Source organism: Macaca mulatta, chromosome 14 (assembly GCF_049350105.2).
Source record: "Macaca mulatta isolate MMU2019108-1 chromosome 14, T2T-MMU8v2.0, whole genome shotgun sequence".
In the NCBI taxonomy this organism is placed as follows: Eukaryota; Metazoa; Chordata; class Mammalia; order Primates; family Cercopithecidae; genus Macaca; species Macaca mulatta.
The window spans coordinates 94620903-94765081 of record NC_133419.1 but is presented as its reverse complement, the minus strand read 5'-3'; the positions used below and the strand labels follow the sequence as shown (position 1 = coordinate 94765081).

Below are 144179 nucleotides of genomic sequence, written 5' to 3'. Positions count from 1 at the left end.
ATAATTTTGTAGTTGTCCTCATATAGATCTTATTCATAATTTGTTAGATTTATGCCTAAGTATTTCATTTGTGTGTGTGCTAATTTAAAGGCATTGTGTTTTTAATTTCAAATTTTGCTTTTTCATTGCCAGTATATATGAAAGCAATTGACTTTGCATATTAATCATGTATCCTGCAGCCTTGCTATATGTAGGAAACCAATTGACTCTTATATGTTAACCTTGTATTCTGCAGCCATGCTATAATAATTTACTAGTTTCAGAAGTTGTTTTTTGTTTTTGGTTTTTTTGTCAGTTCTTTATGATTACTTACACAAAGGATTGTATCATTTGCACACAAAGTTAGTTTTATTTCTTCCATCTTAATCAGTGTAACTTTTATTTTCTTTTCTTGTCTTACTGCATTAGCTAGGACTTCCAGTATGATGTTGAAAAAGAGTAGTGAGCGGGGATATCCTTGCCTGCTCCTGAACTTAGTGGGAAAGTTTTTAGTAGGTTGTTACCATTAAGGATGATATTAGCTGTAGGGTTTTTCTTAGATATTATTTATCAAGTTGTGTAAGTTCGCCTCAATTGCTAGTTTACTGAGAATTCTTATTATAAATGAATGTTGGATTTTGTCCAGTACTTCTTCTGCATCTATTGATATGATCATGCAATTCTTCTTCTTTAGCCTGTTGATATGATAAATTATATCAATCAATTTTTATATTTTGAACCAGCCTTGCATAACTAGGATAAATCCCATTTGGTGGTGGTATATAATTATTTTTATATATTGATGAATTTGATTTGCTAATATTTTATTGAGGATTTTTGCATCCAGACTTATGAGAGATATTGGTCTGTAGTTTTCTTTTCTTGTAATGTCCTTGACTGTTTTCATATTATAGAAATGCTAGCCTCATAGAATGAGTGAGGAAGTATTTTCTCTTTTTCTATCTTCTGAAAGAGGTGAAAGACAATTGGCATAATTTCTTCCTTACATTTTTGGTAGAATTCACCAGTGAACCCACCTGGGCCTGCTGCTTTCTGTTTGAGAAGGTTATTAATTATGGATTCAATTTTTTAATAGATACAGACCAATTTGAATTGTTTGTTTCTTCTTTTATGAGTTTTGGCAGATTGTGTCTTTCAAGGAATTGGTCCATTTCATCTAGGTTATCAAATTTGTGGCCATAGAGCTGTTGATAGGATTCACTGATTATTCTTTTTTTATATTTTTGAGACAGAGTCTCCCTCTATCACTCAGGGTGGAGTGCAATGGTGCAATATCGGCTCACTGCAACCTCCATCTCCTGAGTGCAAGTGATTCTCGTGCCTCAGCCTCCCAAGTAGCTGGGATTACAGGTGTGTGCCACCATGCCCAGCTAATTTTGGTATTTTTGGCAGAGATGGAGTTTCACCATGTCAGCCAGGCTGGTTTCAAACTCCTGGCTTCAAGTGATCTGCCTGTCTCAGCCTCCCAAAGTGCTAGGATTACAGGTGTGAGCCACAGTGCCCAGCCTGATTATTCTTTTAACTATCATGGGATCTGTATTAATTTTCTCTCTTTCTTTTCTGTTGTTAGTAATTAGTGTCTCTCTCGCTCTCTCACTCACCTCTCTCTTATTCATTCTAGCTAGAGGCTTATCAATTTTATTGATGTTTTCAAAGAACCAGCTTTTGGTTTCATTGATTTTGTTTATTGCTTTTCTGTTTTTAATTTTTGGATTTAATTTGCTCTTGTTTTTCTCTTTTCCTATGGTGGAAGCTTAAATGATTGATTTTAGATCTTTCTTATTTTCTAATATATATATTCAATGCTATAAATTTTCCTCTAAGAACTGCTTTCACTGCTTCTTACAAATTTTGATAAGTTGAATTTTCATTTTCATTTAGTTCAAAATGTTTTTAAATTTGTCTTGAGATTTTTTTCCTCTGGCCCATATGCTATTTTAAAAGTGTGTTGTTTAATCTCCAAGTATTTTGAGATTTTTCCAGCTATCTTTCTTTTATTGATTCCTGGTTTAATTCCATTGTGTTCTGAGACCAAAATTGTACAACTGCTATACTTTTACATTTGTTAAGGTGTGTTTTATGGCCCAGAAGGTGGTCTATCTTGGTGAATATTACACGTGAACTTGAAAAGAATGTGTATTCTGCTGTTGTTGGATGAAGTACTCTGAAGATTTTATTTATATCCAGTTGCTTGATCATGTCGTTGAGGTCAGCTATGTATTTACTGATTTTCTGCCCACTGAATCTGTTCATTTCTAATAGAGGAATGTCAAAGTCTTCAATTATAATAGTGGAATTATGTTTCTCCTTGCAAGTCTTTCAGTTTTGTTTCATGTATGTTGACATTCTGTTGTTAGGTGCATACATTTTAAAGACTGTTAAATTGTCTTGGAGAATTGATTCCTTTATCATTATGCAGTGCCCCTCTTTTATTTTAATAACTTTCCTGCTCTGAAGTCTGCTCTGTCTGAAATTAACATATTTACTCCTACTTACTTTTGATTAGTGTTAGCATGATTTTTTTTTTAAATTTATTTATTATTATTATACTTTAAGTTGTAGGGTACATGTGCATAACGTGCAGGTTTGTTACATATGTATACTTGTGCCATGTTGCTGTGCTGCACCCATCAACTCGTCATTTACATCAGGTATAACTCCCAATGCAATCCCTCCTCCCTCCCCCCTCCCCATGATAGGCCCCGGTGTGTGATGTTCCCCTTCCTGAGTCCGAGTGATCTCATTGTTCAGTTCCCACCTATGAGTGAGAACATGCGGTGTTTGGTTTTCTGTTCTTGTGATAGTTTGCTAAGAATGATGGATTCCAGCTGCATCCAAGTCCCTACAAAGGACTCAAACTCATCCTTTTTGATGGCTGCATAGTATTCCATGGTGTATATGTACCACATTTTCTTAATCCAATCTGTCACTGATGGACATTTGGGTTGATTCCAAGTCTTTGCTATTGTGAATAGTGCTGCAATAAACATACATGTGCATGTGTCTTTACAGCAGCATAATTTATAATCCTTTGGGTATATACCCAGTAATGGGATGGCTGGGTCATATGGTCCATCTAGTTCTAGATCCTTGAGGAATCGCCATACTGTTTTCCATAATGGTTGAACTAGTTTACAATCCCACCAACAGTGTAAAAGTGTTCCTATTTCTCCACATCCTCTCCAGCACCTGTTGTTTCCTGACTTTTTAATGATTGCCATTCTAACTGGTGTGAGATGGTATCTCATTGTGGTTTTGATTTGCATTTCTCTGATGGCCAGTGATGATGAGCATTTTTTCATGTGTCTGTTGGCTGTATGAATGTCTTCTTTTGAGGAATGTCTGTTCATATCCTTTGCCCACTTTTTGATGGGGTTGTTTGTTTTTTTCTTGTAAATTTGTTTGAGTTCTTTGTAGGTTCTGGATATTAGCCCTTTGTCAGATGAGTAGATTGCAAAAATTTTCTCCCATTCTGTAGGTTGCCTGTTCACTCTGATGGTAGTTTCTTTTGCTGTGCAGAAGCTCTTTAGTTTAATGAGATCCCATTTGTCAATTTTGGCTTTTGCTGCCATTGCTTTTGGTGTTTTAGACATGAAGTCTTTGCCCATGCCTATGTCCTGAATGGTACTACCTAGGTTTTCCTCTAGGATTTTTATGGTATTAGGTCTAACATTTAAGTCTCTAATCCATCTTGAATTAATTTTCGTATAAGGAGTAAGGAAAGGATCCAGTTTCAGCTTTCTACTTATGGCTAGCCAATTTTCCCAGCACCATTTATTAAATAGGGAATCCTTTCCCCATTTCTTGTTTTTGTCAGGTTTGTCAAAGATCAGATGGCTATAGATGTGTGGTATTATTTCTGAGGACTCTGTTCTGTTCCATTGGTCTATATCTCTGTTTTGGTACCAGTACCATGCTGTTTTGGTTACTGTAGCCTTGTAGTATAGTTTGAAGTCAGGTAGCGTGATGCCTCCAGCTTTGTTCTTTTGACTTAGGATTGTCTTGGAGATGCGGGCTCTTTTTTGGTTCCATATGAACTTTAAAGCAGTTTTTTCCAATTCTGTGAAGAAACTCATTGGTAGCTTGATGGGGATGGCATTGAATCTATAAATTACCTTGGGCAGTATGGCCATTTTCACGATATTGATTCTTCCTATCCATGAGCATGGTATGTTCTTCCATTTGTTTATGTCCTCTTTTATTTCACTGAGCAGTGGTTTGTAGTTCTCCTTGAAGAGGTCCTTTACATCCCTTGTAAGTTGGATTCCTAGGTATTTGATTCTCTTTGAAGCAATTGTGAATGGAAGTTCATTCCTGATTTGGCTCTCTGTTTGTCTGTTACTGGTGTATAAGAATGCTTGTGATTTTTGCACATTAATTTTGTATCCTGAGACTTTGCTGAAGTTGCTTATCAGCTTAAGGAGATTTGGGGCTGAGACAATGGGGTTTTCTAAATATACAATCATGTCATCTGCAAACAGGGACAATTTGACTTCTTCTTTTCCTAACTGAATACCCTTGATTTCTTTCTCTTGCCTGATTGCCCTACCAGAACTTCCAACACTATGTTGAATAGGAGTGGTGAGAGAGGGCATCCCTGTCTTGTGCCAGTTTTCAAAGGGAATGTTTCCAGTTTTTGCCCATTCAGTATGATATTGGCTGTGGGTTTGTCATAAATAGCTCTTATTATTTTGAGGTACGTTCCGTCAATACCGAATTTATTGAGCGTTTTTAGCATGAAGGGCTGTTGAATTTTGTCAAAAGCCTTTTCTGCATCAATTGAGATAATCATGTGGTTCTTGTCTTTGGTTCTGTTTATATGCTGGATTATGTTTATTGATTTGCGAATGTTGAACCAGCCTTGCATCCCAGGGATGAAGCCCACTTGATCATGGTGGATAAGCTTTTTGATGTGTTGCTGAATCCGGTTTGCCAGTATTTTATTGAGGATTTTTGCATCGATGTTCATCAGGGATATTGGTCTAAAATTCTCTTTTTTTGTTGTGTCTCTGCCAGGCTTTGGTATCAGGATGATGTTGGCCTCATAAAATGAGTTAGGGAGGATTCCCTCTTTTTCTATTGATTGGAATAGTTTCAGAAGGAATGGTACCAACTCCTCCTTGTACCTCTGGTAGAATTCAGCTGTGAATCCATCTAGTCCTGGACTTTTTTTGGTTGGTAGGCTATTAATTGTTGCCTCAATTTCAGAGCCTGCTATTGGTCTATTCAGGGATTCAACTTCTTCCTGGTTTAGTCTTGGAAGAGTGTAAGTGTCCAGGAAATTATCCATTTCTTCTAGATTTTCCAGTTTATTTGCGTAGAGGTGTTTATAGTATTCTCTGATGGTAGTTTGTATTTCTGTGGGGTCGGTGGTGATATCCCCTTTATCATTTTTTATTGCGTCGATTTGATTCTTCTCTCTTTTCTTCTTTATTAGTCTTGCTAGTGGTCTGTCAATTTTGTTGATCTTTTCAAAAAACCAACTCCTGGATTCATTGATTTTTTGGAGGGATTTTTGTGTCTCTATCTCCTTCAGTTCTGCTCTGATCTTAGTTATTTCTTGCCTTCTGCTAGCTTTCGAATGTGTTTGCTCTTGCTTCTCTAGTTCTTTTAATTGCGATGTTAGAGTGTCAATTTTAGATCTTTCCTGCTTTCTCTTGTGGGCATTTAGTGCTATAAATTTCCCTCTACACACTGCTTTAAATGTGTCCCAGAGATTCTGGTATGTTGTATCTTTGTTCTCATTGGTTTCAAAGAACATCTTTATTTCTGCCTTCATTTCATTATGTACCCAGTAGTCATTCAGGAGCAGGTTGTTCAGTTTCCATGTAGTTGAGCGGTTTTGATTGAGTTTCTTAGTCCTGAGTTCTAGTTTGATTGCACTGTGGTCTGAGAGACAGTTTGTTATAATTTCTGTTCTTGTACATTTGCTGAGGAGTGCTTTACTTCCAATTACGTGGTCGATTTTGGAGTAAGTACGATGTGGTGCTGAGAAGAATGTATATTCTGTTGATTTGGGGTGGAGAGTTCTATAGATGTCTATTAGGTCTGCTTGCTGCAGAGATGAGTTCAATTCCTGGATATCCTTGTTAACTTTCTGTCTCGTTGATCTGTCTAATGTTGACAGTGGAGTGTTGAAGTCTCCCATTATTATTGTATGGGAGTCTAAGTCTCTTTGTAAGTCTCTAAGGACTTGCTTTATGAATCTGGGTGCTCCTGTATTGGGTGCATATATATTTAGGATAGTTAGCTCTTCCTGTTGAATTGATCCCTTTACCATTATGTAATGGCCTTGTCTCTTTTGATCTTTGATGGTTTAAAGTCTGTTTTATCAGAGACTAGTATTGCAACCCCTGCTTTTTTTTTGTTCTCCATTTGCTTGGTAAATCTTCCTCCATCCCTTTATTTTGAGCCTATGTATGTCTCTGCGTGTGAGATGGGTCTCCTGAATACAGCAGACTGATGGGTCTTGACTCTTTATCCAGTTTGCCAGTCTGTGTCTTTTAATTGGAGCATTTAGTCCATTTACATTTAAGGTTAATATTGTTATGTGTGAACTTGATCCTGCCATTATGATATTAACTGGTTATTTTGCTCGTTAGTTGATGCAGTTTCTTCCTAGCCTCGATGGTCTTTACATTTTGGCATGTTTTTTACAATGGCTGGTACCGGTTGTTCCTTTCCATGTTGAGTGCTTCCTTCAGGGTCTCTTGTAAGGCAGGCCTAGTGGTGACAAAATCTCTAAGCATTTGCTTATCTGTAAAGGATTTTATTTCTCCTTCACTTATGAAACTTAGTTTGGCTGGATATGAAATTCTGGGTTTAAAATTCTTTTCTTTAAGAATGTTGAATATTGGCCCCCACTCTCTTCTGGCTTGGAGAGTTTCTGCTGAGAGATCTGCTGTTAGTCTGATGGGCTTCCCTTTGTGTGTAACCCGACCTTTCTCTCTGGCTGCCCTTAAGATTTTTTCCTTCATTTCAACTTTGGTGAATCTGGCAATTATGTGTCTTGGAGTTGCTCTTCTCGAGGAGTATCTTTGTGGCATTCTCTGTATTTCCTGGATTTGAATGTTGGCCTGGCCTACTAGGTTGGGGAAGTTCTCCTGGATGATATCCTGAAGAGTGTTTTCCAACTTGGTTCCATTTTCCCCCTCACTTTCAGGCACCCCAATCAGACGTAGATTTGGTCTTTTTACATAATCCCATACTTCTTGCAGGCTTTGTTCATTTCTTTTTCTTCTTTTTTCTTTTGGTTTCTCTTCTTGCTTCATTTCATTCATTTGATCCTCAATCGCTGATACTCTTTCTTCCAGTTGATCGAGTCGGTTACTGAAGCTTGTGCATTTGTCATGTATTTCTCGTGTCATGGTTTTCATCTCTTTCATTTCGTTTAGGACCTTCTCTGCATTAATTACTCTAGCCATCAATTCTTCCACTTTTTTTTCAAGATTTTTAGTTTCTTTGCGCTGGGTACGTAATTCCTCCTTTAGCTCTGAGAAATTTGATGGACTGAAGCCTTCTTCTCTCATCTCGTCAAAGTCATTCTCCGTCCAGCTTTGATCCGTTGCTGGCGATGAGCTGTGCTCCTTTGCCGGGGGAGATGCACTCTTATTTTTTGAATTTCTAGCTTTTCTGCCCTGCTTTTTCCCCATCTTTGTGGTTTTATCTGCCTCTGGTCTTTGATGATGATGGTGACGTACTGATGGGGTTTTGGTGTAAGTGTCCTTCCTGTGTGATAGTTTTCCTTCTAACAGTCAGGACCCTCAGCTGCAGGTCTGTTGGAGATTGCTTGAGGTCCACTCCAGACCCTGTTTGCCTGGGTGTCAGCAGCAGATGCTGCAGAAGATAGAATATTGCTGAACAGCGACTGTACCTGTCTGATTCTTGCTTTGGAGGCTTCCTCTCAGGGGTGTACTCCACCCTGTGAGGTGTGGGGTGTCAGACTGCCCCTAGTGGGGGATGTCTCCCAGTTAGGCTACTCAGGGGTCAGGGACCCACTTGAGCAGGCAGTCTGTCCCTTCAGATCCACTGCTCTCTTCAAAGCTGTCAGACAGAGTCGTTTGCATCTGCAGAGGTTTCTGCTGCTTTTGTGGTTGTTTACTGTGCCCTGTCCCCAGAGGTGGAGTCTACAGAGACAGGCAGGTTTCCTTGAGCTGCTGTGAGCTCCACCCAGTTCGAGCTTCCCAGCAGCTTTGTTTACCTACTTAAGCCTCAGCAATGGCGGGTGCCCCTCCCCCAGCCTCGCTGCTGCCTTGCCGGTAGATCACAGACTGCTGTGCTAGCAATGAGGGAGGCTCCTTGGGTGTGGGACCCTCCCGGCCAGGTGTGGGATATGATCTCCTGGTGTGCCTGTTTGCTTAAAGCGCAGTATTGGGGTGGGAGTTACCTGATTTTCCAGGTGTTGTGTGTCTCAGTTCCCCTGGCTAGGAAAAGGGACTCCCTTCCCCCTTGCGCTTCCCAGGTGAGGCAATGCCTCGCCCTGCTTCAGCTCTCGCTGGTCGGGCTGCAGCAGCTGACCAGCACCGATCGTCCGGCACTCCCCAGTGAGATGAACCCAGTACCTCAGTTGAAAATGCAGAAATCACCGGTCTTCCGTGTCGCTCGCGCTGGGAGTTGGAGACTGGAGCTGCTCCTATTCGGCCATCTTCAAAAGGAAGATCAGCATGATCTTTTATGCTATATTTCTTTCATGCCATTTACTTTTAATCTATATGTTTCTTTTTATTTAAAGTGGGTTTGGGGTTTTTGGTATACAACACTACAGTCGAGTCTTGCTTTTTGATTCACTCTGAAAACCTCTGTCTTTAATTGGTGCATTTGGACCATTAACGTTCAAAGTGATTATTGATACCATTGAATTAATATCTATCATATTTATACTATTTTCCATGTTGTTGCCCTTGTTTCTTATTCTTATTTTTTCCTTTCATGCTTTTTCTGCCTTCAGTGGTTTTTTTGTTTTTTTTTAACCACAACTTTTTGTCCAAACCTTCAGTAGTTTTAGTTGGGTATTTTATTATTCCATTTTATGTCTTTTCGTAGTATATCAGTTATACTTTTTTTTTAGTGGTGGCCCTAGAGTTTACAATATACATTTTCAACTAATACAAGTCCCACTTTCAAATAACACAATACTATTTCATGGGTAATGTGAATATCTTATAATAACAAAGTAATCCTAATTCCTTCCTCCCGTTCTTAGTATTATTGCTGTCATTCATTTCATTTATACATAAGCCTTCATAAGAATCTACTTTCTCCATAGATGAGAGATAGGGGCCGCACACAGTGGCTCACTCCTGTAATCCCAGCACTTTGGGAGACCAAGGCAGGTAGATCACTTGAGGCCAGGAGTTCAAGACCAGCCTCGCCAATATGGTGAAATGTCATCTTTACCAAAAAATACAAAAATTAGATGGGTGTGGTGGTGCCTGCCTATAATCTCAGCTACTCAGGAGGCTGAGGCACGAGAATCACTTGAGCCTGGAAGGCACAGGTTGCAGCAAGCCGAGATTGCACCACTGCACTCCAGCCTGGGAGACAGAGGGAGACTCTGTCTCAAAAAGAGAAAGATAAGTAGGTATTTATAATTGAATATACTGTTGCTATTATTATTTTGAATGAACTATTATCTGTTAGAACCACTAAGAATAAGAAAAATAAAAGCTTTTACTTTAAATAGTTTTTTCTCTGATGTGACTCCTTTCTTTACATATATCTGAGTTTTTGACCCATATCGTTTTCCTTCCCTCTAATGAACTTCTTTAACATTTCTTATAAGACAAGTCTACTAGAAACAAGTACCCTCAATTTTTTTTGTCTGAAAAATTGTTTATTTCTTCTTCACCTTTGAAGTATAATTTTACAGAGTACAGAATTCTAGGTTGGCGGGGAGTTCTCTCTCAAAACTTTAAATATTTCACTTTACTCTCTTCTTGCTTGCATGGTTTCTGAGGGGAAGTTGTATGTAATTCTTATCTTTGTTCCTTTATAGGTCAGTTTTTTGTTTTGTTTTGGTTTGGTTTGGTTTGGTTTTATTTGCCTCTGGCTTCTTTCAGGGTTCTTTCTTTATCTTTGATTTTTTGTAGTTTGAATATGATATGCCTCGGCATCGATATGCAACAACATCGTTGTTGTTGTTGTTTAATTGTTTGAGGATTTTGTTTTCATTTTGTTTTGCACTTATTCTGCTCTGTGTTCGCTAAGCTTCCTAGATCTGTAGTTTGATGTCTGGCATTAATTTTGGAAAAATTCTCAATCATCATCGTTCCAAATATTTCTTTCTATTCCTTTCTCTATTTTCCTTCTGGTATTTTCATTACGTGTATGTCACACCTTTTGTAATTTTCCCACAGTTATTGGACATACTGGGACTTTCCTTTGTCTTCTTTCTCTTTGATTTTTAGTTTTAGTTTGATTTTAGTTTTAGATCTCTTTGATCTTAAAGTTCAGAGATTCTTTCCTTAGTTGTGTACAGCATACTAATAAGCCTATCAAAAACATTCTTCATTTCTGCTACAATGTTTTTCATCTCTAGCATTTCTCTTTAGTTCTGCCTTGAAATTTCCATCTCCCTGCTTACATTGCCCATCTGTTCTTGCATGGTGTTTACTTTATCCATTAGAACTTTTAGCAGATTAATCGTAGTTTTTAAATTCTGGTCTGATAATTCCAACATTTCTGCCATATCTGAGTCTGGTTTTGATGCTTGCTCTGTCTCTTCAAACTGTGTTATTTGCCTTGTAATTTATTCTTGGTAGGCAGACATGATGTTCCGAGTAAAAGGAACTGCTATAAATAGGCCTTTAGCAATGTGGTAGTAATGTATGGGGGAAAGCGAACCATGCTATAGTCCTGTGACTAGGTTCAGTCATTTAGTGAGCCTGTGCCTCTGGACTATGAACTTCACACATGCTTCTGAGTTCCTCTCTCCCCTTTATGTGGAACAGGATGGCTAGAGTGAACTGGAGTTGGATATTTCCCTTCTCCCATGTGAAAGGCCAGAAGCAGGTAGAGTTGGATGTTTCCCTTCCCCAAGGTCAGTAAGGCTCAGGAGGGAAAAAAAAAAAAAAAAAAAAACAGCAGGTAAATACTTTACCTGATTAAAAAGTTTCTCCTGAAGGCAGACCTTGTTAAGAAGAACAGAAGACTCTGGTATATTTCAAATGCTTCTTTTTTCCTGTCCCTGCTGGAAGCCAAAGGGGATTTTTCTCTCATATTCACTGAGAGAACCTGGTAGAGCTCCAAGAAGCAAAACTCAAAAAAGCATGGGGGACCCTGCTAACTTGGTCCCTGGAGCTTTTATCTATCAGGTTTGTCCGCACTAAGCCTCCAGCAATTGGTCAATTATTATTCAAGTTTTCCTACATTGGCAGTGGTTCCACAGAGGTTTCTGCTAGTGGGTTTCTGCTCCTATAAGATGTGATTGTGTGTATTTGTCTGTCTGTCTCTCCAGTTTGGAAAGCACAATTTTCCCAGTGAGCTCACTTCTCTTGTGGATCTAAGAAGAGTTAATTTTTTTTAGTTTGCTCAGCTATTTACTTGTTAGGATGGAGTGTGACTTCTAGGATTCTAACATGCCAAACCAGAAATCGTAAGTCTCCATGCCAGCTATTTTAACAGAGAGAATTTCACATAAAGAATGGTTAGTACATTCGGAGGAACTGAAACAGCAAAAAGAGAACACTGAGGTTTATCACAAAGGTAACAAGTGCTGGATGTGGTTCCCACCCCTAGGACTGGGGAAACAAAGAGGCTGCAATTATTGAGACCTAGAAGCTTAGAGGAGGGGTTTTGTGGGGCCTAGAACCCTTCTGAGGAAGAGGCACTGGCCACTGGAGCTGGTGGCCCAGGTTAGGCAGAGAACCACCTTGCTGTGAGGCTGATTCTGCAGTTGTTGGGGAAACCACTAATTGGATTCAGCTGACGCCACTGAAACACACTGGCCCTACCAAGGTGAAGAAGCATTGCTGGGGTATCTGAGAGGCACAAGAAGCCAATGAGAAGAGCCGTGTATCTTTCTCTTCCTCCAGCCTTCCTCTAGCACCCTCTACTGGCAGAGTCAAAGAGTGAGCAGTTGTTAAAGGAGAAGGGTGATTTGCAGCGTCCCAGCCCCAAAGCCCATGTATAGGAAGCTGAGAACCCAGCGCTTTGGGAGGCCAAGGCGGGCAGATCACGAGGTCAGGAGATCCAGACCATCCTGGCTAACACGGCGAAACCCCGTCTCTACTAAAAATACAAAAAAATTAGCCGGGCGTGGTGGCGGGCGTCTGTAGTCCAGTCCTTGGCAGGCTGAGGCAGGAGAATCGCTTGAACCCGGGAAGCGGAGGCAGTGAGCTGAGATTGCGCCACTGCACTCCAGCCTGGGCTGACAGAGCGAGACTCTGTCTCAAAAAAGAAAAAAGAAAGGAAAGCAAGAAAGCAAGCTGGGAACCAAGAATTTAATCATTGAAGCTGGGAACCAAGAGTTTAATAATTGACACACTCAATTATTTTGAAATTACTAGAGACAATACTGAGTTTATAATCTGTAATATAAAATGCAGCATTTTAAAAACTTCTCTATTGAGCAACCTAGAGCTTCCTTTGTTTACTCTTTATGGCATCCAAATTCTGTATCTATAGGTATCCTTTTTATGCCCAGTAAATAAATCCTCCCCACAATACCCAGTAGGTATATACTTAGCACATTCCATTACACACCCAATCATTCTGTCATTCAGTCAACCAATGTTCGAGTGCTTATTCTATGCCACGTGCTATTTTAGGCCCTGAATTCTTAGCTATGTTATTTGAGAGTGACCTGAAATGGAGTTTCATCTGAGCATGACAATAAAGGAAAGAGTATGGTCTTCAGAAATCTTAATTAAAATGCAGACATTACCTGGCATGTTGGTTAGCCCTCTAACTATCTCCCAGCACTTTTTATAAATCCCTTCCTCCATGTGGCCCCCTACCATTCACATTCATTATCCAACTGATCCCCAGAACAACTCATGTAGGAATAGTGAGATATCAATGTACTCATGTCACTAAGCAAAAAAGGCAAGACTCAGAGAGGTTGTCAGTCGATGCACAGTTTTGTGTGTAATTACACACAAGCAAGCACTCAAACCCGAATCTTCGGATTCAAAATCCAAGGCTCTACCCATCACACTGGGCTGACCTTTGTAAGAATTAGCTTATCAGAATGGCTAGTGCTATAGACCTTCTGGGAAAAATTCAGAAACTATTTCATACTCTCCCCACGGAGGCAGACAGATCACCTGTAGCTCCACATCATTACATCAAACCATCTTAGCCACCTCGCCTGAGGGAACACAGATAGCCCCTTTTCTGAAATGCTCCAAGGAGGAAATGCTGGAGCAGTCTGGCAGCTCAGTGGGCAAACTAAGGACAATGGAGAGATTCAGCACGTTCATGACTTTTTCACCAAGAAAACCGAGAACTGCCAGAAATGATGGCCTGGAACACATAGGGGTTTTTCTATCAACAGTGACATTTCTCGGCCAGTGGAAACAGAAAAACAAAAATTTTAATTGGTCTAACCTGAGGCAAATCTTGGGTGAGCAAGCACCATGACTTCTGAGAGATGCATACAAGCCTCTCGGCATTACCTCAGAGGTGCAGTAACCATTGCAGGACCTGGTTTCTTGAGAATAAAACTCTGGCCCAAATGCCTAGCTAAAATTCACTGGCCCTCCCACTATAGCAATCAATTCTGATTTTCTTAGAGTTGGACATTTTGTTGTTGCTCTACATTTGGTATTCATTACACTTTCACCAACACATACACTCATATCCTTAAGGCTAGGAGCTCCTATGCATTGACCCTTATACACTGTGACTGACATGCAAAAGAAGTAAAAGAAGAGTGCTTCATTCCTCTCCATTTCACCACCTCCATCCCCCACCACTCCCCATGTAAACATGCACGGCACCTCATAATTACATATCCAGTAGTTACAAGAAGGGATTGTCTGAATGAAGAACATCGGAGCCAATAAGGAAAACCAGATCAGAGCCCTCCTCACATTCATTAATGAAAACAGACATTTATAGAGCTCCATTATACAGAAGGTACACTGAATCAGGCAGTGAGGATACAAAGAGGTGTATTGCATGTCTGATGTGCACAAATTATTTAATTCCCCTCCGTCTCCAATAGGAGACAAACATATCAATGAGAACTAGTAAAACTCCTTAAGAAATAGAGCATAGCCTTTTATCTCAGGAATTTCAAAGAACCTTTGCAAACACTCATTAGGCCCAACCCATTCCATAGTCAGTGGGTAGAAAATCCAACATTGGCCATAAACTGGTCTCTGCCTCTATCTCTTCCAGTTCATTCTCACACAATTACCTCTCTTGAATACAGCCCAATTAACTGACCATTTTGCTTTACTCATTTGCTTCTTTTATTCAGCCCTCAGGGAGCTAGCCACGTATGTTCCTTAAGAAAAAGCAGCTATATGGCTGCAGGGTGGCCTTCTGCTTAGTAACTATCCGAGGAGTGTAGGATGATCACTAGGAGAGCATATTCAGCAAGACAGAGTGGGAGAGACTGAGGTAGTCTCTGGCTTCCATCCTCAGGGCATTTGGTTATCCCCCAAAGCTGAAGAAGTATCAATCCTACCACACTCCATGTGTTATATTTATCATAGGTAATAGCTTATCTTGACTGTTTACTTTGTTCTTAGTGCTTGCACATGTCTTCTCATTACAGGGCTGAGAGGCTACCCCTGGAGTCAGAAAGATGTAGGTGTCATATAATAACTATGTGACCTGGGAGCATCAGTTTCCTCATCTGTATAATGAAAATCATAATATTAGTATCAATCTGATAGAGTTGGTGTGAGAATCCAATGAATCCTGTAAAGCACATAACATAATGCCAAGCACAGATTAAATGCTCAATAAATATTTTCCAATATTAAAGCTCACCACAAGCCCATGAAGCAAGTATTAGATATTATTATTCCCTTTTTATAGATGAGAAAATGAGGATTCAGAGATAATATCATTTACCAAGGTCACCAGCTGTAAATGATAGCCTAGACTTCATGGAGGTGTGACTGACCCAGATCCCATGCTGACAACCACCACAGAACGTACAGAATGGGTAACTGTGCCACAGCAAAGGGAGCTCGTGGTCACCATCTCAACCTGGCCACAGTCCAGTCATCCCAGGAGAGGAGGGCAAAGAGCACTCCAGGCAACACAGAGATGGGGAAGGCAAAAGATTGGAAGGCTCAGTTATCATGGGCAGGAAGCTGGAACCTTCATATGTAAGTACCAGAGAAACAGCAAGCAAATACACACCTGACTCTGAAATACTATTGTCATTCCTTTCATTAAAATAAGAAAATTGAGGCTCAGAGAGGTAAGCTGACCTTCACTAAGCCACATAGCTAGTAAGTAGTAGAGCCAGGATTAAAACTCAGGCTTTCTGGTGCCAGAATCCACGCTCTGAACCTCTTCACATGGCCCTAATTTGTTTCATGGCTACAACCCCACAGCCACCACTCACTCTTGAGTCTTTTCTGGATCAGTGGCTGCAGAGTGTGTTTTTGACTCAACTGAAAGAAAAAAGGAATAAAATCAGCATGTATTGAACACCTCCTGTATGCTCACATGCTTGATAAATGCCTCACAGACATTAACTTAATCATGACAACAACCCAGGAGTTAAATTCAATTTAGAGAGAAGGGAACAGAGGTCCAGTCTCCAATTAAAGTAAATCTCCCCAGGTGACCACCTCCTAAGAGACTGGGAACTTGAAACTCCACCTTTGCCTACCCTCCCTCCCACATTGCACTGCCTCTGGGGAAGCCTTGGGGAGAGCACCTTTTATTCCTGAGCATAACAGGTTCTGGACATCCTTAGCCATTTGGAGGTTTTCCTCTAGAACTGGTGCAGGAGCATCTCACACTGTTGGGAAAAGTAGACTCAAACCACCATTTTGTGAAGCTGTCATCAAACTCATCAGAAAGACAGATAAAACCTGCCACGTAACACCAGCCTCTTGGATACCCGAAGAGGAGAGATAAGATGTCAGGACTGATAAGATAGCCCACAAACCTGTAAATTTTTACAGAGAACTCAGGATTTTTATCCTCCTTCCTTTATCTAGCAAATAAGACTAATACATAATAATGGTGTTTACTGCGCAAAGCCATAAACTCAGAGAAGTCGACTGACTTAATTCCAAACTTAAGACCACATTTCAGCTGTGATTTTATCTATTATTTTGCTCCAAGATGATTTCCTGACTTTTTCCCCTTTACTGCAGATGTATTTTTGGCTGTGTGCTATAATTGGAGTCATTAATATGCCAGCAGAAATTGGCTATAATAAATTTTTATCCCTTGGGTTTCTGAGTCTTTTCTTTTGAATTATTTGTATTGTTTAAAAAGCAAACAAAACAAATAAGCAGAACCAGGTAGAAAAATTAAGAGTCTGAAGTGGGGGAATCTGCTTTAAGCTAGACCCTTCCCCAAGTCATAGCATGGATAGTGATCCACATTATAGAATGTTGCTGTGATTTGAGCTGGAGATCTAGATGGCCTGGCTATAATGACAAACAGGCTGAAAATCGGGGCATGTAATCTGATGTCAGACTTCAGAAATTTGAAAGTAGGATTGATGTTGGAGATTTGGAACACCAGCTCACTAAACTCAAATGCAATGCATGAACATGGCTCACTTACACACTGGAAGAGAAATAGCAGCAGCATCTCAGTGCTTCCCCTGAACCACCTTTGTGGCTGGTCTCATCAAGTTTCTGAGGGCCTCCTGAGTAATCCAGCTGAATAGTGTTCAGCTTTTTGGTTATTATTTGCCACTTAGCAGTTTTTAAGATCAGAGATATGATCTAGTACCATGACAGGAGGTTTGCTTTGGGAAAGAGTCTATGAGATGTAGCTGTGGCTGGTGAAAAAACACTGGTCAAGTGTAGAACTATATAAAAAGGATTATATACCATAACCAAATGGAACTTATCCAGGAACGCAGGGTTGGTTTAACATACAAAAATCAATCACTGTAGTGTACCATATTAATGGAATAAAAGAAGAAACACATGATCCTCTCAATGGTTAGAGAAAAGGCATCTGACAAAATCCAATATCCTTCTATTGTAAAAAAAAATTCAACAAACTAGAAATAAAAGGGAACTTCCTCAACTTGATAAAGGGCATCTACAAAAAAACCCATGGTTAACAACTTGCTGAATGCTATCCCCCTAAGGTCAGGAAGAGGACCAGGATAGCCACTTTCACCACCTCTATTCAACATTGTACAAGTGGTTCTAACCAAGGCAATTAAGTAAGCAAAAGAAATAAAGTCATCCAGATTAGAAAGGAAGAAGTAAAATTATCTTTATTTGTAGTTGACATTATCTTATTGATAGAAAATTCCAAGTAATCCCTTAATAAACTGTTAGAAATATTAAGTGAATTGGCCAGGCGTGGTGGCTCATGCCTGTAATCCCAGCAGTGCTGAGGCGGGCAGATCACGAGGTCAGGAGATGAAGAAATATTAAGTGAATTCAGCAAGATTGTAGGATACAAGATAATACATTTTAAAATTGTATTTCTATACTCCAGCAATGGGCAATCAAAAATAAAATTAAGAAAGCAATTTCATTTATAATAGTATTCAAAAGGATGAAACACTTAGGGATAAATTTAACAAAACAAGTACAAGAATCATATACTGAAAACTACAAAATATTGTTTAAAAAATTATAGGCCCACAGAAGAAAGAGAAGACCACAAAACAACCAGAAAACAAAAAACAAAATGGCAGGAGTAGTCTTTATTTATCAATAATAATACTGAATGCAAATAGACAAAACTTTTCAATCAAAAGACAGAGAGATTAAACAGATTAAAAAAAAAAAAAAAAAGACCTAATGATATGTTGCCTAAGAAATACACTTCACCTATAAAGAAGCACATAAGCTGAAAATAAAGGGATAGAAAAAAGATTTTCCAGGCAAATGAAAACCAAAATATAGCAGGAGTAGCTATACTTATATCAGAAAAATTAGACTTCAAGACAAAAACTAAAAAACGTTGATTATTATATAATGACAAAGTGGTCAATTCATCAAGAGGATATAACAATTATAAATATATATGCACACAGCACTGGAGCAGCCAGATCTATAAAACAAATATTATTACAGCTAAAGAGAGAGATAGACCCCAATACATAATACCTGGAGACCCCAATACCCCACTTTCAGCATTGTACAGATCTTCCAGACAGAAAATCAACAAAGACACATTGGGCTTAATCTGCACTATAAACCAAACGGACCTAATAGATATTTACAGAACATTTCATCCAACAGCTACAGAATACACATTCTTCTCTTCAGCATATGGATCATTCTCAAGGATAGACCAGATGTTAGGTCACAAAACAAGTCTTAAGAAATTTTTTAAAAATTGAAATCATATCATGTATCTTCTCTGACCACAGTGGAATAATACTAGAAATCAATAACAAGAGGAACGTTGGAAACTATACAAATACATAGTAATTAAACAATATGCTTCTGAATGACCAGTGGGTCAATGAAGAAATTAAGAAGAAAATCAAAAAATTTCTTGAAACAAATGAAAATGGAAACACAACATACCAAAACCTATGGGTTACTACGAAAGTAGTCCTAAGACGAAAGTTTATAGCAATAAGCATCTACTTTAAAAAATAAAAATAAAAAAACCTCAAAAAAAAAAAAAAACCTAATGATGCATCTTAAAGAACTAGAAAAGCAAGAACAAACTAAACCCAAAATTAGTAGAAGAAAAGAGATAATAAAAATCAGAGCTGAAATAAATAAAAGTGAAATAAAAAAAAACACACAAAGGGTCAACAGAACAAGAAGTTATTTTTTTGAAAAGATAAATAAAATCAACAAATTTTAGCCAGACCAAGAAAAAAGAGAGAAGTCCCAAGTAAATAAAAGTAAAGATGAAAAAGAAGACATTACAACAAATACTGCAAAATTTAAAGAATCATTAAAGACATAATCAGAAAAAATGTGAGCAACTATGTGCCAATAAATTGGAAAATGTAGAATAAATAAATTTCTAAATGAACATATCCTACAAAGATTGAACCATGAAGAAATCTAAAACCTGAATAGACTTATAACAAGTAATGAAATCAAAGCCATAATAAAAAGTCTCCCAACAAAGAAAAGCCCAGGACCTAATCACTTCAATGCTGAATTTTACCAAACATTTAAAGAAGAACTAATAGGAATTCTACTCAAATTGTCCTGAAAAATAGAAAACATGTCCAAGCTCATTCTACGAGGCCAATATTACCCTGATACCAAAACCAGACAAAGACACATAAAAAAAAAAAAAAAAAAAAAAAAAAAAAAAAAAACCTATGGGCCAATATTCCTGATGAATACTGATGCAAAAATTCTCAACACAATACTAGCAAACCAAATTCAGCAACACATTAAAAAGATCATTCATCATGACCAAGTGGGATTTATTCCAGGAATGCAAGAGTGGTTCAACACAGGTAAATCAATTAATTTGGTACATTGTATCAACAGAATGAAGGACAAAAAAACATGTGATCACTTCAATTGATGCTGGAAAAGCATTTGGTAAAATTCAACATTGTTTCATGATAAAAACCCTAAAAACAAACCATATATAGAAGAAACATACTTCAACATAATAAAAGCCAATACACAACAGACCCACAACTAGTATACTAAATGGGGAAAAACTGAAAGCTTTTCCTCTAAGATATGACACAAGACAAGGATGTCCACTTTCAACACAGTTATTCAACATACTACTGGAAGTCCTAGCTAGAGCAATCAGGCAAGAGAAAGAAATAAAGAGCACCCAAATCGGATAGGAAGAAGTAAATTATCCTTGTTTGCAGACAATATTATCTTATATCTGGAAAAACCTAAAGATTCCACCAAAAAAACATTAGAACTGATAAACAAATTCAGTAAATTTGCAGGATACAAAATCAACATACAAAAACCGGTAGAATTCCTATATGCCACTAGCAAACAATCTGAAAAAGAAAATAATCCCATTTGCAATAGCAACAAATGAGATCAAAAAGTGAAAGATTTCCACAAAGAAAACTAGAAAGCATTGATGCAACAAATTGAAGAAGATACAAACAAATAGATATTCTGTGTTCAGGGATTTGAAAAATCAATATTGTTAAAATGTTCACACTACCCAAAGCAATCAATAGATTCAATACAATGCCTATAAAAATACTAATGACATACTTCAAAGAAATAGAAAAAATAATCCTAAAATGTATATGAACCACAAAAGACCCAGAGTAGCCAAACCATCCTGAGCAAAAAATAATAATTAAAGCCCTAAATAAATGGAAAGACATCCCATGCTCATGGATTGGAAGACTTAATAATGTTAAAATGATAATGCTACCCAAATCAATTAACAGATCCCACACAATCCCTATCAAAATCTCAGCTGTCTTTTTTGCAGAAATTAGCAGGCTGGTCCTAAAATTAACATGAAAATACAAGGAACCCAGAATACCTCAAACAATCTTGAAAAAGAAAAATAATCTTGGATGACTCACACTTTCTAATTTCAAAACTTACTACAAAATTATAATAATTTGGCGTAAGGATACACACACAGATTAATGGAATAGAATTGACAATTCGGAAATAAACTCATATTTACTGTATAGTCAATTAATTTTGACAAGGGAGCCAAGACAATTCAATGAGAAAAAAAATACATTTTTCAGTGAAAGGTGCTGGAACAACTAGATGACTCCAAGAGAAAAAATGAAGCTGGAACCCTATCTCACACAATATACCAAAATTAATTCAAAAGGAATTATAGACCTAAATGTAAGAGCTAAAACTAGGAAGTTTTAGACAAAAGTATAGAAGCAAATATTTGTAACCTTGGATTAGCCAATGGTCTCCTACATAAGGAACCAAAAGCACAAGTAACAAAGAAAAAGTAAATAAATTATACTTCATCAAAATTAAACACTTTTGTGCTTCCAAGGACACTGTCAAGAAAGTGAAAGGACAACCCACAGAATGGGAGAAAATATTTGCAAATCATATATCTGATAAAGAATTTGTAACCAGAAACCAAATACAGTTCTTCAACTCTTATAACAGTAAAAAGACAAATAATCCCATTTTTAAATGTGCAAAGGATTTGAATAGACATTTCTCTAAAAAAAAAAAAAAAAAAAAAAAAAATAAAGATATACAGGTGGTCAATTAGCATATTAAAAGATGCTCAATATCATCAACCATTAGGGAAATGCAAATCACAACTGCAATGAAATAACACTTCATATCCTCCAGGATGGCTAAAATCAAAATGACAGACAATGACAAATGTTAGCAAGAATTCAGAGAAATTGGGACTCTCACATACTGCTGGTGGAAAACTCTGAAAAACAGTTTGGAAGTTTCTCAAAATAAAAGAGGCAATTCCACTCCTAGGTATATATGCAAGATAAATAAAAACATATGTTTACACAGGAACTTGTACACAAATATTCATAGAAGCATTATTCTTAATAGCCAAAAAGCAGAAACTCAAATGTTCATCAATTGATGAATACATTTTTAAAATGTGATATATTCATACAATAAAATATTACTCAGCAATAAAAGGGAGTAAAGCACTCCAAAAAAGGAAGGAAGGAAGGAAGGAAGGAAGGAAGGAAGGAAGGAAGGAAGGAAGGAAGGAAGGAGGGAAGGAAGGAGGGAAGGAAGGAGGGAAGGAAGGAGGGAAGGTTGCCAGATGCTCAGGGGATGGAGATTGATTGCTAACAAGTATGGGTTTTTTTTTTTCAGGGTGATGAAAATATTCTAAAATTAGTGGTAATAGTTGCATAACATTATTAATATACTAAAAAGTACTGAATTGTATCCTTTTTTATTTTCACTTTTTTTAGAGACAGGGTCTTGCTCTGTTGTTGGAGTGCAGTAGCTCAATCATAGCTCACTGTAGCCTTGAATTCTAAGGCTCAAGTGATCCTCCTGCCTCAGCCTCCTGAATAGCTGGGATCACAGGCATGAACCACAAAGCTCAGCTCTGCACTGTATATTTTAAAGAATACATTTTCTGCTATGCAATAAAACTGTTATTGTGGGGGGTGGGTGGAGGAAAGGAAAAGTATTGACTGGGAGTCCGACCCAAGTTCAAATCCCAGCTCTGTACTTTCAACCTTGGGCAAGTCACATCGCCATTCTAAGTTCCTCCTCAGCCCCTTATATATGACACTAGTTCCTTTGTAGGAGAGCATGTACCCAGGCCTAACTCAGAGAGCTTGCTCAGTGCATCTTATTTTCTCTCTTCCATCTTCTGTCCTCCCAACCCAGTCTTCCCTCCTGGATAATAGAAAAAGGCGTCCCATCTCCCCAGAGCATGGATGATCTTCATAACCATTCACCCAGGCTTGGCACTTACTGGTAGCCATTCAAAACTAAAAGATAAGAGAGAGAAAAAATTAACTAAAAGACAAATTCATAGAGACATAAAGTAGAATAGTGACTACCAAGGCCTGGGGAAGGAAGGCAATGGGGAGTTACTGTTTAATGGGTACAGAGTTTCAGTTTGGGATGATGAAAAGTTTTGGGAGATAGATGGTGGTAATGTTTGCACAACAATGTGAATGTAATTAATGTTACTGAATTGTATACTTAAAATAGTTAAAATGGTAAATTTTATGTATATTTTACCACAATAAATATTCATTAATTTACAATGTGTCTTTAGGCCAGGCACGGTGACTCACGCCTGTAATCCCAGCATTTTGGGAGGCCGAGGCAGGAGGATCACTTGAGGTCAGAGGTTGCAGACCAGCCTGGCCAACATAGTGAAACCCCGTTCCTACTAAAAATTCAAAAATTAGCCAGGCGTTGTGGCACGCGCCTGTAATCCCAGCTACACGGGAGGCTGAGGCAGGAGAATTGCTTGAACCCAGTAGGCGGAGGTTGCAGTGAGCCAAGATCATGCCACTGCACTCCGTCTCAAAAACTTTAAAAAATTTAAAAGTTAAAACGAAATTAAAATTAAAGTAAAATGTATCTTTAATTAAAATACATTATTAATCAAAAATAATTTTATTCAATCAGCCCCACCTACTGAGAGAATGTAGCTGAATGAGTAACAGGTAGGCTACCTGGCTCTTAGGAAGGAATAAGGCAAGGAGAGAGAAGCCTCTGGATTCGAAGGTTACAAGCTGGGGAAGTGGGTGAGGGCAGAGGTGATTCTGCTTTGATGAACAGAAACTGGGGAGAAACACTATAAAAAGAGTTCAGGACCTTGTCATAGACTGTGCTATCATAGGACATATCATTCCATCCTGTTAGCATGACAAATTGAATCTCAATACTCTTTCTCCAGTTCTCCTGGGAGATAAAATATGCTAACCTATCCAACCAAAATACTCTCCAGGAAAATCCACTAACACCGAGTCCCCCATAAAGCACATCCAATGCAAAGGGAAGCATGAAAAAACCCATCACAATCTTCTACCCAAGAACCAGGGTGCTCAAACAGAAGCTGGCCAATTTCTCCTTTGTCAATAGCCCAATAAATGACCTTTTTATCCTTTTAAAACTGGTATTCAGTTTAGGAAGTGATCATTTGGGTTGAAGCTTGCAGATGGGCCAGAGGAGGATTGAAATGGGCTGTGTGAATCTTCACAGTAGACCTGCATGGATGTCTTTAGGGCTTCCCACATTCTTGGAGCACCAAAATATTTGCAACTTTTTAAAAAATTAGAAAAAGCTGCCTTATTTATTTTCAATGCATTTCTCCAGGAAGGTCCCAAAGCAGTCTTCCATTCATTCTACTGAGTGCCTGTGGGCATTGGACTCTGTGCTAAGCACTGGTGCTGCAGTAGTGAGCAAGCCAGCTAAGGTCCTTGCTCTTGTGTTGATTACAATCCAAGAGCGCTCAAAATCTCTAATCCTCCAAATCACTGGCCTTGAAGCTCTCCAGTGGATTCTCAGTATTCATCTAAGGCATTAGAGTGTGGTGGTGCAGGTATGGGATTTAGATCAAATAAGACCTGAGTTCAAACCCCAGCACTCTCTTCCCAGCTGTGCTACCTTGAAAAACTGTTTTAACCTCTTGAGTCTTAGTTTGTTGTCTGTGAAGTGTGACTCATAATCTCTTCTGCTACGTAGGGTTGTTGGAAGAACTGAATGAGGTAATATATGCAGAGTATTTCCAATGACACCTGGCCAGGTGTGGTGGCTCACTCCTGTAATCCCAGCACTTTGGGAGGTCGCTTGAGCCCAGGAATTTGAGACCAGCCTGGGCAATATGGCAAAATGGCATCTCTACCAAAAATACAAAAATTAGTCGGGTGTGGTGACTCATCCTTGTAGCCCCAGCTACTTAGGAGGCTGAAGTGGAAGAATCATCTGAACCTGGGGAGGCTGAGGTTGCAGTGAGCTGTGACTGTGCCACTGCACTCCAGCCTGGGCAGCAGAGTGAGACCCTGTCTTAAAAAAAAAAAAAAAAGAGAGAAGGAGGAGGAGAGGGAGAGGAAGAGGGGGAGGGGGAGGGGAAGGAGAATTTTGATCCTGCAACTTTCTTCAGAAGAAGCAAGGCCTGATAGGAGACACAGACTCAGGTGTCAGGGAGTCCAGGGTTTAGTCTCCATCCACATCTTCAAAGGTGTCACGAATTTACCACCTCAGTCTTACCAGACATAAAATGGTAATAACACCCACTGCCTCCTTGCTCTGTTGTAAGGATATTTTAATTACTTCTTGCAGGACACTTTGAAGCTGAAAGTGCTGAGTAAGTATCACAAATTAGAAAACAAAAAAGTGCATCATTTATTAGAAAAACACCAAACTGGTGCCTGTCCCTTTGTCACTAGAGATGTGGCCCCTACAGCACCAGCTTCTTTTCTTTGACCCACGCTAAGTGAGATCAGTTTAAATAACACCACGATAAATGGCACACCTCCACCTACCACCCACCTCCAACACAGGGAGGAAACGGACATTTCCAACCACTGTGTTGATAAAATGTGCTTTCAGGATTTTGACAATAATTAGAGATTGCATGTGCATTCCTAAGATGCCAGTGGCCACATCCCAAGGAGTACAGCATCAGTCAGGGTTCTCCAGAGAAACAGAATGAACAGGATGCTATATATGGATAGAAAGATTTGTGTTTTTTTGTTGTGGTGGTTTTGTTTTGTTTGTTTTTTTTGAGACGGAGTCTTGCTCTATCACCCAGGCTGGAGCGCAGTGGCACGATCTCGGCTCACTGCAAGCTCCACCTCCCGGGTTCACGCCATTCTCCTGCCTCAGCCTCCCCAGTAGCTGGGACTACAGGCGCCCGCCACCTCGCCCGGCTAGTTTTTTGTATTTTTAGTAAAGACAGGGTTTCACCATGTTAGCCAGGATGGTCTCGATCTCCTGACCTTGTGATCCGCCCACCGCGGCCTCCCAAAGTGCTGGGATTACAGGCGTGAGCCACTGTGCCCGGCCAGAAAGATTTGTTTTAAGAAACTAACTGGCTCATGCAATTGTGGAGCTACGGCGAGTCCACAATCTGATGATATAAGCCAGCAGGCTGGAGACTCTGAGAAGAGTTGTGGTTCAAGTCCAAAGGCAGTTCACTGGCAGAATTCCCTCTTCTTCTGGGGACATGACTTTTTCTCTGAAGGCCTTCCACTGATTGCATGAGGCCTACCCACATCATGCAAGGTAATCTGCATTATGCAATCTACTGATTCAAATGTTAGTCTCATCTCAATAACAACCACCACAAAAAAGACCTTCACTGAAACATCTAAAATAATGTTTGACCAAAGATCTAGGTATCATGGCCTCGCTAGACCATAAAATCAACCATCACAACTGCATGTTCTCAGATGTGTTGCCAGAACCTGCCTTAGAGGGTCACCATCTTTGCTGCTAGGTCCACCTCTGGGGCCCTGGTTTGCTTGCTCCCACTAGCCACCCATATTGATGCCTCATGCCTTCGGGAGTTTCTTGCCCTATGTTGTCGCCTACCCACAGCCTGCCTGTGTGTGGAGAAGAGCCTGCTCTGGCCCAGCCTCCTGATCTTCTCCCTCCCCAGAGAAGATAGGGTGAGTGGAAGACCAGACCAGCTTCCTCCATTTGTTCCCCAAAAACAGTTGGTCTCAAAATGTAGTCCCCAGTCCATCAGCAACCACTTCACCTGGGAACTTGTTAGAAAGGCAGATTCAGGGGCCTCTCCCCAGTCCTACTGAGTCAGACACGCTAGAGTCGGACTCCGCAGTCTGGTTTTAGTAAACCCTCCAAGAGACTCTGATATACAATCGAGTTTGGGGGTCATTGGCTTAAGAGAAGTACAACAAATGCTGCAGGAAAGTAACTCCTGGGAACCTAGTTTTCTCTTTTCTTTCTTTCTTTCTTTTTTTCAGAGTCTCATTCTGTCACCCTGGCTGAAGTGCAGTGGCACAATCATGGCTCACTAACCTCCGCCTCCTAGGTGCCAGCAAGCACATCCAACTAATTTTTGTATTTTTTAGTAGAGATAAGGTTTCACCATGTTGGCCAGGGTGGTCTCAAACTCTTGACCTCAGGTGATTTGCTTGCCTTGGCCTCCCAAAGTGCTGGGATTACATGCATGAGCCACCACGCCCAGCAGGAACCTAGTTTTCTTTTCTCCTTTCTCTATCTTTCCTTTCTCCTTTCTGTATCCTTTCTCTATCTTTCTCCTTTCTACTATCTTGACACTATCTAGTAAACACCTTCCCTTTGCGAGATTTCAGGACTGGTTTCTCAGCACACAAGAGTTTCCTAAAGCGTGAATCACACTATGGACTAGGCTCTTTTCTAAAGTGCTTTAATTACATTCAATTGATTTCATTTAAAATCATGTATTTTCTAAGTTCGGGTGTTTATCCTTCTGAAGGGCATACGGCTTAAAACTACACTAAGACATCGGAATATCCCCTATCAGTTCCTTTAATCCTCACAAAGATCCCATAAACCAAGTACTAGTATTATTGTCTTTATTTCACAGATCAGGAAACTGACATGCAAAGAAGTTAAGTCATTTGCCAAGGAATCTGGTTCCAGAATAACATCTCTAACCACCATACTGTCTTGCATGGGACTCCGCTCTTTACTTCTGAGATGTGTGTACCTTAGCCTTGAAGGCTGGTTAGACCTTACAGTGGACAAGATAACCTCCATCCAATGTCGCCCACATCTAACCTCGGGCCTCCGCTAGCTTGTGGCTTGCTGGGTGTACCTGCTTCTAGAGCATTTCCCCAAGGGTCTGTGAATTCCCTCCAAGGTGTGTTGCCTGCATCAGTAAATCATGTAATTTGTTCAAACTCTTTCAGCAGCTCCTGCCTACAGTGACCAAGGTCGTCAAGGGGAGTGTGGGATTGCTAAAAAGAGTTTGCAACATGGTCCGCTTACCAACTCTGTAGGACCTGGGAGAATAGCTCAATATGAAAGCTCAAGCTCACATGTTTAGCAGTATTTAGTACAAGCAGAAGTTTATGTACTCAGAACTTTAAAAAGTACAAAAAACGGTTCATTACAAGCAGCATCAAGGACTGTTTCATTAAGCAAACATTCTGATTAATAGAAAGCTGCCATATGTTCTGTACATGCCTTGTTAATTTAGACAGATTCCAGAATCATAAATCATACATCTTGGAGAGTTGAAAGAGGTGTTAGGATTTAAGTCAACATACCTTCTCAGTGTCTACATCCCCCAGTCACCATCCCTGTCTTGTTTATCTGACATTACTTGATGGGAATCCATCCCCAAGGCTGTCCGTTCCACATCGGGCAGCCAGAGAGTTAAAAATGTCTTCTTTCCAATGAGCCAAGATCTTTCTCTCTGCAGCCTCCTAGTTTGACCCCTGGGTCTAATCCATCTTTCAGTTACCTTCAAATACTTGAAGACAGTGTTCCTGTCTTCTCCAAGTCTTCCCACGAGCTCTCAGCTCTGTGATTCCTTTCACCAGTTGAGCATCAGCTCCAACTCTCTCCAGTTTTATCTGTATCCCCCTCTAAGTGTGGTATCCAGAATGGACCTCCGTACTCCAAGGGATGTTCTGATCAAGAAAAAGAAGAACAAAGCAATCCCCTCCCAATAATGAATTGGGATACAGATGTATCTGATGCCACCTGATATGTCTTTGTGGACACAGATGTGAAGTCCATTTCTAAGTGCACGCATATAAATAAACTCCAGATACCTACACAACACATTACTCATTCGCACCATTCTTGAGCTCTTTTATGCTTTCTTCTTTTTTCCTTTTTTTTTTTTTTTTTTTTTTTTTTTTTTGGAGATGGGGTTTTGCTCTAGCCCAGACTGGAGTGCAGTAACATGATCATAGCTCACTGCAACCTCAAACTGCTGGACTCAAGTGATCCTCCCCACTCAGCCTCCCGAGTAGCTGGGTCTATGAGCATGCACCACCTGCTCCTGGCTAATTTTTATGCCTTTGATTTCTATTAGTGTCATGAACACTGCAACAGTGGTTGGTAAATTCCAAAATCAGAGGGTTGGAGGGCCACCGCAGGAGCTGCCCCAGGTCCTCCCAACTTGAGTACTGGATTACTGGGTTGGGAGGTACACCTGCCCCACTTCACAATATATAGTCATGCCCTTGGATGGATGAGGCAGGAACAGGACGCAGCCTCCCTGGGAAACCTGTCTTGTGGTCAGGCAACCTGGACATTTTCCAGCAGCTTTATAAAAGCAGATACAGCTTTCTTCAGGCCCTCTGCAGGGAAAGGGAGGGAAAATGTATAGAAGACCTATTATGTGCCGGGCACGATGGAATTATACACAGTCTCTCTTTTTACTCCTTTGCCATTTTATAAGGGACATGCATTGTCCTCAGGGAGCACAGAGCGGTTGTGTAAACTGCTCAAAGCCACATAGATAAGAAGCAGGTGGGAATAAGCCTCTAGGAGGGCAGCCCAGGCTGACGCATCCCTCTGGCAGGCTCCACCCAGGAAGCCATGTGGGTCATCACTCATAATCAAAGGCTGCACTAAACACTGCACTCTGTGAGATGAGCTGGAGGGGTCTGAATGGGAACCACAAATCAGGTCCCTTCTCAGGCGCAGGGATCTGGGCTCTCAGGAACCCCAGGACCCAGTCGGGTCTTAGCATTGCAGCATAATGAGTCACTTTGGTTCCACCTTGGGAAATGAGTCCCGCACTGGTACACAGATGTCTGGGTTTTCTCTGTGGTCTGGGAAAAGCAAGAGCCGGTGCTGGGGATAATCAGTACATATTAATTAATGATAATGAGCACTTTTCTCCCCTCCCTTCAAATCTGGTGAAATGCTTTGAATTAAACAGATTATTCATAATATATAAAAATTGCTACTTTTCAAGTCAGATCATTTTGGGAAAATGTCAAAAGAGAGGGGGTAAGACAGAGATTAAAATCACTTTCAGGATGACTGTACATTTTCAAGGCTTTAAAGGTTTGCTGTGTGGCCAGCCTGGAGGCTGTAATGTCTCTTGTTTGATTGAAGAGCTGAGAGGCAATTAAAGGACCTCAGCCAAAAGGGCCGCCTCCCAGTGTGTTCGAAGAAGAAAAATACCATTAATCATAATAATGATGTGTACTTATATAAGGTCTTTCATCTGTGCCTCTCAAAGTGCTTTAACCACCATTAATTATAGCTCCCAGTGCACCTCTGAGGTAGGTAAAAGTTAATATACCCATTTTACAAGTGAATAAAGGCCTACAGGGTGAGTAGGAGTGAATTATTTGGGGCCACACATAAACCAGTGGCAAAGGAAGTAGCTCCTGCCCTCCAGGTCAGGACTGAGGCTACCCTATTCTTGGGTGCCCTCCTCTCTGAAGGATTGGGCTCTGAGAGAGAACCAAAGATGCTTCAGTGATGCCACCTCTAAGGGCTAATGGAATTGATCATTCTTAGCCTAGGCTCTTAAAAACAGAAAGTGGCCTGTTGATAGAGAGCATGAAGGCAGGATATTCTCATTATTTAGGCATTGCCCCTTAGGATACATGTGGCCAGTGATCAACAGGATGTTTCGGACCCGTCTTAGGGTATGACCTAGCTGCCTGGGTCTCTCTCCAAGGTGTGTATTTCAGGAAAGTCACTGAGATGGTTCTCAAAGTCAGTCTGAGCAAACAAATTCCCTGCACAGCAGCTCCTCCCTGTGACGAGCGTGCACACCTCTCTGTGGCCCCCCCTTTGCTCTTACTTTCCATTCCCATCACCCACACCACAGGAGCACCTAGCAGGGACACTAACCTTGTCTTGGAGGCTTCCAGAGAAGAGCATGAGTAGATCAGACTCTTGGTGGGAAAAGAAAACACTGTATCTGAGGTAACAGCGGGCAAAGGTCCAGCGTTCCAGAGGTGAGAGAGAGCCTGGCGGGAGGAACTCCACCCCGTTCTTTACAGATGACACCAGCATGCATGAGGAGGAGTAAGTGGTAAGAGCCAAGATAAGGAATTTTATACAGGGGCATCGGTGGAGAGTGGTGAGCTGTGGAAATACGCAATCAAGTCTGTATTTTCAGAATAGGAAGCCCAGGAGGAGGTGCAGTGCAGGGTGCAGCAGAAATGCTGATTCAGTTGGCACTGTTAATTTGAGGTGCCTGCACAGCACCCAAGTGAAGATGTCCAGTGGACTTTGGGTACTGGGGCCCAAAAGTCAAAATCTGGAATACAGATGGAGATTTACAGCCGGGTGTGGTGGCGTGCTCCTGTAGTCCCAGCTACGCTGCTGGACAGAAGAATCACTTGAACCAGAGAGATGGAGGTTGCAGTCAGCCGACATTGGACCCCTGCACTCCAGCCTGGGCAACAGAACAAGACTCTCCCTCTCTCTCTCTCTCTCTCTAATATATATATATATATATATATATAAAATATATATATTTATATTATATATAAATACAATATATAAATATAATATATAAATATATATTAGCCCAAAGTAGAGAATTATAATATGTATTACAAAAATATATAATATTTTGTATGTATATATAATAAATATATAAAATTTAAAAATATATGACATATAAATATATACGATAAATATATTTATTTATTTTTAGTATGTATGTTGGACCATTTTCCTCTTCTGCTGGGAACCCTCCAGAGGCTTCCATTTCCCTAGGAGTGAAAAACAGAGCCCCACTCGGCTCCAAGCCTGGCCCCTGCATTCTGACCTTCCCTCCCACTCTCCCTGTATCAGCCTTTTTGCCAGTCTTACTCAAGCAAGCCCTGCTCCCGCCTCAGGGCATTCGTCCTTCTGTTTCTTCTGCCTGCAAGTTCTTGCCCTTAGAGCCACTGGTTGCTCCCTGGCCTCTCCATGCCTATGCTCAAGCATCTTGCCTGGCACATGACCACCTATTTAAAACTGTAGCTTCCTCCTGCCTCCTCACGTACCCCACTCCCTTTGCCAGCCGTGTTCTTCCCTCTCACCACGGTACTTCATGTATTTAGTCCCACATACCATTTACTCATTTATTTTGTTTGCTGTCTTCCTCTACTCTCTACTGTCTCCTGAACCACTCTATGTCTTTCTCTACAGCTCTAGAATATAAGCTAGACATGAAGGCAGGGATTTTTACCAATCTTATTCACTGGTAAACAGTGAAAAATAGAACAGTGCCTAGTACACACAAGATACTCAATAAATACTTGTCAAAAAAATCACTTAACTAAAATTGATACAACAAAAAGAAGTATAAAGAGTATTATTGGAAAAACTGGGAAATTTTTTTAAATTTTTTTATTATACTTTATGTTCTAGGGTACACATGCACAACGTGCAGGTCTGTTACATACGTATACATGTACCATGTTGGTGTGCTGTACCCATTAACTCATCATTTACATTAGGTATATCTCCTAATGCTATCCCTCCCCCCTCCCCCTTCCCCCCAACAGACCCCAGTGTGTGATGTTCACCTTCCTGTGTCCAAGTGATCTCATTGTTCAATTCCCACCTATGAGTGAGAACATGCGGTGTTTGGTTTTCTGTTCTTGCAATAAAAACTGGGAAATTCTAAACATGGATTATAGATTAGATAATATTACTGTTATTACACACACACCAGTATTAAATGTCTTGAACGTGATATAGGTTATGCAGAATATCCCTGTTTGAGGGAGATACCAGCTGTAGTATTTAGGGGGACAGTGCTATGATATTTACAACTTGCATTCCAATGTTTTAGCAACATATACAAATATTTGGGAGTGGATAAAGCAAAATAACTGATGAATCTAGGTGAAGGGCATATAAATGTCCATTATACTATTTTTTCAAATGATCTTTAATTTGAAATTATTTTCTTCAATTGTGGTAAAACACACATAACATAAAACTATGCTTCTCAGCCAGTTTTAAGTGTAAAGGCATTACAGTTCAGTAGTGTTAAGTACATTCACCCTGCTGTGTCATCTCCAGAACTCTTTTCATCTGGCAAAACTGAAACTCTGTACGCATTAAACAACAACTCATTCCTTCATCTCCACAGCCCCTGGCAGCCGCCATTCTACTTTCTGCCTCTATGAATTTGACTACTCTGGGCACTTCATATGAGTGGAATCATACAGTATTTGTCTTTCTGTGACTAGCCTAGTTCACTTAGCAAAATGCCCTCAAGTTTTATCCATGTAGCATGTGTCACATTTCCTTCCTTTTTAAGGATGAATAATACCTTATTGTCTTTCAATGCTTATTAATTCCATTGTGTGTGCATGTGTGTGCAAATGTGTGTGTGCTTCTGTGTGTATTTACATATATTTATATCTACATACCACACTTATTTTATCCATTCAATCATTGATAAACACTTGGGTGGCTTCCACCTTTTGGCTATTGTGAATAATACTGCAATGAAAAAAGATATACGAATATATCTTCAAGACTCTGCTTTCAATTTTTGGGGGGTGGTATATGTCCAGTGTGGAATTGTTGGATTATACAGTAGTTCTATTTTTAACTTTTTTGCTTTTTTTTTATTATACTTTAAGTTCTGGAATACATGTGCAGAACATACAGGTTTGTTACATAGGTACACAAGTGCCATGTTGGTTTGCTGCACCCATCAACCTGTCATCAACATTAGATATTTCTCCTAATGCTATCCATCCCCTAGCCCCCCATCCCCCAACAGGCCCCAGTGTGTGATGTTCCCCTCCCTGTGTCCATGTGTTCTCATTGTTCAACTTCCACTTATAAGTGAGAACATGTGGTGTTTGGTTTTCTGTTCCTGTGTTAGTTTGCTGAGAATGATAGTTTCCAGCTTCATCCATGTTCCTGCAAAGGACATGAACTCCTCCTTTTTTATGGCTTGTGCCACATTTTCTTTATCCAGTCTATCATTGATGGGCATTTGGGTTCCAAGTCTTTGCTATTCTGAACAGTGCTGCAATAAACATACAGGTGCATGTGTCTTTACAGTAGAATGATTTATAATCCTTTGGGTATATACCCATTGCTGGGTCTAATGGTATTTCTGGTTCTAGATCCTTGAGAAATCACCACACTATCTTTCGTAAAGGTTGAGTTAATTTACACTCCCACCAACAGTGTAAAAGCATTCCTATTTCTCCACACCCTCTCCAGCATCTGTTGTTTCCTGACTTTTTAATGATCGCCATTCTAACCGGCATGAGATGGTATCTCATTGTGGTTTTGATTTGCATTTCTCTGATGACCAGTGATGATGAGCTTTTTCCATATGTTTGTTGGCCACATAAACATCTTCTTTTGAAAAGTGTCTGTTCATATCCTTTGCCCACTTTTTGATGGGGTTGTTTGGTTTTTTCTTGTAAATTTGTTTAAGTTCTTTATGGAGTCTGAATATTAGCCCTTTGTCAGATGGATAGATTGCAAAAATTTTCTCCCATTTTGTAGGTTGCCTCTTCACTCTAATGCTAGTTTCTTTTGCTGTGCAGAAGCTCATTAGTTTAATTAGATCCCATTTGTCTATTTTGGCTTTTGTTGCCATTGCTTTTGGTGTTTTAGTCATGAAGTCTTTGCCCACACCTATGTCCTGAGTGGTACTGCCTAGGTTTTCCTCTAGGGTTTTTATGGTTTTGGTCTTATGTTTAAGTCTTTAATCCATCTTGAGTTAATTTTGTATAAGGTGTAAGGAAGGGGTCCAGTTTCAGTTTTCTGCATATGGCTAGCCAGTTTTCCCAACACTATTTATTAAATAGAGGATCCTTTCCCTGTTGCTTGTTTTTGTCAGGTCTGTTGAAGATCAGATGGTTGTAGATGTGTGGTGTTATTTCTGAGGACTCTGTTCTGTTCCATTGGTCTATATATGTTTTGGTACCAGTATCATGCTGTTTTGGTTACTGTAGCCTTGTAGTATAGTTTGAAGTCAGGCAGCATGACGCCTCCAACTTTGTTCTTTTTGCTTAGAATTGCATTGGCTATACGTGTTCTTTTTTGGTTCTGTATGAAATTTAAAGTAGTTTTTTTCTAATTCTGTGAAGAAAGTCAATGGTAGCTTGATGAGGATAGCATTGAATCTATAAATTACTTTGGGCAGCCCCTGGCAGCTGCCATTCTACTTTCTGCCTCTATGAATTTGAGGCAGATTCATAGAGGTATGAATCTGTATGGCCATTTTCAGGCCATGGATAGGATTCTTCCTATCCATGAGCAAGGAATGTTTTTCCAGTTGTTTGTGCCCTCTCTTATTTCCTTGAGCAGTGGTTTGTAATTCTCCTTGAAGAGGTCCTTCACATCCCTTGTAAATTGGATTCCTAGGTATTTTATTCTCTTTGTAGCAATTGTGAATGAGAGTTCACTCATGATTTGGTTCTCTGTTTGTCTATTATTAGTGTATAGGAATGCTTGTGATTTTTGCACATTGATTTTTTACCCTGAGACTTTGCTGAAGTTGCTTATGAGCTTAAGGAGATTTTGGACTGAGACAATGGGGTTTTCTAAATATACAATCATGTCATCTGCAAACAGAGACAATTTGACTTTCTCTTTTCCTATTTGAACACCCTTTATTTCTTTCTCTTGCCTGATTGCCCTGGCCAGAACTTCCAATACTATGTTGAATAGGAGTGGTGAGAGAGGGCATCCTTGTCTTGTGCCAGTTTTCAAAGGGAATGCTTCCAGCTTTTGCCCATTCAGTATGATATTGGCTATGGGTTTGTCATAAATAGCTCTTATGATTTTCAGATACGTTCCATCAATACCTAGTTTATTGAGAGTTTTTAGCATGATGGGGTGTTGAATTTTATCTAAGGCCTTTTCTGCATCTATTGAGATAATCACGTGGTTTTTGTCATTGGTTCTTTTTATGTGATGGATTATGTTTATTGATTTGTGCATGCTGAACCAGCCTTGCATCCCAGGGATGAAGCCGACTTGATCGTGGGGGATAAGATTTTTGATGTGCTGCTGGATTCAGTTTGCCAATATTTTATTGAGGATTTTCACACTGATGTTCATCGGGGATATTGGCTTGAAGTTTTCTTTTTTTGTTGTGTCTCTGCCAGGTTTTGGTATCAGGATGACGCTGGCCTCATAAAATGAGTTAGGAAGGAGTCTCTCTTTTTCTATTCTTTGGAATAGTTTCAGAAGGAATGGTGCCAGCTCCTTTTTGTACCTCTGGTAGAATTTGGCTGTGAATCTGTCCAGTCCTGGGCTTTTGTTGTTGTTGTTGTTGTTGTTGGTAGGCTATTAATTACTGCCTCAATTTCAGAACTTGTTATTGGTCTATTCAGGGACTCGACCTCTTCCTGTTCTTCCTGGTTTAGTCTTGGGAGGGTATATGTGTCCAGAAATTTATCCATTTCTTCCAGATTTTGTAGTTGATTTGCAGAGAGCTGTTTATAGTATTCTCTGATAAAACAGACTTCAAACCAACAAAGATCAAAAAAGACAAAGAGGGTATTACATAATGATAAAACGATCGATGTAACAAGAAGAGCTAACTATCCTAAATATATATGCACCCAATACAGGAGCACCCAGATTCATAAAGCAAGTTCTTAGAGACTACAAAGAGACTGACTCCCACATAATAATAGTGAGAGACTTTCCACTGTCCATATTAGACAGATCAATGAGACAGAAATTTAACAAGGATATTCAGGACTTGAACTCAGCTCTGAACCAAGCAGACCTAATAGACATATACAGAAGTCTCCACTCCAAATCAATAGAATATACATTCTTCTCAGCACCACATTGCATTTATTCTAAAATTGACCACATAATTGGAAATAAAACACTCCTCAGCAAATGTAAAAGAACAGAAATCATGACAAACAGTCTCTCATACCACAGTGCAATCAAATTAGAACTCAGGATTAAGAAACTCACTCAAAATTGCACAACTACATGGGAACTGAACAACCTGCTCCTGAATGACTACTGGGTAAATAATGAAATTAAGGCACAAATAAATAAGTTATTTGAAACCAATGAGAACAAAGACACAACATACCAGAATCTCTGGGACACAGCTAAAGCAGTGTATAGAGGGAAATTTATAGCACTAAATGCCCACAGGAGAAAGTGTGAAAGATCTAAAATTGACACCCTAACATCACAATTAAAAGAACTAGAGAAGCAAGAGCAAACAAATTCAGAAGCCAGCAGAAGACAAGAAATAACTAAGATCAGAGCAGAAATGAAGGAGATAAAGGCATGAAAACCTCTTCAAAAAATTAATGAATCCAGGAGCTGGTTTTTTGTAAAGATTAACAAAATAGACAGCTAGTCACACTAATAAAGAAGAAGAGAAGAATCAAATGGACACAATAAAAAACTATAAAGGGAATATCACCACTGATCCCACAGAAATACAAACTACTAGCAGCTGCTATTTGAATCTGATGGTAGGGATAGAAGAGGTGAGAGGAGCTCCTTGTCCCTTCTCTCAGACACTATTTCCCTTTTGATATAGGCTGAAACCTTGAATCAGAAGAGTAAGGAGCTAATGGTGGAATTTCAGATATGAGTGAGTGACAGGTAACTGAAGAGCTATGAAACGGATTTTTTTTTTTTTTCCAGACGAACTTTCACTCTTGTCACCCAGACTGGAGTGCAGTGGCGTGATCTCCGCTCACTGCAAGTTCGGCTTCCCGGACTCAAGCGATTCTCCTGCCTTGGCCTCCCGGGTAGCTGGGATTACAGGCACCTGCCACTACATCCGGCTAATTTTGCTATTTTAGTCGAGATGGGGTTATCACCATGTTGGCCAGGCTGGTCTCAAACTCCTGACCTCAAGTGATTCACCTGCCTCAGCCTCCCAAAGTGCTGGGATTATAGGCGTGAGCTACCACGTCCAGCCAGCAGATTCTTATTCTTCCAGCTCAGGCCCTTCACCCAGGCCCCACCTTCCCAGCGTCTGCTCAGAAACTCCTGACACCTCAAGTTCCCTCAGTCCTGACCCACTTAGCTTTCATCTTAACCTAATTTTCATATCATAGAATCTGGGACTTAATAACCCTGGGCATGGACCTGTACCAGAAACCCACCAGGTCCTGCCTTCTCTTGTTCCCAGAATCTTGTCCATGTCCTGCTATGGGTACTGCAGGTCCACAATCCTGACCCACCCAGGTCCGCTCTGCTCCCCCAACACAGGCCACGGGGGGCTCTGATACACAGACACAGGGATGGCATAACATGAGAAATCAGAGCTGCCAGCCTGTTGGTAAGCCCTCCTGCCACTGTGCCCTGCAAAGCCCTTCTTTAGGGGTCAAGCAGGGCCCCTTCTCAGCAGGTATAGGTGGTTCTATCAGAGGGATTGTCTCCCCAGGTGTATTTAGTCTGAATCCTTACTCTGAGCCTGAGATACTATTAACTGGCTTGTGAGGAAGAGATACCAGTTACAGGAACTAAAAAGCTGTGTTGGCCGGGAGTGGTGGCTCATGCCTATAATCCCAGCAATTGGGAGGCCAAGGCAGGTGGATCACCTGAGGTCAGCAGTTTGAGACCAGCCTGGCCAACATGGCGAAACCCTGTCTCTACTAAAAATACAAAAAAAAAAAAAATGAGTCAGGCATGGTGGTGTGCGCCTATAATCCCAGCTACTCAGGAGACTGAGGCAAGAGAATCACTTAACTCGGGAGGCAAAAGTTGCAGTGAGCCGAGCTTGCACCACTGCACTCCAGCCTGGGCGACAGAGAGGGACTCCATCTCAAAACAACAACAACAACAACAAGCTGTGTTATCTCAGTACACCTTAGCACAGCATGAGAACATTGCCCCACTTCATCCAGTAGGTTGGTTATTCAATTAACAGCTCTATCTCCTAGTAGACCTTGTTAGTTGTGCTCACCATTGTATTCCCAGAACCTATCACATAGCAGTGATTAATAAATGTTTGAAGAGTGGGTGAATAAATGAACAAATAAATGGAAGACTAGGAAGGGATAGGATTCATGTTGACTACACTCTAAGATACCTCTTCCAGGATCACGGGGGGAAACAGAGGACAAATGGGAGTATAGAGTGGTCCAAAGGTGCACTTAGGAAGCTGAGGGAGACCCCACACGGTGCTTTCCACTTGAGCTGTGAATTGAGGCTTGGAGAGTAGAGAGTCGCCTCCTGAAACAGCGGGATGGGATGAGCAAAGAGGGAGGAGGGAGGACTGAGAAGTGAAGGTTTAAAACAGCTACTGCAGGAATGGGACTGGATGCCAACTGGACTCATGGAGAAACTGCCGAGCAGCAGGGTGGCTCTGAAGTTTTAACTCTAATGCCGGGGCTGGCAGACACCATCAACCAAGAAAGGGAATGGAGGAGGAGGAAATGTAATTCAGGGAAGAGTGTATGGGGTCAGGCTTCCAGACAGAGCTAACTGTCTCAGATTAACCAGAATGTATCAAGCTCCTACTATGTGCTGGACCTTGTATGCAGTACAAAGAAAAATAGGAGAGCTCTGCCCTAGAGGAGCTAGAAAATACTCCTCAAATCTGAGGGAATCATAAATGCCTAAGTAAAATCACAGAGGATCTCGTACTATGGCTCAACTGTGAATGAAAAGAATGCCAAGACCAAAGGTTCTTCTTTTCTCCCTCCCCCTTCTCCTTCTTGTTCCTGTTTTAAACCAAAATGCACAGATTGCAGCTCCTTGGCGGGTGAACAGCATTCTTTTTCAGCAAGTGGGAGCTATACTAGGCAGTCTCGGAGCACCCTCTGTTGGGTCTTCAAGGTATTAAATAGTTAACTGAAGATAAGCTTCTAGATTGTAAACATAGGAGAAAAACGCACTCATTCAGCAAATACTTAATTTTAACAGGCACTGTGACTATAAATATATGCCCTGAAGTTTCTTCCAGTCTAATAAGAAAAAATATGGCATTGTTCATTAGGACTGGCACTCATTTCTAAACGGAAAGGCTGTATTGAAAGCAAATTTAATGGGAACTCAGAGCTGTTGACTGAATTATGGTTACCCCAAAAAGACAAGAGAGTATAGTATCCTGTTAAGTAGAAAATAGAAAAAAATCTAGTACCTGTAAACCGTTTTTCTTCTAGGTCTATTCTCATCTTTTCTAGCTCCCCAAATATTAATCTGATCAGGCACCAGAAAACACTGCAAGAAGCGCTCAAAAACCCACACCTTCACAGGTGCCAGGCGGGGAGGCAAATGTGGGTCAGGGAAAGCGGACAGACTGAAGTCAATAGTTCTGAACTGGAGCTAAATAAAACCATGCAAACTTGAGCAAGTCTTTTTTTTTTTTTTTTTTTTTTTTTTTTTTTTTACTGTAAATCAACAAACTACAGTTGTTTATATTCATGGAGTACAAAGTGATGTTTTGATATACATATACAGTGTGGAATAATTAAATCAAGCTAATTAACATATCTATGACCTCAAATACTTACCATGTTTTGTGGTGACAACACTTGAAATTCACTCTCATAACAATTTTGAAATATGGAATACATTATTACTAACGATAGTCACCATGCTGTGCAACAGATATCTAAACACTTAGTCCTTCTGTCTAACTAAACTTTTATCCCCTTTGACCAACATCTCCCCATTCCCTACCCCCAAGTTGCTGGTAATCCCCATTCTACTCTCTGCTTCTATTGTTTGTTTTAGATTCCACATATAATAAAATCCGCAGTATTTGTCTTTCTGTGCCTTAGTGCACTTAGCATAATGTCCTCTGGGTCCATTCATGTTGTCTCAAATAGCAGAATTTTCTTATTTTTCAAGGCAGGCAGAATAGTATTTCATTGTATGTATATACCAAATTTTCTTTATCTGTTCATCCATTCATGGAATGAGCAAGCCCTTTTAGCTTCCTGAAATTCTGTTTCCTCACTAGTAAGATGGAAATTAAAATGTCTATTTTCAAGATAGTTATAAGGATTAAATAAGATTAAAATGTAGGAAACTTTGCTTTTTTTCTGCCCATATAATATACAGGAAAGGGAAACACTTTTTAAACTGCTGATCACGCTATTGAAATGAAATATGGAAAAGAAATCAAAAAGATAAAGTGTTGATCAAGTTTTGGTTATTGCAGTTATTAGCCCACAGAAGGGCACCCTCCATCAGGGAAAAACATGCTTCTGTCTTTGCTGGTGAGCCATCACTGACCCAGGTAAATGAGGGGAAGGTGAGGTAAATGCAGAGGTCTTATCAAAGATTCTTTTTCATTTCACAAATAGTCAAAGTTTCACAGAAAAATTTTATGTATCTGTGGCAAACAGACTCTACCTTTTTAGCAGCTTCAAAAAAAATATGAAGTGCCTACAAATAAGTATGACAAAATTGTGCATCTTAATGGGAAACGTTGTAAAACATATTGAGAGATATTAAAGATAGCTTAATTAAATTAAGAGATATGCCATGTTCATAAATTGGAAGACTCGGTACTGCAAACATGTCAAGTCTCCCAAATGATTTATAAAATCAATGAATTTCCAGTCAAAATGCTAACGAGGTTTTAGTGGTATTCGAAAAAACTGATCCCCAAATTTATGTGAAGATGCAAAGGACAAAGAATAGCCAAGATATGGAAGAAGAAGAAGAAGAAGAAGAAGGAGAAGGAGAAGGAGGAGAAAGAAAAAGAAGAAATGTAGGACTGGCACTGTCAAATGTCAAGACTTTCTATAAAGCTATAGTATTTTAAACAGAATGGATTGGTACATGGATCAACAAACAGACCAATACAACAGAGTCCAGAAAAAGAACTTTGCATTATATGAACACTTGATACATAATACAGGCAACACTGCAGGACAATGGGAAAGAATGGTTTTTAAATACGTGCTACTGGGACAATTTGCTACCCATATGGGTTAAACAGAAATCAATTCCAGGTGTATTCTAGTCCTTAACAGAAAAGGCAAAACTAGGCCAGGCGCAGTGGCTCACGCCTGTCATCCCAGCACTTTGGGAGGCCAAGGCAGATGGATCATTTGAGGTCAGGAGTTCAAGACCAGCCTGGCCAACATGGTGAAAGCCTGTCCCTACTAAAAATACAAAAATTAGCTGGGCATGGTGGCATACACTTGTAGTTTCAGCTACTTGGGAGGCTGAGGCAGGAGAATTGTTTGAACCCAGGAGGCGGAGGCTGCAGTGAGCCAAGATAGCACCATTGCACTCCAGCCTGGGCAACAAAGCAAGACTTTGTTAAAAAAAAAAAAAAAAACACACAAATGAAAGAAGTGAAAAGAAAAGAAAGAAAAAACTATAAAGCTGTCAGAAGATAAAATGGGAGAATATTTTCATGACCTTGGAGAAGATAGTTTTCTTAAACAATTATCAAATGGCCAGGCGCGGTGGCTCATGCCCGTAATCCCAGCACTTTGGGAGGCTGTGGCGGATGGATCACGAGTTCAAGACCAGCCTGGCCAAGATGTTGAAACCCCATCTCTACTAAAAACACAAAAAAAATTAGCCAGGCGTGGGGATGGCACCTGTAATGCCAGATACTTGGGAGGCTGAGATAGAGAATTGTTTCAACCCAGGAGGCGGAGGTTGCAGTGAGCTGATATCGTGCCACTGCACTCCACCCTGGGTGACAGAGCAAGACTCCATCTCAAAAAAAAAAAACAATTACCAAATGAACTAACTGTTCAAGAAAATACCAATAAGTTTTTACTACATTAAAATTAAGAAGTTCTGCTCATCAAGTCTTCACCATTAAAAGAGTAAAAAGGCAAACTTACATTCACAATACTTATAACTGATTAAAAATTCATACCCAAAATATATAAGGAACTTCTTCAAATCAGTAAGAAAAACAGACATACCAATAGAAGAATAGGAAAGATATTAGAACTGAACCAGTACTTTACAAAAAAAAAAAAAAAGGAAAAAAGAAATATAAATGTCCTATAACTTTTCTTCATTGCAGGGAAATGCTAAATTAGAACCATGATGATATAACAGTATATAAAAAGCAAACACTTGGCCAGGTGCGGTGGCTCACACCTGTAATCCCAGCACTTTGGGAGGCCAAGGCAGGTGGATCCCCTGAGGTCAGGAATTCAAGACCAACCTGACCAAAATGGTGAAACCTTGTCTCAACTAAAAATACAAAAATTAGGCTCATGCCTGTAATCTTAGCATTTTGAGAGAATAAGGAGGGAGGATCATTTGAGCCCAGGAGTTGAAGACCAGCCTGGGCAACATAGCAAGACCCCATCTCTATTGTTTAAAAAAGGATATTGTTTATATCCCTATTACAGATCAAGAAATTAAGAATCAGGGAAGTTAAGACATGTGTCCAAGTTCACAGATTATTAATTAGTAAAGATGGAATGGGACCTAGGTTTGTCAGCCAGGGTTCTCCAGAAAAATAGAACAAATTAAATATATGTAGAGTAGGTATTGGTATATATATACAGAGAGAGATTTATTGCAGGCATGAAGTAGAAATCTACCTTGATAATTATGGGCAAAGATTTTCTTTTCCCTTAGAGCCTCTCCCTTTCCTGTCCAACTTAAACTTAATTAGTTAGGTTGTCCCCGAATTTGCCTGGAAGCCCAGCTACCCAAACTAATGAGGACCTTTCACTCTTCCTATCTCTGGGAGAAAACAAAAAAAAAGTCAGATAAAATCCAGTGTGTTTGTCCCACAGGGAAAAAATCCCAGTGTCCCTGAGTCCCGAAGATGCACAATCTCTACCCTCGCACTACCACCCCACCCCAGAGCAATCGTGACTTGCTGGAAGGGTCTCCGAAACGTTGATGTTATAACTTTGCTTTTCTCTCTCCAAAATTATTGCAAATTACCATGATGCAATGGAAAAAGGGTAAGCTTTGAAGTGCAACAGATCTGGCTTGAATCCTGGCTCTGACCTTTTTTCGATCCTATATTTCTTTGACTTTAAAATGGGATAATAATTTTCATCTCATGAGGTGGTTGTGATAGTTAGTTAGGTGAAATAATTTTATAAAGCTACTACATTGGTCCTGGTACATGGTTCCCACCTCCACCAGCATCACTCCTTTCCCACAAAACCCTCAGCTGCCCCAGAACCTCCCTCCACTGTCCATTACCTAGCCTGAGGGTAGTCTCATGGCGTGGGGGAACAGGAACTGGATTTGGTGTCAGGAGCCCTACATTCGAGACACGGCTTTAGTACTTCAATTGGGCGGGTGCCAACACCCAGCCTGTCTGGCCCTCAATTTCTTCATCTGAAAATGCAGATGATGACTGATGCTTATTCCAGCCCTGCTCATCTCATGGAACGGATAGGAGATTGAAGTACACTAGCTAATATGATTTGTAAATATCAGCAAAAATGGACTACATAATTAAGTTCATACTAAAGTACCAGTATATGACAGCAGCCTGGAGTGCTCCTTCCCTGGGGAGTATTTGCATTTTTCTCTGCAGTGAAGTGTCATCAGCCATTCACTTAGAAAAACTGTATTGGGGCTGGGCGCAGTGGCTCATGCGTATAATCCCAGCACTTTGGGAGGCCGAGGCAGGCAGATCACGAGGTCAGGAGATCGAGACCATCTTGGCTAACACAGCGAAACCCCATCTCTACTAAAAATACAAAAACAAAATTAGCCGGGCATGGTGGTGGGTGCCTGTAGTCCCAGCTACTTAGGATGCTGAGGCAGGAGAATGGCATGAACGCGGGAGGCAGAACTCGCAGTGAGCTGAGATTGCACCACTGCACTCCAGCCTGGCAACAGAGTGAGACTCCATCTCGGAAAAAAAAAGAAAAACCGTATTGGGCAGCTACCAATCTATGCAAAGAATTTGTTCATAAATAATCCTATTGGATACATAAGATGAACATGTATTCATTCATTCATGCATTTTAATCAATAATATTTATTGAATCTCTGACATTTGGAAGAAGCTGCAGCATTTATCTCTTTAAGGACATATTTTAGTCTTATTAGTAATTTACTTGGTTGTCACCTCCCACTAACTGGATTGCAAGCTTTTTGAGGACAGGTGGGATCCAGGCAAGGGTCAGTGTCTGTTACTGACCAAAAGAACATGAAAAACTGACCAATTCTTTTTTGTTTTGTTTTGTTTGAGACAAGGTCTTGCTCTATTGCTCAGGTTGGAGTGCAGTGGCGCAAACACAGCTCACTGCAGCCCTGACCTCATGGGCTCAAGCAATCCTCCCTACCATGCCTCCCGAGTAGCTGGGACTACAGGCATGAGCCACCACGCCCAGCTAATTTTTGTATTTTTTCTAGAGACAAGGTTTCACCATGTTACCCACACTGGTCTTGAGCTCCGGGCTCAAGTGATCCAGCCGCCTTGACCTCTGAAGGTGCTGAGATTACAGGCATGAGCCACTGCACCCAGTCAATTCTTAAATAACACAGCTGCCATCAGCCACTTTTCTCTGACCATTAACCATACCCACAGGGGATGCTTATCACCCTGGTCAGGCCAGGAGGATCTGGCCTGACCATGTTTTGATCAATCACCTCAAAAAAACTCCTCCAGGCCCTCCAGACCACTCAGCAGCCTCCAGGCCCTGGCCAGGCATCAAACCTCAGGTTGGCCCCAGGAGGCACCATCTCTGTGAGCACAGCCTGGTGTCTGCCCAACCCACTGTCTCCAGTCCCTTTGTAGCCCACACTGCTGAGGGACCATTAGGGCTGGCTGGAGCCTCTGATATTAATGAGGAACAGTCTCAGCACAACTTGGCTGTACTTCCTGGGCATCAGCCCATCAGGAGCACCGACGGATCCCGCTGGCAAATGCATTTTGCTCCAGTCCTGAGCCTTTCAAAGGCTGCCTATTGGATGGCGGCATGGGAAGGATTTGGTGTCTCTCCCTCTCTTTTGTCTCCTTTCCGTCTTCATCTTCCATCTCTATCCTTCCCCTTCTCTATCCCTACTTCATTATCTTTTTTGTGTCCCCCACACACACCTCTTCTTAACCCTATTTCTGCATCTTTTCTCCTTTTTCTTTCTTCCTCATTGTCCCTCTACTCCTTTATCCTGTACCCACCTCCTTTCCCTCACTCTCTATTTTTTTAATCTTTGTCTAATTCCACTTCTTTTTCTCAACGTCATTTTGTGCATTTTCCCTGTCTTTAAATTTCTTTGAAAAGTATCCCTTTTAGTGGGTATTATATATCATCATAAAGCTGTATCATAATTTACCTAACCATCTCCCTATTGTTGGAAAGTAGGGTGTTTTCTAATTTTACCCTATTAGAGATGGTGATGCCATAACAGACATAAATGGAAATATGTAGAAATGGAAGGTTTTTTACATTGAATTAGTGATTTCAGAGTATGGGCTCTGGAGCAAGACCAGGTGGGTTTGAATCTCAGTTCTGTCACTGACTAATTGTGTAATCTAGGTAAATGATTAAACTGTCATGGCTTCAATTTCCTCATTAGAAATGGGGGAGGTTGCTTTTATTATTATTAATAAATGTTAATTGACATTTAACAATTGTACGTATTTATGAGATACAGTGTGATATTTTTATACATGTATACAAGATATAATGATCAAATCAGGATAATTAGCATATCCATCATCTCAAACATTTATTATTTCTTTGTGCTGGTAACATTTAAAATCTGCTCTTCTTGCTATTTGAAAACATACAACAAATTGTTCTTAATTATAGTCACCCTACAGTGCTATAGAAAGCTAGAACTGGCCGGGCGCAGTGGTTCACGTCTGTAATCCCAGCACCTTGGCAGGCTGAGGTGGGGAGATCACAAGGTCGGGAGTTTGAGACCAGCCTGACCAACATGGTGAAATCCCATCTCTACTAAAAATACAAAAATTAGCCAGGCATGGTGGCACATGCCTGTAATCCCAGCTACTCAGGAGGCTGAGGCAGGAGAAACGCTTGAACCCAGGAGGCGAAGGTTGCAGTGAGCCAAGATCGCGCCACTGCACTCCAGCCTGGGCAACAGAGTGAGACTCCGTCTCAAAAGAAAGAGAGAGAGAGAAAGAAAGAAGAGAAGACAGACAGACAGACAGACAGACAGAAAGAGAGAGAGAGAGAGGGAGGGAGGGAGGGAGGGAGGGAGGGAGGGAGGGAAAGCTAGAACTTATTCCTCATATCTAGTAGTAAATTTCTATCCATTAACCAACCTCTGGGTATTGCACCCATCCCCCTACCCTTCCCCACCTCTTGTAACCACGATTCTACTCTACTTCTGAGATCCACTTTTTTAGAATCCACATATGAGTGAGAATGTGCAGCATTCATCTTTCTGTTCTTGGCTTATGGAAATGGAGATATTAATAGTAACTTACCTAATAAAATGTTTGTCAGGTTACATGGTATAATAAATGTAAAGCACTCAGAACAGTGCCTAGCATTTAGTAAGCCCTTAAAAGGTATTAGCTATTATTTGTAATATTATTTGAGGAAGGACATAAAATGAGGCTTAGAACAATGTTGCAAGCACTTTTTTTTTTAAGTATTATTATTGAAGGACGAAGAGAGGCTGGAGAGAGTTATTAGACTACTCTGAAAGCCTACATTTGGGTTAGCAGAATCCAGACGTGGGGTGCATAAGGCCAATTCACACTGACTTCCTAGAACTAAATCAAATGGAAACACTTCAGTTATTACAGAAAATATCCTCTTCATTTACATAGGGCATATACTGACTAAATGACTTTCTAACTTTACCACATCCTCTTCATTTACATAGGGCATACACCAAGAGACCAATGGAAACCTCTAGAAGGTATTTAAATCCCAGAAAATTCAGTAATGGAGTCCTTGAGCCCCAGTGCTCAGGCCTGTACACCTATGGGGTATACTTTGATTTTCAATAAATCTCAGCTTTTGTGGCTTCATTCTTTTGTTTGTGCATTTTGTCCAATTCTTTGTTCAAGAAATCAAGAACCTGGACACTTTCAACTGGTAACAGAACCACCTGGGTCGTGGGATAGGCAAACACCCACAATGTTCCCTGGCGATCCCTACCTCTTAGCAGTGACACTCTTGTGTGAGCCTCTCCATTTATTTTTCTTCCTTTTTTTTTTTTTTTTTTTTTTTGAGATGGAGTCTCGCTCTGTCACCCAGGCTGGAGTGCAGTGGCGCGATCTCGGCTCACTGCAAGCTCCGCCTCCCGGGTTCACGCCATTCTCCTGCCTCAGCCTCCTGAGTAGCTGGGACTACAGGCGCCCGCCACCTCGCCCGGCTAGTTTTTTCTATTTTTTAGTAGAGACGGGGTTTCACTGTGTTAGCCAGGATGGTCTCGATCTCCTGACGTCGTGATCCGCCCGTCTCGGCCTCCCAAAGTGCTGGGATTACAGGCTTGAGCCACCGCGCCCGGCCTTTTTTTTTTTTTTTTTTTTTTTTTTTTTATAGAGACAAGGTCTCACTGTGTTGCACAGGCTGGTCTCTTAACTCCTGGGCTCAAAAGATCCTCCTGCCTCCACCTCCTAAAGTGCTACAATTACAGTCATAAGCCTCCATGCCCAGCCAGCCCCTTCATTTAGAATATGGGCTGGACCTAGTGGCTTGCTTCTAATGAATAGAATATGGCAAAAGTAATAAATATTTTCATAAATGAGTTATAAAGGATCATGGCTTCCATCTTGCTAGCAGACTCTCTTGCTGACTTATGAGGCAAGCTTCCTGGTTGGAGAGGCCCCTGGTGCAAAGGACGGAAGGTGATTTCTCAGCCAACAGTCAACAGTCAACAAGGAACAGATATCCTCAAGCGAACAGGCTGTGGGGACCTGTGTCCTGCCAACAGCCACTGAGTGAGCTTGGATGCAGATCCTGCCCTGTGGAACCTGGACTGCAGCCATGTGAGAGTCCCTGAGCCAACACCTTAACTATAACTTTGTGAGAAATCCTGAAGCAAGGGACCCAGTAAGTTGCATCTGGATTCCTAAACCACAGAAAATGTGAGATTCTAAACATGTGTTGGGGTAATTTGTTACACGGCAATAGATGATTAAAACAAGTAAAAAGGAAGGGCTTAAAAATAAAAAAAAAAAAAACTGATGCAGACTAATTAAATCAGAATCTCTAAGGATGGGAACTAATCATGTGTATTTTTAAAATCTCCCCAGGTGATCTTAATATAAATCCAAAGTCCAGAGTCACTGACTGGACTTCTCAAACTTCCAGTGAATGAGAATCACCTAAGGATTTTGTCAAAATGCAGATCTAGGATGGTACCCAAAGTTTTGTAATTCTAACGAGCTCTCAAGTTATGCTGATGCTCAAGGTCCCTGGAGTACACCAGGAAGCAAGGATCTAGAGACCAGACAAAAGACAAAGTAGGCCTGAGCTAGGTGTATGACTCTGGAAATGGTGAGAATCAGGAGTAGGTGAGCTATTTAAAGGAATAAGCCTCAGGTCTTGAATCATTTAGACGTCAAGGGCTAGGATGAGGCATGGGTGACAGCTGCCTTGAGGTTTTAAGTCCAAGGAACAGGGAGGAAGTAAGTATTTGTAGCTGAGATGAGGACTAAAAGAGAAGTTTGGGAAGAAAAATAATAAATGCTCAGAGGAAAAGTAATACATGCTGGAAGTAACCTATTAAGGATGATCAGGACATAAATTGTGGTGCCCAATACAAAATAAAAATGCAGGGCCCCTTGCTAAAAAATTATTGAGAATTTCAAGATGGCAACAACAGAGCATTAGTTCAAGCATGTGAGACCCTCTGAGCATGAAACTTGTGCTATTGCTCAGGCCATACTGCCATGTAGTGAGCCCTGGGACAGATTAGTCAAAATCAAGACTTACCTACTCCAGGAAAATATTTTTGGTGCCTGTCATGCCCTCTCCCTACCCTCTGCCATGGAGATGCCATGTTGTGTGCCTCGGACTCTCTCACATAGTATTCTATAACTGAGGTCTGGCCTGGTTGGCTGCTGTACCTTGCCAGTGAGACTGGAAGCTGCCAGAGGGCCAAAGGAGTGATTCTTTTGCTTTTTCCCCCTACCATCTCAGAGAAGATAGGGTGTGGCTTACACTAGTTCCCCCAAGGTCAGACTGCTAGGAGCAAAGTCAGCCCATTTTTCCTTCATTCTAGCCCCACCCTGGATCCACAGGCCTCTCCCCAATTGGCCACCAGGTAACAGGCTATAAACGGAGTTCACAGCCTGTAGCTCTAAGAATATTTGCAAATAGTTATTTTTAGCAGAGTGCTGTGTGGTTCAAATTGGAAAATGTAACTCCCCAAAGAGTTCACGTTGTCCACTGCCTAGAAAGAGCTGATTTATCAAAACAGGGGAACTGCAACAGAGAAAGAGTAGTTCACCCAGAGCCAGCTGTGTCGGAGGCAGGAGTTTTATTATTACTCAAATCAGTTTCCCCAAGCATTTGGGGATTAGAGTTTTTAAGGATAATTTAGGAGGTGGGGAAAGGCCAGTGAGTCAAGAGTGCTGATTGATTGGGTCGGAGATTAAATCATAGGACGTTGAAGCTATCTTCTTGTGCTGAGTTAGTTCCTGGGTGGAGGCCACAAAATCAGATGAGCCAGTTTATGGATCTGGGTGGTGCCAGCTGATCCATCAAGTGCAGGGTCTGCAAAATATCTCAAGCACTGATCTTAGGAGCAGTTTAGGGAGGGTCAGAATCTTGTAGCCTCCAGCTGCATAAATCCTAAACCATAATTTATAATCTTGTGGCTAGTTTATTAATCCTACAAAGGCAGTTTAGTCCCCAGGTAAGAAGGAGGTTTGTTTTGGGAAAGTGCTGTTATTGTCTTTGTTTTAAATTACAAACTAAATTCCTCCCAAAGTTAGTTTAGTCTACTCCCAGGAATAAACAAAGACAACTTGGAGGTTAGAAGCAGGATGGAGTTGGGTAGGTCAGATCTCTTTCAGTGTCTCAGTTATAATTTTGCAATGGGGATTTCAAAAATAGCTGATCCATCCCTTTGGGCTGGTACCTGTCCCATACTGATACCTTTTACATTTACTGGTCCCCTGTGGTTCTTGGTGATTTGCAAAGCCAGGCTGACCACTCTCAGGATTAGACCTCACTCTCAGGCCAGACCCAAGAATGGGCTTGGGAGACCCTTTCTGGGACGTGAGTATGAGCAACTGTTCACAACCAATTTACTAAAAATATATAAAGTCAAACTGATTTATTTGACAAACATATCACACTTCCCGGTACTTATAATCATGTCCCAAACCCAAGAAATTAAAATGTCAAGATGATGAAAATAATACTGTATAACACAATCTTCAAAATTATACTGAATTTTACTTGCTACTATCTTTCATATATGATCCCAAAAGTGTAGGTAAATGGTGAGATGTTTGGCATCTCACTCTGTAACTTTGTACCTAAGGAAAAAAAAACAGTATTTATTGTGAAGGTAGTATGTGTTGGATACTGTGCTAGGCACTTCATATATTATCTCATTTAATAGCATAGAAAAGCAGAATAACAGAATGATGGGGAGAAGAGTTTTATAGGCTAAACAGCCTGGGCTCAAGTAAAGCTCTGCCACTCACTAACTCTGTGCCTCAGCTTTGCAATTTATAAAATAGATAGAATGAAAATAATAGTACCTTTTTGGCCAGGTGCAGTGGCTTATGCCTATAATCCCAGCATTTTGGGAGGCTGAGGTGGGCAGATCACTTAAGACTAGGAGTTCAAGACCAGCCTGGCCAACATGGCAAAACCCTATCTCAGCTGAAAATACAAAAATTAGCCAGGTGTGGTGGGACGTGCCTGTAATCCCAGCTACCTGGGAGGCTGAGGCACAAGAATCTTTTGAGCCCAGGAGGCAGAGATTGCAGCGGGCCGAGGTCACACCACTGCACTCCAGCTAGGGCAACACAGTGAAATCCTGTCTTAAAAAATTAAAAGGCCAGGTATGGTGGCTCATGCCTGTAATCCCAGCACTTTGGGAGGCAGAGGCAGGTGGATCACTTGCGGTCAGGAGTTCAAGACCAGTCTGGCGAAATATGGTGAAACCCCATCTCTATTAAAAATGCAAAAATTGCCGGGTGCGGTGGCTCAATCCTGTAATCCCAGCACTTTGGGAGGCCGAAACGGGCGGATCACAAGGTCAGGAGATCGAGACCATCCTGGCTAATTCGATGAAACCCCGTCTCTACTAAAAAATACAAAAAACTAGCCAGGCGTGGTGGCGGGCGCCTGTAGTCCCAGCTACTTGGGAGGCTGAGGCAGGAGAATGGCGTAAACCCGGGAGGCGGAGCTTGCAGTGAGCTGAGATCTGGCCACTGCACTCCAGCCTGGGCGACAGAGTGAGACTCCATCTCAAAAAAAAAAAAAAGAAAAAAAAATGCAAAAATTAGCTGGGTACAGTGGCCCATGTCTATAATTCCAGTTACTCAGGAGGCTGAGGCAGGAGAATTGCATGGCCCAGGAGACAGAGGTTGCAGTGAGCCAAGATCATGCCACTGCACTCCAGCCTGGGCAACACAGCGCAATTCAGTCTCAAAAAAAATAAAAAAGAAAAAGAAACAATAGTACTTTATTCATGGGGTTGATTAACTGATTAAAGGACTAAATGAGTCATTACAGGTAAGGCACTTAGGACAGCACTGGCTTTCTAGCGTCAGAAATTCTCCTTTATCTTCACAACAACCTGGTGAGATAGTATGATAATACTCAATTTAAAGATTAAGGAACCATAGTTCAGAGAGGTGAAGCAATTTGCTCAGGGTCACAAAGCCAATAATGCCATAGCTAGTATATGAATTCAGGAATGCTTCAAGTATAACCCAGGAATGGAATTCCTGGAATTAGTTCACACATGAGCTCCTATCACACACAGGCACTGCAGATAAAGTGAAGAACAAGAAAATAAGATGCTGTTGGCTTAGTTGGGGAAAAGAAGAAAGTCAAATATAAACAAATAGATGAATAAAGTAATTTCAGATAGTAATAATGCAGTGAAGATGATAAAACAGACTGACGTCAATAAGCAAAAACTAAAATTAACACAAATGTTCAGTAAAGATGAATGAATACACTGACTCTAATATATCCATAGAATGAAATAGCAAGGAATAAAGTATTGATACACACAACAAAGTGGATGAATCTCAAAATCATGATGGCAGGAGAAACCCAGACACAAAAACTAAATGCTGTATGATTCTATGTATATAACTGTCATGCGCGTCCGTGTGCAGAGATCACCCGCCGGCTTTGTGTGAGCAACAAGGCTGTTTATTTCACCTGGGTGCAGGCGGGCTAAGTCGGAAAAAGGAGTCAGCAAAGGGTGGTAGGATTATCCTTAGTTCTTATAGGTTTGGGATAGGCATACAAAGTACATTCTCAAGGGCAGGGAGAATATTACAAAGTACCTTCTTAAGGGTGGGGGATAATATATCATATCAGTTAGGGTGGGGTAGGAACAAATCACAATGGTGGAATGTCATCAGTTAAGGCTATTTTCACTTCTTTTGTAGATCTTCAGTTGCTTCAGGCCATCTGGATGTATACGTGCAAGTCACAGGGGATATGATGGCTTAGCTTGGGCTCAGAGGCCTGACAATAACATTCCAGAAAATGCAAATGAATCTATATTAACATAAAACAATTCAATGGTTGCCTAGGGCTGAGGGCAGGGGAAAGAATAGACTGCACAGAGGAAACTTTTGGGGGTGATGGAAATATTCTGTGAAAGAAAAATAAATCTTCAGGCACCCAAATCTCTAAGCTAAATGGAAAAGTCAAGCTGAGAACTGCTTAGGGCAAACCTGCCTCCCATTCTATTCAAAGTCACCCCTCTGCTCACTGGGATAAATGTATATCTGATTGCCTCCTTTGGAGAGGCTAATCAGAAACTCAAAAGAATGTAACCATTTGTGTCATTTGTATCACACCTGTAATGCCGACGACCTGGAAGCCCCTCCCACTTTGAGTTGTCCTGCTTTTGCTTCAAGTTGTTCCGTCTTTTCTGGACTGAACCTATGTTCATTTCACATATGTTGATTGATGTTTCATGTCTCCCTAAAATGTACAAAACCAAGCTGTGCTCTGACCACCTTGGGCACATGTCATCAGGACCTCCTGAGGCTGTGTCACAGGTGTGCATCCTCAACCTTGGAAAAATAAGGTGAGACCTGCCTCAGATTTTCAGGGCTCACATTCCGATAACCACGGAGGGATTCTGAGTGGAGATGCCCTGACCTTTGACAAATCTCTTATCAGTGCTTAGTACCAGCATGAGCTAACTTTATGGTCAAACTAATAGCACAATTTGCTGAGGTCTGGGAGCACCCCCTCCAGAAAGGACCTGATCTCCCCAAATTTGGTCAAGATCTAAAGATTGTTTTGCTATACAACTCCCTTTTTTGGGAGTTTTATTTGTTTCCAACAAGAAAGGCAAGTTTTCCTGTTTCCATGATGATGGAAGGCTGGTAACTCCTTTACGCAGTTTGAGCTGGCTTCCAACAGGGAAGATGGGGGTTTTTTCCCTGCTTCTAGGATGGTGGAGAGCAGTCTTCTGCCTGAGACCCATCCCTAAGTAAATAGCTGAATTGGGGTTTTGTCTTGGCTAAAGCTAACAACCAGTGGGTTTTAATTTCTCCTTACCATAAGAGCGCTCAGTAATCATATAAGTTTTGTGATTGTTTTCCTTAACAGTTTTGTTGTTGTTGTACGTTTCTGATTTTGTTGTCCTTTTAATCTTTTTCCCATTGGGTTTTACCAATATTATCTGACTCACTCAAATCCAGAGGAAAGTTTCAAATTATGGGGAACAAGTCCTCTGAAATGGTTAAATTTCCCCCAACACATACCAAAAAACATAGTGTGGTAAGGTGGAGCAAAATGGTCAGAAAAAGAAAAATAAAAAAGAGGAAAGATTTATTATTTTGATTTTGACTACTAAAGGGATTTTATTTATATAACATTTATATAACATTTTGTGAGCCAGGTTAAACTGAAAGCAATGGCTGTTGCCCCACACTGCAGGTCAGTTCAATAGCTAAGGTTCTGCATTATTTTTTCCACCACAACAGGTTGGGTTTGGTTCCTAAATCAAGACCTTTCTGGTTTGACACTTGGTACTTCTCAAACAGGTACTTGGTACCTGTTTGTCCTAGCCGAAATACAGTAATGAGATTTTAAAAGATTTTTTTAAGGAGTTCAGTGGTTAAAGTCAGCTTAATAAAAAGCCAACATCCAAGATATGTGTGTCTGTGTGTGTTTGTATTTAAAAGATCATGTTTTTGTTTTTTTTTCTCTCTTAGGACCTTGTCACTCGTTTTTTTTGAGCAAAAGTTATTTTCTTCTCAGTTGACTGAATTCTGTTTTCTTCATTTGCTTCTGCTGTCTCTCCTTTTTCCCTTGCAACTTTTGCTGCATGAGGGACCTAAACTCATTTATAATAACCTGGGGTTTCTTAAAGAAAATGGAGAAGGTGCCAGACTCCCTTTAGGGGAGAAACCTGTTTTTCTTTATGGAACCTCAAGACTATAAACAGACAAGTTCATCTCAGCTTTTAAACTGCTTCCTTTTGACCTGATTTATTGACTAAACTCATTATTGCAACACAAGCTATTCTTGTTTTTTGTTGTTGTTGTTTTTTGACAGACTCTCAATCTGTCACCCAGGCTGAAGTGCAGTGACCTGATCTATTGACTAAAATCATTATTGCAACAGAGGTTATTCTTGGGTTTTTTTGTTTGTTTTTTGTTTTTTGACAGAGTCTCAATCTGTCACCCAGGCTGGAGTGCAGTGGCTTGATCTTGGCTTACTGCAACCTCCGTCTCCTGGGTTCAAGTGATTCTCCTGCCTCAGTCTCCTGAGTAGCTGTGATTACAGGCACCCACCACCATGCCTGGCTAATTTTTGTATTTTTAGTAGAGATGGGGTTTCACCATGTTGGCCAAGGTGGTCTTGAACTCTTGACCTCAAGTGGTCTGCCTGCCTTGACCTCCCAAAGTGCTGGGGTTACAGGCATGAGCCACCATGCCTGGCCAATATTCTTGGGCTTTTAAAGAAGAGTATAGTTTAGACACTTAGAAATGTCTTTGCTTTTTAAAAAAAATTTATTTAAGTGCACTATATAAACATCATGTGGTCTAGCCTTATGATAATTCTTCCTTTTTGGAAACCCAGGATTCAGTATGAGCTCGCCCCAGAGCTCAGAGATCCAGTTAAAAGATAAGAAGTCCCTATCTAAATAAAACTGGTCTCCTTATACAATTCTCTGATAGATTTTCATAATTTTATGTTTGATTTGGCATCCATCTTTAATCTCCCACCAGCATACCATACTTTTCCTCTCCATACCTTATGATTTAAATTTTGCTACTTGATTTTCACCACAGTTGTTTCCTTTAATATGCAAATATAAGGCTATTTAGCTGACACCTGTTTAGGGTTATAAAACAGTTTATCAAGAATCTGAAAGTCTAAGATAGGGGAAAAAAGGAAGGGTTTTATGAATCTATAAGATCTACTTCTATCAGCATGCCTAATATGTCTATATATTTATGTGTGGTGCACACAATGTTCCACTACTGAAAATATATAAAAGAGGTCTAATTAGTTGGCTTAAAGAAAAATAAAAGTGCTTAAATCAAATACTTTATCAGAAAAAAAAAAAGACTATTCAAATGCTTTTTCAAGTTTACATGACTTAAGTAAAATATTTAATAGATAAGCTAGCTTTAAAATTATTCATGAAATGGCCGGGCGCGGTGGCTCGAGCCTGTAATCCCAGCACTTTGGGAGGCCGAGACGGGCGGATCACGAGGTCAGGAGATCGAGACCATCCTGGCTAACACAGTGAAACCCCGTCTCTACTAAAAAATACAAAAAAACTAGCTGGGCGAGGTGGTGGGCGCCTGTAGTCCCAGCTACTCAGGAGGCTGAGGCAGGAGAATGGCATGAACCCGGGAGGCGGAACCTGCAGTGAGCTGAGATCCAGCCACTGCACTCCAGCCTGGGCGACAGAGCGAGACTCCGTCACAAAAAAAAAAAAAAAAAAAAAAAAAATTAATGAAATAATAACAGAAATGTCTTAAGAATTTCCAGCATACATTTTGGTTTGCATTTATTGATCAAGCAATTTTATATTTATCCTGGCCAAATACTATAAGGTGTCAAAATTTGGCATAGGGGTTACAAAACTATAAACCAAGCCCAAAACACAATGTTCTTCACTTGTGTAATTTTTAGTAAATAAGACATTGATATTGGTTTAATGAAAATAGCTACATCTTGAATTTAGGAAGATTACCATAACTTCTAAGCAGCAAATGAGGCGATGCCTCTCCCTGTTGACACCTCCTTGTCTTCTCAACTGTCTTGCAGGCACAGACATGTTTATCTGCCAACCCAACCCTCACAAAAAACTACAACCGAAGTAGACAGGCCCCTACACTGTGATACTCAGCATGCCAACTGCAGTGAGAGTCCAAGAACTCTCCCACTGGATCCATCGCACCAGGGTCAAACTCACCCCCAAGGCTACTTCTTCCTCCAGAACATTAACAGCTAAGTGTTTGTCTAGCCCAATTTCTCCTACAAAGCTTGAATTAACCCAAAAAAATTTTTTTTCTTAGAACCAGAACACAAGGAAGACTAATCACTGCTTTCAGAAATGGCCGGCCGGGCGCGGTGGCTCAAGCCTGTAATCCCAGCACTTTGGGAGGCCGAGGCGGGTGGATCACCAGGTCAGGAGATTGAGACTATCCTGGCTAACATGGTGAAACCCCGTCTCTACTAAAAATACAAAAAACTAGCCGGGCGTGGTGGCGGGCGCCTGTAGTCTCAGCTACTTGGGAGGCTGAGGCGGGAGAATGGCGTGAACCCGGGAGGCGGAGCTTGCAGTGAGCCGAGATCACGCCACTGCACTCCAGCCTGGGAGACACAGCGAGACTCCGTCTCAAAAAAAAAAAAAAAAAAAAAAAAGAAATGGCCTGTATCTACCCAACCGCCTGCTGTACCTCACTTCCAACCAAAAGTCTTAATACAGGAATATCCCTCACCACAATCCTAATATTGTCAGTAGCTGCCCTGCTGTCCACAGCAGCCCCTCTGAGCTGCCATGAGTGTTATCAGTCTTTCCACTACGGAGAAAAAATGCAACAATCCTTTATTTACCATACTCATATAGAAAAATCCTGTTATGGAACCTTAATCGAGGAATGTGTTGAATCAGGGAAAAGTTATTATAAAGTAAAAAATTTAGAAGTATCTGGCAGTCATGATGGGGCTATATGTCCAAAAGGTAAGCAGTGGCTTTGCTGCACCAAAATTGGACAAAGGGGAGTAAACACTCAAGTGCTAGAGGATATAAAGAGAGAACAGATTATAGCCAAAGCAAAAGCCAAAACCAACAACTCCCTCCCCAAAAATCACCCGTGGTATTTCCCTTCCCAAGCCAGGAAAAAAAACTGCTTGTAGATCTAGGAGAACGCATTGCGCTTACCATGAGTGTGCTCAATTGCTAGGTATGTGGGGGAGCTTAACATCCCAAAACCCCAGCCTCACTTTCACTCCTCAGGAACACCCACAGTCCTGGACATTTAGCAACCCAGTAAGAGGGACAGTGTGCATATCCCACAAGTTGACTGATGAAACCCATTGCACCATAGGTAAAAGCCCCTGTCACCAAACCCTAACAGTCAATGCCTCCACAGCAGAGTGGTGGCCAAGGTTACCCCATGGAGCTTGGTCTCCTTCTAACTTTAGCTACCTCAATTTTGTCTTGTCCAAAAAGGCCTGCTACTGTACAGACACCACTAACCCTTATGCCACATATCCCCACCTAAGTGCACTATGGGACAATCCTATGAACACTATCCTACAATGGATTGCCCCTGATGGATTCTTTTGGATATGTGGAACCCAGGCTTACTCATGACTACCTTATCACTGGCAAAATACTTGATTCCTAGGCACAATTAAACCTGGATTCTTTTTACTTCCAAAGCAGGTGGGCAACACCCTTCAAGTCCCCGTATATGATAACCTAAACAGAGAAAACAATCCTTAAAGGTAGGAGGAAGCCAAAGATGGCAAGAGGACAAATGGCTTCCACGATGGATCATCAAATACTACAGCCCTGCCACTTGGGCTGGGGATGGTTCATGGGGTTATTGCACTCCCATATATATGCTAAATAGAATAATTAGATTATAGGCTGTTCTATAGACAATCACTAACCAAATTGCCTCAGCCCTGGAAATGCTCACACAACAACCAAACCAAATGTGTGCGGCAATGTATCAAAACAGGCTAGCACTAGACTACTTATTAGCAGAAGAGGGTGGGGTCTGTGGTAAGTTTAATATTTCCAATTGTTGTCTTAACATAGACAATAACAGAAAAGCAGTTCTAGAGATCACCTCAAACATCAGAAAAGTAACCCATGTACCAGTCCAAATCTGGAAGGGATGAGACCCGACGAACCTTCTAGGAGGGTGGCTCTCTAACCGAGGAGGATTTAGAACTCTGGTAGGGACAATAATCTTCATCATTGGGTTTCTCCTATTTCTCCCCGTATTATCCCACTGATAATAAAAGCCATTAAAACTCTTGTTACAGTTAACCACCAGACAATACAGACGATGCTCCTGCTACAATGACACGATGGATACCAACTCATCTTTCAAGAATATCCCCAAAATTAAGTGTTTCTTTTTTCTGAGGTGTCATTGAGAAAGTCATCGCTTTTCCCTTTTCTATAACCAAATAGACAAGAATGAAAGATTCTCCCTGGGGCCTGAAAGCTTGGGGGGATGAATAACTCCTCCCTCCTCAGGCCCAGTCCCAAGTGGCTTTGTGTCAGCAGCGTGAGTCAGCAAGATAGCAGAAGCAGGAAGATAGCTGGCTGGAAGACATGTACCCCCTGGAGATCGAGAGAGAGGCGCTGTCTGGGTACCACGTAGCAGTTATGTCAGACCGGAACACTTCCTGTTTACAGTAGACTATAAAACCCCTGTCCCGTCCTCACTTTTGGGGCTGATGCCATTTTAGGCCTCAGCCTGTCTGCACCCAGGTGCTCATTAAAACAGCATGTTGCTCCACACCTCCTTGAGTTGTTTGTTGGTGCCTTCTCAAGGTTTGAACCAATACAAGAGCCTTGCACTTTCCAGTGAAAAAAATTGCATTTCACATTCCATCTTTTCCCCCAAGTTTTAATGAATGATTTTGCAGGTGTGCCTCTTTTTTTTTTTTTTATTTTAGATTAAGGAATTACATGTGCAGGTTTGTTACAAAAGTACATTGCATGATGCCTAGATTTGAAGTATAATTGACTGAACCCATCACCCAGGAGTTGAATAACATTCCATTTTAAGGCAATGTGGCAATCATGAAATCTTTGTGTGAAAGGTAAAAGAGAGGTTAATCTATAATAAAAGTCAACAGTGGAGAGGGAAGGGGTCTTCCCTGGTGCCCTTTAGCCATTTGCAGCATTTTACAAAACAATGCAGATAAGGAAAAAAAATCTGTATAGTCAGAGATATTAAGGTTTACAACTTTCTAGGTTATAGCTGCCTGTCATGTGACTCAGGACCTGAAATTCACATTCCTTGAAGGCTCAAAATAGTTTAGAATTCCAACAGCTTAGATTTTGAATTACTTATTTTCATAATGTATGCCCATTAAACTACCCCCAATATCAAAATACAGAAAGGTGACAGGTCTCAGTTAATTTAGCAAGTTTATTTTGCGAAGGCTGAGGACTCACACCTGTGACACAGCCTCAGGAGGTCCTGATGACATGTGCCTGGGGTGGTCAGAGAGCAGTTTGGTTTCATACATTTTAGAAAGACATAAAACATCAATCAACATATGTAAAATTAATATTGGTTCGGTCTGGAAAAGGCAGGATAACTTGAAGTGGGGAGGGGACTTCCAGGTCATAGGTAGTTCAGAGTCAAATGGCTGCGTTCTTTTGAGTTTCAGATTAGCCTCTCCAAAGAAGGCAAACAGATGTATTTATCTCAGTGAGCAGAGGGGTGACTTTGAATAGAATGGGAGGCAGGTCTGCCCTAAGCAGTTCCTGGCTTCATTTTTCCCTTTAGCTTAGTGATTTGGGGACCCCAAGATGTTTTCATTTCACATTTCCCCCCTTTTCTGTTTAAAGTCTTTTGGATTTTGTAACCTCTATGCTGAATCTTGACACCTTTGGCAGGGATAAGTATGAAATTGCTTGATCAATAAATGCAAATAGAAATGTATGCTGGTAATTCTTAAGGCATTTCTAATATTACTTTACCAATAATTTTAAAGCCAGCTTATTTATTAAAGATTTTACTTAAGTCATGTAAACTTGACAAAGCATTTGGCCAGTCTTTCATTTTTCTGATAAAGTATTTGAATTAAGTGCTTTTATTTTTCTTTAAGTCAATTAATTAGAGCTCTTTTATATATTTTCAGTAGTGAAGCATTGTGTGCACCACACATAAATACATAGACATATTTGATATGCTGATAGAAGTACATCTTAAAGATTTATAAAAACCTTTTTTCTCCTATCTTAGACTTTCAGATTCTTTTTTTTTTTTTTTTTTTTTTTTTGAGGCGGAGTCTCGCTCTGTCGCCCAGGCTGGAGTGCAGTGGCCGGATCTCAGCTCACTGCAAGCTCCGCCGCCTCCCGGGTTCACACCATTCTCCTGCCTCAGTCTCCCGAGTAGCTGGGACTACAGGCGCCCGCCACCTCGCCCGGCTAGTTTTTTGTATTTTTTAGTAGAGATGGGGTTTCACCGTGTTAGCCAGGATGGTCTCGATCTCCTGACCTCGTGATCCGCCCGTCTCGGCCTCCCAAAGTGCTGGGATTACAGGCTTGAGCCACCGCGCCCGGCCGACTTTCAGATTCTTGATAACCTATTTCATAACCCTAGGCAAGTGTCAGCTAAATAGCTTTAAATTTGCATATTAAAGAAAACAACTCTGGTGAAAATCAAATAGTATGGAGAGAAAAAGTCTGGTGGGTGAAACTAGGCCTCATAATTCCTAAGCCTCATAAAATTTAGAAAGCTTGGCCATCATGAAACTTAAACCCCAGATGGCCACGGATAGCCCCCCGATGTTCCCAGAACCCAAACAGAAAGACAATTCCGGGAAATAGCCTCATGGGGTCCCACCCTGATAACCTCATGGGGCCGCACCCTGATAGCCTCATGAGGTCCCACCCTGATAACCTCATGGGGTCCCACCCTGACTCAATGTCCCCGATGTTCCCGGAATCAGCAATTCCAGGAAAGAACCTCCTAAGGTCCTGCCCCAACCAATCAGAACAAGATACCTTGCTCAGGCCATAGCTAGACCCAATCATCACGCGCCTAAAGCCTTGTTTGAATTTCGTGCCCTAAGCTGTGTTTGAACTTGTAATTGCCTATATAAACTGCCTGTAACAAGCACTCGGGGTCCCAGGGCCAACTTAGAGCTTGGGACCCTAGCGCGCTAGTAATAAATAACTCTCTGCTGTGAATCTCGTGTCGGTGATCCTTCGCGGCAACCCCTGCCCAGGAGGGAATCGACAGTTCGGTTCCAACAGTGTGCTAGAGGGAGATTAAAGATGAATGCCAAATCAAACATAAAATTATAAATACCTATCAGAGGATTGTATAAGGAGACCAATTTTATTTAGATAGGGACTATCTATCTTTTAACTGGATCTCTGAGCTGTGGGGAGAGCCCACACTGAATCCTGGGTCTCCAAAAAGGAAGAATTATTATGATAATAATAATATGTGATGTTTTACAGTGGACTTAGAAAAAAAATCTTTCTTATTACAAAGACATTTCTAAGTGTCTAAATTGCACTCTTCTTTAAGAACCCAAGAGTAGCCTCTGTTGCAATAACTATTTTAGTCAGTAGATCAGGTAACACAGTACGAAAGGAAACAGTTTAAAAGCTGAGACACACTTGTCTGTTCACACTCTTTGGGTTCCATAAGGAAAAACAGGTTTCTTTCCCAAACGAAGTTTGGCACCTTCTCCATTTCCTTTAAGAAACCCCAGTCTTTTATAAACTAGTTTAGGTCCGTCATGCAGCAGAGGGTGCAAGAGAAAAGAGAGACAGCAGAAGTAAATAAAGAAAACAGAATGCAGCCAACTGAGAAAAAACAAACTTTTGCTTTAAAAAAAAAAAAAAAAAAAGATCAAGGTCCTAGGAGAGAAAAGAAAGAATAAAAACACAAAGTTATTTTAAATACAAATGCACATGCACACACACACACACGCATCTTGGATGTTAGCTTTTAGCACATGTCCTCAGTACCTCCTGAGGCTGTGTCACAGGCACACATCCTTATCCTTGGCAAAATAAACTTTCTAAATTTACCAAAACCTGTCTCAGATTTTGGGGGTTCACATTTTGGTAACCACAAAGGGATTCTGAGTGGAGGTGCCTCTGACCTTTGACAAATATATCGGTGCTTGGTACTAGTTTGAGCTATCTGTATGGTTCAAACCAATAGGACAATTTGCTGAGGCCTGGAAGCACCACCTCCAGAGAGTCCCTGATCTCCCAAAATTTGGTCAAGATCTAAAGTTAATTTTGATTAATTTTGTGGTACAATTCCCTTTTTGGGGGGAGTTTTACTTGCTTCCAACATAGGGAACACAGTTTTTCCTACTTTCATGATAATGAAAGGTAGGTAAACTTCACTTTCAACAGAGAAGATGATTTTTTTTTTCCTGTTCCTAGGATGTAGAGAGCAGTCTTCAGCCTGAGACCCATCCCGAGGTAAGTAACTGAATTGGGGTTTGTCTTGGCTAAAATGAAAATTAACAACCAGCTGGTCTTAATTTCTTCTTGCCATTAGAGTGCTCAGTAATCACATATGTTATGTGTTTGCTTGTTTAGCCTCTCCAAAGGAGGCAATCAGGTATGCATTTATCTCAGTGAGCAGAGGGGTGACTTTGAATAGAACAGGAGGCAGGTTTACCCTAAGTAGTTTCCAGCGTGACTTTTCCCTTTAGCTTAGTGATTTGGGGGCACCAAGATATTTTGCTTTCACAGCCTTATAGGGGAACTAAGGTTTGCATGCATCAATCACCACGATTTCTGGTTATAGACGCTAAACACAGGCTGCTGCTTGGCTCAGGCACTTTGTACCATCAGAGTTCAAAGAAGGAACTAGTGACCACCTAGTACGCATTTCCCTTTTACTAGGCTTGGCCTCCATGTGGTTCCAGGGTGATGTCAGGAATACAAATCAGCTCAGTCTGGAGACTTAGCACGCCATATGGCACGATAAAAGCCCAAAGGAACAACTTTCACAAAGGTTTGTATAAGCTTCCTTACTGCATGTATGTCTTCTATACAGTAGCATGCAACACAAGTTCCCCTTGCAGTTCAGCCACCTGCTTGGCACCATAACACACATCGCATAATAAACAACAAACATATTTTCAAGAAAGATGAAAGCACTAAGAACTTATGAGCCATCTGAATATGGTGATCTATTTGCATATTTTCACAAATTCAAATGTACTTACAGGAACAACAGAATAGTATATTTTAATTAGGACTGTTCTCAAAAAGGAGAAATGCATGGGGATGTGTGGCTGTCATAAAGCTAGGTCACTATAAACAGACACCATTTACTTCTCTTAGAAGTGAGAAATATATCCTAGGATTTTGAGAAAACAAACACTGGTGGGTGTTGTTTTTTTCCAGAGTGGCTGACTATTGAGAAGAGTTAAAAATACCTGAGGGCTACAGTGTGTGCCAAAGATTGCAAAGGAAGAGCCAACATTTCATACTAGTTGTGCATCTTGAGTTATATCCTTTCAGCAAAAAACAAGCATCGTGAGGAGTCAGCATACAGACCCAATCTGCTTTTCACACTCTCTTCCCTGCCTTCCCCACCACTGACTCCACCAGCTAATGCCGTGCCTGAGATCTTGTATGCACTTAATTAATATTTGTTGAATGAATAAAATGGTAAATACAATCATGTCTTAAATGGACCCATGCGATCTCCTTCCTCCCCTCTATGAAATCCTGTACTACAGAAAAGATATAATCAACTTGGACCTAAAAAGGCATCACACATGACTGTGAGAAGCCTCCAATCTAGAGCAGTGGTTTTCTACCCTGGCTGCACATCAAAATCATTCAGAGAGCTTTCTAAAAACACTTATGCCTCAGTCCTACCCTCCGAAAATCTGATTCAATTGAACTGGAGTGAGGCCCAGGCCATGGTGTTTTTTGTTTTTTGTTTTTTTTTTCTAATGTGCAGCCAGGACAGACAATTTCTGGTACAGTCCCATCACTTCAAAGGTGCAGAGACTTGATGTCACTTCTCCATAGCTAGAGAGCTCGGAGAAGGCAGAGGCAGGTGACAAAATTCACAGCATCACTGAGTCACTCCATTTGTCAGCTCTTTATCTCATGAGCTTCTTCCTTCTCACTAACTTACATTTCTGACTTCCATTTTTATCATTCTTATATCCACTTAACAAATTGTTATTACGCATCTACCACATGCCAGATGCCAGGTGCCAGGTACATGGCAGTGTGAAAGAAAAATAAATCTTGGGGCCCTTAAATCACTAAGTTAAAGGGAAGAGTCAAGCTGGGAACTGCTTAGGGCAAACCTGCCTCCCACTCTATTTAAAGTCACCCCTCTGCTCACTGAGATAAACGCACATCTGATTGCCTCATTTGGAGGGGCTAGTCAGAAACTTAAAAGAATGCAACTACTTATCTCTTATCTACCTATGACCTGGAAGCTCCCTCCCCACTTTGAGTCTTCCTGCCTTTGCTTCAAGTTGTTCCACCTTTCCAGACCAAATCAATGTACATCTTGCATATGTTGATTGATGTCTCATGTCTCCCTAGAATGTATAAAACCAGACTGTGCTCTGACCACCTTGTGCACATGTCATCAGGACCTCCTGAGGCTGTGTCATAGGCATGCATCCTCAACCTTGGCAAAAGAAACTTCCTAAATTAACTGAAACCTGTCTCAGATTTCCAGGGTTCACGTTTTGGTAACCATGAAGGGATTCTGCATGAAGATGCCCCTGACCTTTGACAAATCTCCTATCGGTGCTTGGTACCAGCACGAGCTAACTTTATGGCTCAAACCAAGAGGACAATTTCTTGAGGTCTGAGAGCACATTCAGAGAATCACTGATCTCCCAAAATTTGATAGAGATCTAAAGTTTATTTTACTGTATGACTCCTCTTTCTTGGAGTTTTATTTGCTTCCAATAAGGAAAGCAAGATTTCCTATTTCCATGATTATGGAAGGCAGGTAACTCCTTTATAGACTTTGAGCTTACTTCCAACACAAAAGATTAGTATTTTTTCCTGCTCCTAGAATGGTAGAGAGCAGTCTTGAGCCTGAGGCCAATCCCTAGGTAAGTAACTGAATTAGGGTTTGTCTTGGCTAAAGTTAAGATTAACAAGTTTGTCGTAATTTCTCCTTACCATAAGAGTGCTCAGTGATCATATACATTGTGCCATCATTTGTTTGGCTTAATTGTTTTGTTGTTGTTGTTGTTGTTCGTTTCTGTTTTGTTGTTGTTTTGGTCTTTTTCCCACTGGTTTTGATTAACTCTATCTGACTTGATCAAATCTGAAGGAAAAATTCAAATTATGGGGAACAAGGCCTCTAAAGTGGCTAAATTCTGCCCCCACCCACACCCACACACAAAAAGTTGGTGTGGTGGTGGCCGTATTTGGCCAGCAAAAAGGAAAAAAGAAAAAGCAAATATTTTTTACATTGACTACTAAAGGGACTTTGTTTACATAACAAGGCCACCTTTTTCTAGCCAGACCAAACTGAAAGCAATGGCTATCACCCCACACTGCAGTTCGATAGCTATGGTTCTGCATTTTTTTTCCGTCATGACCATCTGGGTTTGGTTCCTAAATCAAGCCCTTTCTGGTTTGATACTTGGTACTTCTGAAATAGCAGCAATTTGTCTTAGCTGAAATATAGTAATGAGATTTAAAAATTTTTTTTAAAAGGTACACGATAGTTAAAAGTCAGCTTAATTAAAAGCTAAAATCCAAGATGTGTGTGTATGTGTGCATGTGTGCATATTTGTATTTAAAAGGCTTTCAAGTTTTTGTTTTTGTTTTTTTTCTTTCCTAGGCCCTTGTCTTTTTTTTGAGCAAAAGTTTTTTTTCTTTCCTCAGTTGACTGAACTTTGTTTTCTTCATTAATAGCTATTGCAACTCAGGCTACTGTGGGGTTAAGAAGAAGTGTAGTTTAGACACTTAGAAATGTCTTTGTTTAAAAACAAATTTTTTTAATGCACAGTAAAAGCATCACATGGTCTAACCTCAAAATAATTCTCCCTTTTTGGAAACCCAGGATTCAGTGTGGGCTCTGCCCAGAGCTCAGAGATCCAGTTAAAAGATAGGTAGTTCCTATCTAAATAAAATTTATCTCCTTATACAATCCTCTGATAAATGTTTGTAATTTTATGTTTGGTTTGGCATCCATCTTTAATCTTTCTCTAGCAGTACCAGACTTTTTCTCTCTGTTCCTTATACTGCAAATTTTGCCATTTGATTTTCACCTGAATTGTTTCTTTTAACATGAAAATTTAAGGCTATTTACCTGACAACTGCCTCAGGTTGTGAAACAGGTTATCAAGAATCTGAAAAGGTTTTTATGAATCTATAAGGTGTACTTCTATTGGCATACCTCTGTCTATGTATTTATGTGTTGTGTACACAATGTGTCACTACTGAAAATATATAAAAGAGTTCTAATTAATCGACTTAAAGAAAATAAAAGTGCTTAAATCAAATACTTTATCAGAAAAAGGAAAGACTAGTCAAAATGCTTTTCAAAAATGCATTTGATTTATGATTTTACTTAAGTAAAATCTTTTTTTTTTTTTTTTTTTTTTTTTTTTTTGAGACGGAGTCTAGCTCTGTTGCCCAGGCTGGAGTGCAGTGGCCGGATCTCAGCTCACTGCAAGCCCTGCCTCCCGGGTTCACGCCATTCTCCTGCCTCAGCCTCCCGAGTAGCTGGGAGTACAGGCGCCCGCCACCTCGCCCGGCTAATTTTTTTTGTATTTTAGTAGAGACGGGGTTTCACCGTGTTAGCCAGGATGGTCTCGATCTCCTGAACTCGTGATCCGCCCGTCTCGGCCTCCCAAAGTGCTGGGATTACAGGCTTGAGCCACCGCGCCCGGCCTTAAGTAAAATCTTTAATAAATAAGCTAGCTTTAAATTTATTGGTAAAGTAATATTAGAAATATCTTAAGAATTGCCAGCATACATTTCTCTTTGCAATTATTAATCAGGCAATTTCATATTTATCCCTGCCATACACTATAAGGTGTCAAAATTTGGTGTAGGGGTAACAAAACTATAAACCCAGCCCAAGACAGAATGCTCTTTGCTTCTGTACTCTTTAATAAATAAGACATTGATATTGGTTTAATGAAAATAGCTAATCTTGAATTATTTAGTAAAATTATCATAACTTCCAATCTTCTGGGTTTAGACAGTCTAGCCTACAGGCAGTAAGGAGGTTTGTTTGGGGAAAGTACTGTTATCACATTTGTTTCAAAGCTAAACTATAAATTAAGTTCCTCCCAAAGCCCAGGAATGAACAAGGACAGCTTAGAGATTAGAAGCAAGATGGAGTCAGTTAGGGCAGATCTTTCTCACTGTCTCAGTTAAAATTTTGCAATGGCACATAACTTTAAGTGATGACTATCACAGTTTTCATAAATAATCTAGGTAAATGAATAAAATAAGTAGACAAATGTAATGGGATAAATACTTGTAGACAAACTTGTCATAATTTAGAATCTAAAGTTATATTAAATTAAATAATAGATATGTCAATATCTGGGTATTTTCCAGTAAGAATATATTGTAGGAAAACAGTCTTTCCAAAAAAAAAGTGTCGTTTTTAAAAAGGTGAACGATTTTTGTGTAATTCAAAGCTTATTTAAAAGTTATGTATAAAACAAGGTAAAAGGAACAAGGAAATAAGAGAGATGTAAAGAAAGTTACAGAAATAAAGAGTTTTTATTGTTTGTTTGTTTGTTTGTTTTTTGCAAGAAAGCTTAAAGAGAAATAATTTTATATGAGAAAGAATACTATATGGTAAACTTAGACCTAGAACAAGATGACAGTAGTTTAAGAAAGAGGGATATTCAGGACAAACCGGAAAGTCCAAGCATGTCATGAATGGTCTGTGTAAGTCACAATAAGAGGATTTATTTTTAAAAATCAAAAACTTTTATGTGATCAAGTTATCTATAATTAAAGGGAAATTATAATGGACTTTCTAGAGATTGGATTTGATGTGAAAAAATACTTATACACTAAGGAATTAGAACAATAAAATTTCCTTAAGGGATTGTTTTACTCTTGATTATAAGCGATTTTAATGTTTTTAATCCAAAGCTTAACTTTTATTGGATCACTCCATTTTCAGTTTTCTTTCTTCTTTTAAAAGGCTCAAAATAATAATGCTCTCCTTCAACTCATTTTCAACTCATGTAAGTTTTTTTCCTCAAGTTCTGTTTGTTGTGGGTTGATGCTAACAATATTTTCTTAAACATCTAAAGGAAATGTTTCTTTCTAACAAAATATTCTGTACACTACAGAAGGTCTTTTCTTTTGCCTTTTGGTAACTGGCCTAACAGACTTTATGTTTTTTTATCAAAATAATTCCTATGCCATTATTATTGAGTTTTGGTTTGCTTAGGGAAAAACTGAGATTTTAAAAAAATTTTAATTAAGGTTTTTACATCTGTGTACCTTTCTGTATGTGCTTTTAAGTACTTGTGACATTAAGTTACAGGACTTTGACTTCTGGGTCTAAAAAGGACACAAAGTCCTTCTAAATGTTAAACACTGACCACAATTAAAGCCTCATTTTCAGGCCCCATAGAAGATGTCAATTAAGGCTGGCATGGTGGTTCATGCCCATAATCCCAGCACTCTGGGAGGCTGAGGAAGACTGATCACCTGAGGTCAGGAGTTCAAGACCAGTCTGGCCAACATGGCGTAACCCTGTCTCTACTAAAAATACAAAAATTAGCTGGGTGTGGTGGCAGGCACCTGTAATCTCAGCTACTTAGGAGGCTGAGGCAGGAGAATTGCTTGAACCTGGGAGGCAGAGGTTACAGTGAGCCAAGATTCACCACTGCACTCCAGCCTGGGCAAAAGAGGGGGATTCCATCTAAAAAAAACACTAAAGATCCCAATCAAAATAAACTGCATTCCTGAGACACACAGGACCAGAAATTAAAGCCATTCAACTCCTCAAGGCCCAGGGTCTATTGCAGAAGAGGTGAGAGTGTGAAATTATAAGGACCAATTTTAAGGGATAAAATCAATTCAGTTTCTCTATAAATTAACCATTAATGTCAAAGATACACTGATGCAAGACTAGCATATGGGCCCCTGTATCAGATAAACAAGGTTTTCTTGAAGCATTAACCAACTCCTTAACAAAGGTTATAAAGGCTTATGGAAGCTACATCTTATGATCAAGGCTAAAATTTTATAATTGTTTATAAAATTTTGAAAAAGTTAATTGGCCTCATGCTGTTTTCATTAGGGCTTATCATTTGGAAAATTAAGTCTTATCTCTCAAAGAAGGAAGGTTTTTGCCTTTTTAAACAAATCCTTGAGTTATCACTTTGGTTAAATGAATGACTTATTTTACAAGACCTGTAATCCTATTTTGTGTTATCAAGTGTTTTAAACCTTCAATATTTGACTAACTTTCCAAAATCAAATTATAAACTGTCTTTTTCTGACCTAATTAATATTTAAGATATTACTAATAGGTTCCCTAAAGTCCAAAAAATGACATATTTGGCTTATTTATTTGGCATATAAATGCTACAGGAAGCATTGTCAAATATGTCATGGTGTTTGGTTTTCTCTGGGTTGTATTTGTTTAAATATATTATTGGTGTGTATTACAAAATTACAGAAAACTCCTATAATTCTGATATGACTTAGTGTACATTATCAGTAATAATTATAATTGTTATGTTAAATTATTGTGTGCCACAGAGGTAACAAATTTACTTGTCAATTGTGTCTTTTACTATGGCTGCCCTAAAACATTTTGTCATCCACAGACAATTGTTGTCTTCTGTTGGTCCTCTTAGAAGGTGTTTTTATGGCCGGGCGCGGTGGCTCAAGCCTGTAATCCCAGCACTTTGGGAGGCCGAGACGGGCGGATCACGAGGTCAGGAGATCGAGACCATCCTGGCTAACACAATGAAACCCCGTCTCCACTAAAAATACAAAAAAATTAGCCGGGCGTGGTGGCAGCGCCTGTAGTCCCAGCTACTCGGGAGGCTGAGGCAGGAGAATGGCGGGAACCCGAGAGGCGGAGCTTGCAGTGAGCCGAGATCGCGCCACTGCACTCCAGCCTGGGCGACAGAGCGAGACTCCGCCTCAAAAAAAAAAAAAAAAAAAAAAAGGTGTTTTTATTATTGGCTATACAACTCTAACAGATGCTCTTGAATATAGGTTTCGGATAACTTTGAAGACTGTGACATCCGAATAGAGGAAAACTTTCGGAACTCATGGAGAGCTGAAATGTTCATGAATACCAAACATAACAAAAATTATCTACATGGACTAAGCTAATAGAAGTCTAAAGTAATCTTTCTAACTAAAACATTGCTGATCCTTTGTTTTGTTTTTCAGAGTCAAGAAAACTTTTAAGTTATTTACAACGTTTAACAATTGAGTACCTATGAACAAAAGGTAGAGTACATTTGTTTTCTCTCTACTTGATTTCTACAGAATTTGGAAACTATTTGTGAGCATTATTAACTCATGACAATACACTTATTTGCATAAGTGCAACAAGAATCTGTTTTCATTTGTAACAGGACAAAACTGGAGAAACTGGTTATTTTACCAAGGCTTTGACTGGAATGGTGTACTTTCCTTTAAGGAATCAAACTTGACTTATGGAGCCAATGAAAGCCCTTGGGAAAACTGTCCTCATCCTTGTCTACACAGTATAATGTGGCCTATATCAATTTTTCAGGATTATTCTTTAGTTTACTGTTTTTCTCCCTTCCTCCCCCTATTGTCATAGGACATGAGACTTCACAACCTGCTAATAATGAGCTTTCCTAATAACTCAGCACCTACCTGTCTAGGAATAAACCATTCTAAGCCATGAGAGATCCAATGAAACCAGAACCCAGAGACTCATTTTCTTCTAAAGTGCCTTCTCAAAAAAAAATTTTTTTTTTTGAGACGGACTCTCACCTGTCACCCAGGCTGGAGTGCAGTGGCCGGATCTCAGCTCACTGCAAGCTCTGCCTCCCGGGTTTACACCATTCTCCTGCCTCAGCCTCCCGAGTAGCTGGGACTACAGGTGCCCGCCACCTCACCCAGCTAGTTTTTTGTACTTTTTAGTAGAGAGAGGGTTTCACCGTGTTAGCCAGGATGGTCTCGATCTCCTGACCTCGTGATCTGCCCATCTCGGCCTCCCAAAGTGCTGGGATTACAGGCTTGAGCCACTGCGCCCGGCCTCAAAAAAAATTTTAAAAAGAAAAGGGGGGAAATGTGAAAGGAAAAAAATTCTTGGGGCCCCCAAATCACTAAATTAAAGGAAAAAGTCAGACTGGGAACTGCTTAGGGCAAACCTGCCTACCGTTATATTCAAATTCATCTCTCTGCTCACTGAGATAAATGCATATCTGATTATCTCCTTTGGAGAAGCTAATCAGAAACTCAAGAAAAAGCCACCATTTGTCTCTTAGCCATCTGTGACCTGGAACACCCCTTCCTGCATTGAGTCTTCTCACCTTGCTTCAAGTTGACCTGCCTCTCCAGACAGAACCAATGTTCATCTTGTATATGTTGATTGATGTCTCATGTCTCCCTAAAATGTTTAAAACCAAGCTGTGCTCTGACTACCTTGAGCACGTGTGTTCAGGACCTACTGAGGCTATATCACAGACATGCATCCTCAACCTCGGCAAAGTAAACTTTCTAAATTAAGACCTATCTCAGATTTCGAGGGTTCATAGCAGTAAGCAGAACAGCCAGTTTCCTCTCAACTTAGCCTTAGCAGGAGAAACCTCTGTGTCTGGAAGGCTTTCTCAACTTGAATCATTTTGTCTCCACTAGTTTGTGAGTATTTTGAGACTAGGAGTTACGAGTTATTATTCATCTTTGGAGCAGCAGTGCCTAGCACATTGCCTGATATGGGGGCAGATTTGATAAATGTTTGATGGATAAACAAATGAATGCAAGTGATTCCTGACGCCCTTTATGTCTAATAAAGAAAACAGAAAAATGTCAAGAAGACCACTTGTTTTAGCAGGACATTCTCAATTTTATATCATAAAAATGCAACTTAAATTTGCTGAGGCAAAAGAGGGCATTTATTTGCTGATAAATGGCAAACCCAACCGTGCAGAATCCCAGAACTCAACCCATGTAGTTAGGCCTTTATCTCTTTCCTTAGTTCCCAGCTCAGTTTGTCTCATCTTGGTTTCATTCTCAACCCAGGACCTCTCCACATGACAGACAAGATGGTCCACCAGTACCCCCAGGTTCATATCCCATTTTTAGCATCCCAGCAGTGGCCATACATTTCCAGAGAAGACTCTGATGGCCCTGTCTGCCCATCCTTGAACCAAATACTTTGGTTGGCAGACAGGGTACTTCAAATGGACAGCATGGTTGACAAACCCACCCCAAGCCAGTCAGCAGGGTACCACTATTACCAGCCTCACCAGGAATACATTGGAATCGGTAAGAAATCTCCTTTAGAAACCAGAAGAAGATTGGAAAGTACAGTGGATTACAATAATCTTCTATGTCTTCCTTTGTTTCTTTCTTTTTTTAAAACAGAGTCTCATTCTGTCACCCAGTCTGGAGTGCAGTGGCACAATCACGGCTCACTACAACCTCTGCCTCCTGGACTCAAGTGATCTTCTTGCCTCAGCCTCCCGAGTAGCTAGTACTACAGACATGGGCCACCATGCCCAGGCTAATTTTTGTATTTTTTGTAGAGATGGGGTCTCAGTGTATTTGTCCAGGCTGGCCTCAAACTCCTGGGCTCATGCAATCCACCTGCCTCGACCTCCCAAAGTGCTGGGATCACAGGTGTGAACCATCACGCCCGGCCCTTCTAGGTCTTTCTATCTTCCTGCTCCACCATCCTTACTTAGCATGATGGTTTTTTCATTCATTTATGTAACTTAATAGATGCAAGACATATGCCACAGATCTGGACAGAATAAATGTTTTCAAGGCAGAAAGAAAGGGGGGGGGGGGGTAGTCCCAGCCTTAGCTGTCCTTTTTATGAAGAAAGCAAAAACGTTTCCAGAAACACCTCAAAAAGACTTCCCCTTAAATATCACTGGCCAGCACCGGGTCACACTGCTACCCCTTGTGGCAAGTGAAGCTAGAAATTCTAGTTTTGACAAAGTGAAATAGAATTTCGTGACTAGTTTGGACCAAAACTGATTGTCCCACCCCTCCATCGACCTCTCCTGGGGGCTAATTACACTTGCTCTGAGCCCCCAGAACACGCTGGGCCTCTCTGATCCTAACGGCGTATGAATTGTACAGCAGTTGCTCATTCTTTGCAGCCCCCACCCCTTGCTAGGATTTCTTTTTTTTTTTTTTTTTTTTTTGAGACGGGGTCTCGCTCTGTCCCCCAAGCTGGAGTGCAGTGGCCCGATCTCGGCTCACTGCAAGCTCTGCCTCCCGGGTTCACGCCATTCTCCTGCCTCAGCCTCCTGAGTAGCTGGGACTACAGGCGCCCGCCACCGCACCCGGGTTTTTGTTTTTTTGTTTTTTTTTTTTTGTATTTTTTAATAGAGACGGGGTTTCACCGTGGGCTCGTTCTCCTGACCTTGTGATCTGCCCACCTCGGCCTCCCAAAGTGCTGGGATTACAGGCGTGAGCCACCGCACCTGGCTCTTGCTAGGATTTCTAAAGAGGTGCCCACATCCTTGTATCCCCAGCACTTAGCAGTGCCTAGCTTCGTTCCACCAGTTTCTTTGAGTGACTGCCACGCGCGAGGCCCTGTGCAAATAAGCAGGCGATTGGTGAACATTTCCTGGATGGATGGATGGACAGATGGGTGGATAGATGGATGGATATCATCATTGTGCAGTGATTCCCATCAGGGTAGCCTGAGTCTCCCCGCCCCCTCCCCTCATCCCTCTCACTCCAGGCTGTCATTTCACTTTCCTAAAAGCCTTCCCTTTGCCCATGATGCCAATGACTAGCTGTCCTGAAGCAATAGCTAGTACTTTCCCTTCCTGCCACCTAGCATCCAGCCGAACCTTGAATCAATACCAGTAAAATGGGTGTGAACGGAAGGAGGCTGCTCATTATTTGCCATTATTTACCTCTGAGTCTGTGCATTCCCATTCCTTCCCATATTAATTCTCTCCCCCCGCAGCTCCCCCTCCCCTTCTCTATCCTTGGGAACTGGTTCAACCAGAGTACAACCAGCTCATCTGCATCTGGCCCTAAAGAACCTGCGGGAGCCAGTGGCAGAGGAAGAGAGAAGGCTGCATAGGAGCTGCAGCGCGGTGCAGCGAGCACACACCCCGGCCCGCGCCGCCCCGGGCTCGCCCATGAGGCCTCTGCCGAGCGGGAGGAGGAAGACCCGAGGCATCTCCCTAGGACTCTTCGCCCTCTGCCTGGCCGCAGCCTGCTGTCTGCAGAGTAAGCTCTGGGGGATGCCCCGGGTGCTGGGGGAGCGGTGATGGGTAGGGGAGTGCGTGCGGGTCCCGGGGTCTAGCAGCGACCCCCCTGGCCCTTGCCCACCTTGTCCGGCTGAGGGCACGCGGTGAGCTCGGGCTGGCAGGCACCGCGCTGCTTCCTCATGGGGCTGGGCGCGGCCTGGAGACCCGGCGCCCGACCGTGGCGGGAGGGGCCGGGCAAAGCAGAGGCTACAGACCGCGGCGCCCCGGCCCACTTCGGGGCGCCAGCCCCACCCGGTGAGCCCGGCCTGCAGTTATCAGAGCTGGAAGGTGGCCCAGAGATAACCGGCTCCCAACCCTATGGCCGCCGCCTCTGCAACATTTTTTTCTTTTTCCTGGAATAACCAGATTGCAGTCCGTGTGCCGCCCCCTACTGTGGGGACCCACCATGGCCTTCCCAGGTCATCTCCCGGGAGAATAATCAGGCCTCCCTGATCAGTCAGACGAACCCACAGCAGCCTGCTCCCGTGAGAAAAAAGGTTCTGGGGCTTGGGTTGGGCGTTGTGGCCTGAAGTCCCCAGGCTGGAGGTGGTCCTCTCCACCAGCGCACTGAGCAGATTCGCTTTGGATGGCCGGGACCTGGAATCCCCAGCCTGGTGAGCCTGGATGTGAAGCATAGTCCCACAGGCTCTCTTGGACACAAATAACAGATCCTAGCACAGTTTTACTTTCTCATTTAATCATTACCATTCGCATGCCCATCTTACAGATGGACCAACTGAAGTTTAGAGAATGACAGAGCAGGGCCGCTGGAGGTGAGAGGCCTCCTAGTAAGAGCCAGCATTTATTAAGCATTTATGCATTTACCATCCCTCAGACTTTACAAGACCCGTCTCATTTAGTCCTTAGGGCAACCCTAATAAACTACTCTTATTCCTGTTTCACAAGTGAGGAAACTGAGGCACAAAAATGTTATCAGCCGATCGTGGTGGCTCACGCCTGTATTCCCAGCATTTTGGGAGGCCGAGGCCGGCAGATTCCTTGAGTCCAGGAGTTCAAGACCAGCCTGGGCAACATGGCAAAACTGTCTGTAGTAAAAATATGAAAATATTAGCTGGGTGTGGTGGCCTCTGCCTGTAGGACCAGCTACTGGGGTTGGGGGACAGGGGAGCTGAGGTGGGAGGATCACGTGAGCCCAGAAGATTGAGGCTTCGGTGAGCCCTGATTGTGCCGCTGCACTCTAGCCTGGGTAACAGAATGAGACCTTCTCCAAAACTAAAGAAAAAGAAAAGAAGAGAGAGAAAGAGAAAGAAAGAAATGTTATGTCACTTATACAAGGTGACTGAACGATCTAACACTTTTGACCTTTACACCCCTCTGGCTAGAGCCCAGCTTTGGAGGTTGCAAATCTCAGAAACCCAGTAAGACAGAGGCGTGTTCCTCTGGCAGCTGTGGATCAAGAAATAGTTAGTTGTTAGTCTCGAGCAGGTGGATGGGTGTGTTCGTCATTGCAGTGGCTTTTTCTATTATTTCTCAAACCTTTAGCACTTGTTTCCAATCACCATACTTACACATCTGTTCAGATACCCATCATGCTCAGGGACCAGCCATTCGTAATAGTGTATAATTCATTCATTCACTCACTCATTGACTGCACCCTCTCCCTGCAAGAAGCAGGCCACAGTAGGTACCTAGGATATGGTGGTTCACAGTTTTGTTCTCAGGAAGCTCAGGTGTCATGGGGAAGACAGACAAGCGAACAAGAGGGGCAGCCTTGCAATGGCAAGCCTTGAGAGGCAAGAGGTGCCATGTTCTGTGATCCCTAGTGTCTCAAAATCCAGACTTGAGCAAACTTCCCCAGAACAGCCCCACCTACTCATACCTGCCAGATGGGTAGGAGCAGTTGGGGAGACAGGACAAAGGGAATACAGGGCGTCCCAGACAAAACAGCACATGCAAAACCTGGAGGCCAGGTAAAAGTTTGCAGTTTTCCATTGAGACCTGTCTCATGCACAGCAGTAAGCTCCAGGAGGGCAAGCCCTCTGTTTCAACTCGGGGTCCCTAGCACTTGCCCAGTGCTAGCCAGGGCCTGCCCCTTTAAAAGATGTTAAATGAATGTGTGCCTGCCTGAATGAAGCGTGTGCTTTGGAACCAGCCATAATGATGAAGAGTAGGCCTCCTCCTTCCTACCAGTTCCCTGCATTCTCTACCTCTTCTGCCTGTGTCAAAAGCTTCATCCAGAACCCCTGATATTCACCATTTACCCTGAAGTCTGAGTTAAAGCATGCCAAACACCCTGCTTTTGAAACATTTCCCCTACAAATGTATGGGTCCTCCCGAGATTCATATATTCAAGCCCTAACCTCCAATGTGATGGTATTTGGAGGAGGGGATTTAGGAAGGTGATTTGGTTTAGATGAGGTCATGAGGTGGGACCCCATAATGGGATTAGTGTCTTTATAAGAAGAGGAAGAGAGACCAGAGCTCTCCCTCCCAGCTGTGTGAGGACACAGAGAAAATGGATATTAGCAAGCCAGGAAGAAGGCCCTCACCAAAAACTGGCACCTTGATCTTGAGTTTCCCAGCCTCTCCAGAGCTGTGAGAAATAACTGTGATTTAAGCCACATCAGTCTATGGTCATCTGTTACAGCAGCCCAAGCCGACTAGGACAAGCACTTATGGGCTTGGAAAGCTGGCAGGCCTCCCCACCAGGCAAGCATCTTTCTAGAACATTTGTTCATGTCCTTTCCCAGTACATTAGCCATCAGGCTCACGAGTACCCACCCAGTGCTCCCTCTCATTTGGAGGCACTGGATCTGAGACCACAGTAGGATAGTTTAGTTAATGGCCTGGGCCAGAATCAGCTTGCTTTGTTCCAATCCCAATTTCGAAGTAACAGTCAGCTCCCCCAACACACACACATACACACAGTGGGGACAGTCCTCAGGAAAATAGAGGAACAGGGCTAGGGCTGAATCCAAAGCTGAGGAGGGAGTGGACAGACCCAGGGATGCCACAGCCAGAATGGAGCCGTGGGTTCTGGGCTTAGTGAAAGGTTGAGGTGGGTGGGATAAGGAGGGAGCCAGTATAGGAGGAATCCCCTCGAGGCCCTTCATGAGATTCTGGGTCCATCACTCCATAAGTCCTCAGCAGCTGCCCAGTGCTGTCATCCATGTGGCAAATATCTTAGAAGCACCTACTATGCTGCTGTGGGCCGTGTGCTGATCCCTGATCAAACAGACAAATGGTCTCACTCTGCACTGTCCTTTCAGATTTATAAAAAATATTTTTGCATACATACAAATGTACCGACTGGAAAAAAAAAAGTGAGTTTCCAATGTACTTTAAAAAAAAATGCAATCATGGGGCCGGGCGCTGTGGTCATGCCTGTAATCCCAGCAATTTGGGAGGCCGAGCCGGGCAGATCACAAGGTCAAGAGATCGAGACCATCCTGGCCAACACGGTGCAACCCCATCTCTACTAAAAATACAAAAATTAGCCAGGCGTGGTGGCAGGCGCCTGTAGACTCAGCTACTCGGGAGGCTGAGGCAGGAGAATCACTTGAACGAGGAAGCAGAGGTTGCAGTGAGCCGAGATCATGCCACTACACTCCAGCCTGGCAACATAGTGAGACTCCATCTCAAAAAAAAAATGCAATCATTCTGTACTGTTTACTCAGCAACTTAGTTTCTACACCAATTTTTTTAGCTCTATCCATGCTGATAAAGGAAGTGCATTCCTTTCAACTTCTCTACATATGTCATCATATAAATATGCTGCTTTTTACTTAGCCAGGCCCCACTGATGGACAATTAAGCTTTCAGCTTTTAGCCCTCACTCAGGGGAGAGAGACTCCTCATACAGGGTGATGTGTGCAGTGCTAGTGATGGCGCACATCGTATGGAAGAGGTGCCAGTTCCCTGGCTGACGGGCACCCCTGCACACACACCTCCTCCCCACCTCAGAAAATGCCTGAAAGACAAAATTGAAGCTGTTGGGGGGATAGAGTCAACCGGAAAGTCACACAAATGTCTTACTTCCTGATCTCCAAGAGCCTTCCTGAGTATACTCCCTACTGGTCTGGAGCAGGGCAAGGGCCAGGAGACTCTCCTCTCCATTATCCCTAGGACCTAAGGACAGCTATATCCCTTATCTGATGTAAGACTTTTTTTTGGGGGGGGGGGGGGGAAACAAAAAACTTTTACTATATCTAAAGTCAGGATTCATGTTATAAATCAATAGCTTTGGAGCTGGGCACAGTGGCACACACCTGCAGTCCCAGCTATGTGGGAGGCTGAGGTGGGAGGATCACTTGAGCTCAGGAGTTTGAGACCAGCCTGGGCAATATAGTGAGACCGTGTGTCTAAAACTCACAAAAAGGCTTTACTCCAATTTTTGTCAGCCTGGATTGAAGTTGAGTTCTTCCAAAGAGAACGTGTGTTGCTTCTGCCAGTCATGGGAGGCCTCCTGCCTGGAGAGTCAGAAAACGCTTCACGGAGAAGGTGAGGTTGAGTCTTGAAAGATGAGTGTGTACAGCAGGACAGGGTGGAGAAGAGAATTGCAGGCATACAGCAGGTGCTCAAAAAATAGGTGCACAATACCTCTGGGACCTGGCAAGGGAAGAGGGAGTGGAAGCTGCCCTAAGATGCACCCATGGGAACTTAGCCACTGCCCCACTCAGAGACCCCACTGACGCTGGAGCCCCATTGCTTGTGTACTCAAGGTGCTGGCTTCTCTGCACCTGGATTTTCCCTGCAAAATGGGCTTTGGGTTGGAAAGTAATTACTTATCCAGCAGGAATGAGAGTGGGAGGGACAGGGATTGACAAGTTTCAAGTTGGAAATAACTCGCCACTCCTGTAACTGGTTTGCTGTGCTGGGAAGGCACCCGTCATCCCTATAGGAAAAGGAAAAATGACACCCTGGACAGTAAAAGGAGCACAGGACACTCTTTGTCCATGCGTCCAACTGGTCAAGGGAGCATACTAGCCTTTCTGTCTGCTGAGGCACACCCTCGGGCAGCTCAGGCGCGTGCCATGCTGACCCCAGAGGAGCCCTGCTGCAGAGAATCCTCAGCTGACAGTGCCCATGCCAATCCCAGTGCTGTGTGTAAGCCCCGTATGTGGGGTCACCTTTCTCTGAGTATATACGGACCTTGTAAGATGCCCACATCCTGCTATAGACCAATTAGATCAGTATCTCTGAGGGCAGGACCCAGACACTGTTTTGTTTTGCTTTTAAGCTCCTCAGTGGTTCCAATGTGTGGCCAGAGAAGTACTGCACTAGACTAGACCATTCCCCCCCATTAGTCTGATCCTATGGAAACAGCTGGTTCAGCACATCTCCCGCCTGCTGTTCTCAGAACACCCAACATTGTGTCATAGAGTCTCACCTGTGTCTTCGTGGTTTTATCCTGGCAAACCTAAAAATACTTTCCCACCAGGCTGAGGGCAGGAGACAAGGCTGCCTTGCTGGGAAGTTTGGTTTGGCTCAATAAATGGTTCCTGAACACCCACTGTGCCTGGAACAGCTTGCCAAGAGCTGGGGTAGCAGCGGGGCCTTGCACTGAGGGATTGTAAGTCAAATCCTAAGCAGCTGATTCGCAGTCAGTTGCCCTGGGGGTACGGAGAAAGGCAGTTAGCTTGGTTTGGAATGGGAGGAGCTTCTTGAAGAGGAGGCCTTGATGACAAAGTAGGAGGTAGTCAGGTGAGGAGGGAGAGAGAGAAAGTTCTTAGCACTGGCGAATTGTGAGGACAACCACCTTCTCTTTGTGCACCAGTAGAAGGGGTGATCATTCTTTACTTTAATCAGGCTTTTCGACTCGTGTTAATTTCCTTGTATTCAGTCTAACTAGTTGTCTGATGGTTAAGGGAATGGAGCTTGGGAAGGTCTTGGAGCTTGGGAAGGCTTTGCATCTTGGGTGGAAGGTGCTGGAATAATTCCTCCAGTAGACCCCTACACTAGTGCCAGAGGAGGAGGGAGATGTGGGTCCTTGGCGGCACTAGGCACAGGTAAGGGGACTTAACATCAAGCTCCTCTGACAGTTTGCCCTTGTGTACTAATAAGAGATTCCCGCCCCAGGCTCACTCTGGGACTGGATCACAGTCTTTTTTAAAAGCCAATGCCTCAAAGCAGAACATCAGAGCTCCTCTCTCCTCTCCCCATCCACCAAGCCTTCCATGCACTTCGGGATGGGATTTCAGGGGTTCTTGAACCAGAACTTGCTCCTTTATGTCAGGTCAATTCAATTCGACAGCCCGTGCTTGCATGAGTCACATCACATACTGCTGTATGCTGGTGATTCAGACATAAGCACAATGTGATACCTGCCACACCTTCTAGCAGGGGAGACGGGCAGTCAGTCATCTAACATGAGTGGAAGGCTGGTGTGAGCTGTGCTATGGGAGCCTAGTGGGGCCTGGCAGAGGAGATGACATTAAAGATGGGTTTGAAGAGTGAGCAGGAACCTGAGAATGGGAAAGCGGTGAGCTGAGCTGAGGTTGAGTGAATAAAGGCCCAGTGGGGGATGGTCCGTAGTTTGGTACAACTGGAATTGGGGGGTGAGGAGTCGTGGGAGATGGAAATGGAAAAGAAAGTTGGGACCAGATTACTGAGGTCTGTCAGAGCCAGGGAAGACAGCTAAATGTGTGGTTTAGAAAGATCACTGATAATAGCCTCCAACCAACTGAAGAGATGAAAAGCCAGTATCTCCTCAGTTTTGTATAACTTAATAAATTAACAATTACAAGATAATAACTGTGACTGCTTACCGAGCACTTCATGACAGGCACTGTAACAGCTGCTTTTGATTCATCTTCAGAGTTAGCCTGCAACGAGATGTCATTAGTCCTTATTTTATAGGTGCAGAAACTGAGGCTCAGAGAAGTTGAGGGACTTGCCTAAAGACATTCATTCATTCTGGTACATATGAGAAGCCCACAGTGCCAGGCACTGTGCTAGGCCCTGGGGATTCAATGGTCACCAAGACGGACCAACCCCTATGTTCACATAGCTGATGGCAGATCGAGGAGGATGAGCCATTCATCAGGAGGAATTACAACAGAGGGGGATAAGTGTGTTGCTGGAGAGAAACAGGGAACAATGGGAACACAGAAATGGGGCCGTTAACTTGGTGCTAAGGATTGGTGAAGGCTTCCTGGAGGAAATGATGTTTAAACAGAAATTTAAAGGATGAAGAGGAATTGGCCTATTAGTTTTTCTGGAGGAGAATTTACTGTAACCTGTGGTATCCAGTTATGCATGTGCCTGAATTTTTTTGTTTGTTTGTTTGTTTGTTTGTTTTTGAGACAGAGTGTCACTCTGTCACCCAGGCTGGAGTGCAGTGGTGTGATTTCGGCTCACTGCAACCTCCGCCTCCCAGGATCAAGTGATTCTCCTGCCTCAGCCTCCTGAGTAACTGAGATTACAGGTGTGCACCACCACACCCGGCTAATTTTTGTATTTTTTGTTTCGCCATGTTGGCCAGGCTGGTCTCGAACTCCTGACCTCAAGTGATACACCTGCCTCGGCCTCCCAAAGTGCTGGGATTACAAGCGTAAGCCACTGTCTCCAGCCCTGAATGATATTTTGATCACTCTATACCCCTCCTTCAAGTGCTGTCAGGCATCCTGTAAAGTCCCCCCAAAAGAATTGTTGGGAGATAACAACACCTCATTTCTTCCTTTATCTTCCTGTTCAACACACATTTACTGACCACACCTTCTAGTTCCCCAGGCTGGCCGCTGGCCCAGGCCTGACTCAGTCTTGACACCCAGCTTTGCAGAGGGCAAACCCAGCCAGGTCCCCAACCCCTTGCACACTGGTGCAGGGTGAGGCAGTCGCTGCTGTCATACCCTGCTTCCTTGGCATCTGATTAGAATCACAGCAGTGACTTTTACATACCCTGTGGTCTTTCAGAAAAGAGTCCAGCTTTCCAGCAAGGGTGGCTCTTGTTGGTGCCTGGAAAAGGTGTGGTAGGAAGATTCTAGAAGGAATTCCACAGGGAAGAATTTCAGGTTGCCCATTCTTGCCACACTTCAGAAGTGAATTGTGGATTTACAAATGCTTATTCCAGTTATATTATGTGATCTGGAGCAGAAGAACCAGCCTCCTCCTCCAACACTCCCGGTCTCAGATCTGCTTTAATCCCTGATCTAACTCCAGCTTCTGCTTATATACTCCCAAGGATGGGGAGCTCATTACCTCACCAAGAAAGCCTGTGCATCTTCAAAGAATTCTCATTAATAATAGCTACTATTTATTGAGCTACCACCAAGTGTTAGAGAGTGATAAGCTCTTTACATATACTGTATCATTTGAACTTTATTCTGCTGCAGGAGGTAGACACGGCACTATTATATCATCCTTATTTCCTAGGTACCATAACAGGCTGAAAGAAGGTAATTCATTTACCGCAGTTCACACAGTTGTTACTGGCACAGCTAAATTTTGAACACCAGTTAGTCTGACTCTAGAGTCCATGAATGTATCTGTTCTACACACTCTGCCTCAATTCTGTTCACCAGAACCTGTGTCCTTTCACTCTTGATCCATTGACCCTGGTTCCGGTAATGACTGCATGTCCCAAAACTTCCCTTCCCCAAGATAAGAAGTGCTGCATCACAGACTAGCCCCTGCCTGGCAGGAACGGTGTTAGCAGAGCAGTGTGAGAGGGGAGGAGGGCCTGGCCTGCTGGGACCCTGAGGGTATCCTTGGTGTCCTTTTCACTCTAAGGTCTTACAGAATCCTTTCAGCCAAAGTTCTAAAAGTACGGTTCCGGGACCACCAGCAGCGTCACCCTACTGAATGAGAAACTGGGGGCTGCGCCCTGCAATCTGGGTCTGTGATCACTTCCAGGTGGTTCTAATGGAGCTGAATGCTAGAACCACTGGGTTAGAGTTTTGAGGAGGGTGGAGGCAGCATCACCTAGGTGTTACCAGAAGGAAAGCCTTGAGTGAGTTGTCCAGGCCCTTGACGTTTTGAACTAAGAACTGGACAAAACACACCAAGTAACAAAGGAATGAAACACAGGAATGCAGCAGCAAAAGCAGGGATTTGTTACAGCAAGAAAGCACTCCGCAGGGTGGGGGCAGCCTGAGCCAGAGTTTACAGTGTTTTCTGGGTTTTAAATATTCCTTTTGAAGTCCTTATCGGTTACCCCTTATCTGGATGAAGGATTAGGTCCTTGGCTAATTAAAGGCTGAAGTGAATGGTGGCCTATGCAGATTAAAGAGATGGCCCATGCTTGGCCTGAGGCCAATCTAAGGCACTCTCCCTTTCCCTCTGAGACCTGAGGGAGGGGGAAGGGTGTAGAGAGAGTAGCCTTTGGGCCTGCGAAGGTGAGGTTTTTCCTTTTGGTTTAGCTTTAGGAAGTTTTCGTTAATTGGCCTTAGGTTGCCTGCCCCCCCACCCAGGTGTTTTCCCTTTTATTTAATTTAGGAAATTATCATGAATTGGCCTCAGATTCCCTGCCCCAGACCTTGGTGTTTTCTCTTGATTCAGCTTTAGGAAGTCAGCACGAATGGGCCCTAAGTTCCCTGACTGCAGAACCTATTCTTCTACGGAGAGGCACTTGTTAGAAGCGCACTTTTAGGACTCACCTCACCCTACTGAATGAGAAACTGGGGACCAGGCCCTGCAATCCGGTTCAGTGATCACCTCCAGGTGGTTCTAATGGAGCCAAACGCTGAGAACCACTGTGTTAGAGTTTTGAAGAGAGTGGAGGGAGCCAATGGAATGACTTTGCCTGCCTGTTCTTCCTCCTAAGCCCCCAAAGCATCACTAGAAATAGGACTAGCCAGATACAGTAAAATTTCAGTGATGCCAGAAATAGTCCACTTCCCCCAACTATCTTCCTGAAAGAGCTGTCCCTAGTGTCTCCAACATTGCTCTCTCTTTCACATAGTTCTTTGGCTTCAGGCTTTGTGCCCACTGTAAAGGAATTCTAATAAATGGTCTTCAGCTGCTAACACCTCAGTGTGGATTAGCTCAGTGGTTATCAATCTTATTTATTTATTTAATTTATTTATTTTTTTTGAGACGGAGTCTTGCTCTGTCGCCCAGGCTGGAGTGCAGTGGCCGGATCTCAGCTCACTGCAAGCTCCGCCTCCCGGCTTTACGCCATTCTCCTGTCTCAGCCTCCCGAGTAGCTGGGACTACAGGTGCCCACCACCTCGCCCGGCTAATTTTTTGTATTTTTTAGTATAGACGGGGTTTCACCGTGTTAGCCAGGATGGTCTCGATCTCCTGACCTCGTTATTCGCCCGTCTCGGCCTCCCAAAGTGCTGGGATTACAGGCTTGAGCCACTGCACCCGGCCCAGTGGTTATCAATCTTGATGCATGCTGGAAACACGTGGGAAGTTTTAAAAAATCACCGAAACCTTGGTTGCACCCTCGGATGCTGAGTTCATTGATCCAGGAGAGTGTTGTAAAACCTTCCCCAGATGATCTAATGCACAATCAAGTTTGATAACAACAGATTAGCTGATTCAGTCCTTTCCAATCAGAAAACTGGGGCCAATTATTTCTGGAAATAAAAGCCACAGAAGGGCATTTGCTAGGGCTACCATAACAAATGACCACAGCTGGGGTGACTTAAACAACAGAAATTCATTGTCTCCAAGTTCTAAAGGCTGGAGGTCTGGGATCAAAGTGTCAGCAGGGCTGGTTAGTTCTGAGGCCTGTAAGAGTGACTGTTCCATGTCGCTCCCTGGTTTCCGGTGGTTTGCTGGCAATCTGGCATTCCCTGGCTTGTAGATGCATCCTCTGATCTCTGCCTTCATCTTCATACGGCATTCTCTCCATGTGCATATATGTCTATATCCAAATGTCTCCTTTTTAGAAGGGTCATATTCAATTAGGGCTCACCATAATGACCTCATTTTAACTTGATTACCTCTGTAACAACCCTATCTCCAAATAAGGCCACATTCTGAGTTCTGGTTAGGACGCCAACATATCTTTTTGAGGATACACAATTCAAACCATAACAGGCAAAAGGGGCAGGAGCTTTGGGTAGAGCGCAGGTCTGGATGGAACCAAGCACTACCTAGATTCCATCCTTATCTGTAACCTGAAGCTCCCACCCATGCCCTACCAGCCTTTTCACACCACTGCCCCACTTCCTCAAGCTGGCACTGGTGGACTATGACAATATTCTTTTTAATGCACCTCACAGAGAGTGCTTACTGTGTGTCATACTCTGAGTTTTCACAACCATGCAAAGCAGGCGTTGCTATTCCCACTTGATGCAGGAAGAAACAGATTCAGGTAGGCCAAGTAACTTGTAAGGAACAGGAGACAGCCGAGGGAAAGTGTATTCAGAAGGAAGTAGGGGTATCTGCCAGGGACAGAGGTGCCAGGCCTCTCCCTAGACCTGGAACCAGGACCTCAGAAGCCATAACGGTCCACGGCAGCAGCTCCTGTCCGCAGCAGTCCCTGGGCCACGGGAGCCCAGTCTCTCCTGCTGCCCGGCAGCCTCTTGCCAGGACCAGCTTTCTCTGCTCCACTTACTGTGGCGTTGGGGAAGCAGCCCTTCTCTTGGGGCCACCATAGAGCCTAAAAGGCCCCTCATCCTAAGTTCACGCCCTTGAGACAGAGAATCTGATTGGCCCAGTTCAGATCAGGTATCAGCCTCGGGCCAATCACTGCAAGTGGGTTCGCAAGGCCCTTTCTGCAGGGTCTGGGATGTAAGAAGGCCTGGCGCCCCTGGTTGGGCAGCCGATTTCACTCATTAGGGACTCCGGAGTGGAGCTGGAGCATGGGCCCAAGAGCAGGTTGGTTCCCGACCCCATCCTTCCCCAAATGCTTCTTGAATGGAAAGGGACTGAATTCTCTTGGTCTGGAATCAGAGCTTGTGCCCCTGGAATTGCTCCTGGCTGTCTTTCTTACCTGTATAGTTTTGTTCGTTTGTTTGTTTTATTTTTTTGAGACAGGGTCTCGCTCTGTCACCCAGGCTGGAGTGCAATGGTGCGGTCTCAGCTCACTGTAGCCTTGACCTCCCAGGCTCAAGTTATCCTCCCCATCTCAGCCTCCCCAGTAGCTGGGAACACAGGGGCCCGTGCCACCACACCCGACTTTTTTTTTTTAAGAGATGGGGATTCACCATATTGGCAAGACTGGTCTTGAACTCCTGGGCTCAAGTGATCTGTCCACCTTGGCCTCCCAAAGTGCTGAGATTACAGGTGTGAGCCACTGTGCTCTGCCTTGTTTGGTTGGTTTTTTTTTTTTTCTCTCTCTCTACGATGGAGTCTGGCTCTGTCGCCCAGGCTGGAGTGCAGTGGCCCGACCTTGGCTCACTGCAACCTCCGACTCCTGGGTTCAAGCGATTCTCCTGCCTCAGCCTCCCGAGTGGCTAGGTCTTCAGGCGCCCCCACCACACCAGCCTGATTTTTGTATTTTTAGTAGAGACGGAGTTTCACCACATTGGCCAGGCTGGTCTTGAACTTCTGGTCTCAAGTGATCCACCCGCCTTGGCCTCCCAAAGTGCTGGGATCACAGGTGTGAGCCACCATGCCCAGCTTTGTTTTTTAAATTGAATCATTGACAGAAAAGCCACCAAGTGGCTCAGAAAGGGGAAGGAGTTTGTGCAGAGTCGCCCAGCTATAGCATGTGCAGCCCAGACAGAACCTGGGTCTTTCGGCTCCACAGTATGTACTCTCCCTGGTAGGGATTGGGAGGGGTCTTTTCTGGCTTTCCCTGCACACCCACCCCCCCACCCCCCTGCATCTTGCCCTCCTCTGCCACCCTCTGCACCCGCCGGCGGATCCCTCGGCCCCCGTTGCTCTGAATCAGTTGTGTCACGCAGTCGGCTGAGTTTCCCTCTTAAGAGTCAAAGAAGCAGATTGCCTGTTTTATTTTAAAAATTCCTTTTTTTGATGGGTGTGTTTGCAACAGCCTGAGGCACACTATGAATGATCTTCTGATTAGTCCTGAGATTCTTCTTGGTGTGGCTGGCATATAGCCCCAGTATACCCATGACTACCGTTTATTGTTTATTTGTGGGGTAAGTGCACTGTGCTAGGCATTCAGCATATTGCATTCACTTTCATTCTTTCTAACATATCTGATCTGTGAGATGTCTATGTCCATCCTCATTTTACACATGAGGAACAGAGTCAGTGACTTTGAGCTAATTTGGCCAACGTCATGATATTAACAAAGAGCAGATTGATATTGGAACCCACTTCTGCTTGACTGATTTCCTCTGAAGCCCTTGCTTCCCTGGTGCATCTCCAGGGATTCCTTCCCTATGTGGCCCCATTTGCCAGGAATTCAGAAACTGGACTCTGCGTGCTTGAGGGCATATGTAGAAGCATCGGTGCACGCACATGCATGTGTGTGATACAGGGAAGTTTAGATAGAAGGATCAAAAATATATTTCAGGCCAGGCAAGGTGGCTCACACCTGTAATCACAGCACTTTGGGAGGCCAAGGTGGGCAGATCACTCAAGGTCAGGAGTTCAAGACCAGCCTGGCCAACATGGTGAAACCCCATCTCCACTAAAAATACAAAAATTAGCCAGGCATGGTGGCACACACCTGTAATCCCAGCTACTCAGGAGGCTGAGGCAGGAGAATCGCTTGAACCCGGGAGGCAGAGGTTGCAGTGAGCTGAGATCATGCCACTGCACTCCAGCCTGGGTGACAGAGCAAGACTCCATCTCAAAATATGTGTGTGTGTGTGTCTGTGTCTGTGTCTGTGTGTGTGTGTATTTTATTTTTATTTTTATTTTTTCAGACAAAAAGAAGGAGGCAAATTGGGTCCCAAGGGTCACACAGAACTAGCTGTGGAGTCCAAAGTTCTGATCCTGTGCTCAGCTTGGCATAGTACTGGATTCTGTACCCCACACCTCCAGATCACATGTACAACCCTATAAGGGGAGTCACTGCACAGAAATTCCCATCCATGTTCCAGGCACCCTGTAGAGTTCCGGGGCTGCAACAGGGAACCAAATAGGCAACTCCTGCCCTCACAAAACTTACAGTCTAAAGGGAGAACAGATGTCAAATACCCACACAAGTGTATACTTACAAACTGTGATAAGTGCTATGAAAAGTGCTATGAAAACACACAAGAAGAGACCTGACCTAGCCTGGAGTTTGAGGCTTCCCAAAAGAGGTGATGACTGAGATCTGAAGGATGAATAAAGGTTAACAGGCAAACAAGGGAGGGAGCAGGCAGGGGGAGTAGCCTATGCTAAGTCCCTGCGGTGAGTGAGAACAAGATGAACCCAAGGGGCTGAAGAAAGGGCAGTGTGCCTGGAGCTCAGGGTATGAGGGCGTGCTGAGGATGCTGAGGCCTAAGTGATGGGCAGGAGCCAAATGACACCTGGCCAGTCAAGCCTTTGAAGAGGTTTGACTTCATTCCTAGAGCAACGGAGAGCCAGATAAGGGTTTTAAACAGGAGGGTGACGAAATACAATGAAGTTTTGAAAATATCACTCAGGATGCTGTGTAGACAGTAAGTTAGTGGGGATTAAGCAGGCATAGTGAGGCACATTGAGAGACCATTGTCACCATTTGTGAGTTGGTGGCTTGAACTACGGTGATGGTGGAAGAAAGAGCACCCAAATCAGATTCAAGTTACATGTTGGAGGCGAAATTGACAGGACCCTGTGACAGATGTGATGTAGTGGGTGAGGAAGGAGGAGGTGTCAGGATGGTGTCCTGTGGAGCTGACTGGCTGGGAGAGCCTTTCACTGAGGTTGGGGACCCCAGACAACCAAATTTGGGAGACAGGATTATACATTTATTGTTTTATTTTAAAATTAATTTGCTTCTTTAGTTTTTGCTTATGTTTGAATAGGTAGTATTTGCACACAGTCCAAAATTCAAAATGTGTATCTGTAAAAGCCTCCCCGTCTTATCCTCCAGCCACCGAGTTCCTCCTCCTTACCCCCTGGAGCCAATAGGTATTACCAAGTTCTTCCGTATCTTTCCAGATAGTCATGGCTGTAAACTCAATTCTGTGTGCATTTAATTTCTCTTTGAAGATGTAGATTTTGAAGTGCCTGTCAACTGTCAGGTACAGATGTAAAGCAGATAGTTGGATTAATGAGTCTGGTACTCAGAGGTGCAGTTGTGTTGGTGATGTGAATTTGGAAGTAACTGGACTCAGAGCTGCATGCATAGATGGGATTACCTAGGGAGAGAATAAAGAATAAAGGAGAGGGCCTAGGACCAAGCTCAAGGAATTCTGTGATATAATGGCAGATCAGAGTATCTTAGCCTATTTTTGGTTGCTGTAACTAAATACCAAAGACTGCATAGTTTATAAGGAATTTCTTTTTAAATTTTTTTCTAATTTTTTAAGAAACAGTCTTGTTCTGTTGCCCAGACTTCAGAGCAGTGATGCAATCATAGCTCACTGAAGCCTGAAACTCTTGGACTCAAGTGATTTTCCCCCTCAGTCTCCTGTGACTACAGGTGTACACCACCACACCTGGCTTTTTTTTTTTTTTTTTTTTTTTTTGAAGATACATGGTGTTGTTTTGCTGCCCAGGCTGGTCTTGAACTCCTGGCCTCAAGCAAGCCTCCTGCCTTAGCCTTCAAAAGTGCTGGGATTACAAGCATGAGCCACTGCACCTGGCCATAAGAATTTATTTCTTACAGTTCTGGAGGCTGGGAAGTCCAAGATTGAGGGCCACATCTGGTGAGGACCTTTTTGCTGGTGAGACCTCTCTATAGAGTCCTGAGTCAGCAGAGGGTATCATGCAGTGAGGAGGCTCGCTGAGAGCCAAACTGCCTTTTATAACAGACCCACTCTCATGAGAACCCACTAATCTATTAACTCACTAATCTATTAATCTGTGAATGGGTTAATTCATTCACGAGGGCAAAGCCTTCATGACCCAATCACCTCTTAAAAACCCCACCTCTTTATACTATTACACTAGGGATTAAATTTCTTATTTTATTTTTATTTTTTAGTTTTTTTTCAGACAGAGTCTTGCTCTGTCACCCAGTAGCGTGATCTTGGCTTACTGCAACCCTCCGCCTCCTGGCTTCAAGCAATTCTCCTGCCTCAGCCTCCTGAGTAGCCGGGACTACAGGTGTACATCATCACATCCGGCTAATTTTTGTATTTTTTTGTAGACCTGGGGTTTTGCCATGTTGGCCAAGTTGGTCTCGATTCCTGGCCTCAAGCAATCCGTCCGCCCCAGCCTCCCAAAGTACTGGGATTACAGGCATGAGCCACCACACATGTCCAGGGGCTTAAGTTTCAACATGAGTTCTGGGGGACAGACATTTAAACCATAGCAAAGAGGATGAGCCCTCCAAAGATACTGAGAAGCAGCAACCAGAGAGATGGGAAGAACGGCTGGTGAGTGTGGTGGGGCCAGAGCTACCACCAAAGCAGAAGTGTCAGCAGCATCCCAGGAAGAGGAGGGAGCCTGTATAGTAACTGTGGGAAAAGGAAGTGTCAATTTATGTAGTAAGATTGTCTGGCAGGATGGGGCCATGTTGAGTTTGGTGATCTTGAGTCTACCCTGGAAACAGTGTGCTTTGTTGTGCTGAAGAGTGTCTGCCAAGGGACATTCTCCTGCAATGTTGGCTACTCATGTACAGGCAGAGAGAGAGCAGAACATTGTTAGTCCCAGGACTAAGGCCTTTCCAGGTAGATATGATGAAAAGGCAGAAAGTACTGGTGTTAAAAAGTGCTTAGATCGTGATGGGCGATGGAACTGAGGCTGGGTAGGGAGGGAAGTGAGGAGAATGGATTGGGAAAAGTAGAGGGAGTCAGAGTAGAAGGACTGACGAGGCCAAGGGGAGGAATTGAACAGTAAACAAGGAGAAGAAGGTGTAGTTAAAGCAGGCTGCTTTACTGGAGGCTGAGGTTGACTAGAGGGAGGATGTTCCCATAGATGAGATCACTGGATGGGCTGTCCACAGGTATGCTGGTGGGACACAGGGTGATGCTGTAACTTGCAGTAAAAGGAGTCAACATGTTTAAAGAATGAAGAGAAAGGACTGGGGACAGAGAGCTCACATTGTTGACGGGGGAGAGCGTGGAACAATCTCAAGGGAACAAGTTTTGTTTTTTTGGCAAGAGGTTGGAGAAGTGATAGTTTATACCAACATTTTCTGAAAGAAATATGCAAGGCTCACATGCAAGCCACATGTGTAAAATTATTTTATTTTTGAGACAGGGTCTCACTGTGTCACCCAGACTGGAATGCGGCTTACTGCGACCTCTGCCTCCTGGGCTGAAGCTATCCTCCCACCCTCAGCCACCCAAGTAACTGGGACCACAGTGCATGCCACCATGCCCAGCTAATTTTTGTATTTTTTGCAGAGATGGGTTTTGCCATGTTGTCTAGGCTGGTCTTGAACTCCTAGGCTCAGGCGATCTGCCTGCTTTGGCCTCCCAAAGTGCTGGGATTACAGGCATGAGCCACCACGCCCAGCCACATATGTAATTTTAAATGTTCTAGTGGCCATATTAAAAATATAAAAAGAAATGGGTAAAATTAACTTTGAATATATATTTGGTTTAACCTGATATATCCAAAAACATTATCATCTCAACATGTAATCAATGGAAAATAAGTTATTAATTAGATGTTTTATATTCTGTATAACATACTAAGTACTAAGTCTTCAAATTCTGGTGTGCGTTGTATACTTAGAGCACATCTCAGTGTGGACCAGTCAGTTTCAAGTGCTCAACAGCTACATATGGCTAGCAGCTACCATATCAGACAGTCCAGGTCTAGACTTTTGCTTTTTGTCGTATCTTTCTCCCAAGTCTTCACCAGCACTGAGCCATGGGCTATTTTGGGAAACATTAAAGAAATGTAAAACTCCACCTCTATACTTAAGTGCCTTACCTTATTAGGGGCAGCTGTGGGACTGTGAAGAGAGACTTGGGTTCCAGTCTCAGCTCTGAATTTTTACTTAGCAAAGACTTGGACACTTAGGTCTCTGAGCCTCAGTTTTCTCATCTGTAAAGTAGTGATCAAATAAGCAAGTGCCTTGGAAGGGAAAAGCATAGTGCCTTAGTTCGAGTCTCCTGCCTGCCTTCACAGACTAAGGTAATGCTCATGGAGTTGTCCATTGTGTATATGTAAAAAACATTTTCAAATGTGAAAAATCTAAGGCTCAGACTCAATCTTGGCATGCAGTATTTGTATTTTTACGGTCACAGTATATTTATTTTTTAAGTAATTAACAAACTTGCTAAAATATTACTATTGTTCAAAAGGATATAGAGTGAAATGTGAAGTCTTCTCCCATTCCAGACACCCCTTCTCCTCCCCAAAGACAACCACAGCTCCTGGTTTTTAGAATAACTTAGAGATATTCTATGTATTTATATGGATAACTGTGTGTCTATCTGTGTATGTGTGAGTGTGTGTGTATACACATATAATTACTTTATTCAAGCGGAATCATTCTCTATACACTGTTCTGCCCTGTACTTTTTTTATTTTTGAGATCATCTAATGTCAACACATATAGATTTGCCTCATTCTTTTGAACATTTTTGTAATATCCCAAAACATGAATACTGATATTTTATTTACTGGTTCCTTACAAGTGAACACACAGGTGCATCTCCAGTCTTTTGCTGCTACAATTGACAGTACTGTGCTTCATGACAACACTGACAGATATATCTCTGCATCTATGTGCCCATCTTATCTGTAGGATAAATTATTAGAAGTGGAATTTCTGGGTCAAAAGGTATGTGCTATTTAAATATTTTTACAGATTGCATCATATGCCCTCCAAGCAGGTTCCACCTATTTACAATCACCACAGTAATGTTTGAGAGTAACCTCCATGCACTCCTGACAACATAATGTTATCAAACTTCTTCATCTTTGCCAGTCTGATAATGGCCAGGTCAGTCAACTTTCCCAGCCTTGGTTTCACTGGGCTGTGATAATGGTGTATAACATCTGATATCTAACAGGTGTTAACCGACAGAAATGGTGACTGTTGCTATTTTCGAGTGATTTTCCTGGTTTGGGTACAAATTCTGAAACCTGCTGAAGGAAACAGCCTGGTAGCCTGCACCTAAACCTGCATCTGTTTACATTGTTTGGGTTGGCTGACATCTGGGTGACTTTCCAAGACCATTAAACAGCAAGATCATGGGGAGCCCCCTCCAAGATAAGCTGAGCTTTGGTTTCTGAGCAATCAGGCACTGAGAGGGGGAATTACCACCTGGGCTCACCGGAGGTATGGGTACCTGTGAACTGTGTGCCCAGGCCAGCCATCAGCGCTGTTCTTCACCACTAAACAGGGAAGCTATTACTTGGGGGTGCTGTATTGACCTCCTACACAAAGCTGTGTTTCCCAAATTACTGGCAGGCAGGTATTTCAAGAATGGCATGAGCTGGGCAGCAACATGGATATTTTAATTGTGGCTTAAAACTGTGCCGCCTGTAATCCCAGCACTTGGGGAGGTTGAGGTGGGAGGTTTGCTTCAGCTCAGGAGTTCGAGACCAGCCTGAACAACATGGTGAAACCCTGTCTCTGGTGCACACCTTTTGTCCTGGCTACTAGGGAGGCTGAGGTGGAGGACTGCTTGAGCCCGGGAGGTGGAGGCTGCTGTGAGCCATGATCGTGCCACTATACTGTATGTAGCCTGAGCAACAGAGCAAGACTGTGTCTCAAAACAAAAAACAAAAAACTGCCAGGTGCGGTGGCGCACATCTGTAATCTCAGCACTTTGGGAGGCTGGGGTGGGCAGATTGCTTTGAGCTCAGGAGTTCAAGACCAGCTTGGGCAACATGGCGAAACCCCATCTCTACAAAATAAATAAATAAATAAATAAATAAATAAATAAATAAATAAATATATAGGCAGGCATGGCCAATATGCCTGTGGTCTCAGCTACTCGGGAGCTGAGGCTAGAGTATAGCTTAAGCCCAGGAAGCAGAGGTTGCAGTGAGCCAAGATCCCACCCACTGCACTTCAGCCTCAGCAGTGAGACCTTATCTCAAAGAAACAAACAAACAAACAAAAACCAACCAAACAACAACCTGTGCTGTTTCTCCTGCTGTTTGACTCTCAGCGGACTTGAAGCTGGGAAAAGGGTCCCTCCAATGCCTTCCCCAGCTAGATCCAGTAACCCTGAGCTCAGCGGAGATACTCCCTTCCTGCTCTCTCCCGGTTGGCAACAGTTTGACAGGCAGGGCACAGGTCACCATTCGTTCATTCATGCAAGTATATTTTGAGCATCTACAAAGTGTCAGGCCCTGTCCTGGGCACTGGGGGTTCGGAAATGAATAGGACAAGAATTCTGTCTACAAAGATCTTGCGGTCTTGGACAGACCTGCCTACGCTTGCCCACTTCTTACTACCCCTTCTCTCAGAGGCTGGCACAGGGTGGCCAGGGGAAGCAGGGTACCACTAGCTGTTCACGGCTGTTTAGGCTCCAGCCTTAGGTTCTCCCAAAGAACAAGCACCTGTTGGGGGCCCAGGCAGTACATATGATGTATGTAAATGGTAAGATTATGAATTCTGCCAGACTGTCCTTCCAGAAGCCCTGTTCAGATCATGTCATGGCCCTATTTGAACATCCTCCTGAGTCCTGTTCTGCCTCTGCCCTGCCCTACCCCACCCTGCCCCACACTCTGTCAGCTTCCTTATCTCATGGCCACCCTGCACTTCTTAATCACCAAGTCCCAAATCTGAGGAGCCTTGGATCCCTCCTGCCTTCCTGGGTCGTCCTACTTTTCTCTTAGCTGAGACTGGGCTTCCTCCCTTTCCCACACTTGAAAAACCTTGTTATTTATGCCCCACCTTAAATGAGTGTCTTTTCCCTTCCCTGGCTCCTGCAAACTTCCCTGGCTCATTACCAGGGCAGTAAAAAGTACTCAGGGTTTGAATCTCTGCTCAGTCACTTACTGTGACATTGGGCGAATTACCTAACGTCAGGGAACTGCAGGCCAGCACCCGATGAGCCTGTCTCCAGCTGTTGAGGAAGCTGTGGCAAGTGCAGTGCTGAGCTCAGGGACAAGAGTGAGATCCCAACTGAAATGGGGGTGCATGGGATGCTGACCCCCGGAGATGCATTAGGGAGCTGGAGCATTAGGGAAGACTGGCTTTCCTTCTCCAGCCTCTCAGGGCTGGCTGCCTTCACAACTCTCCTATTGAGCCCCTTTGAGCACCTCAGAAATACACAGTGGTGTATCTTGGAGTTTTCTCTCTGCTCTTCAGTATTTCTTTTTTTCTTTTTTACTGAGGCTGAGTCTCATTCTGTTGCCCAGGCTGGAATGCAGTGGTGCTATCTCAGCTCACTGCCACCCTGTGCCTCCCAGGTTCAAGCGATTCGCGTGCCTCAGCCTCCCGAGTAGCTGGGATTATAGGCACCAGCCACCATGCCTGGCTAATTTTGTGTTTTTTTCAGTAGAGACAGGGTTTCACCATGTTGGTCAGGCTGTTCTCAAACTCCTGACCTCAGGTGATCTGCCTGCCTTGGCCTCCCGAAGTGCTGGGATTACAGGTGTGAGCCACCGCAAGTGATCAATTCTGTTGGTTTGTCCGTGACTGTCCTGATTTTAGCCCTGGAACTGCCACATCCTGGGAAATCCCTCAGTCCTGGGACAAACTGGGGCAGTTGGGGCAGTTGGTCAGTCACCCTGAGGCAGGTGACAGAGACCTGATCAGAGAAGGGTAAGTGGTGGGGGCTGCAGCTCCTGGATGAACACAAAGCTCTGTGTCATTGCTCAGTGCCCAGACTGTTTCTGAGCCTTACATGTGTCATTGACCCTCATCCTCACAGGAGAGCTGAGGCTCTCATAGTTAAGAACTTTCTCCAGATCTCCCAGCAAGGAGGTCCCAGGGTAAAGCCTGGGTGTGTCCTGCCCACATCAGGTGTCTCCCCTACACCTCCCTGCCAATTGAAATGATCCTTTTGTAATGTCACTCGTCACTCACCTACCCCACTGTAACAGTTTTCTGAATTAGGACTCCTGAACCTTAGGTTCTGAAACCAGTATATGCTAGCTGCTTAATTAAAGGCTTGATAAGGATGACAATGATGCTTAGTTTGTAGTTCTCAGCTGCATCTGATGATCACATTTGCTGAATAAATTGTTTTCCAGATAAATGAGGTGAAAATGAGTTATCCTAATTAAGATGTATTTCTATAACTCCTTAAATGCAGAGACTATATTGGCAAGATATTTGTCCTATCATTAGTTGATATTCTTGTCATCTCAACAGATGTAATTGTCATCTCAACAGTATTGACCTTTGTTGTGATTTCAAGAAATATATCCCCCTTCTGAATAATCAATTTTTTAAAAACTGAAAAGTACAACCTTTGTAATTTATTTGTAAGAAAAGGAGTACGTAACCTTTCTGAGTGTTATATTCCAGCCCATTGCTCGGTAGGTGGTTTCAGCTTCCTAGTACTTTTACTATTTCCTCTTGACAGCTTTCTGATTAGTTACCAGAGGGTCTCACCATCTCCAGGAATTCGGGAAGCCCTTTGGTTCAGGTTCCAGTGACTTCTGCCCTGCTAAAATCTTCTACTCTGTGACCTGTTCTTTAAGAGAGGCTTCCACATCTATCTTGGAAATGCCTAGAAATTTAGTTCCTCTCTGCTTTTCACAAATAATCCAAGTGAAGATGCAAAGGTAAACTTTTAAACTTTAAATTTTGGGCTGGGTGCAGTGGCTCTGCCTGTAATCCCAGCACTTTGGGAGGCTGAGGCGGGTGGATCACGAGGTCAGGAGTTCGAGACCAGCCTGGCCAACATAGTGAAACCCTGTCTCTACTAAAAATACAAAAACTAGCCAGGTGTAGTGGCATGTGCCTACTATAGTCCCAGCTACTTGGGAGGCTGAGGTGGGCGAATCGCTTGAACCCGGGAGGTAGAGGTGGCAGTGAGCCAAGACCATGCCATTGCATTCCAACCTGGGGGTGACAGAGTGAGACGCCATCTAAAAAATAAAAAAGTAAAATAAACTAAATTTTGCTGGCCAAGACTGCGTAGTCTAATCAGGAGAACTTAAAAAGACTTTTTAAAGTACAATTTTTTAAAATTATCAACTCATTAAATAACTGAAAAATTCAAAATTATATAAATAGCTTACATGGAAAATAAAATTATTCTGCCATTTGATCTCTGAGGGGCAATCCCTGTTAACAGTTTAGCATATATTACTCCAACACGTTTCCATTTTTCCATACATAATATGTATATACTAGCACATATTTACACAACTATAAATGAGATCACATTAGGTATGCTGTTTTGTACTTTTTTTTTTTTATTCTTTGTTTTTTTTTTGAGATGGAGTCTCGCTCTGTCACCCAGGCTGGAGTGCAGTGGCGCCATGTGGGCTCACTGCAAGCTCCGCCTCCCGGGTTCACGCCATTCTCCTGCCTCAGCCTCCTGAGTAGCTGGGACTACAGGCGCCCACCACCTCACCCGGCTAATTTTTTGCATTTTTAGTAGAGACGGAGTTTCACCGTGTTAGCCAAGATGGTCTGGATCTCCTGACCTCATGATTCCCCCACCTCGGCCTCCCGAAGTGCTGGGATTACAGGCGTGAGCCACTGCGCCCGGCCGTACATTTACTTTTTTAAATTTAGTAACATCACAGATGTCTTTCCTTGCCCATATAAAGCTCATTCTTGTGAATGGCTGCCTGCTGTCCTTTTTTTTTTTTTTTTTAAGACTACTCAAGAGCAGTAGTGAGAAGGGGAGAAAGAGCAGAATAAGGGGTTTCATCTGTAACTGACTGTGAACAATCAGTTGAGATAACTCACTACCTTCAGACCAGCCCATCCATTTTATAAGTGAAATCTGATGTACTGAACCAACCTTCTTGAATAGAACACTTGAGCCAGGCCTGAATATTCGCCCAGTCACTAAGTTTCTCTGGACTCATTCTGGATTAATTTTAGCATGAGATGCAGAGGTGGTTACTCGTTAATTCAACTTTTTAAATAACTGACAAGCAGTTTGCTTTAAAACCATGAATGTTAATTTTTCATCTTTGTTATAGATTATTATTATTATTATTATTTTGAGATGGAGTTTTGCTCTTGTTGCCAGGCTGGAATGCAGTGGTGCGATCTCGGCTCACAGCAACCTCCGTCTCCTGGGTTCAAGTGATTCTGCTGCCTCAGCCTCCCAAGTAGCTGGGATTACAGGCATGTGCCACCACGCCCAGCTAATTTTGTATTTTTAGTAGAGACGGGATTACTCCATGTTGGTCAGGCTGGTCTTAAACTGCTGACCTCAGGTGATCCGCCCGCCTTGGCCTCCCAAAGTGCTGGAATTACAGGCATGAGCCACCGCACCTGGCCTGTTATAGATTATTTATTCCTAATTATATGTGACAATCTTTGATGGAAGGAGAAACCACTTTTTTCCTAACACCTAGTTAAATGCCTGCTTAGTCTGTCTAATTAAGAGGAAGTTTTTCTCAAGTCTTAACAAATTCAAGATTTAAATTATATCAAGTGTCTTTCCTGACCATGGTAATATGAAACTAGAAATCAACAGTAGGAGTAAAATTGGAAAATTCTCACATACCTAGAAATTAAACAACACACTCCTAAATAACCAATGTGTCAAAGAAAAAAATGAAAAAAATCTTGAAACAAAAATGGAAATAGAGCATACCATAATTTACAGGGTGCAGCAAAAGCAGTTTTTTTTTTTTTTTGAGACGGAGTCTCGCTCTGTCGCCCAGGCTGGAGTTCAGTGGCCCGATCTCAGCTCACTGCAAGCTCCGCCTCCTGAGTTTATGCCATTCTCCTGCCTCAGCCTCCCGAGTAGCTGGGACTACAGGCGCCCGCTACCTCGCCCGGCTAGTTTTTTGTACTTTTTAGTACAGACGGGGTTTCACTGTGTTAGCCAGGATGGTCTCGATCTCCTGACGTCGTGATCCGCCCGTCTCGGCCTCCCAAAGTGCTGGGATTACAGGCTTGAGCCACCGCGCCCGGCCCCAAAAGCAGTTTTAAGGGGAAAGTTTATAACTATAAACGCTTACATTAAGAAAAAAGATGTCGGCCCAGGCGCAGTGGCTCACGCCTGTAATACCAGCACTTTGGGAGGCTGAGGCAGGTGGATCACGAGGTCAGGAGATTGAGACCATCCTGGCTAACATGGTGAAACTCCGTCTCTTCTAAAAATACAAAAAAAAATTAGCCGGGCGTTGTGGCAGGCGCCTGTAGTCCCAGCTACTTGGGAAGCCAAGGCAGAAGAATGGCATGAACCCAGGAGGTGGAGCTTGCAGTAAGCTGAGATCGGGCTACTGCATTCCAGCCTGGGCAACAGAGCAAGACTCCATCTCAAAAAAAAAAAAAAAAAAAAAAAAAAAAAAAAAGTCAAGTAATCAACCTAACTTGACACTTCAACGAATTATTAGAAAACTAACAGAAAAAGAAGAGCAGCAGAAGAAAAGAAATAATAAAGATCAGGTCAGAAAACTAAAGGTTTGTCGATTTTATTTCTGAATTTTTATTTATTTTTAATTTTTTTAGAGACAGGATCTGGCTCGGTTGCCCAGGCTGGAGTGCAATGGCATGATCATAGCTCGCTGCAGCCTGGAACTCCTGGGCTCAGGTGATCCAACTGCTTCGGCCTTCCAAGTAGCTAGAACTACAGGTGTGCACCACCACACCTGGCTAATTTTTTGCTTTCTGTAGATATAGGGTTTCACTAAATTATACCCAGGCTGGTCTTGAACTCCTGGCCTCAGATGATCCTCTCCCACACTGACCTCTTGAAGCACTGGGATTACAGACATAAGTCACTGAGCCTGGCCCTTATTTCTTTTTCTTTTTCTTTTTTTTTTAATCAACTCTTAGTTTTGTACATCTTTTCTATTATTTTTCTAGTCTCTATTTCATTTATTTTGGACCTTGACCGGGTGGTCAAGGCTGCAGTGAGCCAAGATTGCACCACTGTACTCCAGCCTGGGTGACAAAGTGAGACCGTATCTCAACAACAACAACAAAAAAAAAAAAAAAAAAGAAAGAAAAGAAAAGAAAAGAAAAAGCTGTCCCATTTACAATAAAATCAAAAACAATAAAATATTTAGGAATAAATTTAACAAAGAAGGCGAGAAGTCTATATGCTGAAGACTATAAGACAGTGACGAAGGAAACTGAAGACACAAATAAATTGAAAGATACCCTATGTTCATGGATGGGAAGAATTAATATTGTTAAAATGTCCATATTACCCAACGCGATCTGCAGAGTCAATGCAATCCGTATCAAAATTTCAATGGCATTCTTCACAGAAATCAAAAAAGCAGGCCAGACGCAGTGGCTCACGCCTGTAATCCTAGCACTTTGGGAGGCTGAAGCAGGTGGATCGCTTAAGCCCAGGAATTTGAGACCAGCCTGCACAACATGGTGAAAACCTGTGTCTACAAAAAATACAAAAGTTACCTGGATGTGGTGGTGCACACCTATATTACCAGCTACTTGGGAGGCTGAGGTGGGAGGATCATCTTAACCCCAGGGAGGTCGAGGCTACAGGGAGCCATGATTGTACCACTGCACTCCAGCCTAGGTGGCAGAGGGAGACCCTGTCTCAAAAAAAAAAACAACAACAAAAAATCAAATTCATATAGAAGCACAAAAGATCCTGAATAGCCAAAGCAATCTTGAGAAAGAAGAACAAAGCGGAAGGCATCATGCCTCCTGATTTCAAAGCAAATTGCAAAGCTATAGTAAACTGAAATGGTATGGCACTGGCATAAAAACAGGCACACAGATCAATGAAACAAAATAGCCCAGAAACAAAGGCATTTATATATGGTCAACTAATATTTGACTAAAGTGCCAAGAATGCACAATGAAGAAAGGACTCTCCTCATAAAGGGTGTTGGCAAAACTGAATATTCACATGTAAAAGAGTGAAATTGAACCCTTATCTTACATCATTCACAAAAATTAACTTGAAATGGATTAAACACTTAAGCGTCAGACGTGAAACCATAAAACTCCTAGAAGGGAAAATAGGGAAAAACTTCTTGACATTGGTCTTGGCAATAACTTTTTGGATGATACCCAAAACACAAGCAACAAAACCAAAAATGAGTAAGTGGGACAACATCAAACTAAAAACCTTCTGTACAGCAAAGGAAACAATCAACAAAATGGAAAGGAAATCTACAGAATTCAGAAAAATAATTGCAAACCTGGAAAGGGGTTAATATCCAAAATGTAAATGGAACTCATACAACTCAATAGCATAAACCAAACAACAACAAAAAAGAAACAAATGATTTTAAAATGGGCACAAGGACCTCAATAGTCATTTCTCCAAAGAAAACAATACAAATAGCCAACAGGTACATAAATCGGTGCTGAACTGATCAGGGAAGTGCAAATCAAAACCACAATGAGATATCACCTCACTCCTCTTAGGCTGGCTATTGTCAAAAAGACAAGATGACAAATGTTGGTCAAGATATGGAGAAAGGGAGCCCTTTCACAATGTCAGTGGGAATGTAAATTGATATAGCTATTATGAAAAAAAGTATGGAGATTCCTCAAAAAAATTAAAAATAGAGGTACCAGCCAGGCATGGTGGCTCATGCCTGTAATCCCAGCACTTTGGGAGACCAAGGCGGGTGGATCACCTCATGCCAGGAGTTCGAGGTCAGCCTGACCAACATGGTGAAACCCCATCTCTACTAAAAAGACAAAAATTGGCTGGGCAAAGTGGCGGGCACCTGTAATCCCAGCTACTCGGGAGGCTGAGGCAGGAGAATCGCTTGAACCTGGGAGGTGGAGGTTGCAGTGAGCCAAGATTGCGCCACTACATTCCAGCCTGGGCAACAGAGTGAGAGCCTGTCTCAAAAAAGAAAAGAAAAGTGCCATACAATCCACCAATCCTACTGGCTATATATCAAAAACAACTGAAATCAGTGTAACAAAGAGATATCTGCATGCTCTTGTTCACTGCACCATATTCACAATAGCCAAGACATGGAAACTACCTAAGTGTCCATCGACAGATGAATACATAAATAAAGATATATATGAATATTATTCAGCCATATGAAGAAGAAAATCATGCCATTTGTGACAACATGGATGAACCTGAAAGCCATTACGCTAAGTTGCTAAATGAAATAAGCCAGACATAGGAAGACAAATACTGTATGATCTCACTTATATGTGGAATCTAAAAAAATTGAACTCATAGAAATACAGTAGAATTGTTGCCAGAGGCTGGGGCCAGTGGGGAAGAGGGAGATGTAGATCAAAAGGTCCAAACTTTGAGTTATAAGATGAACAAATTCTGGGGACTGAATGTTCAGCATGAGTGGTGATGGATATATTCATTAATTTAATTGTGATCATCATTACACAACAGAGATAAATCATCAGGCTGTATACCTTGAATGTATACAATCTTTATTTGTCAATTAAATTTGAAAAAAATTTTAAAGAAGCTTTTCTAGGCTGGACACAGTGGCTCACACTTGTAATCCCAACACTGGGAGGTTGAGGCCAGAAGTCCAAGACCAGTGCCTAGCAACACAGAAAGACCTCATCGCTACCAAAAAAAAAAAAAAAAAAGGCAAGAGGTTTCTCTGGTCCAGAGAAAATATAAAAACCAGCAAGAACCAATCAGCCAGTTTCCAGTTGTATCAGCATCTCAGAAAATTGGAGTTGTTATTTTATTTTTTAGTTTTGCAGTTTCCTGGGCCAAAGTAACCGAAATGCTCAAAGTGAAGTTCCATGAGGGTGTGAAAAGGGCTGGTAGTCTCCCAGGATATCAACCTGTTAGTAACCTTGACCAACGTGGTTAACAGAATGTACACGAAATGCACAGAGGTTATAATATAGATTTTTCACTAGTTCTAAATATAGTTCTCTAAATCTTACAGCAGTAATCACTACTGCAACTGCTCATATTTGAGGTCAGAGAAATCAGGAAACATAGATACATGATTGATAGATAGATAGTCACAAAGTAGAGAGATGGGCTGGGCATGGTGGCTCACGCCTGTAATCCCAACATTTTGGGAGGCCGAGAAGGCAGATCACTTGAGGCCAGTCTGGCCAACATGACAAAACCCCATTTCTACTAAAAATATTAATGCAAAAAAAATTTGGCCTGGCGTGGTGGCACACGCCTGTAATCCCAGCTACTCAGGTAGCTGAGACATAAGAATCACTTGGCCGGGTGCGGTGGCTCATGCCTGTAATCCCAGCACTTTGGGAGGCCGAGGCGGGCGGATCATGAGGTCAGGAGATCGACACCATCCTCGCTAACACGGTGAAACCCCATCTCTACTAAAAATACAAAAAATTAGCCCGGTGAGGTGGCGGGCGCCTGTAGTCCCAGCTACTCAGAGGCTGAGGCAGGAGAATGGCGTGAACCCGGGAGGCAGAGCTTACAGTGAGCTGAGATCCGGCCACTGCACTCCAGCCTGGGCGACAGAGCGAGACTCTGTCTCAAAAAAAAAAAAAAAAAAAAAGAATCACTTGAACCCAGTAGGTGGAAGTTGAGTGAGCTGAGATCGTGACTCTGCACCCCAGCCTGGGCAACAGAGCAAGACTGTCTCAAAAACAAAACAAAACAAAAAACAAAGTAGAGATCCAGGATTGGAATCAAAACTGTGCTGAAATCCCTCCTCTTCCATTTACTGGTTATGTGGGCATGTTGGTGTGCCTATGTAAAAAATAAAAGAGATGGCTGGGTGCAGTGGCTCACGCCTGTAATCCCAAAACTTTGGGAGGCTGAGGCAGGCAGATCATGAGGTCAGGAGTTTGAGACCAGCCTGGCCAACATAGTGAAACCCCATCTCTACTAAAAATACAAAAAATTAGCCAGGTGTGATGGCAGGCGCCTGTAGTCCCAGCTACTTGAGAGGCTGAGGCAGGAGAATCGCTTGAACCCAGGAGGTGGAGGTTGCAGTGAGCTGAGATCAAGCCATTGTACTCCTGCCCAGGCGAAAGACCAAGACCCCATCTCAAAAAATAAATACAATAAAATAGATAAGGATTGTAAAGTAGATAACATAGTAACTGGCACAGAAAGTCTTAAATATAGTTCTCTTCCCTATGTTAGCTTTTAGATGTACTTAATTTTTCAAAACACCTAAGCGTCGACATTCCTATTAGGAAAAGGCTCATGTTTCTTGTTGCTGTAAATATTTGGTCATTCACTTATTCATTTACTCAGCAAACATTTATTGACCAACCACCATGTGTCAGGCATTGTACTGGTTTCAGGGACCATAGGGATAAAGAAACGATTCCTGCCCTCTGAGGTCTGGCCTGGAATTTGACCTCTGTTTTCTTCTTTATTCCAGTCGTCTTAAACTCTGCACTTTGTTCTGTGTTAAAGAATAACTATGTCACACATTGAGGGCTTGAGTGAGAGGGAGTGATCCAGAGAGTCATGAGAACAGTCCTTGGGCATCAGAAGGGCTCCCATATACTAGGAGAGAACCTCTGTAGTCCACCTTGCTACAAAGGTGTCAGATTCCTGGTTGAAATAAAAGGGAGCATTCTAAACAGAGTTTCTTCAAAATAGAAAAAGGTTGCTCTGTGTGTAGAGCTCTCTATCTCCAGGGAGCCTTGTGTCTTGTTTAGCATTATCACTTAAGCACCAAAACCTAGAACAGTTCCTGGTATATAATAGGCACACAATAAATATTTGTGAAATAGATTAACGAATTATATAAGTTCACTTCAGTATAAAGCCATATATATGTGCCCAACATCCAGCATATCATCCTGCAGGTCAGGGCGTGTCCCTGTACATTCCTCAGGCCACCATCAATGCCACCGTCAAAGAAGACATCCTGCTCTCCGTTGAGTACTCCTGTCACGGAGTGCCCACCATCGAATGGACGTATTCGTCCAACTGGGGAACGCAGAAGATCGTGGAGTGGAAACCAGGGACTCAGGCCAACATCTCCCAAAGCCACAAGGACAGAGTCTGCACCTTCGACAACGGCTCCATCCAGCTCTTCAGTGTGGGAGTGAGGGATTCCGGCTACTATGTCATCACCGTGACGGAACGCCTGGGGAGCAACCAGTTTGGCACCATCGTGCTGCACGTCTCTGGTAAGACATCCCCTGGCCCCGGGCACCCCTCTGAACGGTGAGTGTGTGGGAGGTCGATTTCACAATATTAAAAGAAATGTTGTATTCCCCCTTCCCTCACCCTCACTCCATAGAGATCCTCTATGAAGACCTGCACTTTGTCGCTGTCCTCCTTGCTTTTCTCGCTGCTGTGGCCGCAGTGTTAATCAGCCTCATGTGGGTTTGTAATAAGTGTGCATATAAATTTCAGAGGAAGAGAAGACACAAACTCAAAGGTAACTCCCTGGGCCTTGTGATAATCCATGAGTGGTTTTGAGGCCAGAGGTGGCATGTGTTACCTTGTTCTCACCAAGAAAGCGCTATGGGGCTTGATTTCCAACTCATTGACTTGTCTTTGCTTTACAGAAAGCACAACTGAGGAGATTGAGCTGGAAGATGTTGAGTGTTAGCCAAGGCTGGGCCTAACTGCATTCCTACCTCAAGAGGAAACTATTCTCCAACAAAAAGAGCAAGCACAGCTATTATACCCATTGTGTGTGGTCCTGTTGCAGCCCGCTCCTGACAGGACAGCAGGAGATTAACAACATTGACTGCATGGAGTTGAGGACTGTGGATGAACAAAGCTAGTTTTAGGACTCACGCCAAGTTCAAGGAGAAGAGTGATTGAGGCCTTGAACCAGGAGCTTTGCTTGGCTGCAGCGTCACAGCCATGCTGACCCATAACCAATGGGCAAGTGCACGCGTTGGCTGCTTGTTCACGACACTCACTCTGGCGTGCAGGATGGCCTGTTGTCAGAGTCCCTGTATCAGAGGCCAGAGGATTTCCAGATGGGTGTGCAGCCAGCATTAGAACATGCTTTCTGTGCTCCTATCTGCTCTGCAACTGCTGTGCCTACCAGTCCCCCATCTGGTATCCCACAAGCAAGCATGATTGTGGGAGCTATGGTGAGAAAACCTGAGGCTTTCAGACAATCTGCTGCCTCAGAGCAGAGGTGAAGAGACTGGGGGTGGGGGTTGGTGCTGTTGTGCTGCAGTGAGCTGCTCAGAGGTGAGGCCCGGTGGCTGGGAGTTTTATGGGGGAGGAGCTCAGTGGACTCCTGAGAGGCCAGCTTTGCATACAAGGAATAGAGAGAAAATTATCTTTCTCTTCCTCCCTCATTCCAACATTAATTGGATTTTCCCTCCCATGGCTCAAATTTAGGCCATTGGAAGTAAAACAACAGCTCATCTCTGCTATGGGCAGCACCTGGCCTCCTGAAGCACTGGATGCCACCTGTGTGAAAGCTGAGCTTGCACAGTGGGTGATGCAGCTGGAAAATCAGTCATCTCGGGCTTTGGATCTGTCCCCCTCAGTCACTAACGCTTCACGTCTCAAGTCAGGCCCTTGCCCTCTCCTACCTGAGGAACGCTTGGCCTTTGCCTACCTCACAGTCAGGGTATCAAGAGAAGCCCACAGTACGCACAGAGTTCTCTGAGCAACTTATGAAAAGCATGAGGCTTCTTCAAGGATCTGGAAAGCTATACTGGAAAATGCTATTCTGAGTATTAGAAATTGATAAAATCACCTAAGGTCTTGGGGCTCCAGGTGAGATTGAGGACTGGACCACAGCTGGCTGTGGCCATTATTCCCTCAGGTTGTTGGTCACCATGTCCACCTGTTTCTCCATCCCAACTTCCATTTGACAAGCTCTAAATGGAGGCATGGATTTATCTTCCATTCTCTTCTCTCTCCAATATTCATAGCTACAGACCAAAAGTACCACCCCATGATGATGTGTTCCTAGTGCTCAGCTACAAAGTCACCCATGCAAAGGTTAAGAAGTGCTAGAACATTCCTTTCTCTTCTCCCTCCTTTCAGGTCTCCAATGTCCATATCTTCTCTATGTCCTATGTGGCAGAGATGGATTTGCTTGGATAAGTTACAACCCTTTCCCTCAATACTGAATCCAGAGTTGTGGGAAGGGATCTCTCAGAATATTCAGACAGGAACTGTCAGTATCCAGAGCAGGACTCCCATAGCACTGCTTGATTCAAAAGGCGAGAGCAGTTGGTCTACACAACAGATGTGTAGCTCTAGCACCTGACAGGTAGAAGATACCCTCAAGGCGCCTCCTGTAGACACACGTGTAAACTCACACACTGTGCCCTTTCCCCGTGCAGCAGTCAAAGGAACCAGGCCCTGGGCCAGGACAGTTTCCAGTGCTATGAAGAAACGAGGTGAGGAGTATCCAAGGGGCTCAAGGATAATCTGCTGATTTCTTTCTCATCTTTCACACAGAGAGGCCACCAGCAGGAAAGCAGTAGGAGCTGGGTGGCTGCTGGGGGCAGCATGTCCTCTTCCACACTACCTGCCTTTGAGAACTCTGCTCTTCCACTTGTCCGAAGTCAGGGCTGGCAATCTTCATAATCAAAGGGGAGTTGGAAAAGAACACCACTGAGAGGCCTCCACGGCAGATGTCAATTAAATTGCCCCACAAAATCTCATGAGAGTTTATTCACATCAGTAGTGTGGGAAGTTACAATTTTTTTTTAAAAAAAAGCTTCTTTCCTTGGCTTTCCATTTCTTTGAAGAAAGGGTTTCTTTTGAATTTTTAAAGCTCTGCCATCCTGAACATTCCTGTGGAAAGTTTTAAAATCCAAAGCCTGAGGTTTTTGTTTATTTTTTAAATAAATAAAAATCACAGAGATTAGCTAGTGTAAATGTTAAGCTATAAATTATGTTTCAAACTGTGAAAAAAAAAAGTGTTTTAAAGAATGAATGAAATAAAACCTGAAAATAACGTCCTCATCCTTTGTGTGTGTGCCTGCTCCTGCCGAAAAATCAGAGGCTCTGGGTGCTGTGTCCTGTTAAGCTGAGCATAAACAAAACCCTTAATCACAGCCAGGTCTGGCACATATTTTAAGTGACAATGCAACTAATTACACTGGTTCTAACAGTAAACATTATTTAGCAATTCAGAAAAACTACACCTTATCAGCACCACCATTCTCCCCCAATTGTAGCTACAAGACCAATTTGAAATTTATGCTTTCAGAATATTAACTGCAATTCAATAGCGTTCTTCCTGCTTCTGGAATGGGCCAAAAGTAGGAAGTGACAATTGTACCACTTGTTCAGCAGTGGGTAAGACACCCTACAGAACACACATGCTTTATCAACAGACTGTCCTTTCAGAGGTTATGATCTTAGAACCCCAAAAGGTATATATTGTACTTTCTCATTTCATGGTGTTGCGGGTATGCAAGGAGAGCTCATGTCCTCTGAAGGCCACGGAAGATGGTAAATACCTGAGAGCACTTTGTGCTTACTCTGATTTGAAGCAATACCTCACAAAGGTGAGAAGCAAAAGCAGTGAGAGAGAAGGTTATCAGGGTATCTTGCCCCAGGCAAGAATGCAGAGACAAACCCTCTAATTCCGAAGAGTTGGGTAAGTGTAACAAGGGATTGAGAAGAGATGGCAGAATAGAATGCTGGAGAGGTAACCAGGACAAAGGAGCCAAATATGATAGGGTGAATCCCCAGGGACGTGATTCACATGCTGCCTCCTTGACAACACTGGAGAGGATACTGGGGGAAGTGGAAACTTGTCTCACCGGCATCAGTTTTTACATATCCAGCATAAGTTTCTTCTGCCCAGTTTCCAGGGAAGCATCAGACACATCCATAGCTTACTAAAAGCAGAGCAAATCCTTGTGATCACTGTTAGCACATCTATCCCCAACTCAATTCCCATTAATGGTGTGAGTTGCCAGTGTTTGCATCTCTCTGAATCCACCCAACCTGGCTGTCAGCTTTTCCAATTCTTGAGAACATTTCCACTGCCCTTTAAAAATTAAGTGGGTATTTTTGGTTTGGCTTACAGAGGTGATAAATCCTTCTTTAAAATTCAAATGCCACTAAAGTCTATGTATATTAAAGTATCTTTGGCTAGAGTTAATTAACAAAAACTAAATAAAGTAAAAGATCTCTCTCCTTCCCTCAATCCAGAGGAAACAACAGTCAAACTTGGTGTGTATCCTTCTAGACTTGCTTATGCATATATGAACATATCTGTGTATATATATGCCAAATATACATATTTAACCTATTTTCTTTATAGTCAAATGGGATTCTATCATATATATTACCCTACAACTCACCAGTCTTTCCTTAATGTGTCTTGGGCATTATTTCATGTCTACCTATTCTAAAACTTCATTCTTCTTGCCTACACAATGCAGTCCATAGTATGAATACACTATTAATTGGTTTTTTTTACAGAGCTTTGCTCTTGTCACTGAGGTTGGAGTGCAGTGGTGCCATCTTAGCTCACTGCAACCTCCGCCTCCCAGGTTCAAGCAATTCTCCTGCCTCAGCCTCCCAAGTAGCTAGGATTACAGGCGTGCACCACCATGCCTGGCTAATTTTTGTATTTTAGTAAAGACAGGGTTTCACTATGTTGGTCAGGCTGGTCTCGAACTCCTGACCTCAGGTAATCAGCCTGCCTCAGCCTCCCAAAGGGTGGGGATTACAGGCATGAGCCACCGTGCCTGGCTGGGTATTTTTGAACACACTGTAATTGTTTGTTCACTGAAAAATCACTTTTTATTTCAAATGATATAAACAAAAATCATCTTAGGCAAACTTACTATTGTATCAGGCCAGTTCCTTCAACCAAGATGGCTTCTGCCTGTTAAGTAATGCATTCAATTCTATGTCCTGTGAATCTCTTGGTCTTTTAGGGAATTCAATGTTCCACGATTTCGGTGGGTTTTACCGAGAATTGGTAGAAGATTTTTTGGAGATTGAGTATTGGTGGGAGAGAGGGTATTGATAATGTAAAATAAATCTAAAGTTTTAGTGTTAGATTTGGTTTTATAAAGTAACATTATCAAACCAAACTGGGGTCTGCTCACCTGGCACAGCAAAGCCAAGCACTGACGTTGGGACTGCAGCAAGAGAAATGAGGTATTTATTGTAGGGCACCGAGCAAGAACTCCAACTCCTCAATGGCTTACAGGTAAGGGTTTTAAAGGTGGGGAGGCAAGGCCAGGTACAATGGTTCACACCTGTAATCCTAGCACTTTGGGAGGCCAAGGTGAGAGTATCCCTTGAGCTGGTTTGAGACCAGCCTGGCCAACATAGTGAGACCCTGACTCTACAAAATATTTTTTAAAATTAGACAGATGTGTTGGTGCATACCTGTAGTCCCAGCTACTTGAGAGGCTGAGGCAGGAGGATTACTTGAACCCAGGAGGTTGAGGATGCAATGAGCAGCTGATTGCACTACTGCACTCTAGCTTGGGTAACAGAGCAAGACCCTGTCTCAAAAAACAAAAACAAGAAACCCCCCAAAAACCCACAAAGGTGGAGAGGCAGAGGTTACAGGCAAAGTCATAAATCAATACATGGAGGAGGCTGTACATTCGTTTGATCTAAAAGGTGGGATATCTCGAAGCAGGGCCCAACAGGTCATAGGTGGATTCAAAGATTTTCTGATTTGCAATTGGCTAAGAAGCTTTGTCTAAAATTTGGGTCAAAGAAAAGAATGTTAGCTCCAGCTCACAGGCTTGACCTCCTCCAGGCCCCTCAGGAAGAAATTCAGAACAAAGAACAGCAGTGCAAGTTGTCCTTGCTTATCTGAGGCCCACATGACAGCAAATCCACTTGGTGGGGATCTGAGATTCTGAAAACAACTCAGGGTCATATTTTAAGATGTTATCTTTAGTTTCTATAGGGAACCAAGCATCTGGACTCTTAACTTCCTTGGCAATTGTTTTAAGTTACTATTATCTTCTTGCTTATCAAGTTGCTTGTTTATATCTCAGGACTACCCCGGAAATTCCCTCGAAGGAATTCAAGATTTTCCTTAATTTTCATGCTCAGGGCGCCCACAGGCCTTTAAGAAGGGGTTCCTGCTCCATCTCACACACACACACCTAGGTTAAATTCCTTTGATATTACAGGCTCGTGCTTGTCCAGGTAGTTCTGTCCATAAAAATATTTTTCCCTCGGGTGCCTCATGTTCTGAATGGATTTTTTTCCAACTAAACAAAGTGGACTTACTAAATAATTTAGTTGCCCCTGTTTTTATTCATCAGCAATATCTAAGGAGGCCAGGCGTGGTGTCTCATACCTGTAATCCCAGCATTTAAGGGCCAATTACAATTCCAGATCAACATGAGATAATCAGGTTATCCCTCTGATTTGATGGTATTCCAGCAAAGAAATCTGATGAAAAGCACTCAATATCTTCACCATATATAAAACATCATGCAAATGTGAATACATGACATTCTGAAATGCTTTCTCCTAATAAATACAGCTGGTATCTCAACCATTTTTTCTAATTGGCTTGACTCTTAGAAGCACACTTGCTTAATGCTTTATATTTACGTAGCACTTTAGAATTTAACATTTATTACCAACCTTATTGAAACTTCTCAACCACCACTGAGGTTAGTAGAGGAGGCATCTCTATCTTCATTTATATATAAGGAAACAGATTCACAGAGAAACGTCGCCAAGTTCATACAGCAAGCCAGTAGTAGAGCCAAGATTCAAACACAGCTCCTTGCCAACCTATCAATACTTGTTTAGGGGCTAACTGGTTTTCTTCAAACTGTCTCCCAAGTTTCCACAGCACATCCTTCAAACTCCAGGAAATTCAGGTTAAAACATTAAACTAGAAAATGTAAATAAACATAAGGCAGAAGAATTGCTACCACAGCAACTAAGCTACCATTTTCCCACATTTGCTTTAGTTTCTACAGTTCTTTAGGTGGGTACTGGCTATTCACTACAGCGATGTGACCAAACAGGGAAAGTAAGATATGAAGACCGTAAAGTCTTCAGTTATCCCAGTCTACTCAGACGGGGTTTAAAAGAACAGATGGTAGTATCTGCACATGTATTCTCAGCCATTCTACTCAAAGTGTGGTCCTGGTCCATAAATTGTTACTGATTCATGACAAGCAGAGAAATACAAAATAAAGCATTCAGAAATGTTTATATTTGCGGGGCTTGGGCGCTGTGGCTCATGCCTGTAATCCCAGCACTTTGGGAGGTCAAGGGCGGATCACTTGAGGCCAGGAGTTCAAGACCAGCCTGGCCAATATGGCAAAACCCTGTCTCTATCAAAAATACAAAAATTAGACGGGCATGGTGGCACACACCTGTAATCCCAGTTACTTGGGAGGCTGAGGCATGAGAATCACTTGAACTGAGGAGGCAGAGGTTGCAGTGAGCCAAGACAGTGCCGCTGCACTCCAGCCTAGGTGACAGAGTGAGACTCTGTCTTTAAATTTTAATATTTGATGCAATTTAATTAGGTTATAATCAAATAAATGGGGCTTTTATTTTGTATCATTTCAAAATTTCATTTTAGGAATTCATTTTTATTAGTTTACCAAAGTATCAATCTACAATGGTAGAAGTTTACATAAACAAAAACTGGTCATTCAGCAAAAGTCTCAGACTCACTCTACTAGTGTGAGCCTTCGAAATCACATAAAAGACTCCTCATGTGAACGGAATTGTACAGATTAGCCTATTGGCCAAAGCAAATTTTGTGGGCAACAATAACTTTTGAAGCACTCAAGATTTTTAAATAACCGCAAATTCATACCAATTATTTTAATTTCCATGGATAGAAAGATGCAAGATCTTGATCAGAAGGGGAAAAAAGCACAAAGTTGTTCTATCATGGCCCACAAGCTCCATTTTTCTTTAATGAAAACACGGTGGAGAAATACAAAGGAATTGTATTACTGCACAGTCATCTTACAAATTGTTAAAGCAGGATGTCTGTTTTAAAAATTGAAAGACTTACTTATAAGGAGACCTCACCTATATGATATTACTTTCAGTGGTACCAAAAGGTTTATAAGCCTAAATCTATCTCACATTAATGGGCACACTTTAGGCACTATTTCCAAGAAGTGCAAACCTGTTCCTTGGAAAAGATAATCCACTAATGCATTAGTTTTTTTCCTTTGAAAAAGCAGAGAGCTAATGGAAAGGCCTTAATTGGAGAAAGCAATCCAGGGCTGCTGGGTGGAGGCTGGAGAATCCCAGGTGGAAGACTGGGCATGAGCCATGCACTAGGTGTCTCAAGTGATGAAGTCATTCAAGCGGGAGAACAGACCAAAAAATCTTGATGCCCTAAAGAGATAATCTGCCTCCTATGCCTTCAGCTGTCCTTTCTGAGGATGTTCTTAAATTACCTATGTAAGTTAGACCCAGGCAAGCTTAAAGCAGACAACGGGAGGTTAGAGAGTAGAGAGTTTAGAGAGTAGGCTGGGCATGGTGGCTCACACCTGTAATCCTAGCACTTTGGGAGGCAGAGGCAGGTGGATCACTTGAGCCGAGTTGGAAACCAGCCTGGGCAACATGGAAAAACCCTGTCTCTACAAAAAATACAAAAATTAGCCAGGCATGGTGGTGCATGTGTGTGGTCCCAGCTACTCGGAAGGCTGAGACAGGAGGATCACCTAAGCCCGGGAGGTCAAGACTGCAGTGAGCCATGATCACACCACTGCACTCCAGACTGGGCTACAGAGTGAAATCCATCTAAAAAAAAAAACAGTTTAGGAAGTATTTGGGGGAAGAAAAAGTATTTGGAGATTTTTTAAACCACACACTTTATGTGATGTCCACATCAAAGAAGGAATATTAAAAAGCAAATAGAAACGCTTAAGTTAGTAATATTTTAAACTGCATGAAAAACATATTATTTTACATCTTGTCATACTGTATATACAACTGTACATAAACTTCTGCATTTCAAAGCACTTGTCATTTATAAAGCGAAAAGTTTCAAAGTGCTAAATAAACATTTCCTAATTATTGTTTTTAAAAACAGCACTCCTTTGCAAGTTATCTCTTCTTTGTACTTATAGTTGATCTGCAAACATTTCATGTCAAAGTTTCTGGAAACTTCTTTAGGAAACATCTGGAAAAAATCATAGTAGACAAGGGCTAAGTGCAGACATAAGCAGCTCCATTTTATAAACAAAGTTTCGACCTTCCATTTTATTCCACTGAACTTCTTTGAATGGCCCACGAAGATGACTCCATTTGTTATCTTGTAAAACATCACTTTTTGGAAGGTCTTTACATTGGTTACGAGGAAACTGAACCATAATCTTGCTGCCACTTTCAGGTCCGTTACGAACTGTGGAGAAAAACCAAAATATCAATACACTCTAGTTTACCAAACTAGAAATAACAAGGATAAATCCCACAACTTCATTCTACTGTGAATACAAAAACTTTGTCTGCCAACTTAAACATTCTTGTTAAAAAGTGCTTTTTCAGTTTCAACATGCAAGAAAAAAAAATTCTAACTTCTATATAAGAGGATAGTATAAATATTCAGGAGTTATTATTTGTACCACAAAGATTAAGCAAGATGAGTTTTGACCTAGGAATGTCAAATGTCCTCTATAATTTCAGGAAATCATCTTTTTGTTTATTTCCACATGCAGCACTGAAAAACATACAAAGCTTTTTTTGGGAGGCGGTTAAAAACAAGGTCTCACTATGTTGCCAGGGCTGGTCTCAAACTCCTGGGCTCAAGCAATCCTCCCACCTCAGCCTCCCAAAGTGCTGGGATTAGAGGCGTGAGCCACCACATGTAGGACATTCACCTATTTTTTTCAATACATTCCTTTGATAATGTAATCATTCAATGAATTGTTAATACATGCCTAATATGTAATGAAACCTCAACCACTTAAAATCAGGACCGAAAGGGATGAAGGAAAGATTATTCTGAATTAAGAATTTCAGGTTTTAATGAGGTTTTAACTATTACTTGGGAAAGAAGAAAAGGGTATTTTTAAATTCCTAGCAATCAAGATCCAGCAATGACCAAGCTTGCGAACTCACAAGCTGTGATCCTGTGGGGAAATATTTCTAACTACCCACTCTTTCAAATATAGTCATGAGCTGCGTAACATTTCAGTCAACTGCTTTTGTTGTGTTACAACTGTCTAGAGTATTCAGTACAGTAACATGCTATACAGGTTTGTAGACTAGGAGCAACAGGCTATGCCATGAAGCCTAGATGTGTATGTAGTAGGCTGTACCATCGAGGGCTGTGTAAGTGCATTCTATTATCACACAATGAAATCCTCTAACAAGACATTTCTCAGAACCTGTCCCTGTCGCTATGCAACACGACTATATTTTTAAAGTAGTCAGAGCAGATATTAGAAATGAAGATCACCCTAAAATCGTAAGTGCTTCAAATGTAAATTTAAGCTATGTAATACTCATGCAAGTGCCTATTACGGTGCCTACGCGTAGAAGGTGCTTAATAAAATACTTCTCCTCGGCCAGGTGCGGTGGCTCATGCCTGTAATCCCAGCACTTTGGGAGGCCGAGGTGGGCGGATCATCTGAGGTTAGGAGTTCGAGACCAGCCTGGCCAACATGGCAAAACGCTGCCTCTACTAAAAATACAAAAATTAGTCAGGTGTGATGATGGGCACCTGCAGTCCCAGCTACTCGGGAGGCTGAAGCAGGAGAATCGCTTGAAACTGGGAGGCAGAGGTTGGGGTGAGCCGAGATCACGCCACTGCACTCTAGCCTGAGCGACCGAGCAAGACTCCGTCTCAAAAATAAATAAAATAAAACAAAACAAAACAAAATACATTATTTAAAATGTTTTTATTTAAAAAATTTTAAAAGCTGTTACTATTTTTTTATGTGAAAAAAATAGTATCTTGCATTAGATACTATTAGATACTCCTCTCTCTTCCATCCCTTTACTATTTGTAGGAACAGATATTTTTCTTCCCGTGTTTACAGCAGTATATTTTTTTAAAGTTTTTATCCATTAAACTTTGGGACTGCAGGAGTAACAATGTTGATGACACTTTTCAGACTATCTCAGGAAAATGTGCTGCCAATCTAAACATTTGTTATAATTACTAGAAAGAGAAATAATAATCTCTTGCTCTGAATAATAGCTATGATCAAATAAACATTCAGTGTAAATACAACATTAACTAATTTATTGCAGAGATGAATTACTCTTACCAATATTTAATTATTAAAACTAAACGTTAAAGCCAAACTCCCAGTGGTCCCTTCTCATTCAAAGCAGCAGAAAGTACCTGAAATAGCATAGTCCCCACTCGGGGAGGCCACCGTGATGGCAGATGCATTACCAATGCTCTCTATGGGCCCAAGTCCCACATGATTACTGAAGCTCAGTACTTGCCAGCCCATAACCTTGGCGAGTTGCTGAACCGCATGTACCTGGTGCTGTGACATCTGTGAACGAAAAAGGACACTTAACTGACAACCAGCAGAGATATGTGCAGTGACCTAACATCACGACCACAAAGTAAACTTTTGTTGGGGTGCTGACTGACTAGTACTGCAACCCTATCTTAGGTCTGAGGAATCCTCCTGTGTGTAACATAAGGGGAGGGAATAAGACTCCACCTTCCACTGCAAAAGCAAAAGTTGCCTGATACTTGCTTCTCCTGCCCACTGGCAGCTTAAGCACAGACATGCGACATAAATTTGGCCAACTGAAGGCTCCTGTCTAGATCACTGAATAGAGTGCAACATTTACCCCTTCAAATCCACTGTCTACCTTATTTTCTGCCCTGGGAGGCTGACACACGTGGTTACATTAATACTTTCTTACGTCCTCTGGCTTTGGGCTGGGTTCAGGTAATGGGAGCCATCCAAAGGGAGCCAGAAGGACGGCAAGGAAGAGTGAGGTCAGGGTATTTATTCCCCTGGCATCCTCCCTGTGAGGTTGTCTAGGCTGGTTGTATCTCTTGACTGGCTGCTAGGCTTCTCAAGATGGACTGTTCTACATGACTCTCCCCGTTAGGGTTCCTGTAATCTGTCCTTCCTCTTAACTTTGGCCTAGCAATGGTGACCACTAAACCCCTGGGGCCTGGTTACCTGGTTACTACGACTAGCAGCAGGTTACCACACTATCCCTGGTGGCTCTCCTACACCCATACCTTTGTAAATAGATTTTTAGTAACTAGGCCCTCCTAAAATTATCCTCCTGAGTCTGCCACCTATTTCTTGTTAAGACTCTGACTGATACAATGGAGGCAATTTAGAATGCATTCTGTCACCAGTGCTGAAGGCAGCAGTGCTGGGACAGCATTAGTGCCATTCCCCTGGCCATGGGTCTCATATCGAGCGTTGATCCCTATCCATTGGTAAGCCTTGTTCTCTAGACCTCCCGTTGATGCTGGGACCTGCTCAATAGTGTTCTAATATATTTCTGTGTGTGTGCTTAAGGTGACCAAACCAATTTGGATGTAATTAGCCAAGAGCTGCCACACCTAACAAATGAATTTTATTTACTTGGCAGCAAAGAAGCAAATCAGTATATAAGATCATTGCTTCTGAAGTGGAAACTGTTTTTTTTTAATGTGAAAAAAAAAATAGTATCTTGCATTAACATTTCAAAAACCTACCCTTTATCTTATAATTCAGTATTTCACTGGGTCATTAAAAACTCCATGAAGAAATTAGGAAAAATGCTGTTAGATATGAAAAGAAAGCTAGAAATTTGTCTGATGTCACAAAGCAAGTTTGTCGTAATGCTGGGGCTAGAACACATCACTTTTTTTTTTTTTTTTTTTTAAAGAGATGGTATCTCGCTCTGTCACTCTGGGCTGAAGCACAGTGAGACCAATCATAGCTCACTGTAACCTCGAACACCCGGGCTCAGGCAACCCTCCTGCCTCAGCCTCCCTAACAGCTATGACTATAGTTACATACCAACACACCCACCCAATTTTCTATTTTTGTAGAGACAGGGATCTTTCTATGCTGCCCAGGCTGGTATTGAACTCCTGACCTGAAGTGATCCTCTCACTTCAGCCTCCTAAAGTGCTGGGATTATAGGCACAAACCACCATACCCAGCCTCAAACCCATCACTTTCTATACTGCCCCTTGGACTTGAGGTTAAACTACTTTATTTATTACGGATAATGGTCATTATAATTTTTTATATGATCTCCCTTTCTCTAGTTTTCTTCAGTTTCTACAACAACTCTGGAGATGTTGTAAACCTTACAGATTTTGTAAACCTTCACAAATATGACATGAGGGGAAAAAAACTTGCCAGTCTCAGAACTGGTCCTTCATCTTAAGATCAACTATGTGAAAACCTAGGACAGCTTATCAGTACTTTCAATTAATCAACAGGTTGTAAAATGTGCATTAGAAATTAAACAGAATTTAATTTCTACTGGAAAAAAATTTTCTTCTTACATAATTTATTACATTTTTAACTACTTTTTAACCAATTTGTTCTTTAAGTAGCTATGCGAAGAAGGAGGGCTTAAAACACAACCTGCAACTGTTACCTGAGACAGAAGAAAATCCTGTAGCTCCTGCTCCTGATACGATAGTGTGATTACTCTTCCATCTCTATGTACAACTCGAATCTGCTCAACTCCAATATTCAATTGCAGTTGAATGGACCTTTATAGACACACATACTAAAAATCAGAGATGTTCAAAATTATCTTATACAATATCATAAATAATAAACCTCAATATCAAATTAAAAATTATTATTATTATTTTTTTAGACAAAGTCTCAGTCTGTTGCCCAGGCTGGAGTGCAGTGGCACGATCTCAGCTCACTGCAACCTCCCTCTCCTGAGTTCAAGAGATTCTCCTGACTCAGCCTCTCAAGTAGCTGGGATGACAGGCACCTGCCACCACGCCCAGCTAATTTTTGTTATTTTTAGCAGAGACGGTATTTCACCATGTTGGCCAGGCTGGTCTTGAACTCCTGACCTGAAGTGATCTACCTGCCTTGGCCTCCCAAAGTGCTGGGATTACAGGCCTGAGCCCCCGTACCCGGCCAAAAAGAAAACGTTTTAATAACCCACACCAACATCCATAGAGGAGATGCAGGGGTCTTCCTAGGTTCAACTAAACAGACTCACCCCAGAATACCATAGACCACACCGAGTACCAGTCTACCCAGAAGGATGTGAAGGGACCACGGCTTGCCAGCAGGCCATGCAACTGTCTATATAGCAGCAGAACACCTTTGCTGCAAGGAGAAGAGATCCACATTGGGTATATGTGGGACCTGCCCTAACAGGAGCCATAAGGTCTTGTAACTACTCCATAGGCATGGTTTCCACAAGCTAAGCCCAGTTTTAAAAGTCACCACCATCCAGGGAAGTCCAAAGGCATTCCCATCAGTTATTTAAAATTTCTCCCGGTTCAGATGCATTTTACCAGTTTGATATCATTTTTACTATAAGCAATGTTGCCTAGTAATACAGATGACATCTTTCCTTAACAGGTTTCCAAGGGATTAGAGCCAGTGTTAACAAAGAGCAAATTCTCATACAGAAAGAGAAACGGTTTTGTTAACTCTTTACCTTCTCCTACTGAAAAAACTGGCAAACAAGTCAGAATATATATACTCCATTAATTTGGCTTAGGCCAAATAAAGAAACTCATACAATAGCCAGTAAATAATAAGCAGATCACTGCACTCTTCCAAAAGAACTTCTAAAATTTCAGCGTGTAATACATCCAAGAAACCTGAAATCCCCTAATAACATAGATGAACAAAATGCAGGAAAAAACAGCTTTATATCCTCTCACATTTGAAAATAGCGCTTGTTTCTTTGTTTTAAAGTAAGTATTTCACAATAAAGCATTTTGGTGATTGTCTATATAAAGTTGAAATTAAAAAAAAAAAAAAAAATAGAGGCCAGGTGCAGTGGCTCATGCCTGTAATCCCAGCATTCCGGGAGGCCGAGGCAGGTGATCACAAGGTCAAGAGATCGAGACCATCCTGGCCAACATGGTGAAATCCCACCTCTACTAAAAATACAAAAATTAGGTGGGCGTGGTGGCACACACCTTTGGTCCCAGCTATTCAGGAGGCTGAGGCAGAAGAATTGCTTGAACCCAGGAGATGGAGGTTGCAGTGAGCCAAGATCATACCACTACACTCCAATCCAATGACAGAGCAAAACTCCGTCTCAAAAAAAAAAAAAAAAAATAGACAAGGTCTTGCTATGTTGCCCAGGCTGGAGTGCAGTCGTTTTTTCCATGGTGCCATCATAGCGCACTGCATCCTTGAAATCCTGACGTTGAGTAATCCCCTCCCGCCTCAGCCTCCTGAGAGGCTGGGACTTCAGGTGTGTGCAACCTTATGCCTGGTTTAAGTTGTAATTTTGATGAACTAAAGTTTACACTGTTTTCTCAAAGAAAAACAAAACTCAAAAGGCTTAAAGATATATACATCATACATCTAACAAACATTTTACAATTATTTTCTTAAAACAAGGTGTGAAGGAACAGGGATTCTTATCACTCACTGTTGGTGAATGCATACTTGTAGCAACCAATTGAAGAACAATTTGGTAGTACTAATTAAAAATTTAAATGTCCTTATCTTTTCTTTGAGACGGGATCTCTATCACCCAGGCAGGAGTGCAGTGGCGCAATCTCAGCTCACTGCAACCTCTGTCTCCTGGGTTCAAATGATTCTCCCACTTCAGCCTCCCAAGCTGCTGGAACTACAGGCGTGTACCACCGTACCCAGCTAATTTTTCTGTTTTTAGGAGGGACAGGGTTTCACCATGTTGGCCAGGCTGGGCTCGAACTCCTGGCCTCAAGTGATCCGTCCGCCTCAACCTCCCAAAATGCGGGGGATAGAGGCGTGAGCCACCGTGCCCAGCCAAATGTCCTTCTGTTTTAACCCAGCAATTATACTCATAGGACTTTACCCTATAAATGGATATACCTGTATATGTACAAATTATTTGGCTGATACTCAAACAAAAATGTTCAGCAACAGAAGACTGATTAAAAGTTTGGGACATATAATGGAATACAAAAAGGCTGTAAGAAAAAAATGAGGTAGACCTATGTGCTAACAAAATAATGTTTACTGACTCATATACTACTACTGAGCAATAAATTGTTTATTATGTGTACCTGTCTGTATTTCTGGACCTTATGGCAACATGAATAATTTTAACTCAGAATAATGCAGAATAATCCATATATTTTAAACCTTGTTAAAACAGTCCACATAAAATAGTCCACATTTACTACTCTGTAAAGCATTTCCTGTATACAGTTTTTCCTAATTGATTCCATTATATTCTGATCATTAAACCTACCTGCGTAAGTTGAACTATTTCACGAAAATACTACTGAGTTTAAAAAGCACGTAAATTGCAAATGACTGCTACTACGTATAGAGTTTCTTTTCGGGGATGATGGAAATGTCCAATAATTAGATGATGATGGTTATACAACACAGGGAATACACTAAAGACCACTGAACTGTGTCCACTTTAAAATGGTGAATTTTGTTATGTGTAATACGATTTTAGAAAGCATACAAAACTGTGTAAGAGAGGTAGGGTTGCATGTCTTCTACATGTATATGTAAAAAAAAATTCTTTTTAAAGAGAGGTAGGGTACAGGAACAGGTAGGATATATATGCTTGTAAGTACATAGACATTCCTAGAAAGATGTGGAAGAAACTGTTTTAAATGACTGATCCAAAGGAATTCTGAGAATTATTTTCAACTTTCAACAGCCTAAGTTGAGCCCAGCTGTGATGGTTAATACTGTCAACTTGATTGGACTGAAGGATACAAAGTATTAGTCTTAGGTATGTCTGTGAGGATGTTAACATCCTCATCCAAAGGAGATTAACATTTGAGTCACTGGGCTGGGAAAGGCAGACCCACCCTTAATCTCGGTGGGTACAATCTAATCAGCTGCCAGCATGGCTAGAATATAAATAGGCAGAAAAATGTGAAAAGAGAGACTGGCCTAGCCTCCCAGCCTACATCTTTCTCTCTGCTGGATGCTTGCTGCCCTTGAACATCAACTCCAAGTTCCTTAGTTTTGGAACTTGGACTGGCTCTCCTTGCTCCTCAGCCGGCAGATGGCCTATTGTGGGACCTTGTGATCGTGTGAGTTAATACTAAATAAACTCCCACGTGTGTGTGTGTGTGTGTGTGTGTGTGTATATATATTTTCAATTAGTTCTGTCCCTCTAGAGAATCTTAATACACCAGCTATAGAAGATGAGGAAAAGGGCATTCTACTACTGCCTTCTACTTCTCCTCCACTCCTGATTCTGTCAAGGCTACATCATCACTAACTTTTCTTCATGGAAGTTTAGCACGTTTACATTGGGACCTGCAATCATAATCCCACAGTTTTAGTCTTAGTTCTAAGTATAAACAATTCAATGATGATAACTTTCTCTTTTCCTTCCCATTGCACTCAGTCTCTCTTAACTTTTTACTATGGAAAATTTTAAACACAAACATTAGGAGGGCAAAAGGCTTATCAGCAAATAAATAATAAACACCAACAGAAGTATAATATAATGAAAGCCTATAATTCCATCACCCAGTCTTAACAGCTAAAAATGCAATCCAAACTTGTTTCATCTATGTTCAACACCTACTTTCTCCCACCCCACCCTCAAATCACCCCAATTATTTTATTATTTCTTTAGACAGGGGAAGAAAACTCTATGACTCCACTTTACTCCACCATCTTTCTCTGGAAGTTTCAGGACTAGTTTCCTTCCCATTGTGTATTCTTTCATACTCTACATCTGCTCTCACACTTATCTACTATTTTTTCATTTTTTAAGTGAATTAAAACCTCTACATTAAAAATAGCATTATATTGGGAATGACTGTACATAGGAAAATATCAAAAAAAAAAGAAAAAAATAGCATTATAAAAGTATTTTCTGCCCCTACTCCCAAGGGTCATTATTCTGTGTTTCACAGTATGTTTTGTTTTACTGCGGCTAGTTACGTCTGTCTGAAATAAAGCAACTAAGAAGGGTATGGTAGTGCACACCTGTAGTCCCAGCTACACAGGACGCAGAGGCGGGAGGACTGCTTGAGCCCAGGAGTTTGAGATCAGCCTGGACAACAGCATTGTGAGACGCCATCTCAAAAACATAAACTGAGACAAAAAGGAATTAAACCAACTAACACTTTAAAAATAAAACGTAGTCACAGACCCTGACAAATGTCAGGTGTTAAATTTCAAAGAGGCTCAAAAGGTAGCCTAAAAAGTCCTTTAATGGCTACTGGCCAATTGTATTAAGTCGTGATTTGTGAATATAAATCAAGTAGACTGCATTCCTATGAAGGCTGGGGACAAAAACCATCTCACCTCCTTCACAGACACACAGTTATCAACCCAGTTTTTAGGGCATAATCATGAACTGGATTAGACCCAGGATCAACACCAGGTCATGAGAGCTATAAAACTTAGGCTGTTCTAGGCATAACATGCAGTACAGGCTAGAATACAAATGGCCTTATTAACTTCAAATGTACTAGACCTGCCATAGCCATTAGGCAAGAACTGAAGCAGACCTGGAGTCTCAAGAGGTAAGGCAGCCTTCTGCTCAGTGCTGGGATTCATTGTTTACCCCAGCTCAAATATGTGACATTTACCTAATAGAGACTAGTTTTTAGACATTCTTACCTCTCATTCTTACAATGTTTAAAAACAGACTTCATGAATTTTCTCCTAATAACTAATTGCCATCAAAAACAAAACAAAAACAAAAAAACAGTCGCCGGGAGTGGTGGTTCATGCCTGTAATCCCAGCACTTTGGGAGGCCAAGACAGGAGGATTGCTGAAGTCCAGGAGTTCAAGACCAGCAGGGGGAACATAGACCTGTTTCTCAAAAAAAAAAAAAAAATTTTTTAATTGGCTGGGCATGGGGGCACACACCTATAGTCCCAGCTACTCAGGAGGTTGAGGCAGAATTCCTTGAACCCAGGAGCTTGAGGCTGCAGTCAGTTATGAACATCACTGCACTCCAACCTGGGTAAAAGAGTGAGACTCCACCTAAAAAACAAAACAAAACAAAACAAAAAAACACACTCTCTTTGGGAGGCCGAGGCGGGTGGGTCACGAGGTCAGGAAATCGAGACCATCCTGGCTAACACAGTGAAACTCCGTCTCTAATAAAAATACAAAAAACAAAACAAACAAAAAAACGCTCTACAGTTTATATAATTTACAGAAATGTTATGCCACCCTAGCAAATAAAAACCAAATGCTTAATACAATTACTCAGCAAACATCAACATCCATTAACATATTAAATACAAAACTTTTATTTTGGCCACTTACTTGCATATTTGCTCATAGCCTTGTGATGTGATTAAAACTTTCACACTAGATTCATAAACATCATTGATATTTGACCAATGAGCTTGTATCTGAGGATCCTCAATTCGGCTTGCTAAGCTGTCAATGGTTGCAGCAGCTCTTTTAAACACAAGAGGTTAAAAAACTTTTTAAGTCAACATACAAAATGATAGGACTATAAATGATTCATCAATGTTATGAAAATTTTAAAACTACTTTTTAAAACTACCACTATGTGTAAGGCAGACTTTAAACGAAGGCAGAGGTAGTTCTAAGAACCCTTTCATACTGCTTGAATGTGTAGGTTCTCAGCTTCACACTACAATACACTCTCATCACACACCCCTGATTATCACGATTCATGATAGATTTATTCCCATTATTCATTTTCTTCCACTCAGAAAAGCTTATCAGGAAATGAATGAGAAGGATATTCGATATTCTAGGGTATAAACCTAATATAAATCATTCATAACTGTCAGTATTTGATCCCTGGTAGAAATGACTTGGGACATACCCACATTTAGACCCATTACTGTAATGAAATTATAATCATATTCAAGAGAAGCTAGAGATTTTTTGCACAATCAAAACCTTATACTCCAAAAAAAAAGAAAAATACCAATACAAACGAGAAATAAGATTCATCAAGTATTCATTATATAGCAAGCATTATAGTAAGTGCTTTCATGAATTATATCATTTAATCTTACTAACATATCATTTAATCTTAACCTTATTAGGTAGGCACTATTATTTCCATTCTTATAAGAGGAAAAGCTTTAGCAATGTTAAGCAATTTGCCCAAGGTCACATAGATGTAAACTGGGATACAAAACCTGGGAGTCTAAATCCAGAGCCAAAAACCTGGGAATGTAATTCCAAAGCCAATAATCTTATACACACTAATCAACAGCCAACACTTAGAACCAAAGCATAAATCATTTAAATTAACCAACCCTCAGTTTCTAATTATCTGATTTTTAACATTTTACTGGAAAAAGAAAAATGGAGGTGGCTCACACCTGTAATCAAAACACTTTGCGGGGACAAGGAGGGAGGATCGCTTGATACCAGGAGTTCAAAACAAACCCAAGCAAAGTATCGACAACCAGTCTCTATAAATAAAAAGAAAATTAGCTGGCACAGTGGTGTGCATGAGTAGTCCCTGCTACTTAGGAGACTGAGGCAGGATATCACTTGAGCCCAGCAGTTCCAGGTTACAGTGAGCTTTGACCCCACTACTGCACTGCACTCCAGTCTAGGCCAGAGTAAGATGCTGTCTCAAATTTTTTTTTTTTTTGAGACGGAGTCTCGCTCTGTCGCCCAGGCTGGAGCGCAGTGGCCGGATCTCAGCTCACTGTAAGCTCCGCCTCCCGGGTTTAGGCCATTCTCCTGCCTCAGCCTCCCGAGTAGCTGGGACTACAGTTACCTGGGACTACTAGCCACCTCGCCCGGCTAGTTTTTTGTATTTTCTTAGTAGAGACGGGGTTTCACCATGTTAGCCAGGATGGTCTCGATCTCTTGACCTCATGATCCGCCCGTCTCGGCCTCCTAAAGTGCTGGAAAAATTTTTTTTTTTTTAAGAGACGGTCTCACTCTATCACCCAGGCTGGAGTGCAGTGGTAAAATCTTAGCTCACTGCAACCTCCACCTCCCAGGTTCAAGCGATTCTCCTGTCTCAGCCTCCAGAGTGTAGCTTAGACTACAGGCGTGTGTCACCACGCCTGGCTAATTTTTCTATTTTTAGTAGAAACGAGGTTTTGCCATGTTGGTCAGGCTGCTGTAGAACTCCTGACCTCAAGTGATCTGCCTTCCTTGGCCTCCCAAAGTGCTAGGATTACAGGCATGAGCCACCATGCCATGCCCCACCTCAAAATTAAAAAAAAAAAAAAATTTAATTTTAAAAGAAAACAGGAAGAAATGAGAAGAGCCAGTAGGCACAAGGGGCTTTTACATTAACAGACTTAGGGTTTGGTCTGCTGCTACAGTACTGGCTTCTTACAATACATTCTGAAATTTATTTTCCTTTTTCCTTGGTATGTTTCCCTGACAGTGCTTCATAATTCCTATAGAAGATATGTATGTGTGTGAGCATTACAAGAACCGTTAAACTGGAAATAAAATTATCTAGCAATGGAAAATTGGGAAATCATGAAGTATTTATATAATAGGATATTATACAGCTATTAAAATACATTTAAAAACCTTTAATAAAAGATGAAAAGCTTTATAATACAATATTAAATGAATGCAAGGTATAAAGTTTTCATTTGTTCTGGTGTCACCTCTGAGGTATGAACTCAGAAGGATATAAAATTTTATAATCTCTGATTTCGTTTTTAAAGACACACATACACTCTGACATATATACATAAAAATATATTAGCATGTCAAGAGATCTCACAGTGCATGGTATCATACACATCAGTCTTTTTTTCCTTTTTTAACATATGGCTTCGCTCTGTCACCATAACTGGAGCGTACTGGAGTGATCACAGCTCACTGCAGCCTCAACATCCCAGGCTCAAGCGATGCTCCAGCCTCAGCCTCCCAAGTAGCTGGGACTACAAGTGCATACCACCACAGCTGGCTAATTTTTTTTATTTTTTGTAGAGATGGGCCATGTTGCCCAGGCTGGTCTCAAACTCCTGGAATCAAGGGATCTGCCTGGCCTCCCTGAATGCTGAGTTTACAGGCATGAGCCACCACACCAAGCCCAGCTATTTTTTAAAAGACTTCCTGGCCAGGCACAGTGGCTCACGCCTATAATCCCAGCGTGTTGGAGGCCGAGGTGGGCAGATCACTTGAGGTCAGGAGTTCGGGACCAGCCTGGCCAACATGGTGAAACCCCATTTCTACTAAAAACACAAAAATTAGCCAGGCATGGTGGTGCATGCTTGTAATCCCAAATACTCGGGAGGTTGAGGCGGGATGATTGCTTGAACCCAAGAGGCAGAGTTTGCAGTGAGCTGTGCCACTGCACTCCAGCCTGGGTGACACAGTGAGACTTCGTCTCAAAAAAAAAAAAAAAGTTTCTTGTAGAGACAAGGTCTCACTACATTGCCCAGGCTGGTCTCAAACTCCTGGGCTCCTGGGCTCCAGCAAGCTTCCCATCTTGGCCTCCTAAAGTATAGGGACTACAAGGGTGAGCCACCATGCCCAGCCATGGTCTTTTTTTCTTTACTAAGCTTTTTGCACACCAGAAAGAAGTAACATTTTTAAAGCTTTGCTGCTTCGAAGGCTACACTTACTACTCTGAAATTTATAATGGTTCTAAAAACAGCTATTTTTATGCTGATCATTTATTTTGGGGAATATATAAATTTGTGGTCAATCAGAAATTTGGAAGACTACTCAAATTATCAGCTTTTTAAGTTGAACTGTATTAATGGTAAGAAACAGTAACCTACCATATAATACTTTATTACTTACAAGAAACTTCTACATACATCACGTAATATGACCCTAAGACCCCACTCCTATACCTCCTATTGACAGGGGATTAAGTGGTGGACCATAGACACTAAATCCCTTGCTCGAAGTTATTTAGCAAACGATTGAGCCTTGGCTTACACACCTTTCATCCCTAGTCCCCTACTCCTTTCACTGCATCATGCTGTCTTCTCTAACATGTCTCCCTAATTCCTTTTACTAAAAGTTGAAGGACCTAAATTTCCACTTTAAGACTACAAACTCATGTACTAAAAAAAAACTGTATTAACAAGAAAAAGACTGGAAATCAAAAATAAAATATCATCTATTTAATGACAATGCCCATGCCTGAAATTCTGGAGTACTACCAAGGCATAATTACAAATGAAGTAAAAACAGGCCTTTTCACTAAGTACCAATAATAAAATAGAAAAGCACCCTTTAGCACTGAAAAAGATACATTTATTTGTAATCATGCCACGTTATTTTGTAAGCAGTATATATAAAGGAAAAAAAAGAGCTTTGGCATTACATAGACCTGGGCATAAATCCTGGTTCCGCAACTTTTTAGCTGTGTAACGTTGAGAAAGGTGCATAACTTCTTTAAGCCTCAATCTTATCAGTAAAAACAGGGTTAATACTTCCTGCCCCAAAGAACAAAGATTAAATAAGTTAACACGAAGGAAAGTGCTCTCCAAACTCTAAAATGTGCAAGAAACAAAACATACAGAAACACTCAAGAAAAACATTTAAATCAGTTCAGAAATAAGTATCTCATGGCTGGGTTACTGAAGAAAGTATAGTGTTGTAAGGCACATTCCTAGTCAGTTGTCTCTGCAAAAAAGTGACAGTGTTAGAAAGAATACTGTTAGATCAGACATGGATCTAAGTCTTCCCCAGACTTGACAGGACCCAGTCTATGACCATAAATAAACTCTTACCACTTCCTCTGCCTAAAATTAAAAAATTAAAGCATCCCAAAAAAGTGTATGAAATAATAGAAGAAAACAAACTGCAATTTCAAAGAAAAAACAGAAAACAGTAACTTTGTTCAACCTTACCTACTCCTTAGAAAAATATGCTTTGCTTGTTTAATTATTTTTTCCAGAAGCCCTTCACTGGACTGTAATGAATTAATTTCATTTTTATCAAAAGCTTGAGGACCTGAAAGTCTCATTCTCTTGTGGCCAAAAGGTGCACTTGCTGGATGAGGCATCATGATGGAACTCAAGGTCTGTTTATGAAACTAACAAAAACAGTCATTTTAAATAACCAATATCCACATTAGTAAATGCTACACAATATTTAATCAAAACATGGCTGACATCTTAGAAACACTGAAAGGAATGGATTTGAACCACATATGAAAACAATCCAACCTTGGAGAAAAATGCTAGCATCTACTAGGTCACACTTAATGCAAGTCTGTAGAGAGAAGGGTCCCTCTCAAGCTGTAACTTTTTTCCTTTTCTCATGTCAGATGGGTAACGCGCCGACATCCTAATAAGGTTTGAGGGAGTCACAACTCACGCATGAGCATGAAAGCCCAATCATGCTTTTGAACCACAAAAGGATCTCAAGCTTTTTTATTTTAAAAGTTTTAAAATATAAAACAATCCTCTTCATTGAGTCTCACAAATAGAACATATACAATCAGTAAATAGTTCTTTCACTATACCCTAGATTAAAGGTTCTCAAACCCGGCTGCCTATCTGAACCTCCTGAGGAGCTTTTTAAAAACAACTCTTGTACCATCACAATCAACTGAACCAGGTTTTGGGGTTGGGCAGGGGAGGTTGTAATATATACTTCCATGAAATTTCACAGGATATTCTTTTGAAATTACCCTGTCCTGTGAACCAGCTCCCTGGAACAGTTGCAGATGATCTACAAGTAGAACATGTCCCAAAATAAAACTAGTCTGTTCACAGACTCTGGCAAGACATTTTCCCTTACCTCCCCCAGTCAGAATCACCCTTCCCTCTGCACTTTAGCACCATGTTTCTTACACCTCTACTTTAAAACCTGTATATCTCTACCACTAGAAGGTATGCTTGGGAACAGGGACAGTATTCTGATTATCTCTATTCCCCTAGGAAACAGCAAGGATCTTTCATACCAGACAATGAATGTTGGTGCTATGTGAATAATCAAGACTCAGCAAAGGAGCGGGATGCTTTGTGCATACTCACTGCCCTGGACATGCTCACCACAGTGCAAAGAAAAACATTTATTTCCTTACCTCTCTAATCAGTAGATGCAAATTATGCTCTAGGACATAAAGGTGGTCCTCCGGACATTGCTTCTCAGTAGTAGATTTTTGGGATTTCTTATCATTTGAGGAATGGCACAAAGAAATAGATAACTGCAAGTCTATTTATAAAAAGGAGGAGGACAGATGTAAATAACCTGAAATATGGAAAGGTACAAACTGTCTTCATAAAGTATAATCATAGCTCATTTTCAAAAGGTATATTCTAAACTTGAAGATCAGACCTAATGATTAACATCTGTATATCAAGATTACTATTCGGCTGGGTGCGGTGGCTCACGCCTGTAATCCCAGCATGTTGGGAGGCCAAGGCGGGTGGGTCACAAGGTCAGCGGATCAAGACCATCATGGCCGACATAGTGAAATCCTGTCTCTACTAAAAATACAAAAAAATTAGCCGGGCATGGTGGCGTGTGCCTATACTCCCAGCAGCTTGGGAGGCTGCGGCAGGAGAATCGCTTGAATCAGGAGGTGGACAGGATGCAGTGAGCCAAGATCACACCATTGCACTCCAGCCTGAACAATAAAATGGAAACTTTATCTTAAAAAAAAAAAACAAAAACTATTCATGAATACAATAAACTACCATGTATTTTAACAATTCAAATTCTGTTGACATATAATATGGCTGCTGCCCTTGAACTGTGGCTAAAGACTGGTGAAAAAGCTATATATTAATTCGTTTTTTCCTTTAAAATAAGAGTTGGTAGTCAGTCTTACTGCGTAAAAGACAGTCTTCCCTGCTCCCATGAGAAGTAGGATGGAATTTCTCACTGCTAAAACCTACTTCCTTCTAAAGACGACAGTCCTTAGAATTCACGTAAAAAACAAGTGCAAAGCTAAATACAAACTGATCCCAGGGCAAGTCTACCTGCTTTTGAATAATACAATGAAAATCCAGTTTCTACAAATTTGAGACTATTATAAGTAAACTCTTTCTTTTTTTTTTTTATATATATATTTTTTTGAGACGGAGTCTCGCTCTGTCGCCCAGGCTGGGGTGCAGTGGCCGGATCTCAGCTCACTGCAAGCTCCGCCTCCCGGGTTTACGCCATTCTCCTGCCTCAGCCTCCCGAGTAGCTGGGACTACAGGTGCCCGCCACCTCGCCCGGCTAGTTTTTTGTATTTTTCAGTAGAAATGGGGTTTCACCGTGTTAGCCAGGATGGTCTCGATCTCCTGACCTCGTGATCCGCCCGTCTCGGCCTCCCAAAGTGCTGGGATTACAGACTTGAGCCACCGTGCCTGGCCTTTTTTTTGTTTTAGTAGAGATGGGATTTCACCATGTTGGCCAGGCTGGTTTCGAACTCCTGACCTCAGGTGATATGCCCACCACGGCCTCACATAGTGCTGGGATGACAGGCGTAAGAGTAAACATTTTTAAATTGGCCTCTCATTTAGACAATAAGGCAGGATCCCTGAAAAATCTCCCTTCAAAGCAACTGCTGCTAAATAACTGTAGCTATGCTAGCGCAAATTTTCTTTTCTCTTGACCACAATAATGACTACATAAGTGCAAATTTTAAATATGTAGCTTAAAAATCCAAGGGTCACACTATTTAGGACAGAACAGATTCCACAGTGTAGTTTGTGTTACATGCTTTACTGGCTGTCACTATGGATAGCACACTATTTCTTTGCTCTCCTTATTCTCCCAACACACCCTAAGAGCTACCTTCTCTGTCCTATTCCCCAAAACACAAAGTCCTGTTCATAAAGTCGAAAAAGGGCTGCTCTTACTCGGAAAGGGCTGAGAGATAATCTGGTTTTTCACCACAATGTGAGGGATTTGTGATTTAATTTGAACAGCTTCCCGAGAGAGCTGTGCAAAAATTTCTTTACATAAGAGAACATTCTGTGCCGCTTCTAATTTTGTCTGCCAATGTGGGGAACCTGAAAGACAAGAAATATATGTATCAATTATCTAACCATATTATGCATTAACTAGTTTAAATGGTGATCTGAATACATATGACGACAAAAGTTTAGAAAAACATTACATTACAGTATATTCTTTTTTTTCTATTCAGTCTCTATAGAGACTGTCAAAAATTGCCAATGCCAACTGTTACAAATCATCCCACCAGGGTATTGAGAAGTTCCCTGCCACCCCAAGCTTTCATTCCTGAAGAAGTTGTTTCAATTCCTGAAGAGGGAAGCATCAATTAGCAATAATCATGCCACAGATAAACCTCATTGGATATGATACTACCACTGTGCAAAGCTATATTCTTTCCAAATTATAAAAATCTCACTTCTTTAACAGAGAAAACCAGTAAATAAGTCCAATCTTTAAAAAAAAGTTGCCGGTGGCTCATGCCCTTAATCCTAGCACTTTGGGAGGCTGAGGTGGGTGGATCACCTGAGGCTGGGTGTTCAAGACCAGCCTGACCAACATGGAGAAACCCCATCTCTACTAAAAATACAAAATTAGCCAGGCATGTGGCGCATGCCTGTAATTCCAACTACTTGGGAGGCTGAGACAGGAGAATCGCTTGAACCTGGGAGGTGGAGGTTGCAATGAGCCGAGATCGTGCTACTGCTCTCTAGCCTGGGCAACAGGAGAGAAACTCAGTCTCAAAAAAAAAAAAAAACTGCACAGCTATTCACTAATGGTTTACTGACAAATTTTAGAAGTATATTTTGAATTGTTCTTACTTCAAAATATCTGTTTTTCCTACCTATATTTATCTTCAGTTTATTTTAAAACGTCAGCTCAAATAAGACCAGAAATTAGAGGATAGAACATAACCATACCTGGTTTGGATTTGGGCAAAGGTCGTTTGAAGAGGTTAACGGTGCCGAGGTCGCCTATATCTGGAGCCTGTTTTTGTATTGAAACCTACATGACAACAAAAACAAAAAGGGTTAACAAATTAACTTCAGGCTATTCATAAGAAATTACTTGAAAAATATTTTGACAAATACCTTGATATATGCAGACCCCTCTAAATCACTTGGAATTTGGACATCAAGAGGACAGTAATCTTCAGGTATCTTTTTATCCAGATCAAGATCTGTATTCTTTATTACTTCAAATGTACCGTGATGAGGAAAGAGAGATCCTAATGTTGTATGAAAAATAGGAAAATAAAAAACAGTTAACATATTATTCTGACACACATTATTAACTATATAATACTTGACATCCACATCACTGAATCACAAAGTTCCCACTAAAAAACATGTTTTGGGGGAAAGGGTGAGGAGTGGTGAGCAAAGGAAAGAAAGATAACAGTGTTGGGGGGTAAGTTATTTACCTTAAAAAAATAACACTTCTTAGTCTAATGACATCATTATAATAAGAATTCCACAGAAAATCCAAATTGTTTTATTCTAATGGAGTATTGATAAAAATGGGTGTACTCACAGGGCGAGTGCAGTGGCTCATGCCTGTAATCCCAGCACTTTGGGAGGCCGAGGTGGGCGGATCACCTGAGGTCAGGAGTTCAAGACCAGCCATGACCAACATGGAGAAACCCCCGTCTCTACTAAAAATACAAAATTAGCCAGGTATTGGTGGCTCATGCCTGTAATCCCAGCTACTCGGGAGGCTAAGGCAGGAGAATCGCTTGAACCCAGGAGACGGAGGTTGCGGTGAGCTGAGATTGCACCATTGCACTCCAGCCTGGGCAACAACAGCGAAACTCTCTCTCAAAAAAAAAAAAAAAAAAAAAGAAAACAAAAAAAAAAGGGTGTACTCCTAGAAAACAATCCCTCAGATTGAAACCTTGGAGATGAAATACTTCTGGAGCTTAGCCTCTCTACTAAGGTTTCAACTAAGTGCTCTGCATCCAACAAACAGAAAGACAGAGGATAGTGCACATAGCAACTTTTTTTCAACCAGTCTCCTAGATTTTTTACTTTATTTTTTATTATCTTTTTAGAGACAGGGTCTCCCTCTGTCTCCCAGGCTGCAGTGTGGTGGTACAATGACAGCTCACTGTAGCCTCAAACTCCTAGGATTTAACAATCCTACCACTTCAGCCTCCGAAGTAACTAGGACTGCAGGTACATGCCCATCGCACCCAGCTAATTTTTATTTTTATTTTTTTTTTAGATATAGGGTCTATGTTGTCTAGTCTGGTCTTGAACTCCTGGGCTCAAGCAATCCTCCCACCTTGGCCTCCCCAAGTGCTGAGATTACGGGCGTGAGCCACTGTGCCCAGCCCAGTTCCTAGATCTTATGTGATGTGTTTTTGTGTAGTTCAGAAATTTGGGTGAGTGGGCCGGGCGCGGTGGCTCACGCCTGTAATCCCAGCACTTTGGGAGGCCGAGGCGGGCGGATCACAAGGTCAGAAGATCGAGACCACGGTGAAACCCCGTCTCTACTAAAAATACAAAAAATTAGCCGGGCACGGTTGTGGGCGCCTGTAGTCCCAGCTACTCGGGAGGCTGAGGCAGGAGAATGGCGTGAACCCGGGAGGCGGAGCTTGCAATGAGCCGAGATCGCGCCACTGCACTCCAGCCTGGGCGACAGAGCGAGACTCCATCTCAAAAAAAAAAAAAAAAAAAAAAAGAAATTTGGGTGAGTTGCTCTGGGCCACTGAATTATATAAGAAATAGATGGTTCAATGTAACTGGTTTTATAACAAGGGAAGATGCTAAAGATTTTCTTGCAATTAAAAACAATGTGATCAAATCCTTTCATAATCATGAGTGACTACCCCAAAGAAAGAATTAAAGTTCCTATACACAAATTATTTGTGGAAAAGAAAATATCCAAAACAAGAAAGCACTGCTTCTACAGACCACCTATTAAAATTTTTAAATGGTCTGGTCATCTTTAATTCGTCTTTATAATAAGATTTAACCTTCAGGATTCAAAATACCCCCATTAATAATAGTGTTGAAGCATGTCATTCCTCCAGTATTTGACTTAACCACCTTAACTTATCTTTTTTTAATTTTAGGATAATGATAGCTTACTCTGGTAAATGAATCTTTCAGGTATCACTCTACCATTATCTCAACTATCCAAGCCAAGACTCCTTGCCTCCTCCCCTGATATTCACAGCTTTTACCCCATTGAGCTATGAAGTTTTTCCATATAGCCAGTCCCTGTGATTGCCTCAGCAGCTTATAAAACATTGCCATTATTACCCTGTAAAACCTACTATTTGTTATAGCTCAACAACTAAGAATTTATATCAAAAAATATGAAGTCAACATCATCAAACTTTAGTATGCCCCCAAAAGTTGCATGCCCTAAGTTAGTGTTGTAGCCCTAGTTTGATGGGAAAAAGGAAAGCAAACGTTTCTGCCACCCTTTCTCTTCACTCAGGACATAAAAACAGCTTAGCAGATTAATGGGAAAAGAAACAGTAAAGAATAGAAAGTTTCTTTCCTCCTTTCATGTCCAGTTTTTTTTTGTATAATTCTCAGAAGAACGCTTGCATCAGGTCCAGTTTTTTTGTTTGCTTGTTTTTTGAGACACGGTCAGGCTGGAATGCAGTGCTGCAATCTTGGCTCACTGCAGCCTCGACCTCCTGGGCTCAAGGGATCATCCTGCCTCAGCCTCCTGAGTAGCTGGGACTAACAAGCATGCAATACCACGCCCAGCTAATTTTTGTATTTTTTGTAGAGACGAAGTTTTGCCATGTTGCCCAGGCTGGTATTGAATTCCTGAGCTCAAGCAATCTGCCCACTTTAGCCTCCCAAAGTGCTAGGATTACAGGTGTGAGCCACTGCACCCGGCCATGTTCAGTTTTTAAGGGTTACAGGTAAGGCCTCGATTGAGGAGTGTAGTTCTACCTCATTTCTAACAAAAAAGTCAATTATGCTTCAAGGTGTGCCAGCACATAAACCCCATCTTTGAACTTTCTGTTACGTGTACCTCCAGGGTTTTGAAATAGAAACTAGGCTGTTTATTATAAGGCTCTAATAAGAGTGGTTTTGGCTTAAATGAACACAAATTAAAATTTTGAAACATAACACATAGCTGAGAAATAAAATATTATAGAAGGATGTTTAACATTATACTTACACAGAAAGCATAGTTTTTTGTTTGTTTGTTTTTGAGATGGAGTCTCGCTCTGTCCCCCAGGCTGGAGTGCAATGGTGCGATCTTGGCTCACTGCAACCTCCACCTCCTGGGTTCAAGCAATTCTCGTGCCTCAGCCTCCCAAGTAGCTAGGATTACAGGTGCATGTTACCACGCCTGGCTAATTTTTTGCATTTTTGGTAGAGACGGAGTTTTGCCATATTGCCTGGGCTCGTCTTGAACTCCTGGCCTCAAGTGATCCCGACGCCTTGGCCTTCCAAAGTGCTAGGATTATAGGCATGAGCCACCGCGCCTGGCCAGAAAGTATAGTTTTTAATAATATTCATACCTGCACTTCTGTAGCTCAGATCTCCAAGAATTTTATCTCCAACTTTTCGAAGTTTCCAGTGTTGCCGTAATCGCAAAAGCTCAGAATTGAAGTCTCTTTGTAGCTTGTTTTCTTGGTTTTCGGTAACTGATTTAGTCAGTCTTTCTGCCCCCTTCAATAGGATTTGTGCTGCTCCAGCAAGTGACTTCTTTTTAGATATTAACTGCAACGTCTGAGGATTCTATCGAAAACAACACAAACATGCAGTTCTGCAGGATTTTTAAATGCCTCTAAAATTACATATTTCATCAATAATAAAATGAAGTGAAAGAAGAGCAAAAAAGAGGGGCAAGTACACATAACGGTGGTTTTTATAAAATAACCTTAACCTATTTATTTGTTCAACTCACCCAAAGCTTTACTTATGTTAAATCAAAAACATTACAATGGCCTCTAGTGAGAATTTAACATTGCATCAACTTTGTCCAGCCTGTTAGGTCCCCTCCTAATGTACTGCCATTCCTCTCCTTATATATTGCCGCCCCCCTATCCTGCACATACACATATAGAGTTATATATAACCTTTTTGGCACTCATTATACTTCTGATTAACATCTATAATCTCTGCTTCAATGTAACCTGCATTGGCAGAAACCGCTATATCCACAAACCCTAGAACAATGCCTGGCACATAATATTTGATTTAATGAATGAATGAATGACTGCAATGGGTATAACTTAAAATTATCTTGTATTTTGTAGCTTACCATAGTTTGTATCTTACCATAAGCTATTAAAGTTTTGGAATTAAGACTAAAATCACGAGGCATTAACTTTTTTTCTTTTGAGATGGAGTCTAACCGTCGCCCAGGCTAGAATGTAGTAGCCCCATCTTGGCTCACCATAGCCTTGACCTACTGGCTCAAGCGACCCTCCCGCTTCAGCTTCCTGAGAAGCTGGGACTCCAGATGCGTAACACCAAGCCTGGCTTGTTTTGTTTTTTGTTTTGGTAGAGACAGGGTCTCCCTATGTTGCCTGGGATAGTCTCAAACTCCTGGCCTCCTGTTTTGGCTCCCCAAAGTGTTGGAATTACAGGCATTAGCCACTGCGCCCTGCCATTGTTAATATTAAATGTACTTCAATGAATCCTAATTTTTTGGAAAACTGATCAGAAATCAAAATCTACATATCATATATACATACATAAATACCCACCACTACGATAATTTGTGTATTTTACTAACCAGTTTAATAAAGTTTTCTGGCTGTATGAGAGTCAAAAATCACATAAAAAGCTTCATAAAAATATCAAAATAATCTTTTGATCATATTGAGGAACGTAAATAAAAGAGTTCCTGGAGATCTTAAGAAATTCCTGGAGTCTCCTTTCTGGGAAAAGCACAGAATAGTAGAAAAGGCAGTGGGGCTATGAGTTAGGTGCTGGAGTTCTAGTCTTGGCTCTCTAACTACTGGCTTGACAGCAACTTGCACATATTACAAATCTCTTTAAGCTTTAGTTTTCTCTCTGTAAAATGAAGAAAGCCGATTTAGGGAACTCTATTAGTCCCTTAGCACAATGTTTCTAGATTCTGAAACTATTACTATGTGAATAATTCTATTCAATTAATTGTATTTACAAATGGGTTCTAACAGTCATTACTTCCTCTCCATGACTAATTTGGTTATGGTCCTGACACTTGTTTTCCTTAAGGACCCAAGCAGCCTCAATGATTTCAGACTATTCACCAACTCCTCTTTCTGCTGCTTCTCTTTCATCTTCAAACGTTCAAAAATGGAATATATTGTTTATGAAATATCAGCAATTCTACCCAGCTCTCAATATGCTCCATAATTTGGCCTAACCTTTCTAATCCATCCCCTAAAAAAAAGGAAGGAAGGATTAGATGGAAAAACACGGACTTAGAGAAAATAACTTCTTAATTTAAGGTCACACAGTTAATGAAGGCAGAGGCAGGACTTGAATCCAGGTCTACCTGATTCCAAAGCCATTATATCATCACATTTTTGTGTAATATATCACAGACCAAGGATATATTACAATATCCTTGAGAGAGAGAGAAAAAAAGAAATACAGAAGTATTTATTACATTGAATGGCAGACAGCTCACTTAGTTTTAAAAAGACCAAGGATCAGGCCGGGCGTGGTGGCTCAAGCCTGTAATCCCAGTACTTTGGGAGGCCGAAGCGGGTGGATCACGAAGTCAGGAGATCGAGACTATCCTGGCTAACATGGTGAAACCCCGTCTCTACTAAAAATACAAAAAACTAGCCGGGCCTGGTGGCGGGCGCCTGTAGTCCCAGCTACTCGGAGGCTGAGGTAGGAGAATGGCGTAAACCCGGGAGGCGGAGCTTGCAGTGAGCCGAGATCGCGCCACTGCACTCCAGCCTGGGTGACACAGCGAGACTCCGTCTCAAAAAAAAAAAAAAAAAAAAAAAAAGACCAAGGATCCAGGCCATAAGAATTTGTTAAGATTTGGTAACCTTTAAAGTATTACTTCTTTTTTTTTTTTTTTGAAACGGAGTCTCCGTCACCCAGGCTGGAGCGCAGTGGCGCAATCTCGGCTCACTGCAACCTCTGCCTCCTGGGTTCAAGCAATTCTCCTGCCTCCACCTCCTGAGTATCTGGGGCTACAGGTGCCCGCCACCATGCCTGGCTAAATTTTGTTATTTTTAGTAGAGACAGGGTTTCATGGTTTTAGCCAGGATGGTCTCGATCTCCTGACCTCGTGATGTGCCCACCTCAGCCTCCCAAAGTGCTGGGATTACAGGCGTGAGTCACCACGCCTGGCCTTAAAAGTATTACATTCTTAACGAACCTTAACTCTTCCAAGAATCATAGGTATATAACACAAAAATAAAGGAAATGCAGTTGTATGGTTTTGTTTTAGACCAGTTAGTCTTTAAATCTTCATCTGGACTTAATTTTGCAAGAAAGGAAAATGGAACAATATGCACAAAGCCAAAAAAGGGTCCTGGGATTTAATAAATAAAATTTTATTATTCAATTAAAGTCCACAAATACCTGTTTTGGAGGAAGTGCATCCTGAGAGACAGGATCAAGAGTCATAAATTTTTTATCCCTAACAATACTGAGAACGTCATAGAGAACACACATTTCTGTCAGGGCACTTCTCAAATTGTTCCTCACTGAGTCCCAAGGCCAAAGGGAAGGTTGAAATTTTACCACTCCTAAAAAGAGAGAGAGAGAAAAAAAGAAATACAGAAGTATTCATTACATTGAATGGCAGACAGCTCACTTAGTTTTAAAAAGCACTAAAAGGAGAAATAATAAATTTAATTTCAAATTGTTCTCTTACTTATCCCATCCCCTCCACCCTTTCTTATATCTTTGTTAACATTCACATTAGCATTCCTACAATTGCAAAATGAATGACATCTATTTTCACAGGTTAAATTTATCATTACAACATTATAGACTCAAGTATCTTTCCAAATTTATGTAAACCTTTTTAATAATCTTCTTACAGTTTTTAGAACTTGAATTTACAATTGTATACATTTTCCAAAATACAGAAAGGTACAAAACGAAAATGACCTGTAATGCCAGCCACTATTAGCATATCTTCCTTTTAACCATTAAAAAAACATATTGTTATTAAATACATGAACATTCACCATAAAGAGTTCACAAGATAAAGAATTAGAGGGTAGAAAGTGAAAGTTTTCCTTCATTCCCCACCCCTGATTCTCTCCCGTCCTGAGAGGTAACCACTATTAACAGACAGAGTATACTCTTTCAAAGGTTTTTCTATGCACTTACATACATCTATTTCCAATTTTCTATTACTTGCTTTTTGCCCCGCCCTCACTTAATATTTCCTAGAGACACTTCCATGTTAGCACTTATAAGACTACCTAATTCTTTTAACACTGTATGATATTCTGGAACATGGATGTACGGTATGTTTAACCATTTGTATTTAATGGACATGTAGATTGCTTCCAACAGGTAGACTGCTTCCAACAATGCTAGCAGTGGTAAACACCTTGAATATATACCCTGTATACGTGCACCTTTTTTGCAGGTTCAATTTTTAGATGTGGTAATAGTGAATCAAAGAAGATACACATTTAAAAGTTTCGGCTGGGCACAGTGGCTCAGGCCTGTAATCCCAGCGCTCTGGGAGGCTGAGGCAGGGTGGATCACCTGAGATCATGTCTTTAAGACCAGCCTGGCCAACATGGTGAAACCCTATCTCTACCAAAAATACAAAAATTAGCCGGGCAGGGTGCCGCGTGTCTATAGTCCCAGATACTAGGGAAGCTGAGGTGGAAGAATCCTTGGAATCCAGGATGCAGGGGTTGCAATGAGCGGAGATTGCACCACTGCAATCCAGTCGGCGGCAGAGCAAGACTCCGTCTCAAAAAAAACAAAACAAACAAACAAACAAAAGTTAAAATTAAATTTTGGCACATACTAAACTGCCAGATTGTCTTTCAAAATCACTATCAGTTCACATTCCTAACCGTGAATATTAAAAATCTTTTCAATTTCTGCCAATTTTGTGCATGGAAAGAGTATCTTCATCATGTTTTAATTTCCCAGCCCCTACTAATGAGATTGAGTCTATGTTTTGTTTATTGGTATCTGAAGTCTCTCCTCTATGAGCTATTTATATCTTTGGCCCATTTTTCCAGGGTCATCATTTTCTTTTCAGTTTGAAGGGACTTTTTGAATACAGAAGATATCAACTAAATGTGTGTTATATGGGTAGAACTTCTCCCAGTCTGTCATTTATCTTTTTACTTTGCTTATGGCATCTTTTCCCATTGTTTTTAAATTTTATATAAGTAATATATCTATCGTTTGTAAAGTAGGTGGGTGAGTGTGTGGTTGTGTGTGTGGCTGTTAGGGTCTTGTTCTATTACCCAGGCTGGAGTGCGGTGGCACAATCATAGCTCACTGCAGCCTTGATCTCACTGGCTCAATCCATTCTCCTCCTTCAGCCTCCCCAGTAGCTGGGACCACAGACGTGCACCACCACACCCAGCAAATCAAATGTTTTTTAATTTGTAGAGACAGGAGCTCCCTATGTTGCTCAGGCTGGTCTTGAACTCCTGGGCTCCAGCGATCCTTCCATCTTGGACTCCCAAAATGTTGGGACTACAGGTGTGAGCTACCATGCCTGTCTCGTTATTTCCTAAATTAAGAAGATCTATCCTACTCCCAGAATAATACAACTATTCTTTCATTATTTCTTTTAACACTTTGTTTTGCTTTCTTCATTTGGCACCTCAATCAATCCTCAAAAATTATTGTGGAAATAATTTTTGTGTGAGGTATAAAGTAGTATTTACGTTTTTCTGCAAATGGACTCCTAATACTCCTAACAGCACTGCCCTGAAAAAACATCTTTAAATTCCCATTTACACCGAGTCTGCTGCATAATTAAATTAAGAATTGTGATTTTTTTTTTCAAAAATCCTTGACAATAATGAGAATCTGAAACCTACTCATTGTTTCTTCACTTCCCTCCTAACCAGCCCCCTTCCTTCCAGTTTTGCTTTCCCTATAATTCATTTACTGGAAAGCATCTAGAGTAACCTTTAACAAAATCATGTCTCTACTTATCCTGCGAAAGTTTGCAGTGGTCTCAACATTAGTCAAACGCTTATCACGGCCTACTGGGCTCTACAGGATCTGGACCCGCCTACCTCTTGGACCTCGTCACACATTCCAGTCAACACTGACTTCTTTTCTGTAGGTGCTACTATCATCATCCACACCGCACAAGGATGCAAAGTAACGCGCCAAAGGTCACGCAGCAGGCAAGGGGCAGAGCCCCGATCTAAGACTCTTAGCCACCAAGTGGGCCACATTAAAGGCCTTCTACAGAGAAGCATTCATTTAAACATTTCACCGTTTGACAGTGTCTCAAACGCTCCCACTCAAGGAGACCCGCAGGAGTACTGCGTAAAGTCGTGTCCTAACTTGTCCGGCAGCAACAAAAAGATGACGACCAGTATCCTTACGCTTCCACTCGTGGGACACTCAAAAGTTCTCGCACGCACAGGATCTTCCCCACCGAGGAAGAGGAGGAGGGCAGCCACCCGGGCGGGTGCTGGGACCCAGACCGGAGGACTCGGGCAGCGGATGCAGGCTTTACCTTCCTCGTCGTCCTGATCTGCGCTGGACCCGGCGCCCGGCCAGTCCTGCGCGTCGCCCTCGGTCCCCGCCGCCTCCTCCTCCTCGGAGCCCGAACCCTGGCTGAAGTCGATCCGCTGGGCTAGACGCGCCAGATTCTGCGACATGGACAGCGGCGGCAGGTACGTCTCGGTGCCATCGAGGCCCACCTCATGGACCTGCTTCTCGCAGGCCGATTCGATGCTGATGCGCACTGCGCGCACCCCGGACATGCTGGCGGCGTCGGCCAGCGGTGGGAGGACCCCCACACAAGCCAAAAAACGAGGTACGGAGAGGAGGCCTCCCAGCGAAGAGCCGGGAACCCAGCACCCCGGAACCGCGGTGCCTCAGAAGACCCTCGGGAAACCGAAAGCAACGCTCAGGCTGGAAACAAAAGAGCTGGCCCAGCAACTTTCCCAGAACGCACTGCAAGCTCCCCTCCCGGCGTCTTTCCGAGCAAAACTGGGCAGGCGCGGAAGCTCCTGGACTCCCGAGAGCGCTTCCGGTGAATCACCAGGCAGGGTGGGGTAAACTTCCCGGCCCATAAGAGGCGTGGCCGGCAGCGGGAGGCAAAGACCGGTTCAGGAGCCGAGACTGGCTCTCTGTTTTTAAGCCTGCCTTTGTTTAAAGAGCGGATGAGGAAAGAAAGCCTACAGAGGCGAAAAGAGTCAAGGAAAAAGAAATTAATGGATGCTTGTATCTTAGCAATGAGAGTCCTGTTGAGAGAACTGAGATCTGATGGCGCGCGCCTGTGGTCCCAGCTACGCGGGTGGCTGAGGCGGGAGGATCGCTTGAGCCCAGGAGATGGAA

At 42.1% G+C, this 144179-nt stretch overlaps 2 protein-coding genes, 1 non-coding gene and 1 pseudogene across 5 annotated transcripts; 1 reads left to right on the top strand and 3 right to left on the bottom strand.

The window, feature by feature from the left end:
- The first annotated feature begins 74519 nt into the window (after positions 1-74519).
- On the top strand, positions 74520-108804 carry VSTM5 (V-set and transmembrane domain containing 5). Its single transcript, XM_015115480.3, has 4 exons — positions 74520-75035; positions 105711-106037; positions 106151-106291; positions 106422-108804. The coding sequence occupies exons 1-4, from the start codon at positions 74945-74947 to the stop codon at positions 106463-106465; spliced, it is 603 nt and encodes a 200-aa protein (XP_014970966.3). The 5' UTR covers positions 74520-74944; the 3' UTR covers positions 106466-108804.
- Positions 108805-113372: 4568 nt separating this feature from the next.
- Positions 113373-143833, bottom strand: MED17 (mediator complex subunit 17). Of its 3 annotated transcripts, XR_013403178.1 has the most exons (13): positions 143353-143833; positions 140247-140413; positions 137225-137444; positions 133821-133957; positions 133650-133734; positions 132633-132785; positions 130865-130995; positions 129684-129868; positions 125170-125307; positions 119947-120056; positions 119356-119473; positions 117119-117278; positions 113373-115171 (listed from the first exon to the last, which is right to left on the bottom strand). XR_013403178.1 is itself a non-coding variant. In XM_077960395.1 (12 exons), exons 2-12 carry the CDS (start codon positions 140337-140339, stop codon positions 114960-114962), a joined length of 1632 nt encoding a protein of 543 aa, XP_077816521.1. In that variant the 5' UTR covers positions 140340-140413; positions 142901-143833; the 3' UTR covers positions 113373-114959.
- On the bottom strand, positions 130097-130197 carry LOC114672555 (small nucleolar RNA U13). Its single transcript, XR_003722961.2, has one exon. It is a non-coding gene; the product is annotated as a small nucleolar RNA U13 (small nucleolar RNA).
- Positions 132923-133118, bottom strand: LOC114672588 (U4 spliceosomal RNA; annotated as a pseudogene).
- Positions 143834-144179: the final 346 nt, after the last annotated feature.

Coding starts and splice junctions, on each gene's coding strand:
- MED17 (XM_077960395.1), bottom strand. CDS start 140,339: ATGTGTGTTCTCTATGACGTTCTCAGTATTGTTAGGGATAAAAAATTT. Junction 133,958..137,224: donor TCTGAGCTACAGAAGTGCAG/GTATGAATATTA, acceptor ATACAACATTAG/GATCTCTCTTTCCTCATCAC. Junction 129,869..130,864: donor TGCATCTACTGATTAGAGAG/GTAAGGAAATAA, acceptor TGTTTTTGTTAG/TTTCATAAACAGACCTTGAG.
- VSTM5 (XM_015115480.3), top strand. CDS start 74,945: ATGAGGCCTCTGCCGAGCGGGAGGAGGAAGACCCGAGGCATCTCCCTA. Junction 106,038..106,150: donor CATCGTGCTGCACGTCTCTG/GTAAGACATCCC, acceptor CTCACTCCATAG/AGATCCTCTATGAAGACCTG. Junction 106,292..106,421: donor GAGAAGACACAAACTCAAAG/GTAACTCCCTGG, acceptor TTTGCTTTACAG/AAAGCACAACTGAGGAGATT.